We start from the raw sequence: 141,148 nt of genomic DNA on the forward strand, positions 1-141,148 counted from the left end.
GTGCTGCAGGGCCAGTGCCCCAGTGATTGTACCTGGCTTGTGAGCAGGATCTCAGTAACTGCAAAACCACTGGTGGGTACATTTGGGTGCATCCACCACTAATTAGTAATACATAAAATTATCAGTGAACCAAAACTAGTGGGAATAACAGGACATGCTGCCTTTGCCCTCTGTTTCCTCAAACTATGACTGTCTATGACTATATTTCCATCCATAGCATCCCTTTTGAACATAGGACATGGAACAAGTAGTCACTCTTGGCATCTCCTGCAGTGGCAGGAGACTTGCAGGGCCATGCCACTGCTCCTAGACAGCCTGGATCTTGCACTGGAAGCATCAATCCCAATGCTTAGTCTGCTTCCTTCAAAGGAGCAAAGGGAAGGCACAGTGTGCCTTTTATTTGTTGCTTTTGCACTTTGCCAGTTCTTGGTGGAAACTCGCAAAATCCGGGCAGTCAGCATTAAAAACATAAGACCAGAAAAACCCCCAAACCCACCAAATCCACAAAAGCCAAAAATATTTTTATTAGGAAAACATAGAGTTTTCTCTATTGTATTTATTTCTTTATTTAGCTCTTTTGTGATTACTTTTTGCCTGATAGCTTTCATTAAAGCACAACAGTCCTTGGTTTGGTGCTAAGTGCCCCACATGGTCTAGAAAGTAAGATGCATTCAGCACTTATCCTGCCTTTAATTCCATTTCCATAGAATTAAAGTACTACTTCTTTTGTTCCCATCAGTGTGTTGGGTTTTTGATATTTTGCTCTCTAATTGCTTATTAATTTCTTTATGGATGGATTTCTTTCACTCAGCTGCAGCCTTTGCCCTAGGCTGCAGCAGGCCTTGGAGGCAACTGGGTTTCCCTACAACCTGAGCTGGGCAATCCTTTCTACATGGTCATGGAGGACTGACTTTATTAGTGTTTAACCTGCCACAGATTACAAGAGTTTTGTTCTTCCTAATTTAAGTTGTTGAAGCCTCTTACCTAAACCAACCTCTTTGAAATCTTTTAGACACTATTGATTTAATGTTATTCTCACAACGTTAAAAGCTGGCAGGATGAAGTACAGTGAAAATGCCATCTTTCTAGGCTGCCAAGAAATCTCCAGCCTCTGACTGGAGCACTGTGGACTTAATTTTTGTAAAGCTGTTCTTGCTGGCAGCCTCTTCCCTTTCCCTTCCCCTTCCCCTTCCCCCACTTGGAAAAATGCCATCCCAAGGATTTAGGTTTAAGTCCAGGATTTTATGCCTTAACTCAAGAAGGAACACACTCCTTTGGGAGCATTTCCAACCTTACTTTGATACCTGAGAAGGGGTTCTTCTCCCTAAAAGTTGAGCTGCAAACAAAGGAAAGGATATGGTTTTGTGCCTACTTCCTTTTGTCATTAAGTCCAGAAGAACTTGTTTGCTTGAGGTTTTAAGATAGCTTTGTGTCACTTTCAAATTCTAGATTTATCAGCAATGCTAAGCTTGCTTTTTCTTTTTTTTTTTTTTTTTTTTTTTTTTTTTTTTTTCCCACTGAGCTCTCATAGGCAAACAGAAATTTCCACAGATGTTCACATTTGGGAAAGCTGGAAATGTGTGATAGAAAATCTTCCCTTCCAGTTGTTTTGCAAGTGTCTGTTAAATACAAAAGACATAGTCCTCCTTTCATCCAGCTGAAATACCTTGTCCGTCTGATTATTAGGGCTTAACTTTCTTTGTAATTTGGATTTCATGAGTAGTAGGCATCCAGTGCACATTTAGAAATATTCCATTAATAGAAGTTGATACGGAAAAACCTTATTCCTGTAAAAAGACATAGTTCTAAAAGAAGTATTAGATCCAGAGATAGACAGAAATATTAAATCAATTTTATAGCATAAAAAAAATGCTGTATAATGATTTAGGTATCTTCTAAGTTTGTAAAGGGAAATTTAAAGAAAAATAAAAGTAGAATTCAACTTTCCTTTTTTTTTTCTAAAGGGATGATTTTGTTTTAAAGGGTGCAAAGCAGCAGATTGCTTAGAACAGAGAAGCAGAACAAAATGTTACAACTTTCAAAGCTTTCCTAGAAAAATTACTATTGGGGATCTTTGGAGGTTTAGTTTGCTTGTTTTGATCAGCTAAACACTTAGTTTGAGGTTTTCGGGATTTTTTACTGAGCATTACTGAGTGATGACTTTGTAAAAAACTTCTTCGAGGTTACTTTTTTGATTCTTGAACACTTGGAAAACAGTCTGGTTTTGAATGAAAAATGAGTCATTTAAACCTCACTAAGAACATGACGAGTCACAGAAACATATTCAATTCACTATGTCAAGTGCTCAATAAATGCCAGAATTCACTGTAACCCTCCCAAACACTAACTGGGTTCTACTGTGAGAGTGTATTACCTTTATTCATGTAATCATAAACAACTTTTTTCACAGGGGCCCTTCTCCTTTCAGTGCACTGATTAGACTGGAGCATTACCCAACCTGAGATGACTTATTCAAGACCTGTTGATTATTTTTTAATCACTCTGTTTAATCGGTTTAAAAGACAGTTAAAACATAGTCAGCCAAGCTACTCCCTGAGTTGCCCCACTCCCAAATTCAGTCCTAGGGGCAACACCCTATGAACACTCTTTGTATGTGTATCTCTCTACCAGAAGGCATCAGCACTGTAGTGCAGTAAACTCCAGTAAAACACTATTATTGTGTGCTTCCTTTTCATAACAAGCATTGCTTTGAGAGATTGTAGCACCTAAAAAATCCCTAGCTGGCTCTGTGGCAGGCTCTCTGCTAAGCTTTAATTCCCTTAGATGAAATATTTGAGACGATACTTCAAACAGACAAAAAGTAAAAGAAAAACAAAAAAAAGTTTAAATGTCTGCTTTCACTTTTCCAAACCTTCACAGCTGGTGAGAAACCAAATAAGAAAGCATTCAGCTTCCAGGAAGTGGACATGTAACCCAGACCTACCAGTTTTGAGTGATAATAACACCGGTTTTCACTGCTGGTCACTGCTTGCCCCTGTGCACTGCAGGAGGATGGGGCATGGCTGGTGTGGTCAACAGAGAGGCACCCATGCTAAGCCAGAGGATTCCTGCCCCATAACCAGCACCATGCTCCCTAAAACTGGTGCTTGCTGATGCTAAATGCAAGAAGTAAGAGCTGTGGCGAGCTCTGGGCATGTCTAGGTCAGGATGGTGTAATTCTGTGCCTCACCTGCTGGTTCCCTAAGACAGCCTCAGCAGTTTAGCCCTGGACCTAGTGTGGACAAAACTCTACCTAGTCTTGAATCACCCAGACACTGAATTCAGGAATCAGGAGGGTTTCTGCTCTACAGCTACAGAACAGAAAAAGAAAGGAGGGCTCTCCTATCACTGAGTGTCCCACTGACATTTTTCATGAACACTGAATGAAAAAACAGTTAGGAAGCAACTTGTTACCTGTCATTGCTGCAACAGACACAATTTATCCTAAAGACTGCCCAACACATCTGTTCTCTGCCCAGATTTTTGTATGTTTTGCAAAATGGTGCTTCTACAAGAAAAGATTGTTCCTACTGAAATTTTCTTTCTAGCTGTGTTCTGTTGAGGTATAAGGTGCAACACAAAGGAACTTCTGAATATCCTGTGTAACAGTCACTTTATTGCAAAATGAGTATCATAAGGTAGAAAATTTACATTTGAGATAATTCAGCTTTTGAAAGAAATGTACAAGCCATATTCCATTTGTAGAAGGGACAACATGAAATACAAACTGAGAGCAAGACTGGCCAACTGACTGAGGGGTGCTCAGCTTGTAAAATGTGAGTGAAGAGTGCTTCAGTATTCATACTATCTTGAGTGTTATTTCACTTTGTGGAAACACTTCATTACTTTTACCTAGTATATTGTACACCAGCAAGGGATTTTGTTTACTTGAGGTTTCTGTTAATTAGGCTGTAAAGTATAAGCATCTTGTAAACAATGAGGTTGCACTATGGGGTTGATAGATTACAGTATTCTGACCTTTCTCCTCAACTGGCTGTTAAAAGTGATAGATAAAGGGCTAGGTTCTGATAGGCAGACATCTCATAGCTTCAAAACTTTGGGAAATTAGTAAACTTTTTAATTTAAAGCTGTTTCAAACCAACTTGAGTATAGAGAAGCCACTCTGCCATGGAGGCGTCTTTTGCTCTGAGCTTTTTATACCATTTGCTTATGTACTTTGGATGTGTTCACTTCAAAATCAGAAAGTACTTATTCCTGATTAGTGCATTAATGCATTAACAAGCATTAGTGCTTGTTAATAAGGAGGGAAATTCTTTTCTTACACTCCAAGTGCCGTGTAAGTACGGTTTATTTTGCCTATTTCCATGTCTCCTATTTTTTGATCATCCTTGTGAATCTTCTACATAGCACATTCAAAATCTGACACAAATGTCAATGAAGTGCTTGGAATATTCCTATTACCAAATGCCAAGGCTGCAGGTGACTGTAAAAAGTCAAAATGTTTCCCCTAAATTCAACAGCCTCAATCTCCCCTACACTTTCAAAGCAAATAGGCCTTGCCTTTAGAAACACATGGCATCAGCTCACAGAAAATTCACTGTCATTTTTTAAAATGAAATATAAAGGAAAAAATTCCACCATTAAATTTAACATTAAATTCTGTGTTTGGGCAAATGGAATTGGTTTCTCTAATCAGCATTAAATTATAATTTCCAAAACACTGAAAACATGGATGGGAGGAAGTAATATTGAGGGATGCTTTTATGGAATTTGGTTTCAAAATACAAATATTATGTGGTAAGCATAGTCACAATACAAATTGTGGCTCTGTCATGGCCTCACTAAATGAGTTCTAATCTCTCTCAGCATCCTCATCTGCAAAATTGTAACAACATTTTCATACTTCAGAGAAGCGCTCTAAAGGTTATTTAGCAAAATGTTTGCTTATGGCTCAGAAAATACTAACTATTAGGTATTATAAATTATGTGCTAATTTCTCTTAGGCTGCAGTAAAGCCTGAGCTAAGTGCTTTGCAGGAAATCCCCACTGTGAGCTCCTGTGGCTAATTTTGGATAAGGCTATCTACATAAAAGCATTGTATAATAAAACAATCACTCATAGCTTAGCATCTTCTTTTTAAACTATTATATGTTAGCCTCTCTGCTAAATATGTCACAGATTATTAGGAAACCCAACTGTATAGTCTGTATACTTAGAAAAAAATTTAGAAGATCTGTAAGAATTATTTATTACTACTTCTTGCTTTTCAAGCTTTGGTTGAGAAAACTTGTGCAGAACTCCCTGCAGTTAAGGATCATGATAGAAACTGGTGACAGAAACTGACTGAGGAAATTATTCTTTCCTGAAGTGTCAACTCAGCAAACACAGAGCAGGGGACCATGTTTATCCTCATTAAGACAACATTTAGGCATGTGATTAACTTGCAGCATGTGCAGCATTGCCAAAAGCACATAGATAAATGCTGCCTTGGAAAAGGACCACAAACACATACAACTTGTCATTCTTTAGACATGTTATTTGGATTCACCTGAACCAAACCATGCCAAGTTCTATGTCTGTTAGTTAGTGATGACTTGTCCACCCCTTCTGCAGTAAGTGATTATTTTACAATATATACAAAAGTATCTAAAAAGCATCCCCTTCGTTCCAAGCCCTCATGCTTTGTGCTTGATTAGGAATTATCCCCTAGTTTTCATTCAGTGATCTTGTGTAAATGCTTTTCTGCATGTTGCCCAGAAAGCGCACATGCTGTCCTGTGAGAGTTTTCTGATTTCATAGATGTGGAATAAAATACTCCATCACTTCTGGCTTGCAGCATGAAGCTCTTCCTTGGCCAAAACAGCTGGTTCTTAGGTGCTTTGTGAAGAAGTCTGGGCATCGTATTTCCTAAAACTGTGGTTACGAAAAGATTCCCTGCAATGAAATAAAGTTGGCAGATGAAAAACAGTCCAAGAAATACCTGCCTTGTGAAAAGGAGCAGCTGACAAATCTTCAGCTGAAACATGTTATGTGCTGGCAGGTCAGAGTTGTCATTCCTTCTTCTCCTCTCACCCCACACTGGGCACAGTGGCTTTGTGAAGAAGCATATATTCATAAGAACATAAGACTATTCTGTCTCAGTCATGTGACTAAAAAGATCTATGTTTTCTTGGAATGAAAGGATCATTCTTAGTTCATGCTAACTAATACCACATGGTGCCATACCTGTTCTATCTACTTCTAGCTTCAAATGTAGAAGAAATCACAAAATGTTTCCAATATCTTTTCTTTAGGGTAAGGAGGAAGTCTTATCTAATGATGCATTAAAATTACATAAATCCTCTACACCAGGAATGAGCAGCTTGAGAAACACAGTTAACACTACAATCAGCTCCAATGGAAGTCAGCAGATTTCTTTAATCAGGAATGGAGTTGGCAGTGTATATTATGGCCTGGTTTCAGCAGATAGTGAAACTCCCTTTCTTCCTTGCAAAAAATAGCATATTTTTGTATACCCACAACAGATAACCCTGCCCTAATTGTACCTTGTGCTATGGACTTTCACTACAGGTTTGTACAGCTCTGGAATCTTCCTCTCAATCATGGGCCTAAGATTCTCCTTCAGCTTCATGTAGTTCCTTTTGAGCTCTTGATGATATTCCCGCTGGTCAGCAGTAATAAGTTGCTTATTTTTCTCCACTGCTTCACCACACCTAGGCAAAAGAAAAATCAAAAAGGAATGTCACGTATCATCTCTACTTCTGTTAAACTCATTCACTTTGTATTAGGTATTTTGAACGGACAAGGATACAGGTCTTTTGATCTAGGCACTCCTCTGGTAACTTGTCAAGACCAAAGTGATAATGAATTAATAAGAAACCTCTGTCTTTTCCAAGTACACAAATTGAGATTATATTTTTTAAACATCAGAAAAGCATGACAGACCTAGTAAAAACAAATATAATGACTGCAGAATACTGAGCTAGCTGCCTACTTAGCATAAACAGATGCAGTGACAACAGCAGAAAGCAGAAGCTGTATCTGTTGCATAAGACTCATTATTTAACTCAAGCTTATGCTTCAGCAATTATGCTTTGTTTGGACTAAGGGGAGGAGTACTGTGGTATGAGAGTATGCTTGTTAAGATTTACCAGCATATCTGAAGCAAAGGACATATATGTCTGCCACTACCACTGTGTAGGTTTGACAGATAGGGTCAAATGTTTTCTTATGAACACCTTTCTTTATATCTTCTAAATGTCACTTCATTGAAAGTAAAATCAAGGGTGTAGTCTGAAATGCTTGATTTCTGTAAAAATGTCAAAAGATAAAACAAATGGAACATCTTAATTTATACATTATTTGTTCAGAGTGTTAAAATTTTCTCCCATTTGGGACGCAATACCTACCTAAGCATTTGACACGAAGCAGAGATAACAAGTCTGGCCCAAGTGTCTAAAGTGTGAGATGCCACGATTCATGATGCTAACTTGTATAATTAATAACTAGTTATATTATCGTTGAATTATTGCTATTATTGACTTTATTGATGCAATTCAGCATTTCAATTTTGTTTTACTGACCTCATTATAAACTCTTTGAAACACAACCTCAGCTTGTTGTGATGTCGATAAAGTTTGGGGTCTGCTGGAATTTCGGCCAGGAACACTTGTGCTACCTCTAGCGGTCCCTTATAGGAATAACACAGGAAAATGTTAAAAACACTTAGACTGAAAACAGACCACACGTTGTTCAAGCTGTTTGTTATTTCATGAGTGGGATTATGAAAGAAAAAAAACCATGCATAGTTACCATAACAGGTATTTGCTCCCTTACCCCCGATATTTCCTTTTGCAAGCAGAGTTTTTGCCCATCACATCTTATCCTCTCCTGTTTTTATTTCTCCTCCAGCCCCACAACAAAGGGAACAGACAAATCCTGCTCAACAGAGAAGAGCTGGGATACTGACAAACCCGGTTAGGTTAGAGAAACACAGCTCCTATGTGTGGTATGACAAGATCTCAAGGGAGTTAAATAAGCCCAGCACAGAAAAGGACCACTCTTTCCAAAGCTTATAGGAACATGTTATTTCAGACTAGACACTTTGGTTGATGAAGAATCTGGAGAAATTGAGAGTATTTAGGATTTTAGCAAAGAAACCAAGCTTTGTGAAATTGCGCATAATACCAAGTTTTTGCTCAGTTATGTCTCCATGCTTTCATTAAAAAAATTTTAATTGCCTGGGGTTTTTTGTTAGCATGTATATTTATGTTATAGTTATTGCATCTCAGCTTTCTTTTTGGGCATTCAGGTCTTGACTTCATTTATTGACTTAACTTCTGTAAAACTGAGTTTGCAGTGGTCCCACAGCAGAACTGTTACTATTATTCCCATTGCCCAAGGATATATCTGGAGTGAACAAAAGGGCTGAGATGGCTAGCGTGTTAGAAATGGAAAATACTTGGTTGCATTCACAAGGCTTCTGTGAGCGTCTGCACCTACAGTCAAGGTGGCGTTTCCACGAGCAGTTTCACCAAAAGCATACCTAATGAACAATATACAACGACTAAATATCAAGGGCTGAAGTTTAAATGCACATTGTGACTAAACGTATCTGACTAGATGTACTTCTTCCAGTGCAAGAGATAACAGCAGAAAAGAAACAATGAGAGAAGTACGCAGAAGCTCTTCATCTGGCTTATTTGGATCCCTTACCTGGTTTACAGTGGCTCCAACTGAGCCCTGCAAAACCATCTGGAGCATTTTGGCATCTGGTGGTTCTTGGTTGGTGGCTGCAGTTAGTTCCTGTGTTTTTTTACGCATATCTTCAATGGCAACTTCAATTGGGGTTAAAACAAACTAATGGAAATGGAAGAAAAGATGCTTCATTACATTAATCACGCATGCAGTTGACTTGTTCTAAATCTGACAATATCACTATCATTCTTCCATGTCAAAAGCAATAGTTGCAAAACCCAGGAAGACTGTTCGATCTAAATGTCTTCTTGGAAGATATCTGCATCTGATCCAAAGCTCTTTCCCATCTTATCATTTGCAATAACAGGGTGTGAATCAGACTCCCTGTTTGCATAAATCCATTATTATTCTGCTGACTTCATGTCTGAAATTGCCCTTTCTACAGCATAAAGCTTCCCATCTCTAAACCAGCTCTGATCCCAGTCTAGTTCTCTGACTGTACTTCTAGCTAATTCTACTTTATCAGCTATAAACAGAACTCCACTCGTCCTCCTACGTAGCATTACAACTAGGAGGCCAGAAGAAGAATGTACAATTACTATCCTTTCTTCTCCATAGTAAGTATCTATTTTGCATTTTTCTACCTTTCTGTAACACTTCTGTTTATGAGAGCAACATCTGAGAAATTCAGCATTCTTTTTTTTTCTGCCAAGCATAGAATTTGAAAGTCTTCCTACCCAGAGACTCATTCAGCCCCTGAGAAATTAGATCTTGTCTTCAAAACCCAATTACCTCTTCTCTTTCAAGGACATTAATTCTAGTTTTGATGTAGGGGAAAGCATGCGTTGTGGTTAGGATGGTGTTCCTCTTGTATTGCTCACTAAGCTCTCCTCGGGGACGCCCATCCTTGGTGAAAGGCGTAGTGTACATGAACCGACAGATGTTGAAGTTCTTCTCAAAATAGGTAACTCTGTCCTTCATCTCGTACTCATCAAAATATGGCTCCACAAAAGTAATTTGTATGTATGCCTATGAAAAGAGGGAAGAACCATTACACTACTTTACAGCTCAAGGAGTGTAAAAGGAACGGCACGTGAAATATCCTGTAGTTCGCATTGGCTAAGGATGGTCTGGAAGACCACAGAGCTGCAAATCCTTCAGGGATCCTTCTCTTATTCAGAGTTGATGAAACTTGCATCTAGGAGGGTACAGCTTAACCTGGATCAGGACCAGAGCAGAGACCAGAGATCAGATCTTCTAATTTTCATACTCTGTGATAAGCTACCAAACAAAGCCTGTCACATAAGCTTTAACACTCCTGGGCACAGAGATATAGTCAGGTGGTTTTTTTGCTTTGTTTTGTTTTGTTTTGTTTTTTGGTGCCTTAATGTTTAAGCATAAAAGTTGCAAGGGGGGCCCCCTCTCTTCCTTTCTCTTCTCTGACAAAGCACTCAACACTCTTGGTAGTACTTTCTCTACCTTATTGGGATCCAGCTTTCTTCTGTCAACAGGAGCAGAGTCCTTAATCACTTCCACAGCATCCTCCCCAAAACACTGGCCATAAAATCCCTGGAAAGGGAACAGAATTATCCCAAAATGTTTTTATTTAGAATGTTTTTATTGTACCTTATGATACAAATCAGTTAGTTACTGATTTTTTATATAGCAATAATACTATTAGGAGTGTGTGGGTTCATTGGAAAGTATAACATAACATTTGAGACCATCTTAACAATGTTTTTATCTTTACCTCTAATCTGTGAGAAATCTCAGGAAGCTTGGTAATTGCAGGCTCCTTATAAACAAATTCCTGTTCATCCAAGTCCCCAAATTTGGATCCATAGAAACCAACACGGAAGTAAGTTCCAAACATTCGTTTTTGACCCTAATTATTAAAAAGAAAGAGGAAATTTACAACTGATTTTTTTTTTATGTGAACGTTGTAGTATTTAGATGCCATTTTTTTCCCAGTTGATGTATAAAAAAACTCACTAGTCCTACATTTTCCCCATTTCAAAGCCACTTCTATATATCAACAGTGCAGATGGATTAGAAGCACAGAGATCACAAACCATTACATCACGGCACTGTGCTGTCTCTCCCATGGGAGACAATTCTCCACAAACTTCCCCAGCGCTAGTCCTTCCAACGGGCTACATGACTTCCCATGGTTCTCTACATGACTGCTCCAACATGGGTCCCTTTCCAAGGGGTGCAGTCCTTCAGGCACAGCCAGCTCCTGAGTGAGTCCTCGACACGGTCACAAGTCCTACAAGGAAACTTGCTCCAGCATGGGCTCCTCTCTCCATGGGCCTGCAGGTCCCTGCCAGGAGCCTGCTCCAGTGTGGGTTTCCCACAGCATCACATCCTCTTTCAGGCATCCACCTGCTCCCACGTGGGGTCCTGCATGGGCAGCAGGTGGATCTCTGCTCTCCCACTGACCTTCATGGACTGAAGGGGGACAGCTGCCTCACCATGGTCTTCACCATGGGCTGCAGGGGAATCTCAGCTCCAGTGCCTGGAGCATCTCCTCCCTTTTCCATCTCCTCTGACCTTGGTGTCTGCACAGTTGCTCCTCTCACATATTTTCATTGCTTTCTGCTCTGAATGCAATTACATCTCTTCAATAACTTCTTTTCCCTTCTTAATTATATTGTCACAGAGGTGCTACTACCTTCTCTGATGGGCTCGGCCTTGGCCAGCAGCAGGTTCATCATGGAGCCGGCTGGCATTGGCTTTGCTGGACACGGGGAAAGCTTCTAGCAGCTTCTAATAAAAGCCATCCCTGTAACCCTCCCCCTCCACTACCAAAAGCTGGCCACACAAACCCAATACACATGGGTTCACAGTTTTATTAACACCAGTCTTAAACAAACAGCGTGACCCAGCAATGTGTCTTGCTAGCAGTGCTTTGCCTCACAGGTACCTTATTAATTATGCTGTCAAAGGCCTTCTGTAGCTTGCTGTGAGTCAAGGTAAGCTTCCTGAAGTCTCGATGTGCCTCCAGTATGGGAATGACGATTTTGTACACCTCATTCACAGTTTCATACAATCCTCCCTTGGGAGAAAATAAAAAAGGAAAAAAAGAAAAGAAGAAAAGAAATTAGTCCCCATGCACTCTGAAAAGAAATTACATCTCCATTAATGCCTTGTCTGAAAAGAGAATTTATGGGACTTATCTGTTAATCTGCTATGTTGCTTGTTTTAGCTTTCTAAAAACTAGTAAAATGGGTAGTTTTGAATAGCAAACAACAATATGGATGTATTTGGGATTTCTGATCTGTTGGGCTCTCAAGCCTAAACTCCTGTGTAGGGCACATGGTTTCTACTTCAGGATTAGAAGAGTTAGAAATGCAGGACAACCAGAGCTGTGTCTGGACGAAAGGAGCCCAACTGATATCTTTAGAGGTGCTAAATCACACATTTTCTTTGTTATGTTAAAATGATAAGCTACTTCAGTATTAATTAATACTTCAGTATTAATTAATTAATATCATGACTCTTTACATGGTAAGTGGAAACTATAAGACTGGTGGTTGTATGCTGTGCAAAAACATAGGAGTAACTCTCACATGCTTTGTAAAAATTATAGTTTAAGCAAGATTTTTTCTTAAATATACTATCCCATGAAAATATTAACCAAAAAGCTTCGTTCATGCCTGAGACAATCACTTTCTCTTGATGCTGCCTGTAGTATGCACAGCAGAGGTAGATATATGGCTAAACTAGGCTACCTGAAAAGCCTAGCTTCATTGATCTGACTGAAGCAGGACTGGGATGGCTATAAGATGTGGCCTCTTGTTATTTGGAGTGCGGCAGATCTGTAGCACTTGGTTTAGCAGTAAGACTTTGTTTCCTCATGCACAAGAAAATATGGATGTGGCCCAAGTAGTCCACTATCCCCTCCTGGTGATTTTGGCCCTCACTCACCGTGCTGAAGAGCTCTGCAGCTTGTTCCAGCAGCCCTACCAGTCCACTTTCTGAGAAATACCTTCCAGAACATATGCCATCCTCATCTGGAGACAAAACATCATCTGAAACAGCAGATTCCTCCAGCACATTGGTTGAAATGTTCTAAAATACAACAGAGCACAGAAATCAGAAACCTAGATCAACAGTATATTATAAAGATCGAGGCAGAAACAGTTTCAACATATTTACATGATAGGAAGAAGAATGAGGTTATACAAGTGCAGTCAGGGGACACACAGTTAAATTCCTTTTAGAAGTGAATATAACATCATAAATCTCCATAAATGGCAGATCATGAGTTTTGCTACAAGAATCATGAATTTTCTTTCTTGTCTAAGGTTTAAAAGGCAGGCTCCCATGGGTCTCAAACTGGCTCTCCTCTGGTGGCTGGATTTCCATGGAGCTACAGTGAGCTCAATCTCCAATGCCTCTGCGGTCACAACCAATGTGCCCTTCCTGCTGCTGGCACCTGGGGGTGGGAAATTCCAAGCTGCACTCTGGACCTCCTGCCACCTGCTTGAACTTAACTTTACTGCTTGACTTGAGCTTTCAAGTTTTGATTAGAATTCTGCAAGCAGAGGAGAAGTAGGACACAGACAATATTGCTCTAAAATCTCCAATAACTGAATGCTGCTTCTTTTTTCATCCTCTGCCATATTACACTTTGATCCTGCAGAATTTACTTGGTTTCTTGTTAAAGTTATCATGCATTTAAATAGAACTAAATGAAGTACACAGTGTCAGTCACTGTTTCAGGATTCTAAACCATGAAATAACACGTCTATTGTTCTTCAGGATTCCTTTGAATAAATGACACTGGGTAGCATCCACATTAAAAATTTTATAATACATAGAAGTACATGTACATTAACACCAAAATATGTGTGCATACAGTATGGGACTGGCATATGTAACTTTCAACAGCAGCAGAAATGCTAAGCTTCGATTTGCTATTAATTAAAAGGAGTTATATTAGTGTCATAGTGTCTCACTTCAGCAGAAACTGGCAATGACGATCTGTCTGAGTGCAAGATGGATGCCAGCTGGCTAGCTAGCTAAGTCCTTAAAGACATCTTTATAAAATGGCAGAGACACTGAGAGCTGTTACTATTGATCAGATTCAGATAAAGAATTGGCACCACACATCACTAGCAACATTGGACTTCCCCCTTGGGTTTTGTGGATATATTTATTTCTCCATGGGTGAAATTTACTCCAACCATGCTGCCATCACAGTGCCTAATCTGCACATCCTGTCAGCTCCACTGGAAGGGTGAGCATAAACCTCAGGACAATATTCACGGGAGTTAAGAATATGTCTGAATTTTGGCCAGAGGGAAAACTGCAGCACATGTAGCACACCCATGCCACTTTTTCCCTACCAGTCTCATTGAAGATAGTGGCTTCAACCAGACTTAGCCTCACATACCTATGGCAACTCTCAAACCATGCTGCAGATCAATTTCTGGTTTTCCTTTCTTTAACAGTGGCCATTAAGGACTATTTTCATGTGATCTCTGGTGGCCTTTCCCCCCGCCCCTTTTGTAGCAAATGGAAAAGAGTCCAGAGAAATGATTTATTCATGAAAGTAACAAGAAAGTCACAGACACCAATTATCCTTTATTCACCTTTAACTAATGTCAGGCATTTTACAGTCCAGGCACTCTAGCAGGAGAGAGCCTTCATGATGTACTCCTAGTGCTTGTGTGATCTTTTGCAAAGTGGGCATGGCTCACCAACTTTAGCCTTGATCTACCTTTCATATTGAAGAATTTTATATGTCCCATATATAATAAAGGCAATATATAAATTGCCATGTACTTCATCAGCAATTATTTTGGACTTCACAAGGCCTAGTTTTCTTTAAGAAAAAGAACCACTTATGTAAACTCAAAAAACCCCGTGATCCCCAGCCCATATCACCATCTTAAATGTGGCCATGGTAACCTGCAACCTAGATCCCCAAAACAGCAAAGTCCAATTAAGCTACTGCTGAGCCACGACTAATTAGCTCTGCCTCAGCAGGTAGACACACACACACTAAGTACTTATCTGTGGTAATATAAAATGACTTTAAAATCATTCCATATGCAATTCATATTCTCACTAATTTTGCTTTATCACTTGCAAAGGGGATTTAGTGTAAACATGAATTAAGCTCAAAGGGAATTTCACTGAAAGTGACTCCATTCTGATTTTGAGGGATAGTTTTGTCTGGCACAAAAGGAAAAGTGTTAGTCTAGTGATAATCAGTTTTCTGAATGCTAACAGACTCACTGCAGAAGACCTAAGTCAACTGATTTGATCCTTTGCTGCCTTATTTTACTCATCTGTAAAAAGGAGATAACACTTCTGCTCATCCAGAATAATATTTTTGTACACATTATTATCATCCTCAATTCCACAACTAAATATATATCACTGATATTAATTAATTTCATATCTGAGCCAAATGAAGAAATGATCACAGAAAGAGTCTAGGGCAGAGATCTGTAACTCTGGGTAAAGCAAAGGCAATCTGCGTAGTCTTTCTCTCTTTTAACAAGGTCAACTAAGTAAGAACTTCACAGGTGCTACAAAACACAAACCTGTTTGTAAAGAATGGGAGAGCTCTTTTCTTGAAAGCCTATGTAGAAATGCAAAGTGTTATTATAGTTAATTATTGTTATTGAGCAAACTGAAATTCAAAATTATGCTGTCAGATGAAGACTTGTGCAATCAGGTTCTGGTCATTGAGGCATTTTACTACCTCTCTCCTATGAGGCAACTGTTCCATTGGCAAACACATATTTACACAAGGATTTTGATGAGAGAGATTGATTTGCTGCTTTTAAACTCCTACATTTTTGCTTTCCTAGTGCCTTGTAGAATAGACTTCGGATTGCTAAAATAAATGAAAACATATCCATTCATGGCAATCTGCATAGTTTAGGAGCAATGGAGGGAGGACTTGCATTCTGGTCAAATGTGTTGAGTTTACAAGTACTCAAGGCAGCCTGGGAGCAGAATGACATTGGGAAGGGAATGCAGAGTTTACTTATATCTACATAATGATAGTATGTAACAAGCAGAGAGAAAAGAAGTAAATAGAAGTAATGAATGGAAGTTAGAAGATATACAAAACTGATAAGGGATGCAAAATGGTAGAAGTATAAATCTATGGCCGGAAGTTTAGCCAATAAAAAGAGTACAAACAGATATTCTGATATTGAAGAAAATCAAGAATAACACTAGTCCATCACCTGATTGCTAAGGAGGAATTGCAAATACTAATGCCCAACAAACTAAATTAAATGCAAAATGCAAAGTGGTTCAATCATGTTCACATTTACTATTTTGAAGGGAAAAAACCCTAAGTGGTATAGTTATATCAAGGGATGATGAATGCACCAACCTTAGAATTAGCCATTTCAAAATCACCTTGACAATAAAATGTGCTCTTTAACTGTTCAAAAGAGCTCAGCAAAAGGGTAATCAAGCAATGAATACAGACTTGCCATGTTTTAGAAAACTGGAGAAGTTCCAGAAGAGGAAATACCCTTTGGGGTCACATTTTGTTAAAAGTGTACAAGATGCAGCAGATAGTGGTAGGTTTACCAGACTGCACCAGGACAAAATGGTGGAAATCCTGATACAAAATTACTAAAGAAAACATTAAAGGGATTGTAGTTAGTCTGAATCAACACTAGACTGCAGAAACCTGATACTTTCTAAAAAAAGAGATTACAACCTTATAAAGGTAATAATAGATATCCATACAACATCTAAGCTGATTCTGCAAAATATTTCCACTAATTAGTTGACATGATTTATAACCATTGCAGCCAACACTCTGTAAATTAACAACGGTCTCCACTGGTCTTAGCAAATAATGATAAAGGAGGAATTATTAACACATGGGAATGTATTAAGGGTTTGACTATTTCTATTTTTAATAGTATGTGAAAAAAAAGTAGTAAAATCATTGAATTTGCATATGAAGACAGTTCAGTTAAGAGTGACAAAAAATGCATAACTTGATAAAAAAGTATATATATCTGCATTTCAAAATGTCTAACTTTAACAATCAAGAGTTATGCTTTCATCTATGTGATGTAGAAGAGTAAGGTGAAAAACAAAACACAAGAAAACTGTCTGGAAAAGATCAATGTATTACTTAGTAAAGAGCTCAACAACCCCGAAAGAACCAGTAGAGTCTTTGGAGAGATAATCTGAGAGCTACTTCTCACACTGAAAGAATTCATGGGACATTTTTATTGGACTTGGATGTACTGTGTATAGACTACAGTGATTGTGTTATTCATCAATCAAAAAGGGCTGGTTAGTAATTCAAGGACCATCAAAGGATTGGAGAATATGCCTAAAAGAACTGAGTATCTCCAATTACCCAGATTATAAGAAAGGAGTTTGAAAGATGCATCTGTCACAGTTGACAAGCAACAGCCCTAAGAAAAGGCATGTGAAAACAGAGGGGCTCTACTTAGCAAGTCAGAGATTACAGTACTGAAATGCTGGAAATAGAAGTTAGAAGCAGCTGGATACTAAAGGACTGGGCTTTATCAGCATAAATCATTGGAATAACCTACCAAGAGTAGTGTTGCTACACTGCCATTGTAACTTTTCCCCCTCATACATGCATTTCTACTTTACTTAACACAAGAAGGAATACACACATCAGAACACATCATCCCAGTCTTATGTGGTCAAAGCTTTTTACCTGAAAGCTGACACTGCCCACTGGGAGATAGTTTCGATCCTCAAGCATGCTCAGGTACTCTGCCACCAGTGCTGCAGCATGGACCAAGCACATGGCTGCTTCTGTGTAGCACTTCCTCTTGGTGTGCTTCTCTGCCATGTTCTGCAGCCAAGTCAGCCTCAAGTCTGGTGATGTCTGGTATCCTTTTGCAATTCTAACAACAGAGGGCAGAAAGGAGCTGTGAACAATCACTCCTCAAATAACAGAAATACCTTCATAATTCTTCACCTGGGTGAAATGGAGGAAGCCATCTCTGTCTTTATTCTGTATAATTCACTAAACACGATACAAAAGAAATGGTTAGGCAGTGGTAGGCAGGATACCCAGGGCCCATGAGGATAGTAAAACTGCTGCACCTAACATTCTTCAGTGTTTACCAGTCCCTGACTCCATCCTTGCTCAAATATATGCCGACCTCCCAGTGGTTCCACTGCAGTGTGCTCACTGCTGCAGCCTGGGCTCCCTGTGACAGATCAGCTGTGCTGAAGAGGGAATGTACAAATCCAGAACAGCTAGAGGGTTTGTCCACACCACATCCCTAAAATGCACAGGTCTTGTGCTCACCTCACTGCAGAATTCCCTCAGTTGCAATTCTAAACAGATTCACCTGTACATGAGGTCCATCAGCATCTCCGGGTCTTCCTGAAATTCCCTCATTTTCACTGTATCTGATAGGATGCTGTTCAGATTACACAGTAGCTCCTCTACCTGCAGGAATATAAAGATCAATGTGCATTTCTCAGGGGTTTATTTTTTCCTTCTGGAAAAATAACAGCATATGCACCAGCTGATGTTACTCTCTTTAAGTCTCTTTTACCCAAGGGAATGTCAGGATGCTGAATTGCTGCAAGATATGTTTTTTTTTCAGCTATATTCAATGCAGCAAAGACTGCTGACATAGAAAATCTTACACACATATTTTTATTAATCAAAATGAGTTGAAATCCTTTGATCTATTTATTTCTGAATGAAAAAAAATCAAACCTATGTGCTAATAGAGTTCAGCTTTAGTTGATCTTTGACCTGATAATAAACCAGATGTTTTTGTAAGTCTTCAGCACAAGCTGAGTTACTGTAAGAATTTTAGCAAATCATCTGACAATTGCTTGAAATGTTTTTCATTATTGCTGCCGACACCTTATGAGTTGGCAAAGAGAGAGAAGTTTCCATGGTACTTGTCTGAAAACATAATGAATCAAATTCCACCTTGGGATATTCTTACAGTTCCTACTGGGGTCCAGAAGAAAGCTGTACTCAAAACTAAGAGATGATTCTCCTGTAATGTGATTTCAGAGGACATTCTCAAGAGTTTATACTAAGGAATTAAGTCATCCACTTCTTCCCTGCTTATTGTTGTGTAAACTCATGCAATAACCAGTGCATCCTTATTTTTGTTGCTTTGAAAGACCAAAATCTAGAACTCGCTTCAAGCACACTCCTATGTGAAAGCTCCTGATAGAAGACATACGTGTTAAAGAAGATTTTACCTGGATGGGAAATGGAGTTGCCTGCATATCCGTATCTTCCTCTGCATAGGCTAAGATGGTTCGTAAGGACCGTCGAAGGAATTCCTCATTAAACTCAGGTGATTTTCCAACCAGAGAAGCTAGTGACATGGTCACCTGCATCTTCACTCTTGCAAAATTCTTTCAGAAGACAAAACAACAACATGAAAGAATGATGGCTGCACTGCATCATGCATGTCTCTGTCTCCTGTTTAAAACAAACACACTTTCTCCTGCCCACATTGAGTGCATTAAACTTGCCACTCATACAAGTGGCCTGTGGTACTTCAAATCCAGTCCTGCTTTACCCATTTAAGCCAAAGCTTCCTAATTCTGACATGTCTGTACTTTGGGACTAGAGTGTTCTTTCGAATACACATGAGACAAAGGGAAGTCAGAAGCACCCCTTCCCCTCTCTGCACAGGCCAGTGGGTGTGATGATCAGATCACCCACAAAGGAGAAGAGGAAGCATGACTGGGAAAACATTCTGGAAACAGGTCTGGGAAGCAAAAGGCCTCTGAGGGCTTCAATTGGTGATGCATTACACCTTGCTAATCACAGTGTCTCCACAGTACATTTTTCTTCTGCAAAGAAGAAATATCCAAGGCCTACATATCCAAGGCCTTTAAAGTAACAACTAGTAGAGTTGTTACTTTAACAATTGTTAAAGATTGTTAACAGTTTAGACTGTGTGAGATCAGATGCTGTCCAAAATGCTAATGCATGTACTTTCATGCTAGAACACTATGAACCTACATGCATAATGTACACATTTTTATTTCATATGTGTGGCAAAAATCAGAGTCCCGTCCAAAGACCAAGGACTTGGCGAAGAATTCCCATTAATTCAAGTATGCAGTACTACTGAGATTGTAATTGCATTAGAATAGAACTAGACTGAGTAGTTGTGACACAGAAGTGAAAAAAAAAGTGAGAGAATGAAGAGTATTGCTTAAACATTGTATAGGCTTTGCTGTCAGAGGCCTAATGCCGTTCCGTTTGAAGTTGCATTTACAGATGTTGCAGGAAAAGTCACATTTTCCTAAACAAGGCAATGAAAAATAATTAAAACTACTTTTCCCCTACACTTCTAGCACCTCTCCTGGCTCAAATGTATGAAACAGCAGACCATGTGATTGTCTGCAGATGCATTCTATTTGCTATGGCAACTGCAGTCTCTGTTTCAATTGATCACAAAAAGGTGTCACAAAACATACTGCTTTCTAAAAATCTTACACTGGTAGAGCTGAAACTGTATCTCATGAGGAGATAGAGAGTGGCACAGGCTTGAGTCCGTGTAATATCTATGCTGCTGCTGCAGTGATGGAGAACTCTTTGACACAGGTCAGCACACTGTTCAACCTCCTCTTCAAACAGCAAATCTCCAAACTAAGGGAGACAGAAAACATTCATTACTCTCATTTCTAGCATTAAAACATCATTAGCTTAGTGCACAAAAATCACGGGATTCAGCAAAAGACTAAATTTTTCAAAATCAACATTTTATATTTTGTTTTAAATTTGGACTTCTGATTCCTGTGATGCTATAGGTTTGATTTTCAAGCTTTTCTACAGAAAAGAAGGGTTTGGAAATAGCCTTTGTGTTTTGAAAAAGAGAGAAACAGAGAGAATGACAACATTTCTCAGAGTGGGATGGCCCAAGGCACTTTCAAAAACATCAAATATTGTAAAATTCTTAGAAGTGTGTAGAGTTGCTATTCTCAGAATACATAATGGTTGATGAAACATGCAAATACTTCCTTAAGCATATGGAGCAATTACTAGCTTTTTACACCAACGCCCTACCCTTCCCCAGGCCTCCAGCATGTTCTTCCACCTACAGTGTGCCACAAAACTTCCACTGCCCAGCTTTCACACAAGACCCTCCTTTACAGCGTCTTCACAATGCACACAGCAGACAATAAGCTCAGGGGGCAAGATGTCTGTCCTAAGAAACTCTCACCATAGAAGCACAGATGCACCAGTACCATAACACACACACATAGGACTGATAAAGGTGGGTGAGTGAACACAAGATATTATTATATGGGTCTAATTTGCAGACCCATTTTCCAGTTCTCAACTTTTTTCAGTCCATTATCTCACTGTTTTATGTCTAATTTATATTACAAGCCCAGTGGCACAGGGTTTTACCATTTTTATTTGTAAAATAACATCTACATGCCTACAGTGTAATAGAAGTAATAGAAATAATTACAATGATTGCTTCAGAAAACACAGAACTGAGTCAGCTTAACTAGAAGATCTATTTCAATGAGAATAATGATTGCTTCACAAAATTCATTATTGTAATTGGAAGTTAGCTTTTAAAGATAAAGTACAATGAAAACATAATTATTAGTTTCATAACTACTCAGATATCTACCCAATCTACCAATTAGACTTTGTCACCCAATCTGCACTTGAGAGCAGACAGACATTAATTGGACAGGAGTATCCTGTTTCTTATTTGCATTTCAGAATAGTTTAGAGGAAAATCAACGTTTCATGGATTCTTCCTTTGTGGAATTGCTTTTCTTTGTTGGAGAATGAATCTTAAAAAGATTTTAGAATCTTCATGAAGCACCCAACCCATTTTGACCTACATTATGAAACATTGGGTCAATTTCTATCCCCATATACATTTCGAAGTTCATGTGGTTTTTTTATTTTGCTTTGTTTTGTTTTTGTTTTGTTCTTTTTTTCTCTTTTGATCTTTTGGTTTTGGTGGTTGTTGTGTTTTGGAGGTTTTGTAAATTGGTGATAGAGAAATAAAAGGGAGACTAGGATTTGGCCTAGTTTTCAGGTAGAACAAAGATGAAATCTGTCAACATCTTAGAATCTACTTAGAATTTTGGAACATATCTTAGAAGCAGAAACCTAGCATGATGCCCCAGATCTCTCATGATCTTTGATTTCTCTGCTGCTCAACTGGTTGGAAACAAGTCCTGATGATATAATAACTTAAATTTGACTTTATGGAAATTGTGCAAACCCTGGCATTAAGATTCCTAATTAAAATCAGAATGCATTTGAAATAAAATGTGTGGAGTCTTTTATCTTTCTATTAGTAAATCTTCTATATTTGAGAGCAGACTGCTAAACTCACAAGATTATTCCGACTCAGTTATTCCATCATGTGTGCTCAGTGAAATAACCTTACAATAGCTGCAGAAATCCTGTAACAACCCTATAGACAGTAATTTGTATTTACATATGCAAAATATATTTAAGGAATGCTAAAAAAAAGTAGTAAGTGCACACAGCTCTGCTCTAGAAATGCTGCTCTAATAATTTGATTGGAAGCAAGAAAACAAAAATATGTCAGGAGCATACCTTGGCAATGAGTGCTCTGAGTGTAGCAAAGCAATGAGTCAGGTAAGTGGTGCTCTGATCGAAGCCAAGAGAATTTACCAGGACCTTCAAAACTCCTCCCAAAAGATTATCTCTGCACTCTACCGCAAAGCTTGCCTACATATGGAGGAGAAAAACAATAACTGTGAGATAGTTCAGCAAGGAACTAGAACATAGGAGCTGAAGTTCTGCTTTCCAGTCCATGAGACATCCAGGAGTTTAGAATTTGCAGTTTTTTCACTTGTTAACATCTGCTTCAGAGGAATTTCAAAACAATTCTGTAGTGATCAGGAAGACAGAGCAGAAAATGTCCCAAACATTTCCCAATTTCTGCAGCCCCTCCAATGTATTTTTAAGCTCAGCCAGTTTCTGCAGTGATTCTTGAAGCTCTGTTCACATTTTGTCCAATCCTTCATGTACCTTGTATCAGGAACTGATCCTGTGACAGGCAAGCATCATCCTTTCCCTTGCCTCCTCATGCTCTGATTTCCTGGGCATCTAGGCTAATAGGCACACTGGTATGTTCTGATCCAACCCACAACCCAAATACTGGGTAGACTAGGTGCTGTGAGTGGTGTCATGTGAAAACAATGCCCAGTAGAACAACAGTCTAGTAGCTAAATGCTCTTCTACTAATATGTTTTCAAGCACCGAGTTTTCTCCTTGCTATCTATTGTGTGTGGGTCCCACAGTAGTATTCCCATATCCATGAATTTGGATTGTCTCTCCTAAACTGGGAGGTTATGGCTAAGCAGAGTCAACTATCACTTTTCACAGGGGTCAAAGGACCTGTGAAATTTTACTGCATCTGACTCCTAGCTGTTAAATACGTTCTGCACATTACATTGCTTTAGGAGGGTACATCTCTTTTCAGGACTCCAGGCAGGTGGGAGATACTTTCCTGCACAGAGCATTCAAGGTTAAATCTTTTTGTCTCTTAAATCCTTATGTCTAGGATCATACATGTGAGTATGATGTATGATGGCCCAAAGGCCATCCAGCACTACAGTTCTAGATTTCTAATATCTTCAGCTACATTCCTGGCATAAATGAAGGTTTTTCTTCTCTCATCCTCTCCAAACTCCAGGATCATCGTAAGACAGTGGAAAAGGCTTTCAAAAACATCTCCTGAAGACAAGGTGGTAGATTTCCCTTTTATTCACAGTAGTGCAACACCTATAGCAGAAAGGCCTTGTAGCGACAGCATAAGACAGGCAGCAATTTAATCTTTGGATTCATTCTTATTCATATTTTTCTTATCTTCTTTTTTTTTCTCTTCAAGACTATACAAGTTTACAGAAGATCTTGAATTAAAATATTTTGCATTGTCTAAGAAACAAAAGAAGAAATGAATCTTGCTTCCACTGTCTTCTGAGGGAGCAGGGACTGGTACCAAGCCAGCTCTGCCGTTTCTCACCTGGATGATGTTCTCTTGCATATCGAGAATGATCAGGTTAGCTTCAGTTGCCAAGTTTCCACTGATCAGGGCTTCTTGATCTAGCTCAGCTTTGGTCCTGCAAAAAGATGTCCTAATTTAAGCATGCAGACAGTACCCTGCAGACAGACAGCTGTTTAAACAAAGCCAAAATAGAAATGATACCATTCTGAATGATCCTGTAAGAGCAAACAATGACAATAGTGTTCAACAGTGTTTCTTCAAAACTATAGAGTCAGTTGAGGAAAGCTGATATTGTAGAAGGGAAGTCTCAAAGGGGACATCCAAATCTAGGCCTCTAGATAGCTCAAACAGATCCTTTTGCTTCCTTAATTGTCCTCTGGGTAGTGGCTACTCAATATCATGTTTAATTGTTCAATACACTGCGCTGTAATTTCTGAATACATTGCCTGTAGCAGGACACAAAAACCTGAAATGGAATAAGGGTAACTGTTCTGACAATTTCAGAAGAAAAAAAGTAAAAAAGGCAGACTAGGACAAAGTGGAAATTGCTTCAGTGCCACAGAAGCAGTGTTTAATGTAGGCAATTTAAAATGTTGATTCTTGAGACAGCAGGTCCACTGGGGTCAATACAGCAGTACCTCAGGCCATTTAAAAGAGAACTGAAATATGTATAAAATATATAGAAAATGGTGGTTAAGGCAATGCATAATACCTTCTTCACTGAGACTTAAGGACAATGTCTGCAACATAGCTCCTGTGCAGCTGAATATTCTAAGCATAGGTGAAGCTCCTAACAAAAGTGCATTTTCAGACATCTCTTTTATGCCAGAAACACAAAGGGGAGGCTTTGTACTTTTCCCAAAACTGCTCAAAAAATGTTGCCTGGCCAGAGGATACCTAGAGCTTGAGAACAGAGATCCTCTGACTTGGGACAAATTTCCTAAGGTGCATTTCTGTGGTTGGAGCAACACTCTTACAATCACACTTCTGAGCGACTTCAAAATCTGTAGCAGCTCTGCTACGTTCATTTACCCAAAAATAAAACCAGAAAAGTAGAGCCATCCTTTAGGGCACAAACAGATAATTCTGCTGATGGCTAGGAAAGGAAATCAGGGTAGTAATATGGTTACTATTTACAATGACTGACTCAAAGCAACAAAGAACAGAAGGATCTGCCAAAAGGATGGTGCTCTAATCAAGCCAGAGATCACTAAACATGAGCAAGAACTGAACAAATTGAGCGAACAGTGTAGCTGTTTGAACCACTTCCAGCAACCACGGAGCCTTTCACATTGACCATGCTGACTAGATCTTCCCTGACATTACACATAGTTTACAGCCGCTACTACAATCCCAAAACATTATCCTCCCTGACTCCTGCTAACAGTGCTTCTTGATATTAACACAGCATGTCAAACCCAGCTTAGCTGATTTCATGTGGCAAAGCATATACTACAGTACTGTATATAGTGAAGAACCCACAGCAACACCAAAATAAATGTCATACCAAGCCTCTGTGGAGTACTTGATACAACCTGTATCACTAACTAGTGTTTTCCACACTGTTAAGAAGAAGGAAAAAATGCATAGATAGCTATTTAAACTTCTCATTCATGTATTTGTGACCTCTTTGTTGTGTCACAGCAACAGCTACATTAACATTTTCTATTTTGTCCTCTTTGACAGAAGAGGGAAAGGATTGAAACCGCTGATTTTGTAATAAAATATCCTAAGAGAAAGAATAAAACATAAAATCCCCAAACAGCTTGGCTCTAATAAAAGCAATATGTCTTTATTAAATTACTTACTTATCTTGCCTCTCATTTGCCTGCCGCCACTGAGTCTGCTCCTTTCTCCAGCGCAGGTTTTCATTTAGCCCCGCTGATCTGTCATTCCCTAAGAGTGCAACATATGTCAGTGAGATTAAAGCAAAAAGCAACACCTAAAGTCTGATAACTCAGCATGAGAAGGAGATATATTTCTGTAGCACTCTGTCAGAATTAAAACCATTCAACTTTACAGCTTCAAGGCTCTAGTAAAAAGACAGGACCCCATCACTTACTTCATCGAGGATTTTTAGAACATTAGCTTGCTTAATGTCTTCAAAAATCAAACCACAGATTATTCCATTTATTAAATGAAACAACCTTTTTTGCTATGAACAATTTGTTCTTACTGATAATTTTGACACCATTTCTTGGCTCTTGATTAGACACCACCACATTTTTCAGAACATCTTAAAACTTCTTTCTTGAATCATATTCTTCACATGAAAAGAGTTCAGTCCTAGCTACACCTTGGAGAGTTGAAAGTTAAAGATATTTTTATCCACACAAAACCAACAATGGTTTGCAAGAGAAAGGACTGTGGGTAAAAAATATAAGGATGAAAACAGGTAGTGTGCATAAAACCCAACAAACTCATTTACGTCTACAACCATTTGAGTTCCTCCAAAAGACATGGGGAAAGAGGGGTATGAAGTACCAGCCGGTATTCTGCAGCGCTTCATCATTTCTCCTCTGGCTCCTTCACCTCTCAGTAAAGCCTCTTCTAGTCGGGCTTTAACATCTCGGGACTTCTGGAGTGCTTGGGTGCTAACTTTATCTGAGGTTTGCTTGCCCTGAAAGTAAAGTCAAACCAGTTGCTACCAATGCCTCCATCTTTGGACCTGAGTCCAAACTACATCTCCAGAATGAGACACAAGAGGTGAGATCTGTAGAAAGGGCAGAAAGCAATGAATATGACTGACTAACATACAAAGGCTAATAAATGTTGCAAATAAGGAAAGAGGTAGCATATGTACTGCTAAGAGACACAAAGATGTAGCTCAGTACTACAGAGACAGAAATCAGAGTGAAGGTTATTTGATCAGTTTCAGACAGATCCTCTCAGAGAGTCCTGAAATCAAGTCCCAGCTCTTAATTAAAGAGTCATCCTTAGTGTCCTGTCCACTACTTACAGGAGCTGTCAATATACTTCCCACCAAAAATAGCCCTCAAATACCCAGGTAAAGGAAAATAATAAAACAGCTTAAGCCAAAGTCATAGGACTTCCTTGAAGGTTTTGGCTGTATTTTGCTTGAAGGCTAGTGTCAGTTATTTTATCTCAATTAATTTGTCCATTTGCAGTATAGATTAGAAAAGTGCTAATCTAACCACTGCTGATAACAAATTTACCCCAGACAGCTGGAATTTATGGAAAAAAACCTGAACCAAAGCAGGACCACAAAACTACGCCATGTTTCACTTACCTTGTACTCAAAGCATGAGACACAAATGAAGAGAAGGTCTAAAATTCTGTTCAACTGCATGGGTGGAAGGTCTGCAATCCATTTCTGTATTAGATTCTGATCAGCATTCTTCATGATCCAGAGGAAACAGATCAAAAGATTGCGAGTAGTTTCAGGACCTAATGTGGCACTCTGTCTGTAGGGCTAGAAGCAGATAAATGTCAGTTGAAAGAAGAAAAAGGAGAAGAAGGTCATTCAGGTGAAATAATGTTATTTAAATGATAGTCAAATCAAATCTCAGAACTGGACTTCAGTAAGTTTGACCTCTTCCAGGTTATAATTATTGTATTTTTTGAATGTATGTATCATTAGTGAAAGGCGCAGTTGAATGCATTTGAAAGACTGAGAGAGGCACAAGAGCATTGTTTGCTAGACATTTGTATTTTAATTTCCCTGGAATAATGTAGAAGAAGATTCTTTAACTGTTTGGTTTCCTCCTGCCATCTAGTTGTGTCAAATTGCACAGTAGATTAAAAAAACAATGAGGAAAGAGATAGAGAGAGAAAAAGAAAGATCTGAGTCCTAGATCCATGTATTCAGCTGAGGCTGGAACTGGGAAGCAGTGTGGCACTCATTTGCTGATCTGGAAGTGAGTCTAGGCTGGGTGTGGAAATCGAAACAAATGTGGGAGAAAAAGAGAACTTTGTGTGGTAAAGCAGTAATTAAATGACTAGAAGAGAAGAGGAGAAGATGACAGGCGGAATATGAGGGATTCTTTGGGGCTGGAGGAAACAAAAATGCAGTTTCTCATGACTGTAGTTATTAGTGACAAGAAAGGATAAAAGGAGAAAAAAAGAAAGAGGAAAACAGATACAAGAAAGGAGACTGGTAGAGAAGTGGACATACCAGGGACACCAGAGGTATTCCAGAGTTCCTGATGTTGAACTGATTCCCTGCAATGGCAAGGGCCACATTTTGGTTGATTGCACCTGCGGACTCTTGTTCCTCTTCTGGGCTTCCTGTGCGTCCCTTTCCACTGCGGATATCTGAAACTAGATTTCAAATATCCCATTGGAACTTCAGGAGCAACTCCAGGAGCAATGTGCTGCTCACATCACAGTTTTCCATTGGTCTGTAACCTAACAAAACAATTAGTACCTCCATCCCTGAGAGTGTTTGGCTGATGTACCAAGCCATAAAAGCACAGTATTAGCAAGACAGATTGCAGCTATCTGCAAAGACTGCCAAATTATTCAAATAAATAAAAAGTGGTAGCAAATGTGAGGTTGTCTCCGAAATTCAAAGCTAAGCCAGTGCTTCGTAAGACTTGGAACCACCCAGTTCCAAGAAAAGAATAAACATAGAAGCCATACGTGGATTTGGTGATACTCAACAAAGTACGTAAGTCAGTACTAACAGGTGACAGAGCCAGTATTGCCTGATGACTAAAGAAAAAGTTTAATTTCAAGCGTCTAGCTGCTTCTATTCCCTACTAGTCTTGACATCACTATCAGCAAATAAAGTTACTCATACCTAAGTTTTGTAAAAATCTCCTCTGATTCTAAGCATCCATTTTGTGTTTTGCAAGTCCTGTCTTTCAGTGAAACTGAGTGACCAGCTGGACCCTGCGTGTTCAGAATGAGATCAGCAGCCTCTTGTAACAGATACTTAAAAAGGACACTCTAAAACTTAGCCATATGGGTACACCTGGGCTTCCTCATAATATCTCTTTTTGTCTATGGTATAAGGATAATATTTAGATTAGATGAATGATGTGAGATCCGATTAGATAGTGTAGACTAAATACTTCGACCTTATCAAACTGAAAGTGCTAAATAATACTCTCACATTAGTAAGTTTTTTGTTCAGATGTCTAAACACAAAATATTTTCAGGACAGTGACAAAAATATATTCTTCAGAGTTTATACCTTTAATTAATTAATTTTTGTATCATGTTAATAGCACTAAGGAGCAATAGAAAAAGACAGAAAGAATACAATCCAATTTCTTTAATTGTGATCTAACAGGATGTCAGTATCACTCTTGTTTTCTTCCCTACTGTCTGCTAAGCCTACCTAGATCTCAATATTTTATGCAGACCCTCTAGGCTTTATTTGCAAGATCATAAAATTTACACTAAGAGATATGTAGGAGTACTTACAGATTCATCTCTGGTCTATCATTTACTCATGAAGTGAGGACACCAAAGCTTTTCCTGTTTGTAAAAATCCAGTTTACTTCTAAGTAAATAAATATTCAGCTTTACTAGACCATAGGGAATTTCTGCACTTAGCATGATCTCTTTTGTGTTTGATAAACTGCTTAAACAAGTCGCACTAAAAAGCTAAAAAATCCAAAGGGAAAAAGGTCTTACTTGTAAAATCATGGAGTTGTGGTAGTGAATCCAAAATTATACCAACCAAAGGGAGGTAAAGAGCTGCAATTTTAATCTTCACCTCTTTTTTGGAGCAACGTGGATCTAGGTCATGGGAACTCAGCAGGCTAAGGATAGCACTGACAGCTTTTCTTTGCACTTTGTTAATCCTGTTAACACAGAAACCATCCATGAGCTCCATTTATGGATTATGCACAAATCACTTATAAATCAAAGATGTAATAAACAGAGTGGAGATTAAAGAAACAAATTAATACACCAATATTCATTGGATAATCCCTTCCATTCTGATCAGAGATTCATGTTTCCTTCAAAAGACAGGTATCTTAAATCTCCAAGCTTCTTTACTACAATCAAGGAGTACCTAAGTCTTTCAAACTTCCCATAAAAATTCAGTATGGTGAAGAGAGGTGCTTAAAGAAAACCATCAAACTCTGGTGAAGGTTTGGTTAAACTCTTAAGCTCAGACAAAGGCATAAGTGTCTCAGAGAGAAGAGCAACCGAAATTTTGTGTTCTCAATTCACGTACTTAGCCAATACTATCACAACAAATAGCATATTTTTATTCACTGCAAGCAGATAAAACAATGACTGGGTCATTGCTGTGTTACAGAGTGACTCATTGAAAAGAGTGGGGGAAACAGGACTGCACTGGAATCAAAGTATGACCTTGCCAAGAGTAACAATGTGACTCAATTCCATTCTAAAATCTGCAAATTGAGATACACACCCCTCGCTGTCTGCGTCCAGTGCTGCTGCCAATTCAGTGAAAAGTAAGCCAGTCAGAAAGTGTTGCTGGCGATATTCGGCTGAGAGGTCAAACATACCAGTGATTTTCTGGTCCTGGAAACTAGAGCAGGAGCTGGAGTTCTGCAGAAGTATATTAGAAGTGTTAAAGTATGATCACCAAAATCAAGGCTTCTTAAAGAGGTTATAGTCACAGTCCATGTAGCTAACAGAAAATCTCTACTAGAGGAAAACCACAGACTTGAAGAAAGTTTGGACATTTTGGAGGAAAACAACTGGGTGTGAAATAAAAAACTATCTAATTTCAAATGAGTCTCTTGCTAGGATGCAATCTCATCCTTTTCATTCTGTACCAGCAACTCAAGTACTTGACATTTTTTGAGATGTAAAATTCCTACCCTGTATTCACTCATTTCAAAAGGATGTGAAGTGAAAATTTTCTCCATGTTTACAATTCTTAATATTGCTCTTACTATTGCAGAGCAGCCATTGTGTATCATACAGCAAGAGGCTGCCTGTACATTAAGTGGGACTTTGGTGTCTTCAGCATCCATGATGCCTAGCACAGAAGTAAGGCCGAGAAAGATGTGAACAGTGTTTCCTTTCAGCCTGGAAATCCTTGGCTGAGCTTGCTGGCAGCTGGCACAATTTAGAACAGCCTTCAAACTGCTGTAACTTAGAGCTTTGACTGATATACAGCCAGCCCAGGAACAGAAAGTTGCTGCTATATATGTATTGTGAACTTCTTAGCTTCTCCAATCACCGGTGTGTGCCACAGGTCACCTGGAATGTTTTTGTCACCCTGATCAGGTGAGTAGAAGTCTTAAACTCTATTTCCCACTGCAACTTCTTGGTTGTAAGAGTCCAGATTTAGCTTTTAATTTATACTCTTCAATATTCTTCCCCAATATTTCTGCCAGTCACCTAAGAATAGTCCCAAAACACAAACACATAAAGTATCAGTATACCGCACAGCGGCAGCTGTCTTCCAGCATATGGGGTCAAATAAGACACATGTCTCTGAGCAGCCCCATATTTGTGCTTCAACCCACTCAAATTCAACCTCAAGCAGACTGTACTATGGCTGCACTATGTTTGTGTGGAATAACACTAAAGTGTAGAGCACCCATTAAGTGCATTTGGCTTCTCTCCAAGAATTTAAAGAGATTTATTCACAAGGCCATATTTCTACCTAAAATCTCACTCTAGGTAGGCAGCACTCCTGCTGACAGATCAAAATTACTGCAAGGGTGGTCAGCTAACATATTAAATCATCCAAGGGCCAAAAAAATAGGTTACTCCTAAAGGAGAAAAAAAGTTGAGGATGTTGCTTGAAGGAAAGATTAATTAAACTGGTGTCTTCCCAGCTCTGACTTGCTAGAACTAGTTATAAAAGCTATGCTGACCTTTTTTTGCCTCATAAGCAGAAGAGTCACATTTCTTGTTCTTTGGCATCTGGGATTAGCATTAACCAAATGTATTGGGAAACCTCAACTCTAAGACCTTCAAGCTTTACTTTTAAGACCAGGAAAAACTTCAAGAAAATACTGTATACTATTATTGACCTGTGAGAACCCTTAAGGTAAGAGATGTAGCATTCAACCAATTCTTTGGCAATGATACTTGAAAAAGAAACCATGAATTTTAACTGCTCCATTACTCTGAGTGTTTTTGTACTTCCCATTGTTTTTAGTTTCAATTCTATTCCCCTGTCTCCAAGGGTTACGGCAGTTATGGAGCACTGCACTGAATTGCTTCATCCCAGTCCTGACCCCTGCAAAACTGCTACTGTGGAAAACAGACAGGCTAGCACCCTTCGATAGAGGGTTTGCCCCATAGTAAAAAAGCAAGATAGCATCTAAGTAAAATGTAGAGAAGAGTGCAAGACTGGCAAAATAGTGTGTGGCATGCCAGTCAACATTTCTCTTTTGAATGTGTTCATGAACTCCATGGTCAGGAAGGTCCTGATATTCAGGAAATCTAGAGTTGTGTCAGTATCAGGCCAAGTCTGGAAAAATCTGTATGTACTGGGGATGACATCCTGGGAGAAATGAGAAATGATGGATACTGCTTGGAGAGATCTACTCAGGATACCTGAGTGTTTCCACACAGAAAATCATAAAGTTAAAAATAAAAAGGAAAACACTGTCCAAACACAGAGAAATCATGGACAAAGTCATAGCATCATGTGTACTACTGCAGGGGGGAGGAACCCAGAACAAAGAATGCTGCTACTGGAAAAAGAAAGTATGATAATCCTGCTCTAAGCAACAGGAAGGTGCAACAGAAATTCACTATTCCAGGATATTGAAAAATGCAGTGTATTAGTCACTAACTTAATAGTGGTAACATCCACATCCACTTGGAGAATTAGAAGATCAGTTGGAAGGCAAATACACAAAGTTTTCTGTGCACTGCTGCATGCCATAATTCTCCAAAACAGATAATGAAATTCACAGAATTCAGAGAATATTCAAAGTTGGAAGGGACCAACAAGGATCATCAAGTCCAATTCTCAACTAAATGGCCCATACAGAGATCAAACCCCCAATCTTGGTGTTATTAGCACCACACTGTAACCAAACTTGTGGTTGTGTATGGATGGGATAAAGGTGTGCCTGTAAATTAGCCTTCAGAGCTATGTTCCTTTTTGACCTGCTATGTCTACCTTAACAGTCATTTTCTGTGTGCATGTTTCTAGAAAAGTACATATCTGGGTCATGTTAAGTTTTAACTTGTGTAGATGCAGTTTTGCAGTAGTACTCCTATTCCTTCTTCTTTTTTCAAGAGGGAAGTTTTTCTCCCTGATCCAACAGCGCCTAATTTGAAACTAAATATTTGAATGCAGAGCAACAGAAGGCTTTCTCTACATGTGTGCTTCATGTGACATTCATACAATATGATCAAATGGATGACTACCTGGGAGGATAAGGAGGGAGAAGGAGATGCTGGAGCAGATGCAGATGTCATGAAGAAGAAGTTCAGATTGAGGTAATGCTCATGGCTGCAGAGAATTCTCAGGAACTCAAGTCTCATGGAAATCAGGGTGGAGAGTGAATTCAGCTTGTTTGAAAGCTAGAAAATCAAACAAAAAAGTATAAAGTGATGGGCATTTACATGCAATTACCATGCAGTGAAATATCCTGCTCTCTGAAAAGGAAATAGATATATAGCCCAGCATACATTAAAACGTTCACTGTACCTAACTAGCTTCCATACATTATCTGCTCTTCGTTTCACAGTGATGGTGTCTCTCCCCCCGCTCCCCAGCTGACTTCCCAAGTTCCCAAGAGATAATAACTTGTTTCTTTCCTTTTTTGTCCCAAAAGAAAAACAGACAATATTTTTCTCTTTTGCCTAACACAAAAATGAAAAACAAACTAAACTTTTCTGAGTCTGTGTCAAACTCATAAAAAGTCCTGCTAAGCAACACAGGGCATCAGTGCTCTTGTCATGTCTCTTCATATCAGCAGTGACATCAGTGAAGTATTGTACATACTACAGAAAATGGGATGGTAGCCACCTTGCATTCTCCTACCATCAGCTGACAGAGGGCCTTCCGTTGGCAGAAAACTACAGCATGTGTAAGGGTTCACAAAATAGAAGGAAACGTTCCCCTTTAAATACAACAAATAATCTTGTCACAACATCCTGCATCATCATCTATTTCTAATTTTTTGGAGAAGACAGAGGTGTATCATTTTGGTTGACTACCCCAAATCTAAATACTGTCCTCACTGCAATAGAGGACTCAAAGACTAAAAGTTGATCTGTATGGCCTGCAGACCCTACTGCTAAGGGATGTAAAAAAGAAAGGGAAGAAAAGTGGTTCCATGGATGCTCTGCAGCAGTGCAAAGTATGACATTTCTAAAAGAGTCTTCACCTCCACTCAATTGTTTTTCCTGCAGACTACAAATCAAAAGAGGTTTAAACTCACTGCATATGCAATAGGAAATAGGAAATTTACCTGGACCTTTAACACAACTCAAAGGATCTTGATGGATAAACTAATCAAACAGAACAGAATACAGGACTGGTCATAAGCCAAATGCAATCCCAATCATGCATGGTGCCTACCTGATTGCAGTAATGTTTGATGAGATTGAACACAAATCCCCGGTCCATTAAAGAAAGAAGATCATACAAGAAAAATGCCAAGCTGATATTAATTTTTTCTGCTTGTTCACTTTCCTTGAAAAAAAAAAAAGAAAAAAAATCAGGTTTGATGTATAAAACTTACATAAAGGTGGAAGACTTTATTTAGAGTCATGAAAAAGTAGCATAGGGGCCAGCTCCCTTCATCTCATGGGACATAAAGAACAAGATTGTTTCGGCTCTCCAGTTCACATAATCTTATTAAAATTGCACAAAATCACTTCTGTAAATTATTTCAAGTCTTGTAGCTTTCATAGAGCAATATCATGGGATGAATGAACAAGTTCATCTATGCAAACCTTTGGGGTGACAACAATGAAATGGAATGTGAGACCGTTCTGAATTCCCTATTGGCTGCAATCCTGCATATGACTTTTTTTTTTTTTTTTTTTTTGCATATTGAGTCTCAGAGAATGCCGGTTCAGGTACTTAAAACATAAAATATTGCTCTAAAATATTAATAAAAACCTGTGCTGTCTTTGCTGATGGAATGCCAAGTATTTTGTTTAGAAATTCTAAGTGTAAAACTTACAGTAACAAAACACTGCTAAGATAAATCTTGAGAGGTTTATTATTCAGCAGCTAAGCTGTTGCATGCTTAGAATTGGCCTGATTACCAGAGATACACAGCCTCTAACAATCACACAGAACTTAATGTGGTTTCTAAAATGAGGCTACAGTTACTTCAAACATACCAATTTAAATCATAAAATCTCAGTAGCATATGTAGTTTCCCAAGAGGAATTAATGGAGATGCCTGAGGGATCTGCACTCATTTAATGTTCAGAGCCTTCAGGTGAACTCACTCAAAACTGACAGAGGAGATGACTGAGAAAAATATTGCCCCTCCTGGCACCTCTGACTAGTGAGAACAGGTGTGCCTCACCTCAGGGTGGCCACAATTTAATTCTTCATTTTTCAACCTTTTTGTTGCTCTTCAGGAATACACAGTACGGAATTTACACAGCAAAATATTTCTCTGTGTGAAGAAAAAACTAGTTTCCACAACCTTATTGGACAGGCTAGCATATGCCAGACATATAACTGTAGAAATCCAGGGCAATCTGACATGCTCAACCACGTATCATAACATTGATTATTACTGCTTGGATTTAAAAATCAAACACCCATTACCTACTGCTTGTACAACTAACCAACGGCCCTAATTCTGAAGACACTGCAGTGGAATTTTCACACATAAGCAGGTTCTATCACACTCACTCTATCAAAATCGAATTGAACTAACAGGCCACAAAACCTTGTGTATTTCTTGTAAGGAAGCAATAAATACTAGTGTGTTAGCAGAGACTACAGTTCTGTTAAAATATTTTTAATGTAACAAATTTTTATTTCATAACGTATTTAAAAAAAAAGTCACTGGTGCCTTAAGTAAACATTTATGTGGAAATGATTTCTCTGCACGTGGCTATCACGGAAGCACATCAAATGACTGAGCAAAGGCTAAAGCTTTAGGAACAACTTTTTGGTGGACAGTGACAACCCCTTCTGCCATTCTCTGCTTCCATTTGTCTGGTCTTGCCTTTTCCCAGTTTCTGCTCCTCAACAGCATGGCAGCGCACACTTGGAGAAAGTGGATCAGGAAACTGAGCCTGGCTGATAAGTGATATGGCAGGCCAGCTCTCCAGCCTGCTCTGCTCTGTGGCAGAGCACTCTGCTGGGCTAGCACAGTGCATTTGGCAGCTCTGGGACATGAAAACAAGTTGGTTGCAACAACTAAGCAAACAGTGACTCAATGCCTATCTGTAGCCTAAATTTTGTCTACAGGCCAGTGTGGAGTGGTATCAGTGGTATAAGCTGACAGTAGCAATGTTAAAATATAAATTGCAATTTGTCATCCCTTCCACTTTATAATCTGTTATATCAGTGCAACTCGTTAAAAAGAGAAAGAATTTCATGGGACTTAGGGCTTATTTTTCGTCTTTAATTTTCAAGTAGCAGTGCCTCTTTACAGAGATCAGGGGTTAGATCACTTGCTTTTGCAACCCTCATGAGGAACTCTGCCTTAATATTGCAGAGTCCACTGCTACAGAGAACTCAAACAAGGAATAAAACACAATGCAGTAGGAATGAGGGTGACTGTAAAGGGGGATAAGAGCAAGAAGCCCTGCTTGGGCTGCAGTCTGATGCTCTGGCTAACCTGGCATAAAGCATCACTGCCACTGAAAATGGATGCTCAGCCTTTCCTGTCAATGGGAAAGGGAGTTCTCTCCCTGTATGTTGCAGCCACACTGAGAAGCAAGCTGGGGAACTGAGCTGAAGAAAAACGATCTGCCAAAGGAGTGCAAGGTTGACCTTTGCCTTGCCACAACTCTAACTTAAGATCCATGTGAAAATATTGCCTCAGTATTGGCCTAATTCTAGCAAGACTCCTTAAGTTTAAATGGGATTAAATATAGCTCAGGGTTACACAAGGTCAGCAGCAAGGATCCATGCTGATTATTCCATGTACTTACTTTTGGTGGTTTGACTAAAAGTGCAGCAATCTCTGAAGTAATCACACTAACTATAGTGGTAATATCATCTTTGAAGCGATCCGAAAACCGAGTTCTTCGTGGGTTGTCTTGCTTCTCTATATTATGAACATACTGAGCCATACTTTTTATCTGTAAAGCAGAAAAAAATACTAAAAAAATGCCCAAACTGGGGGTAAAATACTGCTTTAAGTTTGTTCATGGAAGTAAGATTTCCTACTTCTTTTTCCCTCAATGTAATCACTCGTCTTCTCAGAGCTGTTGTGATAAATCCTACTTGTAGTGGCAATGACAACAGAGAGCTTAAGACTCACAGACAGACATTGATTTCTGTCCATATTCATGCAGTTGGCTACTCTCGGCACCTGAAATCAGAATCACCCTCCCCCAGACCCTTACATCTGCAGTTCTGAAATGCTGCTGTTTGCATCTTTTTCCCTCCATGATGGACAGGGAGTGACATGTGTGGAATTCTTATTTTTTGACCTGATGTTGGGTTACATATATGCTGCCAGTGGAAATCAGTATGCAATTTCCACCGACATACGTCACCTCAGGGCTCTGTAAAACTGTGCGTTTGTGGAGCTTTGTCACTGCTCCCATGTTATTTACAAAATGGAAAAGACAGGAATAGGTATTCACAGAAAAGGAAGGGCTTGGTTTGATGAGTGTCTCAGTCTTTTGCAAGCTGTGGACCACTGCTCATGCAGTTCATGCAGAACTTTGGGACCACAGACATCAGTGTGGAATGGGGGTGAATATGAAGAGTTCTTTAGTTGTATTTCCATTATTTGAGACCTTCCTTTATGCAGTGGGGCTGAATAACTAAAGAGGTCACCACCCAACTAAATCTGTGCCTGAAGTACCTACTGCATTTCACCATTAACTAACCGTGAAATATCACTGTCAAATCTTACCAGGAGCTCAAAGAAGAACCAGGCATACTTGAAGACAGATTCTCTCACCATGCCTGTGCTGACCACCATCTGCAGTGCCAGCTCCTCGTGGAAATGCTAGATAATAAACACAGACTGTTGGAAAATGGCTTCTCAATCAGCTCGTCTTCCATTTTCAACATTTCCCCATCTTCCCTGTGGGAAACTCCTCCATACTGGGGAGTCTGCAGCTGGATGGGGATGTGTGGATGTAGGATAAGAAGGCAGATTTGACCAAAATTACATTTAAAGAATGTTAGTGACACACAGACTTTGGGACCCATTTTTCTGTTGATCCAGAACTCCAAATAACTGAACAGGGAAATGCCTTTGGTCTATCCTCAGGCCACTAGCTGCTTGTATGACAGAGAGCAGTCATGTTTCCCACTACCCACTAAGCATTTTCATTTAGCACATCCATGTATTTTTGAGAGGAGGTAGAAGTAAGATTGAGTCTGTGGTGAGAGGGAAGGATACAGCAATAACCACAGCAGACCTTGTATAGAGGTCAGGGTGGAATTTCTTGGTTCTAAAAGCTACAAAAAGGGACAAAGAAGAACACTCTACAGAAGAAAGAGGTGGCAAATACTTCTGAATGGAGTTTACTGTAACATGTAAAGGCAAGTATCCAAGGGTAAACAGCAGTTGAAAAGCTCTAAGATCTTGAGAAAGAGAGCAAAGTAGGATCCAAACAGGCTGCTACTTGTCTAAATCTGTCCTGGAAAAACAGTCTAAAGACTCTGGAGCAGAAGCAGAAAAGTTTGAGTAATATTTACCCAATGATTCAATATTCCACCACAAATGCCTTGTTTGATAAAACTATTTGTCATTCTGTTCTGTTTCTCCCCTCTCCTCATTTAGAAATGCCAATTGCCAGCATTGCCACAGGATGCTCCATGTCCTGTTGATGAGTTCCCTCACACATAGTGGTACCTTTTTAGCCTACCTTTTTATTGGACGGTCTTGGGTTTCCACAAATACTTGACATGTCATTTGTCCCTTCAACATAATAAGACATCCGACTGGAGCTGTGATCCACAGGCTGGGGGACACAGTCAGAAGAAAACCATAATAGTAAGTTAATAAATGACTTAAACTCATTAACAGAGAAGAAATCAGCAGCAGTGGGTTGTTTGTTGGTTGGGTTTTTTCTTTGTTTTTGTTTTTGGGTTTTTTTGTTGTTGTTTGTTTTGTTTTGGGTTTTGGTTTTTGTTTTTTGAGGGTTTTTGTTTGTTTTTGGTTTCTTTGTTTGTAGTTTGTTGGATTTTTTTTAAGGTATGCACAGATGTTCACCTAAACAGTTCTTTTCTTTCCTTCTCCCCGTCCCTCTTCCCACTGGAGGCTGAAGACCCCTGAAAGCACGAGCCACAGGAGGGTGCAAATGCCAGCACTGCCATCGCGTGCCCAATGGCAGCACTGCAGCTGTACTTACGAAGATACGATTCACCCTTGAAAAGGGTGTAAATTTATCCTCTGGTGCTACATCTGAAATTAATTAGTCTTCCTTCCATTAAAAGCAACGCAAATTAAAAAGGCAGTGAAACAGCAGTAGCCAATTGTAAATTGCCACATTTATCAATGGGATGGAGCTGTAACATGAAACATTTTAATTCTGTGTTAATTTGGAAGCATGCCTTGAGCTCTGGGGTTTGTGTTCACCCCCCCTCCCCCCCCCCAGGACAGAGTACATTAGAGTAAAAGTCATAAGGCTATTAAATTCAAGTCTATGTTATTAAAAGTTGCTATGGGTGAATACATATGCCCACAGGAACAAACCAAATAAACTGTCAAAGCCTGTGCATCATACTAGTTCTGGTTTCATTCGCCAAAGACAGGCACCCATTCACTTTAACCAGAAAGACACACGGTCATTCAATGGAGAAAAGACTTCAAAATGTTTCTGAAAATAACCTACTTGAGAAGCAGTATTTTACAAATGTAACACAAAGAAAAGCGAGGTGGGGTAGGGTTCAGAGCTCATCAGACCTGCTGCTGTAGAGCACTGCCAGGGCTGCAGCTAGCAGCAGGCTCCCTGTACAGGTCAAAAAAATCCTGCTTTTGTCAGAGGCACAGCTTCCCAGCTCCAGCTGAATGGGAACCTCTAGATTTTGGTTCCCCAGAGAGCTGAGCATAACCATCTTCATAAAGCTCTGAGATGAGCCTGGGATGCTGCAGACCAGGAAGCACCAGGTACCAAACAGGGAAGCAAAATCCCGTTTCTCAGATGTCATCAACCTTTCCGTCCTGCAAGCTGTTGGTGGCATATGTAGTTGCGGATGAGAAAGCCAGAAGAAGCTTGTGTTTCATTCTGTGGTTGAGTGAAGTAGTTTGAAAAGACCAGTTACAAACTATGCACATGGCACCTATACTATAGCCAATATAAAATTATAGGGCCAGTGTCATATAATTGCCTACTTTTTTTTTTAAAACAAAAAATAGGAAATTAATAGGAAACTATTTAACACCAAACATAAAAATAAATATGTAAATAAAAAAATAGAAGAAGGAAAAAAAGAAAAAAAAAAAGAAAGAAGGTCTGTGGCTGCACTGACTCTGTGCAACTTGAAGCAGACCAGGTCAGCAGATATGAACAGAACCTAAATGTCTGGAATAACAGGAGAGTGAGGCATGTCAAAAAAACAAATCCTTCAGTGGGAGGTCTGAGCCACAAACAAGAGACAGAGTTCCTACCTCTTGCTCTTCACTGATAAGAAACATCAGAATTTAGCATTGGGATTTAACATGGGTCTATGACACATCAGATAAACAGCAAATGCTTCTGGTGATACATACCAGAAGCACTTACAAGACGCAAATCCAACCCTCAAAGACAAAATCTAGATTATTAAGTTTTGGACTGTACCACTCTCCTGATATTTGACTTTGTTCTCTTACCTTGGATGACATGATGCTTTTGACCTCCTCATCAGTAGCAGTTTGTGTAACAGTGATGTCAGGATTGCTGCAGCTGATCACTCGGCTCTGCAGGAGTTTACTTCCAACAGACATTGCGGAAGTGCGTCCAAATGTGTAATAACGAGACTCGGTTGAAATGGTACTGCTGCCTGCACCTGTCCATAGGGAGATGTTTGAATTAAGACTAAAGGACATATATATGAGACAAACATGAGATTCAAGCCAGTTTTGCTCAGTGCTGTTATAGCATTTTGAAAAGATAAAAGCTTCTGAAAATCCCACCACCAACTGCTTCATTAACAAATTACACAGGCATTGAATGACAAGGTGCAGATATTATCGCAGTTGACAGCTCACAGGGTGATTGCACAAGTAGTAACAAAAGATTAATATGGCTACCTGAGCAGCAGCACTATTACAATAGCTCTTTCTTCCCTTCAGATCCTTTTAATTTGCTGTAGATGAAGACAATATTCACAGGCCTAAACACAAAATACCACCTTCAACATATAACATTTAATACCACGTGCAAAGTGTCCAAGGAGGCAGGGAGCACTGCCATCAGGAATTTCACTGAATGATTATCTAGTTTTCAGTTTCACTATGGACCTTATTTTCCAAGGATAAAGAATTTCCAAGTGTATGCAAACTCAGAGATTTTAGCACATCGTAACATCAGCCTAAATGTCCCTCAAGGGGGATTTAAATGAATACTTGCAAGAGAAAAAGGCATACATATCTTTAGCTCCCACGGCACAGCTGCTTGGTGGTAAGTCATTTAATATATACCAATTGATTAAATTAATCCTGTAGGCTTTAGGACAATGACTGCAGCAGAATAACAGAGTGGTTGAGGTTGGAAGGGCCTTCTGAAGGCCATCTGGTCCAAACCCTCTGCTCTAGCAAGATCACCTTCAGTCAGCTGCCCAGGACCATGTCTAAACTGCTTTCTGCTATCTCCAAGATGAGAGACTTGGGCAACCTCTCTGGGAAACCTGTGCCAGTGCTCAGACATCCTCACAGGAAAGAAGTGCTTCCTCATGTTCACTGTGTTTCAGTGCGTGCCCATTGCCTCTGATCTTGTCACTAGGTGTCACTGGAAACAGCCACGTTCTGTCTTTTTTGCACTCTCCCTTCAGCATCTTGTGTACGCTGAAGATCCTTCCTGACCATTCTCTTCTCCAGGCTGAACAGTCCCAGCTCTCTTAGCCTTTCTTCATTGAAGAGACACTCCAGTCCCTTTGTCACCTTTGTTGCCCTTGGCTGGTCTCTGTCCAACATGTTCATGTGTCTCTTGTACTGGGGAGTCCAAAACTGTACACAGCACCCTAGGTACGGCCTCAGCAGGGCTGAGAAGAGAAGAAGGATCATCTGTCTCAACCAGCTGGCCAGCATACAGCATTTTATCCTCTCATGACATCCTTAATACAATGGAGAAATTGGTTGAGCTTGGCCCTATACCATTTGGCAGTAAGTTAGTTTGCACAGAAAGTAATTTACCGATGTACAGGCCAGTAAGAAATTGGCATCTTAAGGTCATTTCAATTTATGAAGGAAATTCCTCTAGAGAAAGCTTCAGTTTAGGCAACATCTCTTGCTTTCATCTTCATTAAGCTACAACATTGCCTGAAGCTGTGGAGTTTTCTCACCTCAACCCTGCATCTTAAATGAACAACTGAGAGATGGAGATTATGAGTGGCAAGTCCATGTTGCTCTTTGCAGCGCTGATATTCCTGAGCTACCTCTGAGAAAAATGATACATCAGAACAGTACGGTGCTTAAACAGTATGCAGTTGGGGTCTGAGAAGTTGTTTGCTATCTTATAGATCAGTTCCTTAGGTCCTCCTCATACAGGTATCATGCTGAATAGCGTGTATCAAGAAAAAAGAATACTTTTGCAACCCTTGCACCAATAATACCTGGTTTGACCACTTCCCTTTGAGGTTCTGGCAGACGAAATATGTAGTACACATAAGATGCCAGGAGGCAATTCCTCCCATGCTGATCTTTGCTCAGCTCTTTGCTGTTGTGAAGACTGTTCACTATTGCAACCACAGATTCAAAAGCAAACTGTGAGAAGTTGGCTGTGAAACAAAGACAAGAATTAGTGTCAGGGTATAATACTGAAGGGTATAATGTAATTAGGTGAGGGCATTCTTTGCAGCAACAACTAATCCTATAAGCTTCAATTCAATCCTTTAAAAATTCAGAGCTCTAGACAGTAAGTGCTCTACCTGACCAGACCCAAAGTCTACATAGGCCAATAAATACTCTTCAGCAGATCCACTGACTTTCAACACAATCACTGCTATTCTGTCACTCTGTGCTACATAAAAGCAGATTCTAACTGTAAATTAAAATTTCTAGCAGCCTTCACACATTTCCTAAAAACTACCTACCTGAAGAACACTAAGACTCATTGTTCTCCAGCCGACAAATACAAGCTTTTGCACAAATATTGTAGTAGATGACAAGCATTGATTACCAAAATAAGATAGGAAACGAACTGCACCACTGTCTCCAAGTATGCCTTCCCTCCAGAGTTAACATATGTGATAGGTAACTAGCACCCTCAGTAACAGAAAATCAGTGTGCACTACTATAGCCTCTGTTTTTGCACTCATTCAACACTCTCTGAAGATATTTGGACAGAAGATATGGTGCAGACAGCAAGTGTCAGCTGTACGATAATGATTTTGCTACTGTTTTACTTGCAAAAAACTGAATTCCATTCAAAGTTCAACTGCAACCACTTTCTGATCTGTATTTTCAGGTAAGTAAACTACTACAGTTTAATGTATCTCCCAATCAGAGTCTGAGAGTCTTATATGTAGGGGGAAAGGAGAGAAGGCAGGAACTCAGCTAAACCTGATTAAATTGTGCAGCAAAACTGTGTCTTGAGAAGCACAACTCTTTCTGCAGTGGACCACCCCAAATATTAAATCTGAGCCTGGATATTTAGCAATCATTTCCCCCACATTTCTAGGTTGCTTGCACTGCCACTTGAAGGCCATGAACCAGTAAATACCTGTCTGGCCAGCTATAACCATGGGCTGCACAGCCAGCTGGAAAAGTTTATCTAGTACCAAATGCAAAAACAAGACAAGAGGTTCAAGGCGTGAAGAATTCAAACAAATAATGCTGAGTTTCAATTCATGTTCCAGTGAAGCCTCTGTAATCTTCTGATCCATCAGTCGAATGGGGAACGTCACTTGACTTTCCAGAGAATGGCACAAAGTGAAGAACTTCTCCAGGTGGTTGTCCTGCAAATACAGTGCACTCACAGTTAACAAAGTTGATACAGTTCAGGCTACTGGTAGCTAAGCAAAGCCTTATTGTACCATCTGATGGTGAAAGAAAAGATTTTCAACCTGGCTTTCAGTGGTGGCTGCTCTTTGTGATCAATTTGTAAAGCAACCGTCACAGCCTTTTGTTTGCTCCTTTTCATCTGGCTCAACTGCAGACTGTGGTTAGATCAACTTAAAGGTAGAAAAGTTAAAGCCCTTACTAAAGTGATTGCTTCATTTATCAAAAAGACTGTTCCTTCTATCAGATAAAACTCTGTCATCATACGTCTATAGTCCCCCTGCAACTCACATCTAAGTTCCAGCTGCATATAATTTATGTGCCCTATGAGTATGCCCTACTTGTATTTATTTAAAAAGCATGCTGCAAAGAGGTGATGGACCTGCATCAGACACAAGGCTCTAGCTGACAGGACTAGCTATCGGGATTAACTAGAATGTCATGATGGGTAAGAGACACTGAAAAGCAGCAGAAATAAAATAAGGCTGCTCTGCCTCAAACCAGTATTTCAATGAGATGGGCAAAGATCCAATGTCCTGAATGATCAGAATCATTGAGTTCTCATCCAGAACTAAGCTTGTGTTACCACATGACGTGGCTTTCACAAGTGAGCTGCCTAATGCATGCTGGCAGTGTAGAACCTGTCCATGGAGGCAGGGAGGTGCTCTGTCTCTGGAGATGTGGACACAGTATCTGAACTAGCCTTGCAGAATAGAAGACGCAGACTGAAGAAACTGGCACTGTGCCCTGCCAATGTCTTTCAAACACAGCTTAAGCAGACTCCTGCTGAGCTGAGAGGACACCAGGATCCCCTATTGTTTGATGTGACTTGCTGCTGAGAGTGCTCATTTGTTCACTTCTATCAATAGATTTCACAGAATCACAGAATATGCTGAGTTGGAAGGGACCCCTAAGGATTATTAAGTCCAACCTTTAGCCCTGCATTGGACCATCCCCCAAGAATCACACCATATGCCTGAGAGTATCATCCAAACACTCCTCAAACTCTGTCAGGCTTGGTGCTGTGACCACGTCTCTGAGGAGCCTGTTCCAGTGCCCAACCTCCCTCTGGGTGAAGAACCTCTTCCTGATATCCAATCTATAGCTTCCCTGACACAACTTCAGGCCATTCCTTGGTGTCCTGTCTCTGGTCAGAGAAGAGATCAGTGCCTGCCTCTCCTCTTCCCCTCATGAGGAAGTTGGAGACTGCAATGAGGTCTCCCCTCAGTCTCCTCTTCTCCAGGCTGAACAGACCAAGTGACCTCAGCCTTCCCCTCAAGGCCCTTCACCATCTCTGTTGTCCTCCTTTGGACATTCTCTAATAGCTCAGTATCTTTCTTACATTATGGTGCCCAAAACTGCACACAATATTCAAGGTGAGGCCGCCCCAGTGCAGAGCAGAGCGGGACAATCCCCTCCTTTGACCAGCTGGCGACGCTTTGCCTGATGCCTCCCAGGACACTGCTGGCCCTCCTGGCTGCCAGGGCACTGCTGACTCATATTGAACTTGCCATTGACCAGGACTCCCAGGTCCCTTTCCATGGCACTGCTTTCCAGCATCTCATTCCCCAGTTGGTATGTATATCCAAGGTTGCCTCATCCCAGGTGCAGAATCCAGCACTTTCCCCTGTTTAACTTCATATGGTTGGTGATTGCCCAGTCCTCTAATTTGTCTTGGTCTCTCTGCAGGGCCTCCCTGCCTTCGAGGGAGTCAACAGCTCCTCCCAGTTTTGTGTCATCTCTAAACTTGCTTAGTATCTCTTTCATTTCACCAAAGGATTTCATTCACCGAGGATATCCGGTTATTTCCAAAGCTCTTAAGTTTTTTTTAAACCTGCGTGAGCTTAAACATCTTCATTTCATAAACCTACAAAGTTGGCCTAGGATATTTGAATTTTCTGTGAAATGAAACTACAGCTATGTGTTGCTTCTGATGGATTACCTGAGTATGAACAGACGAAACAGCTTGCACTTCAACAATGAAAACACCTTTGTGTCCTTCAACCCACTTAATAGGTGGTGTCTGAGATGGCATTTTCTGTGATGGAAAAGAAATATGGGAGTCATCTTCCTTTTAACAAAACAGAAAATCTGTTTACATGGGGTTCTATAGTCTATTCACACTATTCACTTCACTTTAGATGTCCAAATTCAGTGCCACATAGAGGTCCACAGCTAGGCATCACCTTGTTCTGATACAGTAGTTGGAGAGAAGTTGATGCACTGATCAGGGAAATTTTGAGAATTTTAGTGGGATGCCTAGCACAGACTGTGTGAATATACATCTTCTGATAGGATATTTTTAAGGCTAAAATTACCCAGTTAACGCACCGCCAAAGGCACTCCATGGTGTTGTGGTGCAGTTTAAACCCTCTGGACAGTTTCCTACTAGCTATGTTTACTCAGAGGGCACAGTTTTCTCCTCCAGTAGCAGCACCTGATTCCCTCTCCCACACAGCCACAAAGAAACACGAGCAAATCATGCTTATGTGGAAGAAATCAAATTATTGACTTGACACTCTCTAAACAAATGTATCCCTGATTAGACAATTTACGAGAATTTGCTTGAATAACTAACTTTAAAAAAAAAAAATAACAACATAAAATAATAACACCAGTGACAATAATAACAACAACATTTTTCTCCAGACCTTCCTCCTTTTAAAGGACAAACAGCAGGCATTGCCTACAAGCAGACAGCAATGTTAGTTTGTAAAACACTTACATTAGGAAAATATTATCTTTTAATAATTTTGTTTGTTACCTCAGGAGAGTGAATTGAATAGTGTAAAGGCAGCTTATCCAATGCAACAGGAAGACTATAATGTCCAGTTTGAAGACGATCATTTAATAGAATCGGCAGCCACTGAAACAAATGAAGAGAAAACACAGCAATATTCAGCATGATATATGATAAGAGCTATTTATCTAATTTGTTAGGTACAGTCAACAAAACAACAAATGAGATATTGACCCAAGTTTCACTGCTCTAACATATTCCACAGTAATTTCTTTGTATTTTAAATTCACTGATAGCTACTGCGCAAAAATGTTAAAAGCTGCTTTACAAACCATCTCTTTTGAAGAAAACAAACACAGAGCTTCTCATGTGTGACATATATTTTTCTAATAAATCCTACCAGAAGGATTTAGCAGAGTTCATGTTTTTATATAAAAAGTTGTGTATCTTGAATACACTGATCCTTGGTTTTGAAGCAAAGAAACAGATTTGAAGTTTTGCTTATCATGAATCGAACATCTTCAGTGTGGTCACTATGAGGATTAAAGCCAGACTGACTTATCATTCATATTCATATGACCCTGCATTCATATTTGGATGCATTTAATTTTTGTCTTAGTCAGGTCTGAAAGAGGCTGTGTATTTGAATATCACAGAGAAGAAACATTTTGTATTTAGGTTAACAGAAACTTGAAAATTAACTCCTCGCCTATGTCAAGTTTTGCTCCTGAACGACAAACTAATTTATTTCTTAACAATTCCACTGACACTGGTGGGACTATAACTGTCCATAAAATAAAGCCAATTTGAAAGGATTTTCAGTACTGGGATTAAAAAAACCCAAAAGCCAACAACAACCAAACAAAATCCACAAACACAAAAAACACCCAAACTTCGTTGTGGGAACACATGGAAAGTGCTTCTCTGGCCCCACAGCTCAATTGCTGACCACATTTTCAAATCTGAAAGTATTATCATCTTCTATGCTTTCCTTTTATATTCTCTCCAGTTAGAAATATTGATTGATAAAGAAAAAGGTCGAAGAGACTATGCTATAATATGTACTTCTAAACCTAAAACATGCTAGTCTCAACATGAAGATAAAGAATGCAAAGGAATTACATTTTAGTTTTTAGATTCTTTCTGGGTTTTTAATTTTTATGTGGATAAAAGACAATTTAGAACAGAAGTTATACACCGTATAAAACCTCATTAGAGTATTCTATTAGCTATTGCCTCATGTATGAACATAACAGTAATAAATGTAATTGCATATGTTTTAAGGTATTTTTTTTTCAGTAAATGGAATCTAACAGAATTAGATTATATGCTATAAAGCATTGTTGTCGCAAATGTTTCGGTACATGCTTCAGTTGAATCAGGTGAATTCATTAAGTTCAAAGACATTTAACATTGTAAAATTACAGGATGAGGATATTATCTAGCGCAGGTTGCATCTAGTTTCTATGAATTCACATTAAGACCTTCCATTTGCTTTGATGTATTGCCATAACCAGAAAGAGAATAAATGACAAAATTCCTCACAAGCAAAGAGTCTGTTTGCATGGGATGTAGATATGCACACACACATACACACACTTATGCATCACATGGAACTTACTGAGTACCCTAGGAGGGTTTCCACAGATGCTCCTTGCTTTGGTTGGCAGCTGATGTGATAAAATGTGAACAATAGATGGTGTTTCTCTGTGAGTTTTGCTGGCAGTTTAATTTTCACTTCTTCGTAAAAGTCAGGGGACCTGTTTAAAAAAAATGCCAAGCGTGTTTCCTATGCAAGCATGAGACGGAACAAGAGGCAAATTTGCCAGCAGCTGTGAACTATGTACAGCTTTGAATCAGGAAAAGAATAGATAGTATCATCTGGACTGTTTTAGCTTCACCCCCATCTCTATACTTTCAAAAACATTCAATCTTAATTTTGGATTCCAGAATTACTGCTGTGCAAATCCTAAATCCCAAATTCACATTAATGAGAATGAGAACAACAATGTCCCATCAGCTCTTTTAGATCTGTGAATTCATTGAAGTGAATTATGTTAAAAGTTGTACTGCTTTCTGCTCCTGCTCATTAATCTTCTTATTAAGAATATTCTCAACTACTGAAAAGCTTCAAACAAAAAAAGCAATGGTTGCTTATGCAAATACATGTAGCAAACCTAATTAGATATGATAAATCACATAAAATGTAACTGTTTAAAATGGATTAGTAACAGCATTCCTTGACGAACTATGCAGGCTACCAATTATGTAAAGAGATAAAAGATTAATACTTCTCAAGTCCTAGGAATAGTAACAACACTTACTTATTATGATATGTGATAGCCGTGTATATTTCTTGGACAAATTCTGGACCTGAAGATTTCCCAAAAATTACCTACATTATGAAGAAAAGAAAGTAACAGCAATCAGAACTAAAGCATTTAATCACCATCATCTTCTATAAATTTTAAGACGGTATCTGAAGACTTAAAATGACTCCTCAATTTTATCTTAGCTCACTAGTACAAATGTCTTATTACCAAGCACCTTCCCCACACACCATTCAGGGTAAAACACCAGGAAAATGGAGCAGAGTTATCTTCAGAGTCATTGACTCCCTCACATCATTCTCCAGCCATGCACTAAAAAGTTAGAAATTGCAGGAAAAAAGTTATGGTAAGCCACTTATACATTGTCACACTGCCTTTAACTAAGTGCTAAAATTTAAAGTATTTTTTAAAGTTTTGTTTTTCAGCTGTAGTCTGTTTATTTAGGGTGAGATACATGTCATCTTACCTTAGAGGTCTAAAGTTCCTTTGCAATCAGTGAGGAGAAATAGGCATTTCTGGTGCTAGATTTGCTTCCCTCATTTCAGACTCAGGCCCATGGTAAGGTCCTGGAATCCAGTAACTTTAAAGGTAGCCCTGAGACATGAGCTCATACAAGAATCTCTGTACAGTGCAAACCCATATGTATTGAGATGCAGCTCACAGTGGAGAGGGAAGCCAGATGAACTGTGTCTGTCCCAAGCATTTGCTAAAAACCTAATCATAGCATGGGCAGAGTCTAAGAAAACTAATAATGCAGTATTGTGTAAAAGGTGTGACATTCAAAAGGCACAGCTCCAGCTCTGGAAGAAGTGTGGCTTGGGAAAACACTGATTTCAGTTCCACAGGTTATGTGGAGTAAGGCTGTGAAGCAACATCAGCACACTGATAAAGGCTGGTTGGGTGATAGTCCTTGGTCCAACAAATTGTTGGACTAAAGTCTCCTCAAAGTAATATTTCCACTCATTTTTTCCTTCTCTAACACATAAAATCACAGAAGACTTTTTTCTCAATGTCATTCTCAAATAGCCAACAACAGTGTCAGAAAATGTCCCCAAAAATTCAGGCTGAAGAGACATCTGGGTTTAAACACTTCAAACTGAAGATCCCCAGCTTGGTAAATTTGAATGGAGGATGTTACAATAAGAGATGTTGCATAACCTAAACACAGACAGTACTGCCTGCTCTGCTGGTAGTGTACACATACGCCTTCAAACACAGTGTGTTTCAAACATGGAAAACTCTACCTACACTGCATGATTGTGCACCTATTCTTAAAAGGTCTCCGAAGCTCTGTGAATTTTACCATTGGAGTTTCCAACAGAATATTGATGCAATATGATGTCAAAAGGTAAGAAGACTTATCTAAGAAAGAGAGGCCTCTGGTTCCACTAGAATGACAAGTTTTTCTTGTTGTGGGTAAGAAGTACAGCCCTGCTTTCTGATGAGAATGGAAAGCTTCACAAACTCTCTGATGTTAGGTTTCCTAGGGTCCCACTAGAAACTGTGGTGAATGATGATTCCTCTCTTCAGAGGTTCCTCAGGAATGCATGTAAACAAAAGTCTGCTAAGAAATGTCAGCACTTATTACCGGCATTGCACAGGAAGGCTCTTCACCACACATAAACTGTATCTTGATGGTAATGTTTCTTGCAGAAGCCAGGCGGTTAGCAAAATTCAGCCTCTGAGGGTAAACATACAGGAGATTTCTGAAAGAAGATAAGAAAGAATAGAATGGGTAAATGGCAGGCATTTCTGTTTGAAAATTAAGTGCACAAACTAGCATCTTGCTGACTTCTCTCCCTGTCCTTCAATTCCACCTACATAGTGAGAGATTTGCCAGAATTTCATTTCAAAAGTTCACAAGGAAGAGCTAAGTTCTTGCTGTGACACATAGAACATTCTATGTTTAAGATTTCTCATACAGTAAGCTATGTCTTTGAGAAGGCAGTCTTCCCCTCTGCCTCTTTTTTTTATTTTTTTAATATGTAATTCCCTGTTGCAAATGAACTATTGTCTTTGCTTCGTGTAATGAAAGGTAGGAACCTCTCGAGAAAGCAGCTCCTTTCTGTGATGTGAATAATCAGATTTTGGAAGGGGGAAGGAATCACTCAGAGGTGATAAAAACAAGGAAAACAACAACCGAAGTTCATACATTTGTAGCTTACAGCAAAAAAAAAAAAGGCATATATTTCTAGATTATACGAATCAAAAAGCAGTATCAATGAACCTGAGTAAATACAAATAAGAAATTTTGAACTGTAGCTCTATAAACTTCCTTTTTTAAGTAATGTATATGAATAATGTTTTGAAACACAGCATACTTTGCTGTTTACTAGCTTCTGTACGTGAATACATCACTACACTTCAAATTTCTGTGAGGAATTTGGCACCGTAGATAGCCTCCCAAGTTCAAAACCCAACAATTCTAGTAGAAGAGTCAAAATGCTAATAGAAAGATTTTTCTCCAGTAAAGTTTATGGCAAATATGGGATTTCAGGTAAGCCTGGATTACACATACATTCTGGAATCATGATTATGTCTATTTAGTGTCTTGTTTTCCCAGTCTGGTATAGGGTTTTCACTGTTCATCCTCCAAGTGTAAGGACTAAGACTAGTGTTGGTGGGAGCATGCTGGCTTTCAGTGAGACAATGAGGACTTCTCATGGGTTTTCATGCTTTCTCTTTGTTTGTGATAGTCAGAAGCTGCACACAGAATTGCTCTGTTCTTATCCCAGACATCTCCTCAACACCATTGTCAGCTGACAAGGGTGGCAGCTTTGGAGAATATTGCCTTTAAGTCAGACAGTCCATTTTCCATTATTCCAAGACCTGGAAAACTCTTGTTGATTCTCCTTATTGCAATGTGTCACAACAGATACTACACAGTCCAAGCTACTTCTTTTAACCAACATACCCTATATGGGCCATGGCATGCCTTAGCAAAAAAAAATAGCATGTAACTTGCCTTTCCCTTCCTTCAGAATGGTACTCTTGCCTGTCACCTAATGCACTTTCTTCCTTACCATCTCAAGTGCAATTTCTGCTTTGCCAAACTCTCTCCAATATGATGTTAAGGAAAGCTAAGTGAAAGAGAGAAATATATCGGTAACCTCCACTGAATTATACTCGGGGGAATGACATATTAAATGAAGGATATTGTCAATATTACATCTGCCAGAGGTGAAGAAATACATGTAGGGGAGGCTGAATAATCCAGGCATTGCTTCATTAATCTGCAGCCTGGGACAAGATGTCACAAATCCATATAATGTACCTGAGCACTGGATTTTACCTTTAGACGTGGCTTGAGATTAAAGATATGTAAAAACATAGAGAGCTCTCTGCTGACTACACAACCAAGGAAGCATTATTCCAGTAAGTACTCTACTGAAAAGCTAAAGCTGGTGCCATTTATGCTCAAGCAGTTTTAAAGATTTTGCTTACATGTGTATTAAACACATCAGCACTGAAGAGGAATAGAGATAAATGCTGACTGGATATCCTGAAGAGATGAAAGTGATGGCTGACTTCTAAAGCAGAAAGGTGAGGAGATGATCAAAAGAGGTTCCCTGACACAGGCATGAATTGTAGACCTACTGCTGACCACTGCCTAAGTCCTACTGCCTGCCAGCATCCATAAACTCCAAAAGCCTGAGAGGAAGCAAAGACAAGGAGCATTTCACATGGCAGTTAGCAGGGGCATTGGGGCAGCAAATGCTGCTGTCTTTTAAATAACAGGACAGCTAGGATACCCATAAGGATGTAGTGAGCTCCAGGAGGCATTGTGTTTCCCTTGAGGTTCTTCACTGAGCAAAAATATTCAAACAACATGCCACAGAAATTACTTTTGTTCAGTGTGATTAAATTTCTCCCCTCATTCCCCATACAGAAAGTGCAGAGCTCTACCTCCAGATATAGTTAGATGTGCTTAAAAGGCAAAAGAGCCATTCAGGGGTCAGCATGAGTTTACAAAAGCCATGGCAGAGTACCCAACATCACTGAGAACAGAGTCCCAAAGGCCAGCAGAGTCCTGGGTGAGACACAGATCCAGACAGCTACTCCGGGTTGGAGACTGACCCAGCAGATGTATGACAGAGAAGAGGTTATTTCAGAATCAGTTACTTGCGGAGAAAGCTAAGGGCCCACCCAGCCTCATACAGGACACCATGCAGCAATTCTCACTCAAATTTGCTGACCTTCCTACACTTTCATGGGACTTAGCAGTGATTTGATCACTTCCTATGGGTAAAGCAATGCAGACCTATCTTCTGCCAAAATAAAATCTATTCAGAGTTTCAAGTCTGTGACCCTTCTCATTGAATATTCCTATTTGTAAATATTGCTTGTTCATATGTGTGACATAACAAAATCCTTCCCCTTGCTAGATTACACCTTGTGTGAGGTATCAACAAGCGCATCTCAAACTTCCAATGAATAGTAGGCATGTTCATTGATGACTGTGACAAGAATTCCATACATAGCAAAATACAGCATATGTGCAAGTAGTCCCTATCGAAACAAACCAGAAATGTCCTGCAGGTGAACAATGATGGATGGGTTAACATTGACATGTAAAACTTATGGTACTAGAAACAAAAACTGATACATCCATTAGTTACAATTTTCATTATTCACTGATTCCTCTACAGTTTTGGTGAGGAATCTTCAGGGAAAAAAAAAATTGAAAGTTAAAATGCACATCATAAATAGTTAACTAAATATGGAAACCTGCTCTAGTCAGCACAATGACAGAACTTCAACTTGTCACATTCAAGAGGGTGGGTATGTGTCATATATTCTGTATCTTACTATAGATAATTTGGATAAGCATCTAAATGATTTTTCTCACGCTGCTAAAATTTTGAATCACCTGAAGAGATGACCAATGGGCCTGCAGAAGACTCATAGGGCTACTATGCTATCTCTGGATTCCACGGGCAGAGAGGCAGAAAAGAGTAGATAATGCTGTGACAGCAGTAACACGAATGAGAGACCATTATACACCAATAGTCTTTCCTCATCCCAAACTAGTCAAGAATGGGGTAGAATGACTACCACCAAAGTAGAAGGCCTCCAGCTCACATTGTAGACTACAGCAAGTCTGAGCACAGCACTGAGTGGTTTGCAATTAAATGAAACAAAACAGCAAAGGAAAGGGTTTTTTCCCCCTTCCTCTAAAAATCCCCAAAGTGTTAGCCACTTCCCCATTAAAGAGAGGACTTCTGTGCTGATTAAGCTGAGTTACTGCTGAAGTGATGTGACAAATCCCTCTTCCTCAGCACCAACATTTCATAGTGGCAGTAAACAGCATAATTTTCATTTATACTTAATGAGAAAATAAAATGACAAACAACCTTTAAATTATATGATTTTTCCTATTAAAAATAGAAGGGTATGAAAGAAATAAATCTTGGAATGTTTTGACATTTTCAGGGAAGTATTTTTATTAAAGAAATATAAGTACACAACAAAAAGAAGTGCTCAATTTCACAGAGCACAAAGACAGTGGGCTGGCTGATCTCTCCGGCATAAATCAGAAATAGCATCATTTAAAATAATGGCATTACACCAGTAAAAAAAGCTAGCAAGAGCTGAGTTCAAAGACTATAACAGAAGACTCCACTTCTCCTATCACAAAGGAAAAAGCTATTATTAGAAAAAAAGGAGACTTTTTTCCTCTGAAATACCTTACTTTGGCAAAAAAAACCCCCAAAAAAACCAAAGAAGTAAACACAACCTTTGCATTTCTTCTAAAGATTCAGGAGAAAAACTGAAGATAGGTGTTTCACTAGTATTTGTCTGGACATTTGCACAGGTATAGTTATGCCAGTTTGTGTTTTTATAGGTTTTCATTTATTTGGTATTCAAGTACATTTCTATATTCATGGTAATGTTGATAGAAAACAGGTAATTATTTTATTCATTTTTCATTCTTTTTAATGTCTGCATGCATAGCAATGGTTTGCAGAACTTACAATCAAAAAATTAGGAAACATTAAATCAGCTGTATCACACTACGAGGCCATGAGAATCAGTTATGACTAAATTGCTTAAATAAGACAGGATGATTCTACTTTTCAGATTAGAGGAAAGGAAATAAAATAACAAAAACACTTCATATGTGGCTCTATTTAAATTCAGAGTTACTTTGCATAGTTTAGTTTAATCTCAGACTCCAAGAGAGAAAGAGAGAAAAAGAGAAAGAGAGAAAAAGAGAAAGAATAAAATTTTCAAGGGACAACACAATTAGATTAATAAATACATTATGGAATATCCTGCAGGTATTTTATCTTGAAATAGCTAATACGATTAAACTGTCAGCCTAATGCATAGTCTTTCTTTTTTATATATATATTTAGTTTCTATTTCTGAAAAAAAATCTAAGTCACAATTATTTTTTAAAATAGATCTTTAAAAATTTAAAAAATATACATTCTTTCTTACCTATAAATGGTATGGGGAACATACACTTCTCTAACTGGGAATTCCAAAATCTCTTTGTGGGGACGATTACGGTTTTCTGGAAATGGCTTCACTGGCAGAAGTTCTGGTGTCAGACAATAACTAAGGTTTTCTGGAGCTGGGGAAATCTCCAGTTTAAGTGTTCCTTTAAAATTAAATCACAAAATCTCAGTAAAAATATAAAAAATAATCAATGTATAATAAAAGAAAGATGAAAACAATATATGAGGTTACATAGCAACAGTGCAGGAATAAGAACTGGATCTTGGGCTGCATGAGAAGGAAAGCATAAGTGTAGAAAGACTACAGAGGAAGTAGCCTACACACATCCCTTTACATCAGGACAAAATATGGCTTTTTATGCCTACCCTGTACTATTTCAAGTAAATAGAAAAAAGGAAGGAATACTATATGCTGGGTTGATATTCTAGTATCTTTTACACACAAATAATACAATATTTGTCTGGGAGACAAATAAAGATAAAAGGGCTGCTGTCTAATACAGTTCTCTCTCACTCTACTCGCTCCCCTCAGATTCTGCTCTGATTATTCTCTGCCAAATTAGACACCACCCACCAGGACAGCCAGGCTTGTAGTGGTCAGCAGTTAAACAGTTAATACTGGTAACATTCACCCAAGTATCAACAGACTGTCTGTTTAAATTCTGTGCTGTGATAACTGAAAACCCTTTGTGGAGCTCAGACTTGCCATTTCTGGCAATCAGTTAGAAAGGAAAAGCAGCTTTGCCCTCAGTTCATATTTTTTAAGGTTCCTCTGTGACCCAGAAGTGCCTGAGCTGTAATTTATATAAAATGAAAAATTAAGCTCGTCAGGGGTTTGACAGAAGCCAAACACTGTCTCTGCCTCTCTACTTTGCTAACTAACACTGACTCAAATACCAAACTAAGATGAACAGTGTATACATTTTAATCTCTCTCTACAAAATATGAGCCATTTCAAAGTATTGAAGGGAAATGACAAGGATCTTAGAAATTTGCTTTAAAGTACTGTCTTCAAACAGTTTGAACAATAAGAAAAGACATCCAGTAGATACACCGTAAATTAGAAAGGAAAGCAAATAATTTTAGAATATCAAACTAAATATAACTCTGCATACTAATTCACACAGAAAAAAAAATTCAAAATCATCTGTGTTCAGGTTGACACTGGGAACCCAGGAAGTTCCTAAATGGCACCCATTATAGGCTTTAAACCCGAGTTAATTATATTTTGGGGTTGGAATTTACAGAACAATTTAGGGGAGAAAAATACACATAACCCTTTCCATCCACAATTAACTACATACCTGGTAAAGTCTTAATTCGTCTTTGCAAGGAAGACGATCTTTTGAAATCAGCTAAAAATTTGAACAGATCTTCATCACTGAGCCTGTCTCCCTCCTACCAGGAGAAAGACAAAAATCAGTACCTTTATAACAACACTCCATAACACTGAAAAAAGGTTTGTAAGTGAACGATGATCCTGAGGCACGCAAAGCAAGTGCATTACTGTGTACTTGACATGTTATCCTCTGTCCCCACACAAATACAATTGGTAATTTTTCCCAACACAATTCACATTACATAGATGAAAAATTTCTAAGGAAAACAGAAAGAGAATCCAGTACCTGTTTAAAGAAGGTGCCAAGGGTCAGAGAGATTGTTTTGAAATTGGATGCTGGATAGCTGTCCTCTGAGCCGAGACTTCTCTCAGAAGGCCTTCTTGCCTGCAGCAGTGTTGCCCTCTTGTCACTAGTGGACCCCTTCCCTTCAAATGGAAATTAAATGAAACGTCATCTTGCTTTTTGCTTTTGCTGCACTACAAAGATTACAAGAATACCTAGAAAACCACAACTTCCCAGCAACATCAGAGGACAGAGTACCTAAAACATTGCACTTTTATTTCAGACTATGTGAAATAGTGGACACACCTAGAGAAGTGACATTATTTCTGCTGCAGAGCACAAGTTTACTCAAATTTTTAGTTCATGGGTGATGAAGCACATTAGTCAACGGTGTCAAACAATGGTCCTGAATGCCCTAGAAACTAAGATGATAGGTATTTTGATTGCACAGTATAGCTAACGAACTCCATGTGGTAAAGGGAGTTTTACTACTACAAAGCCAGCGTTCAGTGAAAATCAGGTCTAAACCAATAAAGAATATTTAGCAGACATAAAAATTAATATGCAGAGATGAAACAGTGAGGACGTTGACTTGTAAGTGGTTGTAGCACTGACAAGGAAGATTGAGAAGACGTGACTTTGAATCTGTTATTCACTCTCGATGCTAGAGTGAATGACATTGTTTCCTATATTCAGTCCCACTGAAGAGTAATTTTGCATTACTTAGAAAAGTTGGACAATTACCATTTAAACCTTCAGTGTCAGGTATTTCTCGTTCAAGTGTTGAAAGGTTGAAGAAATTAGTTAGGCTTATGGGAATCCAGGCGAATGGCATTCTGTATTTCCCCAACCGCTGACAAAAGGATTCAGCTTGTGCTTTCAGTTTTTCAATCTTTTCTTTTGTCTAAGACAAATAAAATAATGACTGTTAAAAAAAAAGCTATCAATTACTGTAATGCTATCATAGATAAAAATGTAAATTACATATTTACAGTTCAGTAAATAATTTGCAGCTATCTCTCATGTTTTCTTGCTACATCACTGTCAGAATTGTAGCTGTTTTGATTTGTACATTCAATTAGATTTCTTTTCAATGAGTTCATTTGCATCTGATCTTTATGGAGTGACCCACAAGTCCAGTATGAACCATCACCACGAAACATTAGCAGGTTCTATGTCTTTCATCAGATATTGAAAAAATATTCTACTGCTATTGAAAGCAATATTCTAAAGGTGAGACGTATGGAAGTCCAACAAACAGTTTCAGCCTGTTCCATGGAAGTAAGTGACCATGAATTCCTTGAATAGAGCTCATGTTATCTATGAATGACAGTACTGAACTAGCCACTACACACCACAACAGATTGTCTGCCCAACCAAACCAGTAACATGTCTCTGAAGTACAAATATTTCTGTGAATTCTACATTCTAGTCATCTCCTCTGCTCACCCCTACCTGCTTCATAACTCAAGACTTTGTCAGCATTAATTTCCAGAGGGGTCAGTAATGAAAATGCACCTTCCCTTCTCCTGACTTCTGTTGGTCACAGACACCAAACCGTGGATACACTAACTGGCTTCCCCTCCAGTGTTTCTGATATTCTGCCCTATTCCAAAGGGTCTGATCTTTATCTGTTTGGTTTTTTTTTTCACCTTGATCATGCATTTTTTCATCCAAACATTCTTTATAGTTATTTACTTACCTTGCCAGCCTCACTTTCTTTAAGAACCATATAGGGTTCTGCACAGTCTCCAATTTCTCCTTGCTGAAGCACTTTTTCTATCTACAAAAACCAGGAAAATAAGACACTCACAAATAAAAAATATTACCCAAATAGTAACATACTGTTTCTCTAGTAATATGAAATAGCCTGCCTAAATGTACAACACAAAATGTTTACGGAGTGACTGATACTAGACCTCTTAGTCTTCCATCTGTTGGAGGGCAGAAAACATATATGTGACAACACTGTCAATCAGTTACTACTGCATTTTCACTGAAATCAGGAAAATTAACACATTCTAAATTAAGTGGTTCAGGTTAAATCAGTTTCAGAATTAAACACACAAAATGATGCAAAGAGAAATAAATCAGAGCCAAAAAACTTCCACAGAATGTAAATAAAATTTTTAAAAGTGCCTTATTTCACTATACTTTTAATTTCCTTTTGGCAAAGATAGGAAATTCTAAGTATTTTGTATAACTAGAAGACAAGGTATCGATATAACTTCTAAGCTTTAAAGTGAGATATACCAAGTATATCTCACAGTATATCTGCACAGATACTAATAAAAACTACTAGAATTCATCTCATCTAGAGGAGACCCGTGTTTGCCGGCTTCATGAACTCAGACAACAGGCACAGCTGAAAACTGGAAGGACACTGTTGAAGCAGCGCTGTAACATACCTTTATTACCAGATATATATCTGATGAAGGATATGTGACAGAAAATACTGCCGATCTTGCCTGAGTAGACAAGTCAATGGAGGGTGTATGAGAACGCAAGAATCCTCTTAATGAGTCAGAGTTGAGGTCACAATGAAAATTTTCTGAGATCTTGAAAAGAAAAAGGATTAAAATACATTGCAGAGAAAAAGTGCTTCAAATTTTATTTTAAAACAAGTCAAAAGCAGTATCTAGAACTACGAACAACTGCAAGCATGTGACCTTGACTAAATAAAAGGAATCGTGGATCAGACTACATGTGTGAAACAGTTGCAGATATTTTTGTAAGGTTTCCTAAATTACTACTCCAGAGCTAAAAACCCAAGCCAACTCCACAAAAATATTGTATGCACACTTACCTTTTTTCTTTCCTTTATGTCATAGAGAGCTATGCATGCAAATAAAGGTTCGATCTCTATATCAAACCTGTTAGGGACAGACACACAAGACACTGATTGATACTGCACTCCTGCGGCTATGTATAATAAAAAAAAATAAAAGGGCTTTATTTTGACTGGCACTTTTGTTAGAAAATAAGGAGAAATACTTAGCTCCAGACCTCAGCTCTCTCCAAGTGTGGAGGATTTTTTTATTTGTGCATTATATTATAAGATTTCAAGAGGAAATAATGGAAGTAAACTGCATTCTATGTATTTTCTAAATTTGACAGAAACTGATCTCAGATATCAGTTAAAATTATTGTATCTTTCTTGCCTTTTTTTTTTTTCTGTGTATGAAGTTGTGCTGGTTTTGGCTGGGGTAGAATTAATTTTCTTCACAGTGCTTGGTGTGGGGCTGTGTTTTGGATTTGTGCTGAATGCAGCGTTGATAATATAGGGATGTTATACATATTATATATATATAATATATAATAACAAAACCAAAAAGTTTTTGTTATTGCCGAGCAGTGCTTGCACAGAGCCAAGGTTTTTTCAGCTTTTCATACTGCCATGATGGTGAGGAGACTAGGGTGCATGGGAGGTTGGGAGGAGACGCAGCCTGGACGGATGACCCCAACTGATGAAAAGGATATTCCACACCATATTCCAGGTATGACATCATGCTCAGTATAAAAAGTGGGGAGAAGAAGGAGGAAAGGAGGGGATGTTTAGAGTGATGGTGTTTGTCTTCCCACATAACTGTTACATGTGATGGGTCCCTGCTCTCCTGGATATGCCTGCCCACGCAGGAAGCAGTGAGTTAATTCCTTTCTTTTTGCTCTGCTTGCATATGCAGCTTTTGCTTTTCCCACTAAGCTGTCTGTGCCTTAACCGATGAGTTTTATAGCTTTTTGATTCTCTCCCCAGTATCACTGGTGGGGGAGTGAGTGAGTGGCCACGTAGGGCTTGGTTGCCAGCAGGGGTGAAACCATGACAAAAGTCCAGTAGTGTGTAGGAACCAATCTGGTTTGTTTGAAATATATAATTTGGGCTCACTCCCAACTCCTTTTCACCCTGACAAGTTAAAGAGTTCTGTAAAGAGGGACAGAAATAGTCCTCTGCTACCCTAAGGAAGAACACGTGATCATGTGAATTGCTGTACAGGACACCTGCAGTGGTGTCACAGTGGGCAGAGAATTTCTGAGAAATGGTGACCGAAGTTTGTGAAGGATACTTACTTCAGAGTCTGCAGCTTCACCAAAATCCTGTTGCCCAGATGTTCCTTCGGGCGATCCGGCACTGGCCGTATTTCCACTGCATCTTCCTATAATTACACAGTAATTATAGTAATACTCAACCAAAACAACTGTAAATTTACGTACTTGGATAAAACCTTTATGTAATGGTAGCGGGGCTGCTGCTACAGACTAGCACCTTCCCCCACTCAGTGGGCACTTAATCTCTCCAGAGATGAAAAATAATTGATTTACTATTTCTAAATATTTACATTCCTGACCCCCATCTGGCATTTACACCAAATATTTACACTTCTGGACCCCCAGTGAGAATTACAGGGAAGGGTAACACCCTCACATAGCCCTATCACCAGCATGTGGCTTGACCAACACTGAGAGGGGTATAACGGGGCCTCAGGCAACACTGCGAGTCCAAGTTCAAACCCCCCCATGAAAACTGAAGACAGCTGACAGGAGCCCATGATGACATGCCTTCACCCTGTTATTATTCAAGGGAGACAACTATCCAGGCCATAAACCCTGTGTTTGAACTGTGGTGCAGCTTTAACCTGACTAATGCCAGGACAGCCAGCTGGGGAAAACCAATAGGACAGCCAGCCTCCCAGCTCACCTCATCCACAGAGGGGTAGAGGGCGAGGAGCTCAGGGTGCCTGTTGGTGCGCCGTGCCTCCTCATTCTGCCTCTCAAACTCCTCAGCGCTGACGTGCCGCAGCAGATTCTCCAAGCGGGGGTCTGGCTGCAGGCTGCGGAGCTCGAAGTAAGAGGAGGCAAGGGTCGTCCTGGAGGCCTCCTCAGGGAGAGCATGGACGTGTTGGGGTCCCACCTGTTGGAAAGCAGCAAAATGGCAAGCTGTGGCTTGAGCACCAGGGTGCCAGGGAACGACTCTTGGTGGTCTGGCAGAGGGGATCTTAACGCCGCCTCTGCCATGAGGCCTCATGGCGAGCATGGTGCTCCGCTTGATGCCATTACAGAGATCCTGGGATGGATGATTCTTTTGAGGGAAGCTGCAGTATTTGGTTACTTCTCCCAAAGTTAAGAAAATGTACCTGGAAACTTGCATCGCCAGAATCCACTGTTTCTGATTCAAAGGTTTGTTTTTGAAGCGTCTTGTGAAAATCTTTTCGGGATCCCCTATTTTTCAGGCTACATGTATCTGAATTCCCTTGGTTCCTTTCTCAGACAAGCCCAAGAAAGTCAGGATATCATGAGGAGGAGTTAAGGGAAAATAAAACAGAAAAGACAAATAAAAACATATTAAAGAACTGTAAACATTGTTCTGCAAAAGAGCAGCACGGCACACCTTTTATGCAAAAATGTGACATTTCACAACTTTAATTTCTTTTAACACACCACTGCAACTCTATCATCTATATTAAGAACAGTTTTAAAAGGAAGAAAATTCATTCAGATCACTTTTGCAAAGACTACGAACCTGAGACAGCACCAAAACCAGTCCTAGGTACAAATTCAGCCCTGATCTCCTCATTAGACACAGTTATTATTTCAGTGACCTTAAGAACATGGATTTGGATCACTTATCTTTTGGCTGGATCTGCTTCTGCAATTATACATCCAAAAGCTTAGTGCTCTTATCCTGGACCTAGCTAGCATCCCAAGTTAAACACAAGCAACAATCTACACCTTTCAAACAATGCCCATTTTTGAAGAGGGCTATTGCTATGGCACAATGTAACGCTCTCTGCTGGCAACTTTGCAAAATTTGCAGCAAGGTACCAATTTCAAGTTCCATTTTTGAGGCAGATGGAAAATCCTGAAAAAAAAGATACCAGATGCACCCAGAGCTCTGCTTCTTTCACTTTAGTATACAATTTGCTAAATCCTTTGATGGCCTTTTTACAATCAGCCACCTTAGTTACATGATCCTGCTTTGTTCATTTGCCCTCCCAAGGCGATGGCAAAACATTTGAGTACTTTCATAAAGAAGCCACAATAAGCAATTATTGATCATGGAGACACCTTTTTTATTACATTTTGGGAGTAACTGAATTATATGCTCTGATGTGTTTTAGTTTTAATTGTTTGCATTTTAATCATTTACCAGTTCACTGCAATGAAAACTGAAGTCATAAAAGAGACAATCCCAGCTCTCCTTGGATGTGACCTTGTTTTGGAGCCACCATAATACTCCAGAATGGAAGACAGGAATTCTGCATGACTTTAAGCATTCAAAAGAGGTTGTGTAGATAATTTTCTCACTACCTCCAGTGGCAAACGATTAATCAAGAAATTTATGTACCTGAGTTCACACTTTGCCTCTGGTTTACAAGGTACAATAGAGATGCCTTTCCCCTAAAGTACTCCTGGAAAATTTATTTATATTGTTTATTTATTTTGAAAAGCATGGTAGCAATTAAAACTCACCAAGTGGCAAACCATGCTTTTACCACACATGTCAATTTAATGGCCACACACTGAATTAAGTAAATGGAATGAGGAAAAGGAACAAAGGACAACTGAAAGGAGAAACAGACAGGCAGAGGAACAAGCCCCCCATGCAGCCTCTGGCAAAAACTGAACTCCATCTGTGTCCAGCTTCTCTGCCACATATCTCTCTGCTCTCGAGCACAAGGACCACCTCTGCTCACGCCACTCACTGAAGATTCCTCAGTCTCCTGTTCTGAACCTTCTCATTCATGAATGCATGAAAATCACTTAGGCATTCCTCTCATCCATAGCTCACCAATCAGCAACCTATCCTATGAATCTGCTTCCTATGTAGGCAACTCCAGTTTTTCCAGCCTTTCTCAAGACAATGGAAAGCCTTCTATAATTACTTTTTTTCTCACTCCTCTCTTGATATCTTTTCTTCTCCTTCCTGTTCTGAGAATAGTGTCCAAGCACTAACATGAGATTACCAATAACAATCTATAATTTTTTTATGTGCCACTGCAGCATATTTGACACTGCCTTGTTCTTTCCAATTTTTAATAACTTGCTTGCATTGTTAGCCACAGCCAACAAAGCTCAGCTCTCTGGCATAGTCCATCATCATGTTTACCACAGAGTCCACTGCAAAAAAAGTTTCTGAATGCAAATTTACCTTATCTGAATGAATGAAATACTAAAACATGCAACAAAACTTTCCACATATGTGTATTTCTATGGTTCCATTCACAGTTCTACCAGTACTCCTAAATGCAGAAACAGCTATGTTCTATTTTTCACCTTACTTACTTTACTGTTCACTCAACAAAGTGCACGAACAAAGCTGCACACTCGCTCTTTACAGTGTGCTCAGAACAATGCTGTGGGAAAGAGCAGCACAGATGGAGAGCCCGCAAAACCTATGAGCCTATTTTTGGTGACTCACTGTGAAACAGTTCTGAGAATTCAATCAATTTCATCAGCACCCCTGGAGGAAGTATCTTGATAACCCTCAGCAGCTACTCCGCTGAGGAGCACAAGCTGCGCAGTTTAACAATGCAATTCCTTTACAATAACCAGGAGTCAACCCATACAGCACTGACTGCTGATGTACGTTATGTTAGAAAAGCAGAGAGCAGCAAGGGCGGGTGAAGGGGCACAACACAGTGGTAGCAAATGTGCCAGCACTCCACTATCACCTGCTCCTACTGCTTCTTGAGAACAGGCTATGAGTGCATGAGGGGATGAATGGAAGTGTTACAGAAAAATAGAGCTCCAAAACCCTCTTTCTGAAGAACAAAATGGGGTGACGGGGAAGAAGGCAAGATATCCCCATTCCCCAGACTCCCCTAAGAGTCTGGGGACAGGTAACCTTGCATAGAAAACACTGACTGAGAGTGCCTTTCACATTTAACATATGTAATGGAAAATATAATATAATATAATATGGTAAATGAAAGGAAATTAAGTCACTTAGACTACAGATGCAGTTCTGTGTGTTGAATTACACTGGCCTCAAATGCAGAAATAATTTTTTTTTACTTACGTAAAATAGTAAAGTAGGCTATAACACTAATAATCCCATGAATACACTCAGTCACTGCTGGGAAAGCCCGTAGTCCTTGAGTTTTCAGACACCATTAGAAATCAGATTGTGTTGAATTTTCAGGGCATGGATAGGAGAAAAGCATGCAAATGTAATCTTTATCCCTGTTATCTTTCCTTTTAGTGGGATCACATTGTACTAGTATTCCTGATTTAGATAAATCAGCATTATATAAGTTGATGTGAATTTCTTCCTACTTAATTCCCAGAGTGTCTGATAATTAAGAAGCAGACGCAATAGCTCAATGAAAAGTCAGTTCTTGTCTTCAACCACTGATTAAAATCATCAGTCTTTAGGATTACTTATAACAGCAAGATCTCCTCTCTGATAAATAAGATGGAATGTATTTTTGATTTTATTTAATTATATGTAGCTTACTTTCGATTCACAATCAGCCACTCACGGATATATGTCTGAACACAGTCTTTGACATGTGAGTCCAGTTCAACCCTGTGGAAAAAGCAACATATTGTAAATATTTTAGCACCTAAGTCATACTTTCAGGACAAAGAAATTTATATAAACATGCTGTTCAGAAAAAGGACTCTCTATTAGTCCTCTTCTGTGTATTTATTTTACTGCTAAACTATCGTTTGACGTTCAAAAAATTCTGTGTACTGCATGAATTCCCTGATGCATGTTTTTGTTACTGTGTTTATAAATTTACAAACATACATTAATAGAGGTAACCATGGGCCACACTATTTATTTCATAAATATAATATTGATGTTGCTGCAAAATACACTTTCCATACAGAACATGTAATAGATTTGCAACTGATTACCAAGACCGGGTAACAGCTGATGTGGGTTCATGTGTGCAGGACAGAGGCTTGGCTGATGCCAGGCTGCTCTGTGCCCCTGCCACCGTGGTTTCTGTATCTGGTTTGGGTGGGAGGTATGTCTGCAAGCAGGCAGCATGTTAACCCAGTTCGGTCAGTGGTATCTGCTTCCTGCTCTCGGTGCACAAAGACATCAAAGACTGCACTGCCTGCAGGCCAATCTTTGGTGCATGCTCCTTCTGTGTTCTCATCTTCCCTAACATATCTTCGCATCCTTGATCAGGATTTTCTGTGAAAACACTAATATCAGTGATAGCAATGTGAACAGCTAAATGGCAAGCTGCTGTGTAAAAAAACCTCTTAATGTCTCTGTGGTGTAAATCAGGCTTAAAACTGATTGTACAGCATGAGTCTACACGTTCTCCTACTGGAAAAACAAACAGATAATTTTCAAACATCAGGCATGTTGGGAAGTAACCTTGGAAACGGGAAAAATATTTCAGATCTAATTTCAAAAGCTGGATACTTTTTAAAATATTTTTGTTCATCATTTAAATAAAGGGGAACTTCAAGCAGCAAAATATTCACTGTCTCCCACATCAATTCTCTCTCTCCAATGCACAGGAAAACAAGAATTCATTATAAAGATATGAACTTTTTCTGTGAGTAAATTCAGGTGAAAATCACCTTTTCTGCAAAGGTTAGACAATCCCCTAGAAACTGTATGATTCTCAGGTGACCTAGTGTGACACCTCATCTCTACTGCCTTTGCTCTCCTGAACTTCCTGAGAGATGCACTGGGCCAAGAAGAGACTTGCAGACCAAGACCTTGTTTAGAGAGGGATTCTCAGCTAGTTTACATACAGCTGGCAAAAATCATACAAACTTTGTTTCCTGCTTAGCCTCATTGCATTTAGTGTGTTGGGCAGAAAACACTGAACAAATACTGCTGTTGTATAGGTCTCTAATTTATACAGCTGGCTGGTGAATTAGAGCAGCCTGTAGCATTTGCAGGAACAGAGGGGAATGCAGGTCTGCCCTGTGAGCCAAGACACCATAAACTAAGTCTGTTTGTCCCTTCATTGTTCAGGCTCAACACAGCAGAGAATATAGACTGTGCTGTTCGTTTCCTGAATAAACTGGTAGGAGTGCACCCCCCATCCCAAACACATTGCACACTTAGCCATCTTTATAGACATAACAGTTTGGGGCTAAACTGGTGCTGACTTCAAGTTTATCTCATGGTTACTGCTTGCAAAATTCAATAGGCCTTTGAGGTTCTACTTAAAGGTACCATTTACAGTGAAACAGTCCTTGAAGAGTATTTTGTATACAAACGATAGACTCACTTAAACCACATCAGAAAACTCTCCTATGGATTTTCTTATTCTGAAAAATTCTGTTGCTGATGCTGTGCCTGTTTAAATATTTGCAGGACTGTTGAGCGCTACTGTCAGCACATGCTACCTATTTAACTGAAGCTGTTGAAAGCAGTGGAATTATTTTATCAGTGTCAGTCTGAAACCAAAAACTACTTCCACACTAGAAATTAACACTTTTTTTTTCTCTCCAAACCTTGAGAAGTATGAACTATTTCGCCCCATTTAAGCAAGACAGTTACTGAGAAAGAGTCTTAGTGATCTGATCAATGTCATGTAACACAAAGCTGAAAAAAGAAAAAAAAAAAGTAAACCCCTTCAATCCTGTGCTTACTACACGATCAGAATCAACTTCCATCTCTGGCATCACAGCTGCAAAAATTACTTTTCATACTATTCTCCTGCCCTTCTTTACTCTTATTTCTGGTTTACATCTATCTCATTTCTGCCGCTACCAGCAAGCTTAGGAAGTTGTGTAAACACTTGCATAATTTTAAGCGTGCAAAGAGGCCTAACAGAATCAATGGCAAAGTTCAAACATTCATCAACTGTGTAGTGGATGGATGGATGGTAGAATGAGGTGTTTGGATCAACATCTTCAAAACTATTTTTACACCTGCTGCATCTCAGAGGGAGAAAAACTCTCCTTACCCATCTTCTGGCACAGAAGGTTGCAAAGTCCTGCACTCTTTGGGTGTAAAGAGAACATCCAAGTCATCTTCAGGAAAATCCCCAAGTTCTTGTGCTAGTTCTGAGTCCAAGTTGTTCAGCTGTGTCATTAGGAAGCCTTCAAAATCTACTGGGTCTACTGCGTCATAAAAGGAAGGCTAATGAGAAATAAAGAGGCACATTTTAGCAACAGATGGCTTTTCCTGATAGTGTAATTTAGGCTTATTTATTTAATTATTGTGATTGTCCCATTATGTATTAAACATCAGAAACAAACGTCTAACCTTCTCACCTAGGAATAAAAAAGGATAAGGGAAGGTGACCAAAATGACAGTGGCAGACAGCACTAGCTGGCAGGGAGCTGCCGATGGACAGGAGAGAGGAGACAAAACACACTGTGAATAACAAGGAAGTTAACTCTTCAGAGTTAAGGACCAACTAAAGACTGTGTGCTTTCAACTGCCAACAAAGTTGGGGACTATACTCAAAATAAGAAAAAATTATTTTTCTAACTATTTCAGTAAGAATGCTACTGATTTGTATATTATTGGAGTTCTAATTTTATCATATTTGTCAAGGGTTTGTGGAGTACATGTGCAAAATATTACATGGAACTACTAAAGTTGTTACTGCAAACCTGAGATATTCACCATTTCTACACCACATGGCATTGTTGTATCTCATTACATTTAATTAGCCATTTTTACACAGAATGCCTGATCAGAACAAAGCTCAACAAGTACAAGCTCTACCACTCACACACGCTATTAAGCTGTCTGGTTCTTTTCATCTGTTTAATGTCAAAAACAGAGGCAGAAAATCTTGTTTGATTTGGTACCTAGAGTTGTTTCATATACACATAAATGTGACTTCATATTAGTGTATGTTATTCTGTGTTCAGATAAAACTGAAAATTATTTTACTTGCTGTATAGTCAATAAAAATACTGTGTATCTCTTTAGGAAATAAAACATCTGTCCAGTTGAGTACAGAGACTAAAATCTCTTATAGTTGATTTTCTTGACAAGTCAAAAACAGATCTAAAAACTACAGCTTTAGAAAACTTATAGCTAATGTTCTGTGAGTTCCAGAAAGGCTGATGAAACCTCAGCATAGTAAGAGCGCGGAAAATTAGTTACAGCATTTGAATAATAGCACTGGTATAACTTTTATACTAGAAGGAAGAATTCTAGCAAACACTAGCTATCAAATCATCCTCGCCTGTAAAGAGCAAGGGTTGCATTGCACTTGCACTTTGATTAGCCCAAATACCTTTCACAAGGCTGTCTTCTGAAGCTGGTAGCAAAAAATACCTTTGTGGTGCTGTTGATGTGGAGTGAGAAAAAGAAGTCCCTGATATCAAAATTGCCTTTATATTCAACGATACTGTGGCTACTGCTATTTTTTTATTAATTATCAGCATAATATCCCTGAAGCTCTCCTGCTGTACTGCCAGTGGGTAAAACATTACATGTTAGTGTATATACATGTACAGATTAGAGATGTAGAGATTTATAGATCTAAATATATTTAAAAATATATAAATAAAGTATATTAAAAATAAATATATTTTATATATTTAGATCAACTAAAAAAGTAAATCCCAAAAGGTTAAAGCAAAACTGCTTAAAATGTACATATACTACATCTTTTCAGTTGCTGAAGATGTAATGTTTTATATGCAAAATACTTTTGCTTAATTCAATCTAATTTTCAATTAAGCATTGCACTCCCTTTCAGAAATCACACTTTTCCATTCTGATGAGTCAAATCCATCGCATTTCATTGTCTCCTTTTTCTAGTTCAACTGTTAACAATAATCTTTAACCATTAGTAATATGTGCTTTTGACTATTGTAAATTAGACACAAATGTAAAAAAGATAGTGTAAAAAGTAAATGCAGGTGGAGGGTAATGGTCTCCCTAACAATTGGTGCAAATTTTCAAAGGAAACAGAGATAATGGTTTAACTAAGAAGCCAACACTCCGTTCACACATTATAGAAGTGTGCAAAACAATTTTATACAGAAAATGCCATAAATCATTACTGCAAACATACCTTTTTAAGGATGATGAATTAGAGGCATGTAGATTGTGACAGCACACAAAATGGCGGCTACGGTGTAATACTTGGTAAACGCAACGTTACCAAGTTTCTCAGGAGCAAAAGCAGTTGTCTGCATGCAGAAGAAGGAACCCAGCCTCTAACCGCAAGGAACAAGTTAGACACCACAGCATTTCAGATTAAGGAAGTGAGTAGTGGCGGGAGGCCCCAACACACAGGAAGCAACTGCTTACATCTAGTGTTCTACATCTTTCACATTCACTGGTGCACAAAGACTTTTCCTGCTTCTACTTACCAGGTCTCACAAAAAGAAATAAAAATTAAAAGGGTAGGGAGAGGAAGAGTACCAAAATTGTAGTTAGTTTCATTTACGCCATAGTATGTTTGTAGAACACTTATACTACTGAAAGGTAATAAAAAGATCTGGGATTTTTCCCCTTTGTCATAAGGGCAGTGTCATAGGGCTGGAGATGATTTGGAGACATGTAACAGTTGACTCAATTATATCTATGCCAATCAGGGCATTTCTCACTTAACATGATTCCTCTACAGCACTGAAGAACAGCCAGCGTGCTGTCCCTGCTGCTAGCCCTGCAAACGGTGTATTAAGTCAAGATAATTGAGCCTCCACCTTTCTTTTTTCTCTCTGTGTGGGTTTTGGCAAGGGTACAGATAATTTTCTTCACAGTAAATATTATGGGGCTGTGTTTTGGATTTATGCTGAAAACAGTTTGATAACACAGTGATGTTTTCATTACTGCTGAACAGTGCTTACAAAGAGCCAAGACTTCTGCTCCTCACACCACTCTATCAGTGCAGAGATGTACAAGAAGCTGGTAGGGGACACAGCCGGGACAGTTGACCCCAACTGACCACAGGGATATTTCAGACCATATGGAATTGTGCTCAGTATATAAAACCGGGGAAAGAAAGAGGAAGGGGGGAATGTTCAGAACGATAGCATTTGTCTTCCCAAGTCACCATTATGCATGCTGGAGCCCTGCTCTCCTGGAGATGGCTAAACACCTGCCTGCCTGTGGGAAGTGGTGACTGAATTCCTTGTTTTGTTTTGCTTGTGCACAAGGCTTTTGCTTTACCTATTAAACTGTCTTTTCCTCAATCCATGAGTTTTCTCACTTTTACTCTTCCTATTCTCTCCCCAGTCGCACCAGGAGGAGAGCGGTGGTGTGAGTGAGAGGCTGTATTGGAGCTTACCTGCTGCCTGGCAACACAACCTCCCTTTGCAAATGACCTGTGATCACCACACAAAGCATTTATTTGATGAACCTGAATGTTTCCAACAAGGAAAGAATGTAATATACTCCAACTAATTAACTTTGATTTATAGTAATATACAAAAAGACTATCTATTTCAGGCTCCAAGGAGCATTCTCAGTTTTTTCAAATGCATAATTTCCTCAGCTCATCGGAGAGTACTTTTTACCAGTTTCAGACAGAAGATAGTGGAAAGCAAGACAACTTCAGAAAATCACTTTATTTATCCTAAAACCATCAAGCAATGTAGATGCCAAATCAGCATAAAGAAGATAAACGCAAAACTTACCAGATGAAGTGCAGAAAAGCCAGGGGTGCTTAAACTTCGTTGACAGAACTGTGTAAAGCCTGGTTGGAGAGTAAATTGCTTTCTTATTTCTGCAGAAGAGTGCCTTTAATTAAGCAGAGAAAAATCCTTGTAATTACAATTATTCCCATACAAATACCAAATGCCAGAGTTGAGTCAATTAGGTCTCCTGTCCCAGTGTTTAGAAGTGTATTTTGGTGATGGTCTAGACTCCTCTTGTCTTGTAGTTGATGCAAACTTTAAAAAAACATTTGCAGTTCTATATAATTAAGATTCTGTCACTGTTCCAACAGATTTCTATCACTATATTGCAACCCTCACAACTGGGAAAAGCTATGCAAGAAAGAACAACCTTGCCCTTAAGTGAAGTGCGACTGCAACCCGGATAGCAATACTTGCAAGATTCACTTCTGCAAAGCAGAAATACAGGATAATAAAGCAGAGGAAGGAAAATGAACATCACAGAGGCAAATATTTTAATTGATCAAGGGATAAAAACAAGACAAGACCACTCACTGAACAGTGTAAGCCCAGACTTAACGCTAATAATGCAGCTTGCTGTGAAAAGCCCAAGACAAACCAAAGTATGAATTTAAAAATCAGCCTACACTGTATCAGCTGAACACTTGAGGGAAAGTCTTCTTAAGTGTTAATTAACCAATCTCATTGGAAGCAGAAAGAGGCCAGTACAGAATTCTTCAGTAATCCCAGGTTGATGAAAATGTACCCAGTCTGAAAATTCAGTAATCAGAGTAGCTTGGTCAGTTTTCATGAAAACTAAAAAATTAATATTTATTTAGTTTAGAATAATCAGTTTAAGAATAATCAGATATGAAATGGTAAAACATCTACAATTTCACCATGAGTGTTCAGGATAAGACTTTTAACACAAAATGCAGTTAAGCAGATTTCAATTAAAAATAATAGGCTGCAGCCCACCAGGGCAGTCAAATGTGAGACAGGAACATAGAGAGGTAAAAAGACATTCCCTGTCATCATATGAGACTCTTCCAACTCTAGGAAGCATTAACAGACATCTTAGAAGCACCAGATACCACTGGACAGTCTGCCTGCTTGGTCTGCACTTTCTCTCCTCTGTGGCCTCCTGATTCCTATGACTCATGTACCTATTCTGTGACACTTACTACTGCTTTTCTTAGCAAGCATGACAAAAATCTAAACTTGGCCCAATGCATTTCTGCTCATGTTAAGAGACAGGCACTTTACAGAAGGTATTGTATTAAAGGTATTAGAGGTATTAGGCCTGACTGAGAAAACAAAAGTTGCATAAATGAGAGTAGTTCCCTGTAGGCCAAAAGACCATGCCAGGTGTGAGTGGGACATCGCTCCAACCTGAAGGCAGAAGTAATTGCAGACAGAATAAAGCCAGAGTTACAAAGAGAAGAGGTCCATTTGGAAGAGAATTTTCTACTCATCACTGACATACCAAAAATAAAAATGGGATTTTTTTAAAGGATATTCAATAATTATATAAGCAACAAGCCATGTAGGGAAAGTAACAAATTCTGTGCACTCCTTATATTATCTTTGACCTATTAAAAAAAACCCAAACCAAACCAAACCAACCTGCTTGTATATTAGGGGTACTGTTACTCATTTTTCCACTGCAAATAATCTCTGATAATGAATGTATGTACAAAACTCAAATTATTCAAAATTATTAATTTACTGCAAACAGAGTCAGTTTCTACCTTGTGTAGAAGTATCTGTTACTGATGAAAATAACAGATGTACTAGCAGATGTTGGTTTAATGTATGTAAAAAAGTCTATTGCAGAAGTTGCTGCTGTAAACAATTATATAAGTCATCCCTGAATTACACCAGATATGGGGTCATCAGACCCTTTGAAGAGAAAACTGTATGAATTTTCAACTACACAAGAGGAAGCACAAATATGGATGAAGTGCCAAATTTGCTGTCTGGTAAAAGCTTGTGCAAGGCCAGCTAATTGAGAGCAATTTCTCAGAAGCACTGACATCAGTTCCACTGTCTCACCAGTAGAAATAACCTGCAAACTAAATCAGTCCAATGGACAACAAATTTTGTAATCTATAATGGTGACTTTCAGATAAGAATAGTTCAGTTGATTGATTTCATAGTTTTCCTGTGACTGAAGGAAGAAAGGGAGAAGAAATACAGTAAGAATAACAGCAAAATACACTAAGAAGACAGTAAAATTTGTTTGAACCAATTCAGAAATGATTGGCTAGATCTGCTAGGATTATACAACTGAAAGACACAGCTGCTAAAAGACACTAAACCACAAGCACAAGTTAGGTACACTGACATGGAGAAAAGGTGGGTGTAACAGCCAGAGACAAGCATAGAAACTGAAAAACTTGAGAAGTGAGGTGTAAACAGAGGCCCTTCTGGATGGTTCTTTGATAATGCCAGAGTGGTTGTTGTCTGTGACATGCCTGTTTTCTGACCAAGCAACTACCTTAGACACTGTCCCTTGTACCTTCAGGAAAATGGTGGTTCATATTAACCTAGTGCATGTCATGCCCTAGCTTTTGTGGAGGCTGCAGTCCATCTATGCCATGGCTATACTTTTACCCTCCTTGTCTGTACAGCAGCCCTGTCTGATTCTGAGGAGAGCTTTACAGTCACCCTTAGCTGCAACAAGGTCTATTTATGTGCTAAAAAGCCATAAGAAAAGAAGGCAATAAGAAATGAAGGCAAGTCATTGAAAAATCTGAGAAAAACCCTGTGGTTTCCATCCACAGCAAGGGGAGCATGAAATTGCACTAAACATTAAAATGTACATCACCTTAGACATGCCTGTTTATCAATAGTCTGATGATGAAGTGCATGGTGTGCAACTAGAAAATGTGGACTGTAGAAAACTATGGTCCAAAAAGTTTGGCAATTATTGGTGTATTGTTGGCAATTATTAGGAGATGATGAACAGCCAATATGGATTTATCAAAGGGCAGTCACATAAAGCCAATCTAATGCTTTTCTGTGATAGTTTGACTGGTTCAGTAAGGCTCTTGATACTGTCCCTCATGACATTCCTATAAGCAAAGTAAAGAGATAGTGGCTAGATGGAATCATCACAGCTGGTTCCAGAACTGGTTAATAAAACATATTCAAGGCATAGCCATCAACAGTTCGAAAGAAGATTACGAGGAAATTTTACTGTGAGAAGCAAGTGAATTTTTCCTCAGTCTAGTTCCAGTACATACTTTATTTTACAACATGGATGATGATTTAGATAACACAGGACTAAAAGCTGGGCATCACATCACACTAAAATACTCTCTAAAGTATTGTAGAAACAGTCTGAAATCAGCACAGCTAATTCAATAACAATAAATGTAAAGCCCTAAACTTAAGAAGGAAAAAAAATCAAATGCAGAAATATAGAAAGGAGAATTAACTGTCTAAAAAAATAGCATGCCATTTACTGGGAAGTATATGGGGATACTTACTAACAAAGTACCACAAGGATGAAAAAGTGATCTTATTTCTGTTAATTTAAGCCAATGAGACAGTGCTTAGGCTGATTTACACTCCTATAACACCGCAGAGTGAGGTACAATAAAATCTAAAAGGCTTCAAAAGACCGCAGTCAGAATGCTAAAACTTTGGGAAGGATGACCCACGAGGAGACTGAAAAACCAGATGTGTCATAAAACAGATGATGGGAGACAGCAGTTGCCCTTGACTATGTGAAAGGTAGCAAGGTGTAAAGAAAACAGTGAGTAATTCATATCCATGGAGAGAAAAAGTAATGTGCTTAAATTGAAGCAAGAAAGTGCTAATAAGTTACTAGGAAAAAAGTTCCTACTGCAACAGGAAGGAACTGGCTGATGTTGATGCCAAGCCATTTTCCATCATATTTGAAAAGTCATGGTGGTCCGGTGAAGTCCCAGCTATCTGGAAAAAGGGAAACATTGCTCTCTTTTTTTAAAAAGGGGAGAAAGGAAGATCTGGGGAACTGCACACTGGCAAGCCTCATCTCTGTGCCCAGGAAGATCATGGAGTAGATCCTCATGAAAGCAATGTTAAGGCACATACAAGACAAGGAGGTGATCCAGGGCTGCCAACATAGCTTTACTAAGGGCAAACTGTACCTAGCCAATCTGGCAGCCTTCTATGATGGAGTGTCTGCAATGGTCCACAACTAAAGAGCTATGGATGGCATATACCTTTGTTTGTGTAAGGCCTTCGATGTGGTCCCACATGACATCTTATCTCCAAATTGGAGAGACATGGCTATGACAGATACACTATCCAGTGGATAAGAAATTGGTTGGAGGGACATTGCCAAAGAGTTGCAGTCGACAGCTGTTGTGAAGCCTCCAGGTGGAGGCGAGTGAGGAGTGGTGTCTTTCAGGGCTCAGACTGGTTCTCTTCAATATATTCATCAAGACATCAACAGGAGGTTTGCAGATAACATGAAGCTTTGTGGTGAAGTTTACACAACAAAAGGAAGGGATGCCATCCAGATGGACCCAGACAAGCTTGAGAAGTGGGCCCACAAGAACCCCATGAAGTTCAACAAATCCAAGTGCAAAGTGCTGCCCTTGGGTCAGGACAATTCCAGTCACAAGTACAAACTGATAGAAGAACTCACTGAGAGCAGTCCTATAGAGAAAGAATTGGGGATTCTCATGGATGAAAACCTGGACATGAGCTGGCAATGTGTGTTCACGGCCCAGAATGCCAACCACATCCTGGGCTGCATCAAAAGGTAAATGGTCAGCAAGTTGAGGGAGGGGATTTTGTCTCTACTATGCCCTTGTGAGACCTGCCTATACTACTGCATCCAGGTCTGGGGTCCTTAGTACAATAAAGACATGGATCTGTTGAAGCAGGTCCAAAGGAGGGCAATGGAGGTGATCAGAGGGCTGGAGCACCTCTCCAGCCAAAGACAGATTGAGAAAGCTGGCATTGTTCAGCCTGAAGAAATCTCTGGGGAGACCTCATTGTGGCCTTTCAGTACCTAAAGGAAGCACGTTTAAAGAAGGGAGAGCAACTTTTCACACAGGCAAATCATGGCTAGGCTTTGTGAACGAAGATTTAGGAAGGCTCTATCCACATTTGTTACAGGCACGCTGGTGGCTTATGAGGCCAATATGAGATAGACATATCCGATTGCAACACAGGCAAATAGTGATAGGACAAAGGGGGAACAGTTTGAAACCGACAGAGGAGACATATAGATTAGATGTTAGGAAGAAATTCTTTACTGTGAAGATGGGGATGCACTGGACAGGCTGCCCAGAGAAGTTGTGGATGCCCCCATCCCTGGAAGTGTTCAAGGCCAGATTGGATGGGGCTCTGAGCAACCTGATCTAGTTGGTGGTATCCCTGCAATGAAGGGGAGGGTTGGATCTAGATGATCTTTATGGTACTTTCCAGCCCAAACAATTCTGTGATACTAAGTAACCAAGTAAGTAGCTAAGTAAGAATGCACAGTGACAAGAGCACAGTGGCGTAAATCACGTCTCTGAACTACCTGGAGCAACTGCAACCCTTTCTAAGACCAGCAACGGGACTCAGCAGTGTCAATAGCTCTACAGACCACCTATACTGACAGCTGTCCCTTTTCACTAGCTGAAACTAAAAAGGTGTAGATTTGGTGAAGATTTTTTCACAAAGGTCATTGCTGAATTCACAGTTCATCACCATTCACATGGCATGTTGAAAAATAGTGTAAGCCTGTAGAAAGATGGGAGATGATAGCAACCTATGGATCTTCTGGAGGTTTTAGGTCCTTGGCTGAACCATGGTGTTGGAGCAAAATAACATCAACTGGAATTCATTGTTCCACTCTATGGTGTCATGACCCTACCTGAATGATGATGACATACTTCTCTGATGCAAATATTGAAAAAGTTGGAACTCACCAGACTTCCTGATCCACCCAAAAAAACTCAATCAGCCAAAACAAAACCCAAAACCAAAACTGGTGCTGCTTAATCCAAATTTCACCAGTGTCTGTCCCACAGGTAGATGTAAAACTTCAGTAACTGCTAACAAAAAGTTGAAACAGAGTCTGTATTTCACAAATACTCTCCAATGCAAAGTGTAGAGTTTGCATAATATATTAAAACAACAGTATAACCAAAATAACAGACTACACCTGGAGGTACTTAAAATTAAATTCATCTTGTAGGTCAAATTCTGGGATGTTTCTCAGGGTAGAGCTCATTGAAGGATTGGGAATTTGGAGATTTGGGTTATTAGTTGGGCCTAGATGAGGTATCAGGAAAGGAAAATAAAACAACCATTTATTTTCTCCCTTTAACACATGTTAGATCTGTGGCTGAATATTGCTGGTTCTATAATTAAAATTATATAAATGCTTATAATGCAAAAGCCGGTTCTGCAGTTTCATTGAAATTCTGCTCAATGATATAGGTCTTTGAAATATGTAGTTTAAAAGCAGGCACAATGGGTATTTTGTTAATATATATATATAATATGAAAATTTAAACAGAGAGCAGCAATTTAGAAATAAAAGAGAAAAAGAACAGCTTTAAAGATCACCTATTAACTGCAAATCACAAACTTCATAAGAAAAAAAACATGCCTATTGGATGAAATTCTCCAAAGTTACTTACTATTAGAAGAGAAGCAGGAAGTGTAATCCTTAACAACCTTACAATCCCTTCCAGCAGACTGAGGAACAGTGAGTTGTCTTCTGCAAAAGCTGCATACACAATTAGACAGCAAGAAAAGATGGAAAAAAAACGAATAAAAAGAGAGTACAAGAACTATCCCCAAAGATGGAGAAACATTCACATTTAAATGTACACAGATGGTGGAATCATAAAGCAAAATAGTGAAAACTTTTACTTAGCAGGTAAAATATTCAGTCTTGGCTACCCTGAGGAACAATCCCTTTCATCTGACACTGACACACAAAATTCATAACTAACTTTTGGTTTTTTTCTGACCCTAGGATGAAACTGCTCCAGTTACAGCTGAAAACAAGCAACTAAAAAAGCTCTGGAAGAGAAAAATACAACAATTACCTACTGCTCTCCTTCACTCCCACATGCAAACACACACAAAGTTTTGGGCAATGATCCAGATCTTTAACTAGCAAATATGGGAATGTTGTTTAGAAGTCCTTTTCTTACCGCTAGTGGAACTGCCTGTTTTTCTTGTAAGTTGCTAATTAGTCCTTAAAGCACCAGAGCTCTGCTTTGTTAGTCACTGTTTATAGCAGTGGTCGATCTGAACTCGCTGCTGTTTCCTTGATGGCTCCAGTAGGCTGTACGACCTCAGGCACACACCTACTTCGGGGTCTACCACATTAAGACTGTATCAGCTAAAGCAATAAAGATCCTATTTGAGATGGCTGAAATTTAACAACAATCTTCCTACAAGAAATGGTGCGGGAACAAAGAAAGAAATCTAGAAGAAGAAATCGTTGAGTTCATCATGCTGTCAACAACTTGCTATAAAGTAAAATGGGCAAGAGGTCAATTTTTATTTTTGTCCCAGGTCATGTACGACATTTATTAAGTGACTGGTTTTCTATGCCTTTCAGTTTTGCTGTTTCTCCCTCAGGAAGAGACATAAGCACACATAAAAATAATTTTTAAATCCTAGCTACACAGAGAAACTGAAGACTTATGATTTGGTACTGATGAACAATGCTTTTATGCACTTTTTATTCACTATATGGAAACTATGGAAAAGCTATTTGAGAAGACACTGTGTATGCATAGGTGACTGGTTGGCTGTTGCAATGAAAGTGGTTTTAGGTGTAATGTTTCATATGATAGTTTAGTGGTACCTCTGGAAATCAGAGAGTATAAATCAATCTTATTTGTCATCCTATTACAGACTTAAACTGATATGCAATACAAACTTTCTAATTAATATCTCACATGTGCTAATTAACCGTCCTAATAGAAGATAAATGTGTGAAAACATCAGAATTCTTTTGTTGTCCCCACTGCCTTAATATCTATCAGCATACAGCAATATGTACGCAAATTTTTCATTCTGAAGGGATTAACCTCAGTTTATCTGAGAATCATTTTCTGTGGTTGGTCAGAACACTCTCTGCTTGAAGTACTAAAGCTCATATTAGTGCCTCATTATTTTCTTTCAACCAAGATGTCTGAAGAAAGGCTTTCTAACAAATGTGCCACTAAAGTCTCTAGATGATTCTCCATGTTTATATTCCATTGCAAAACTTTGCTTTCTTTCCCCCCTCCTTTTTTTTCCTCTTCCCCTTGTTCCTTGCTAAACTGTTTAAAAGTCTTCCAAAAGCTTAGATTCTCTGCAACAACGATAATGGCAATTTCAAAACCATCACTGAATACATGTGCCATCCTCCTTTTATACTGTGCTTTGAAAGTAATAGTTTAAAAAAACAGTTTGCTCTTTTAGATTTTTGTTTTGTCTGCATTATGCCACCAATTCACAACATGGTGATTACTAAATAAGTGTAAGGACTTATCTTCCAGCTCACATGTATTATCTGAGCTTCAAAGGGCTTCACTAAGAAAATGCTACTGTAATGCTGATAATTTTGTAAAACCCATAAAAAGTTTAATAGTTCTTGTGCCTTATTTCCATAAGAAACAACTATTAATAAGTGAAAAAAGCCTTCATTAATAACAACAATAAAAAATACCAAAATAAAGACCATGTAACTGTTATTCTAAGGAAATTTTTCTTTTTGTTCCTATAAGACTGTTTTTATTTTTTTTTATCAAGGTTAAGGTTGGTATTTTTATCAATCAAAAAAAAGTCTATTTTGTCTCTTTCATGGCTGTCAACTTCAAAGATATTCACAATAAATTTACAAATGGGTCTTTAATACTGAGTACTTGAAGAGCCAGAGGAGGAGATAATGCAAATGGGACAGAAGTAGAAAACTAATTTCTGTTAATATTTGGCCCCTCATTTCCTAAGAACACAAATTTGCGGAGCTTCAGTGTGACCTTTCTGTGAAGGGAAATCCATGAGGGTTGTTTTCTTTTTTTTTTCCAGTTACTTCTTAGAATAACATTTTTTTTTTTATTAAGAGATGTAAGTTTAACTAGCAAAAGTAGAATCATTTACTAAGGCATTATACCTGAAGAAAAATTAGCCCAATTGCTAGTATGTGAAGATATACTGCTATTTTCTAGTAACCACAGTCTGTTGGGTCAAGGGTTGGATTTGATGATTTTGGAGGTCTTTTCCAACCCAACTGATTCTATGATTTTATGATTCTAGAACAGGGAATTTTGATTCAACTTCAGTGAGAGCCTGAGCAATAACTAAGACACGTTTGAAAGCTGGATCTTTTGCTCACACTTTTAAAAATAAGAATGTCTAAAGAATCTGGCATATGCTAACAATTATGTTGTTAAAAAGAATGTATTTTTGTATCTGCTGGCTATCACTACAATGACAAATATTTCATAGAAATTATATTACATACCCTCAAAAACATATTTGAATGATGTAAAACATTTTACATCTTAAGTTATAAACTGAATTTCACTTAATGATTTATCTGGAAAATTTCAAGCATGGAGAAAAGCTACATTTTACTAAATCTTATAAACATGAGGTTTTGGTTCTATACTGATTGTAAAGCTCAGATCATGTGACAACTGAAATAATATGTGCTCTTACCTAATCCAGTTTGCTTGACTTTGGGGAAAAATACTAATATTAAGTCCAGGTGTGCTTACTCCCTTATAAGAAGTCTCCAGGCCATTATTACTGAAGCTCAGAAAACTGTGATTCATCATATGCAAGTATTATTCTACAAAAGTCATGAGGGAAAAGTATTGTGGACTTTTTGCATGAACTTGGCCCAAAAGCTGATCTAGGCCTGGATCAGTCCAGAAATTACAAAAATTATTTTTCTGTAACTGAATTCATGATGGCAAGCATTTAGTGTAATTATGTTATCAGTAAGCACTTTCACAGGCTATCCTTTTTTTTACTGCTACAGACCACTGTATAGTCTGGTGTGTGTTTTTCAAATCAAATTTTAAAAAAATCAAGTCAGAACAGAAAAAAAGGACAACTATACTGACCTATGCTCATGAACTGTAATTTTTAATGACCCTAAAACCTGAAAATGGTAGAAGGTATAAAATACAACATTAAATATTTCTTTCTTGCTAGTTCTCCCTTCATAGTCAAAAATGGAAACTGTTTGGAACGACAAATAAGAAATATGTCCACAGAACCTGGTGGACATAAAAATGGTTCTCATTTGCATCTACATTTTCCTTTGGTACAGGTTTCATATGCCAAAAAAAAAAAAAAAAAGAACTTCACAATCTTAAATTGTGAAGTAACCTTTACCATGTACATAGATATCTGAAGTCTAGGAGGAACATAATGTCTTATAAAATGATTTTAGAATGCAGCTTTTCTGCTCAGAGCCTAAAGTCTTTTTCCTGCTCACCAACCATCTTCCTTAGCAAAAGTAAAAATCTTATTACTCTAATCATGTATCAGGTCTGATTCCAGTGATTGCACAGATATGCAAGTACTACAGAACACCAATCTTTAACAACTGTAATAGAAAATAGATGGTTATATTTTGAACACTATGTAAGTACTCAGTATGCAGTCAGAGAGCTTCCTAGATGTCAGTGACATCTGTCTCACTTGTAACAGCAGTATTCTGCTTGCATGACCAACTGTTCTCTAAAGACTGTTTCTACAGCTGCCTACCAGCCGATAAAGTGTACACTTGTATTATGGAGCCTATCTTTCCTGCACTTGTAATTTTTCACAGATATGGCTGGGTGGGCCTCTGTTTGTCTTCAACTCGTTATTTAAAAATGTGACTACTATCACCTTGATTGTGTGGCAGGCAGACTCCAGAAAGGGTAATCATAAATTTGGGGTAAGCAATACAAACCAAAAGTAAGTCACTGTGAATAACCAAAGGCACTAGTATCCTCTGAAAAGTAATTAAGAGGGCATTTTCTTGCTGTTTCTTTTCTACTTCCTAAAAGTTAGTCGTATTTTAGGCAGGAAGTGTTACAATCTTTTGCAGAGTGTGCCAAAGGAAAGGTCTGTGCATTAAATCTTCATGATGGACACTACAGTGTCAAATGTAGTAGGAGCATCTTGGATAACCTTATCTTTGAAAAATGAGGAGATACAGGAATCTCTAACAACAGTATGAAGTAATAATCTATGGCATAATCTTGATATATGATATTGCTTTCTTCTTCAGCTTACTCCTGTAACTGATTTACAATCCACTCTGCTAGAGAAGGAAGCAATGTTCACAGAGTTTCCAGTCAGAATTAGAAGTAAGGACAGTCTTGCACAGACTAACATGGCTTTGCACATTATCTGCTTTTCTTCTTATTATTTTTGTGCTTGTGTAAAACATGACAGCTTGCAACCCGAGCCTAGGCCGCAAGAAATATTGCAGCAGTGTTCCTCCTTTCATGTAATTGTCTCTCTTGTGGTTTCTAGACACATTCAAAGCTCATATGGCCTACAGCATAGCTTGCTCTCAGGTACCATTCAACAGGCTGTGAGGATGCAGACAGGCTTTGATATAGCTGATCTGAACTGCAATAATTACCAATGCCAGAATGTGAGATGCAAATCAGCTGATACTGGTTTCAATTATACACAGTGACCAGCGAATGTATATTGCATAAATTTGTCGTTTGCTCAAAACATGGAAAACATATTTAGAAGTGTTGCACTGACATAGATTTAATCTAATTTGACTGCTCACTGGAAACACTCTAGCAAAGACAAATGAACTATCTCTAGGGCTAACAAAAAGATAATCTCAGAGGCATTAAGAAGTCTCCTCTATTAACATTAGAGCTATTTAGAATAGATTGGATCCATCCCTAGCGTGCTTTAATATTCTTGACTTTGTGGTAGATTTAGAAAGTTGTTATTTTTGCAGTTTACATCCCTCCCTTGAAGTGGAGGAGTACCTGTAAAAATGTCCAAAAAGATGAGAGACAGGTTAATAAGAGCCATTTGAGACTTTTAATGGCTATTTAGTCATTCACATGTAGTGAGCACTTATAAACTGATACAGCAGGGATGAAAACATGGTATGAAGTCCTCCTTATGTCTTCTGCTCACTCAAATTGTCTTGATTCCAAACAGAGGTGGGAGGGACAGTAAAGCATCCATTTGCAGAGGCATCAGTGGGGATTGGCCTTTATGAGTAGCATACGAAGGAGCAGGGCTCCCTGTCTTCTCTCCCTTCTCTACACCTGCTTTAGAGCCAGGTACAATCTATTCCTTTGCTCAATACAAATCCAGAAGACACCAAAACAGTGATGCCGTAACAAGCTAGGACAAAACAGCTTGAAGTAAGCCAGGAAGACAGGAGTAACTTTTTCTGCAAAGGACATTGGGTCCTTCATTTGTCTAAAGGAATCATATTTAAAGCTGGTGAAGTATGAGCTGCATGAGCAGACAATGAGTTGGACTGAAAACTTCACGAAGAGCTGGTGATCATTAGTGATGATCAGTGGCATGAAGTGTAGCTGGAGGCCATTAAATAGCAGTAAACCTCAGGGGTCAATAGTGGGTCCAATCGTGATTAACATCTTCATTAATGATCTGGATGATGGGGCAGAGTGTACCCTCAAAAAGTTTGCTGATGACACAGAAATGGGAGGAGAGGTTGATGCACCACGGGGTCATGCTGCCATTCAGAGGGACCTCAAAGGGCTAGAGAAATGGACTGATGGAAACTTTGCAAAGTTCAACAAGTGCAAAGCCCTGCACCAGGACCATCCCCATGCACCAATATATGATGGAGGGCACCCAGCTGGAAAGCCACTTTGCAGGAAAGGACCCAGAGGTCCTAGAGGACCATGACCACATTGGTCCTAGGAGACCACAACTTCATCGAAGTTGAGCATGAGCCAGCAAAGTGCCATGGTGGCAAAGAAGCCAAATGTTATCCTGGGGTGCAGCAGGCAGAGTACTGACAGCAGGTTCAAGGAGATGATCCCCGCCCTCTGCTCAGTGCTGCTGAGACATGCCTAGGTTCTGTGTCCAAGTCTGGACTCCTTAGTACAAGAGAGACATGGATGTGCTGGACAGAGGCTGGTCAAGGGTGATGAAGGTGATGAAGGGACCACAGCATCTCTCCAGCGGGGAATGGCTGAGAGAGCTGGGACTGTTCAGCCTAGAGAAGGCTCAGCTCAGGGGGGATCTTATCAATATATACAAATATCTGAGGGGGCAGAGTAAAGAAGACAGAGCCAGGCTCTTCTCAGTGGCTCCCAGTGACAGCACCAGAGGCAATGGGCACAACCTGAGACGTGGGAGGTTCCATCTGAAACATTTTTTCCCATGAGGGTGACTGAGCCCTGGCAAAAGTTGTCCATAGAAACTGTGGAGTCTGACTCCTTGGAGGTCTTCTAAGCCAACTGGATGTGGTCATAGGCAGCCAGCTCTAAGTGACCCTGCTTGAGCAGAGGGCTGGACAAGAAGATAACCTCCAGAGATCCCTTCCAACCTCAACTATTATATGAATCTGTGCAAGAAATAAGCAGATACTTTGGTCAGTTTATAATCTATCCCTATAAACCAGAAATGGAAAATACGCACTCTGGCAATTGGAAAGAAACACATGCTAAACTCAGCTGAAAAACTGGATAAAATTGAATATAAAAGCTAATGAAAGGTGAAGAAAATTATAGTGATATTCCTGTATACTCCAATATTTCTATAGCCAAATTAAAAGATTCTCAAACAAATGGGACAAATAGTACTGGATTCCCCTAGTGACCTTCTACAGTGGATTGACATGGGAAGAGCAACTGATGTACCCACCTGAATTTCTGTATGATCCCCCATAACTTTCTTATCTCTAAATTGAAGAGACATGTATTTGATCGATGGAGTCTTAGCAGTAGAAAGAACTCGCTTGACAGCTTCATCTGCAGTGAATGGTTCAATGTCCAAACGGAAACCAGTAATGAGTGGTGTTCCTCAAGGGTAAGTACAGGGAGCAATATTAATTAATATCTTCATTAATGACAGATACTGGGACTGCACCATCGACTTGCCTGCAGATGTTCTGGTTACAGGGGCCTGGACCAGTTTATCACTATGTGGGTATAACCAAAACTGCGTATTCTACACCCTCTATGTCATTTCTGATGGACTGTTAATAATGGATCATTTGCAGCAGCTGCCCAGGGCACACCTGACAGCTCAAGCTACAAGCTGGGTATTAAAGAACTCTGCAAGGAGTGTTTCTTTGTTTCACACTAATGACTCAACTGCGATAACTCCCTCTGGAGAGGCGTTAGCACCTTCACACTCAGCCTGAGGGGTCATCTCTGCTAATGGGCACTACTGGACTGGCATAATAGGCAGCTGTAACGACCTAGACCATCAGACTCCAAAAATATCCCATGACTCACAGAGTTAAATCACCCATTGTGAAACTCCCCCCTCTGGGGGAGGAACTGGGTATTCCCACCTGAACCTGAGCAGATATAATCTTGGGGGTTTGGGACTTCTAGTACCACTCGTCAGATCCAGAGGAGGATCAGAACTCCAACAGGACTGCGACTGCCACTCTCAACAAGATTGTGATCATTACTTCAACAGAACTGTGACCATCATCTGGACCAAGAGGTTTCTCTTCCTTTTACTTCACACCCAGGGAGGCCACGTGGTGCTGAGCACAGGGGTTGACAAACACCGTTCTGTTCTTATCCCACAGTGCGGGGTTATACCTCTGTCTTTGTGGGTTAATACCAGTTTTATTCTGTATCACTGTATTTTTTGTAATCTTTTTAGTAAATTGTAACTCTGACTTGTAATCTCTCTTGAGTTGTGTTAATTACTCCTACTGGTTTACTTTTCAACCGGCACATCAAGCTGAGTGCAGCAGCTGACTCACATGATGGAAGAGATACTGCCCAGAGAGAGGGACCCTGACAGACTTGAGAAGCGGGTTCATGTGAACCTAGTGAAGTTCAACAATGCCAATTGCAAGGCACCGAACAGGGTCAGGTCAACCCCCAAGACATGTACAGACAGGCAACGAATGGATTGAGAGCAGTTATCCAGAGAAGAAAGTGAGGGTACTGGTGAACGAAAAGCTGGACATGACCTGGCCCTGTGCACTCACAGCCTGTAAAGCCAACAGCATCCTGGGTTGCATCAAAAGCAGTGTGGGCAGCAGGCAGAGGGAGGGGATTCTGCCCCTCTACTTTGTTCTTGTAAGATCCCACCTGGAGTGCTGCATCCAGCTTTGGGGTCCCCAGAACAGCAAAGGAAATTGACCTGGTAAAGTGAGTCCAGAGGAGAGCTGGAGCACCCCTCCTGTGAAGAGGGGCTGAGAGACCTGGGGTTGTTCAGCCTGGAAAAGTGAAGGCTCTGGGAAGACCCAATAGCAGCCTTCCAGAATCTAAAGGGAACCTACAGGAAATACGGGGAGGGGCTTTTTACATGGGCCTGTAGTGATAGCACAAGGAGGAAAGGCTTTAAAGTGAAAGCGGGTAGGTTTAGGTTAGATACTAAGAAGAAATGCTTTACTGTGAGGGTGAGTAGGCACTTGAACAAGTGGCCCAGAGAAGTTGTGATGCCCTAGGCTTGTTGGGGCTTTGAACAATCAGATTAATGAAAGATGTCCCTTACAATAGCAAAGGGTTTGGAACTACGTGATCATTGAAGGTCCCTTCCAACCCAAGCCTTTTTAGGGTTCTGAGATGTAAACCTGATCTTTATATCCCATGCACATGAACTTCATGTAATTCTCCAAAAGATTTAAAAAACTAATCTCATTTATTTTTGTGGAAGTCTAAGAAAAATGCCCATTTACTATAAACTATTACTAACAGATTGCTATACCTAACATATGAAACGTACATCTTACTTTTTTCTCTTTAATCTGTTACATTTAATATTTGTACCAAATACAAATCCACTACTATTCCACACATGTATGTGTGTGTACTAGATTTTTATACTTGCTACATAAATTTATTACATGTACAAAAGACTGAGGTTCTCTCTGCAGCTTATTTAATATATGTAAAGTTTGAACAGAAAAAATAATTAACAGAAATAGCTTGGTGTATACAATGGAGTCTGGACAATGCTTATAAGTAATTCACATTTTATTATATCCATATAACCAGGGTTTTACTGAAATTCAAGCAAAATATGCTGGCCTTAGCCCTGTAAAGGGGTTGCACTGAACAGAAATCTGCTATCAGAGTACATAGGAAATGGCCTGTTCTACCACCGAGACAATTCTTGCACTGTACTTAACTCCTTTGCAACAGCCTTTATCATTTAGGGTAATTTCTTGTGAATCTTCAGACCTGAAACTTTGTATAATATAATATTTAAGCTCACCTTTTCATTTCAGGTAGAAATAATTTAAATGTATGTTCATCATTAATGGAAAGAAGGATTCATGGCACAATTTGAGAATTTGGTATGAGTTTGACTTTTAATGTAAGCTTTTTAAAATTTGAAATCTTTAGCTAAATGTTTTCTTTAATATTGGTAGTGTGGGATCATTGTTCTTTTTAATATAAATCTATGCATATAAACTCATCCTTAAGTACATGTCTTAAAACTAGAACAGGAAAAGAAAATTTTGCTTGGCAACTGGACCGTTTCAGGAACAAGGAAATGAAATTATAGAAGTAAATGTTGAAAATTTGTTTTATAACACTTGTGAAATGCAGGCAATGGTTGTCCATAGAGACAGTTGAGGAGCATGTCTGTTGGGAGAGTTTTTAATTGCAGAAGTCACATGTCTGGAAGTTAAATATGTTAGGGAGCTGTACTGCTGTTCTTGATAATTTTCTGTTTTGGAATTTGCATGTTGAAATGTTTTGAATGTACAGCATTGGTGACCAGTGCCCCAGGTAGGTGCCTAAAGCACAGTTTTCTTCACTTGAAGTCAAAATAAATAACTACTACTGCAAAATCTATGTAAAAAGTAACACAGTAAATTACACTAGCTAAAGTGTAATAATAAAAATAATAATAAATATAAAATCTCTTCTGTGAATATTGTGTTTATCCCAACACATAGCTGAGGCAAACTGATTAAAACTCATCTTTTCTGGTCTTTCAAACTGCTCAGCTGGTACATGTTAGAGCCCACACTTCTAGCAATGGCGATTTGTTTTTTTTCTCAGCAGTTTATAAAATTATTTTTCAACTTTCCTGATTGCTGGGCACAAATACTGTGATTGGAAAGTAGATACATTTACATTACACAATGCAGATACCTAATTACTATCTCGGATTCAACTCAGCAAGGAAGATCTGTTTTTTCACGCCCCATGCTGACTTCTAGCTGCCTAACTTGAGAGACACTAAAGGTTTGTTCCGTCACTTCTACATATGAGATGAACATCATTATTCATAAAAGCTATGCTATTAGAAGGAACTACTCACATACATGCATTAAAAACATATGTGCAAGTCTTTGCAGGATTAAAAAAGGCAGGAAGCAACAGGTTGGGGCAACAGACATCAGATGGGTGGAAGGAAGAATAAAGTGATAGGAAGACATGGTTACGTGGGCAGGCTGCATACACAAGTTTGAAGGCATTTGAAGGCCTGTTTTTAAAGTTTGACCTAGCTTTAGACAAACGTCTTGCTTGTCATACAACAGCTGTTCTTGAAGCATCTGCAATGCTGGTGCTCATGATCGATAACACACACTAAATTTAAAGTATGATGATACCATTAACACATTATGGATTACATCACTGCTAATTTTTTACAGAACAGTGTTATGCATAGTTCATAGGTTGGTCAGATATGTATCGCGGCTCACCAAGATACAGGGTACAACTTATGTAACTAGCAGGCTGATGATGTACTGAGGAACCAGGACAGAGCCTAAAATTCTGTTGTTCCTCATAAAAACAGTATATAGCTTAGTTAAGTCACTGGCAAGAGAAAAGGTGAGGAAAAAACAGGAGAGTCTGCATGCGAATCTGTAATGAATGCAGAGTAATTATACGGGCAATATACTAACTCCTGTAAATGATGCCTTGCCAGTAACATTCAATTTTCACTTAGAGTTGCATTTTGAAGAAGTAGATTCAGGAACTCTGAAGAGAAAGGAACAAAATTTTACAGCTGTAAAATAGTCTTTTGTGTATAGGAAGAAAGCTAACACATTGACCTATTATTCCCCTGATTCTGAAGATTACTTAAAAAAAAATCTAAAACACCACATTAAAAATGCGTCTTGCGAAGATCTATCACTCTACGGAACAAACTGCACTAGAGTCACGTAAAAATGTCCTGCTCCTTTTGAAGAAAGGGAAACATGTTCTGCTAGCAAATATATTTACTTTCTACTATACTGTGTCAAAGAGAATATTCATACTTGCAAAATAAACAGGCATATGGTTAAATTGGAATAATATTCAGAACACACTGATAATATATTTCAATATTTAACTTGCCATGAAAAATACTGAGTATTTCACTATCAACTCAAAAGAAAAAGAAATTTAAAAAATTATAACAGTAGTTTAATTTCACAACAGTTCTTACTACCAAAACTTTTGTAAGCCTTTGTGAAACGAAGCTGGATTAATTGTTATGATTCCACTACTTTGTAAGGCTTTGTGACCCTCACCACAGCTCAGGAAAGCTGCCAGAAAGCTGACCCTAAAAATAGGAAGAAAGAAAATAACTCAAACCCTTTAAATATCAGCTAGTTATGCTTTTTGTTCAAGCAAGTCTCCAAATGATCAGGAATTGTGGCAGGATACTGTAGTGAACTGTTCATCTGACAGCTCCCAAATATGAGGTCTCACTCTTGTGAATATTCCACCATAAGTTTAAAAATAACTCCCAAAGGATACAGAAAGGTACACTGATGCATATTCTGCCATGGGAAAGGCACATCACAGAGGAGCTAATTTTATCCTCTCTGACTGCCAACCTCATGTCTTCCAACAAATTGCTGAGGAGGTGGAGTTTCTCTGCATGCTTTTCTCTCTGGCACAGTTCACAAATCTTCAGTTTATATTACCATTATGCTATTTGTTCTTTTATGTGTCAGCAAACTCAAGATACCTGGTACTTACATCAACACCCTGGAAACACAGTTTTTGTCTCAAAATAACAAGACTCTTGAAAAGGAGGCCTGTTTTTCCCTTTAACCTATCAAAATAATGGTCTTGATTTCATAGTGCCACCACGGAGCACAGATCAACTGAGAGTCAACACTTCCCTGGGAAAAGACACCAAAGTCTATGAGACAGCAAGTTTAGTTTCAAGAGTATGGTGTTCCAACAGCTGAGCTCTAATTTATTTGATTTAGGGAGGGAAGGGAGGAGGTAGATATATTTTCAGTCATCGGGGAATTTTTTTCTTTGCGGAGATGAAAGGATGAAAAGAAAAAAAAGAAAAAAAAAGAAAAAAAACAACCCGGGGATGTATGTCATTGCAGTATTGATGCCCTACATAAAGTCCTCATTTTCTCAGGAGTGCTAATTTAGAGACCACATCATTTTGCCACTTCTTGCGGAGGGGGAACGCCAACGCCCCACATCATAGCCAGCGAGCAGCCCCTCCAGGGACTTGCTCAGACAGAACAGATGGGGAACAAACTCCTGGGTGAGACTGCAAGTCATGTCCCTGTCGGAGGACACGGACCCTCAACCGGCTTCGTCAGAGCAAACCTTGGTGCAGAAGCGCACCCCGAGGGTGCAACTCCCCGCAGGAGCAGCCCAGCAGCGGAGCGATGCCGCCCGAGGGCTGGCCAGCCCAGCTGTCTGGAGCTGGCAGGTGGCTTCCCGCCCCGGGGGTCTCCAGGGAAGGAGCCGTTCCGCCCCTACTCCCGCCACCTGATCACCTGCCTTGGCGGGGCTAAGAGTGGTGAGGAATCGTGAAAGCCCCTTACCTGTTGATTTTCAGGGCGAACGCCCTCCTGTCCGCGGCGGGTAACGTCGCCATACGGGCGAGTAGCCGCGCGTGTCGCCTGCCGACGAGGACCGAGACCAGCTGTACGCACGAAGGACGGCTTTATTTCATTTATTTATTTTTCTTAACTGCATGCTCCGGGCTAAAAACCGGACGATCTGCTGACAGTTATGGGTGTCAACTTCCGCATTTCACCTTCCTCACCGAAATCGGCTGGAGTGGGAGGGCTCTGCCCCAGCGCGTCTGCCCCGCCGCCGGCAGCGCCCACCCGGCATCCCGCGCACCCTGTGCCCCGGGGGCTCCTGCCGGCTGCCCACGGGCACTGGGAGGGAGCAGGAACGTCCCCTCCCTCTTTAACACAGGCGAACTTCGAACCGCCCGTGGGCATTTTGGAGGGAAGCAGCGAGGAAGGCGAGTGCTTAGGCACGGTCAGGAAGGGAAGGGGCCGTGTACTTCTGGACGCGCACAGCTGCGGGAATCCCTACGCATCCCATCAGCCCTTTTTCTTTTGGAAAACGCAGTGCGGGTGTCAGACACCTCGGCCTCCACCCCACCACACCCCCCACACATACACCCCTCCGGAGGTCGACCGCTGCTCTGCTGCGGCAGGTGGGGAAGCAGCGGACACCGCCGGGCCCCAGACCGGCCCCGCGCCGGCCCCGGGCGCCGCCGATCCAGCCCGTACTGCCAGGCGGAGCAGGCGTGGCCGCCGGGCAGGGCCAAGCAGGATCGGGCAGGGTAGGCCTGAGTAGGGCTGCTCGGAGCAGGGCAGAACCGCGTCTACCGCCCTTCAGGCAGGAGAGATAGTTACGGTCCTTCCTTCGGCCGCGCTGGCCCAGGGATGGAATTGTTCGGGCAGATAGAGACAGCAAGGTGTAAGAAGTAAATATATGTCAGCTCTTTACCTGGGACGATATTTTGCCAATACACGGGTGCACCCAGACTGTATGTTTCTCTTACACATCAACTGAGTCTGTAAGAAGAACTCACAGTACTAACATCAGATACCAGCTCAGCTTGGCACAAAGCTGGCCTCACTGCTGCTCCCTTCACTAGCACTTTCTGCTCAGATTTTTAAAAAGGCCATTTTTATTGAGTATCTTGAGGTTGGATTACCAAGTGACATTTCCTAACTGGTATTTTTCTTTCTGCCACGGTGCAGATTTAACTGCTGCCGCAGATAAGCAGAACTCAGACTTCATTTGAAAGGGGAAACAGAAGCCAAACATGGTTTCTACAGATGAATTCTGAGGTAGTAGAAGCAATTCAGTTCTAGGTTGTCATGTTTTACATCTGGGCTTTGGTAGCAACAGCATTAGGATTCACCTATTGGAAGGCAGACATCTCCATTGGAAACTGAAGAGTATCTAGAGGAAAACAGCAATATATGAGGCAAGGAACAGAAGCTTATCAAAGAGTGAAGGCCTAAAATCGTGCAACTAACAATTACCTTTTACTGTGTAGGATTCACTATTCTTTAGAGCACTATTAAGTATGTGTGGTCTCAAATATGAATGTTGACCTCTAGAGTCTTGGAAGAGCAGTAGCTAACAGCCCTTAGAGAAGTGTAGAGAGGCATAAGAGGTAAAAGACTTAACAAAAACCCAGAATTAAATAAAAATAGTTGAAAATGAAAATAAATATGGGTATCTTTTGTAGAAAACCCCCACAAGGATCTACAGCAGAACAAGACCTAAAATACTTCAGAGAAACTTCAGAAAGAAAATATTAAAACCTACCATTAATAGAATGTCGTTAACTAACAAATATTTGCTTTGGGAAGAATAAATTGGACACTTTATTTCATGGAGTTTATCTACCACACCCATCCTTTCTTTACGTCACCAAGATAAAACTAAAGCCACTTACCTACATGTAATTTGAACTTAAATATCACTTAGTTACAAATCACTGATTTGTAGCTAAATCAGTAGCTGTGATTTGACATGTGTATTGGTGACAAGAAAACTTTTGGATGTCATAATTGTTGGCTGTGGCAAGATACTACCTCATTTTTTACTGAAGCTATAAAAAAGAGTTTGGGCTTCATTTCAGCAGCTCATATGGCATGAAATAGGACTTTCCTTGATTGTTAAATCTTGCCTCAGAAATAGAGCTAGCAGCAATGCAGATAATATACCAGTGTGCACAAATACATCCATTTAGGAGTGATCAAATTGTTATTTTGCAGTTTCATGCATTCTTGGTAAGCATGGACAAAAAGATTGCTCAAAAATGTTTTGCCACATGCAGGAAAACATGCCTGAGGAGACACACAAAAGTAGTTTCCAAAACTTTATAGTTTTGGCTAGTATGTAGCCAGTGTACTGCTGTGGTTTAACCCCAGCCAGCAAATAAGTCTGACACAGCTTCCAGCGCACTCTGCCCTGGTGGGGTGGGGAGGAGAGAATCGGAAGTGAGAAAACCTGTGGGTTGAGATAAAGACAGTTTAATAGGAAAAGCAAAAGGTGTGCATGCAAGCAAAACAAAACAAGGACTTAATTCTCTGCTTCCCATGGGTAGGTGGGTGTTCAGCCATCCCCAGGAAAGCTGGGCTCCATCACATGTAATGGTGACTTGGGAAGACAAATGCCATCATTCTGAACAACTCCCACCTTCCTTCTTCTTCCCCCAGCTTTGTATGCTGAGCATGATGCCTTATGGTCTGGGATATCCCTGTGGTCAGTTGGGGTCAGCTATCCCTGCTGTGTCCCCTCCCAACCCCTTGTGCAGCCCCAGCCTCCTCACTGGTGGGGTGAGGTGAGAAGTAGAAAAGTGCTGCTCAGCAATAACAAAACATGACCTTGTTATCAACACTTTTTCCAGCATAAATCCAGTACACAGCCCCATACTAGCTACTATGAAGAAAATTAATTCTACAAACAAACAAACAAAAACAAAACACCCTCCCCCCCAAATAGCCAAAACCAGCACATATATTCAGCAAATACAGAACAAACACTTAGATTATTTTATGTTTTCATCTTTTTGGATGAACCGAATTATCAGAAGCCTATTTCAACATATGAGCAGCAAAACTCATCAAATACTCCTTTTCATTGATTATGTCAGCAATTACATTGCCTTTTTCGGAGAGAAAAAAAAAAGAAGAAAAAGGAAAGAATTTTATCAAGAAAGTTTACATGGTTTTAATTTATTGGAATGCTATCAGATGAGAAGTTGGTGAAATGATTTTTTTAAGCTATCTTATTCAATTAAATATCATCAATACTAGTGCTGCAGTTTATTGTTCAACAAACACTATTGTTTGAATTTCTGCAACAAACCAACCTACTAAATACAAGGCAATGAAGTCTAAACACTCGTTTAGAACAAAAAGTAGAACAAGATCTTTCCAGTCAGGAGATTTAAAAATTATATCAAACCAGGTTCCAGTGAGGGCAGCAAAAAATCAAAAGTAAAGAAAACAGTGCAATTCAGAACAGGCCATGGTTTTCCAAATTAGCGTGCTTTGATGTGTCAATAGCTGTTGGTAGGTTTTGTATGCAATACAGTGGAAACCATGCTTACATTTCCCTTTTCCTCATCCCCATCCTTCTATCACACACACATGTGTCCCAAATGATGGTCCCAAACTTACTGCATCACTTCAGCCCTAGAATCGGTCATAAAGCTACACTTCTCTGTAATTCCTCTTGGGTTTCAATTGCTTTCACCATGCTTTGGTCTTCCTTCTGCCACCTGACCTGGAGGTGGTGGTTCCATGGCCAGTTGGCTGCTGTACCTGGGCAGGCTGAGGAGTTGCAGGCCCAGCCACAAAGAGCAGCTGAGTGGTGGTAAGGACAGCACAGGTTGGGTATGAGTGCCTGGGCAGAAAGATTACTGCTGCGTATTGTTTTGAAGGACTTTGCAGGCTGGGGTAGAGGAAACACTGGAAGAGACAATAACTTGCATGTCTACATGCCACCTACCAGGGGATTTTTATTTTTTTTTTCAGTTAAGGCACACATTTCCAAACATCTTTTTTCTTAAAAGAGAAAATTAGCGGTGGTATCCCTGCAAAGAATGCTACTGCATGGTAGTTTATCATAGCACCATGCACATCATTAAACACAACATTCTGTCTCAGCATACTCATGGATTGTATCCCAACAAAGCCCTGCTTAAGTTTTAAAAGTCACCTGCTTATTTGCAGAGGATGTACCTCTGATGCTCGACCAGCAACTGAGTTAGGTCCATGGGAGTTTTCTCAATAGTTTTTATAATGTAGCTAGTAAAATCTAAGTGATTTATTCAAGACTGTTTTAAATAAAAAATATCATAAGAAATTTAGTAGGCTAAATCTCAGAAAAATAACTGTAATTTTCCATTATTCCTATTAATGTTTTAAATAGATTGACAATGAAATACAGAACTTCCCTTAAAAAAATAGACTTAAAACCTCCTAGGTTTAAGTTTCATTTTTGTGTTGGCGAAACAGAAGAAAAGGAACTTAGATCATTTTTCAGGCTTCTGAGATTTTTTTATGAAACACTTAACTCTAAAAGAGGAAAAACAGTCCATGTGACTGTCCATTTGTCTGTGCAAATTATTCTGGAGGAGTAAAAAGGTTACTGGCCAGATTCACATTAGACAGTTTCTCAAACAGAAATGTTTCTTTGTTCACCTTCACAGTGAACAAAACTCAAGCAGAACAAAATTTTCCCTTACGGTCACCATCTTCTCAAATACAAGGCAACTTGCTAAATAATGTATGATATTTAAATCTTTACAGTAAGCCATACCCTTATTCTAATATTGTCAGTTTTACTAAGTTTCACATTGTAACAGCATATACAGTAAGTCATACCCTTATTCTAATATTGTCAGTTTTACTGAGTTTCACATTGTAACAGCATATTGAGCACATAAGTCCTAAAAAGCAGCAGTGTTAAAAAGCAGGTGCACTGGCTGAAGTAAGATCTTTCTTCTCTTAAATGGCATGTGAATTGTCTGCATTCTTCAAAGAAAAATAAAGTCTAGTTGTCAGGAGAAACTGTCAATGCAAGTACAGATAAGAAAATAGAAATAGTTTAATATAGGAATAGTTAATACAGATAACAGAAAAGGAGGAAGTAAATTTACTCTAAGGAGTATGCAAATCATACTGAAGTTATGCCTCTCTTTATCAGCTTATATTTTGAGATCACAAAACTTAACTTCATTGTTTTGCAGGTTAACTGGTATAATTGTATGAATTTGCAATTCCTTTCTCTGAGGAAAATTTCTCTGAATTTTGTACATTGTACTATATAGGAACCTCCTTCTCACGTAGCCATTATGCTTTAAAACTCATATTCCACGTAATATTGAAATGCCAATGATTTTCTTCTCCTGCTGTTTTGATGTGATTGTGCTCTCCTTGCTACCATATCAGGAATGAGCAAGTTGCAGTGCTGTTCAATGCATCCTCTTCCTTATTTTCTCGTGAAAGCCATTTTCCCCAATTCTCCTCTAAAGTCTTAAATTCTTTTGTCCGTCATCCAAATTAGTCTGAAGCAAATGGTTTTGCTTGCACTGAGACCTCCAGTATTTGGGAAGAGACTAGATTATTTCAATTGCAGCCATCTAAGGTAATAATTAAATACAACTTCCTGGTACCCATCAACACTTTACTCTTTTTTGATATTGCATGTCTTGTCTTCAAATATCTTGGCATAAAACACTTCAACTGTACCATCCAGATTTTAGTTTGCTATGCTCATTTTAGCTGCCACCACAATAAAATATGCAGGTTTTACAGTTATATTTACAAAGTAGATTTCATTGCACAGTTCAGCAGAAATAAAATGACAGTTAATACTTATAGCAAAGTTCTAGTATTTGAATATAAACTTTAAAGAAAAACCAAATGAAGCCCAAAACCCCAGTATTTATTTTAGGTAATTTTGTTCAAAAGAAAAAATACTGAACAGTGCTATGTGAGCTGATGAAAAGCAGAACTGCTGAAAGAACCATGACAAAGGTTTCATCACCTTTTTCTTTTCCAATACCCAACATCTCACTAACATGTAACTGAAATTTCAGTATTTCTTGTCTCAATTTTAAAACAACTTACACCCTTCTTTTTATATGCTCTGCAATGCCAAACTGCACATTCTCAATGCCTGAGTTTTTCCTCTTTTACCCCATAGCCTTCTTGCAGTGAAAATCTTCTGATTTTCCATAATCAATTCCTTAATAACAGAACTATGTAAAGCTGTGCAGTCCCAAGACAGGAAAAACTACCATCAGGCAAGGTTCTAACAGATACAGCTTTGAGAAGCTGATCAGATTTTTCCTTTAAAATAGGATGTATCATACAAGAGGATAACCTGAGTGGCTGAAACAAGAATGTAAAAAGAGAAATTTAACCATGTATTGGACCTAAAAGTCTAGAAATCAACAGACTATACACTTAGACCCTATAATGAATGATTGAGATTTACCGTCTTCCAGTTAAGGGAACAGGAGCTCCACAGCTGATTCTTGTCAGTCACCGTTATTTACTAAAAGATACCTAACCTTGCTGGCTTGCTAAACTCAAAAGTTTCACCTTGGTGCCACTGCTGACATAGAGCTGGCAGAAGATTTTATAGTGCAGGACAACATGAGTTATTTCAACCACAACCCATGTAAAAAAAAAAAAAAATCCCATTTCTCCCCCAAATAGAGATTTTAATACTTTGCTTTTGAACTTATTATGTGCACAGTCATGTAGCTATAGGTATTTCTGTTGGAATAAATGCAGTTGTATCTCCAAAGAAAAGCTGAATCAATAGATTAAATAAGTTATTTTATAATTTTTAAAAGTTATTTTTACAGTTTTTTAAAGCAGACTTTCACACGCTTGTTATTAGAATGACTAAGGTAGAAGCCAACTATTTAGAGTGGAATGTCATAAAATATTATCAGTATTAACTATTTTAACCTACACAAGTAGATGAAGAGTCAAGGATAAATACTAAGTATATTTACTGCCATACTAGCCAATAAACATACAAACATGATGAAGCCCAGCATACATTACCATAACAATACTCAAACCAGGGCTATTGGACCTTATTTTGAGAGCAGAGAACCCCACCTGGGTTTTGGGGCATATGCACGTATCAGCATGCATCAGGCCAATCTGTCCTCTGTGTCTCCCACAATGCTGTTAAATTTACACCTTCTGACACGGAGAAAGGGAAGATGCGTGACCTATTTGCTAAGCCTATGGCCCACAAAAACCTGAGGAATGCAGGTTTTTAACACTGCTAATTTTAACACTGTTAAAATTAGCAATAGCTATGTCTTATACATGGATGTGCCCCCTCACGGTCCCTAATGGAGAACAGGGAAAGCCAGCAAACGTGTTGGTTATCTTTATTTGATTACAGATAAAAGACAGCGCATGCACCTGCACCAGGATTGTTAATCAAACGGGGGTTGGTGCCTTCAGTGCTCCTGGTGTGTCTGAACCAAGCTTGGGGCTGATCTACCGGAAGGCAGCTCTGCAGAGAAGGACCTGGGTGTCCTGGGGGTCAACTAGCTGTCCATGAGCCAGCAGTGTGCCCCTGTGGCCTGGAAGGCCAATGGTATCCTGGGATGCATTAGGAAGAGCATTGCCATGAGGTCGAGGGAGCTGATTCTGCCCCTCTACTCAGCCCTGGTGAGGCCTCATCTGGAGTGCTGGGTCCAGTTCTAGGCTCCTCTGGACAGGAGAGACATAGAGTTCCTGGAGCAAGTCCAGTGGAGGCCTACTAAGATAATTAAGCAACTGGATCACCTCAGTTATGGGGAAAGGCTGAGAGAGCCGGGTGTGTTCAGCCTGGAGAAAAAGTGACTCAGAGCTGACCACGGTAATGTATGCAAGAAACTGAAGGGACAGCGCCAAGAGGATGGAGCCCGGCTCTTACTGGTGCAAACAATAGGTGAGCAGTCACGGGGCAAAAACTGATGCACAGGAAGTTCCACCTAAACATGAGGAAGAACAACTTTGCTGTGCGGGTGACCGAGCACTGAACAGATTGCCCAGAGAGACTGTGGACTCTCCTTCACTGGAGATCTCCAAGAACCGTCTGGATGCAATCCCATGCCGTGTGCTCGAGCAAGGAGGCAGGACTGGATGTCCCACTGCGGCGCGCTCCGGGGCTCTAAACCGACATGTCTCTTCCCGGCACCGCCCCGCTCCCCTACCGCGCCTGCGCGGCAGAGCCCGGCGGGGGCGGGGCCACCGCAGGGGGCGTGACGTCACTCGGGTGGCATCGTTGGCGCGGCCGTTCTGGCCTGGCCAGGCCGGGCCGCTCCGCTCGCATGGAGGACGAGGAGTGCCCCGACCTGGTGCCGATCGGCGGCGCAGGGGAGACTGAGCCGGGCCCCGGCAGGAGGATCCCGGTGACGATCATCACGGGGTACCTGGGTGAGCAGCGTGAGGGGCGCATGGCAGGGACCGCGTGCCGAGCCCCGAGCGGGGCCGGGGCTGCAGCGCGGCCGGCGCGGCGGCGGCGAGGGAGAGGGACCCACGGCCGCCTCCGCCCCTCCGCGGGCTGGGGGAGCAGCGCGGGGCCCTCCCACCGCCACAGGTGTGTTTGCAGGACGATTTTGAGCGCTGCTTTTAGCACTTTGTGTTCGCGGTTCGCCTCGTTCGGGTCACGATTGACAAATGGCTTTTGAGCACTTAACGTCAGGATGGTGTAACGTGTCTGGCTCAGTTAAATGCAGACTGATTTGTAGTCTGAAAAAGTGAGGTTCGGCGTCCCTCCCTCAGACCAACACGGTTACTGTGTGCGACACAGTCACAGTTGTGGACGGTAAGGATCTGGTTCAATGTAGGATCGCCAGCACTTTTCTGATGCTGCATCGCGCTCCTTCAGGAAAACCCTAAGGGGAGGGAAAGAAGATTGCCTTACCAAGTTCCCCAACATGTGATGATCATCCAATTTGAACTAGATGATCTAGTCTAGGTCCCTTCCAGATGTAACAATTCTGTGATTTTGTGCATGGGATGGAACTGTTGGTAAGGTGGTATTGCAGAGGTTATGGGCTGTGTGTTTAACAGTGTTCTGTTTAAAGGCAGCTAGTGGCACATCTGTGGTTGCTGACGACAGAAGAATTGGTCAGAAAAGGCAATAGGAGGGAGAAGATAAAGTGTGCCTTTTGTTAAGAAAAAACACAAAAGTTAGTTTTCTATGAAAAGACTGCCAAGCTCATAGGGGACTTTTAAGTTTATCAAGCGCTGACACTTAGTGAGTGGAAAACAATGCATGATTTAAGACTGAGATTTAATGGGGTCCATGAGGTCAAATATCTCTACAAATTAATTTCTACATCGTTACAATAGAATGTAGGATACTAGAATGAGAACTAATATTTCAGAAGAGATTTGCCCGAAGTGTGCATGTGCATAACAGTATTTGTTTTTTATTTGAAAATTTAAGCCTTTTTTTTTTTTTTTTACATTTTAATAGAAATATGGTCTGTGTTCTAGGAGCTGGGAAAACCACTCTTCTAAATTACATACTGACAGAACAGCATAATAAAAGAATAGCAGTTATCCTGAATGAATTTGGAGAAGGTATGTAAACATGCCTTTTTTTTTACCACAAAATGATAAGTATATAAAATTGCTGTAATCAAGACCATTGTAATTTGAAATCCATTAATGAAATTATTGATATACCCCATAGTCTTCAGAAGTGCAGAAAATCCTTTTGCTGGTGTTCCTAAAACAGTGCTATGCATTAATCTGTTTTGCACTTAAATTCAGGCTCTCAGAGTAAAGTAAATGAATATATTACCCTGTTGGAAGTGCTGTACCTCCATTTGTCCAACCCAGTTTCAAGCAAATGGAAATTAAAATAATGTGGTGGTAGATAATATTTTCTTTTATTTACTTTCCCCTGAGCCATTTACAGATCACAAATTATCTTAGACCAAGAAATGGGGGGAAATGTGTGCTTGGTATCTATGGTTCTTTGAACTCTTTGCTTTCAGGATTTTTAATTGCTATGGCTGTAATTTCCTATCTGTGCCGTAGTCAGAGTTGCTTACAGTTTACTCTGTGTTGGTGCTAGGCTCTTTGTTTCTTTGTTTTCATCAGCAAAGATGCATGCTGTTTTTCTGGTCCTGGAGCCTAAAATAAAATGTAGAGGCAGATCCTTTATTTGATACAGAGGCACTGGTTAAATTCCCTTTCTTTTAGCAAAGTTTGTGGCACTTGTGATGTACCATCATCCTGTGAGTTGTAGAACCAACTTTACCTTGGCTTTTAAATTTGTCATAAAATGGAAAATGCTAATTTCTGAAGCACATGTCAGAAACATGGTCTCAGAAGAAAAGAATATAATTCAGGAGTAGTAATGTGTACCAACTTGAATCTTTTTCTTTCTCTTACAGGCATTGGCATGCAAGATTGTAGATTAAAAATATAGTACTACTTGTATTTTCAGGAAGTGCCTTGGAGAAATCTCTGGCTATCAGTCAAGGGGGAGAACTCTATGAAGAATGGCTGGAACTCAGAAATGGCTGCCTGTGCTGTTCAGTAAAGTAAGAAATGACTGTTGTACAAGTTCTTACAGTTAGTCTTGGGGGGAATTGAGGAAAGGAAAAGATATCCAGGATTTAGTTCCTAAAACTGATGGTAGTACTGATTGAGACGTTTGTCAGATGAAACAAGAATTGGAATTAGGGAGATAGAAATTTATTTCCTTTTGTTGCCTTACTGATGTGGAGTTAGTGTCTTCTAGAAAACTAATCTAAATACTGATGCATACACTCTTGGGGTATTGGAGAGTAGAGAGCTATCCCTCTTCTATTAGTATTATGTGCTTGCATATAGAGAGCTAAAGATTCAAGGAGGCTGGAATTAGGACTCAGGTTTTCCAGTTTTCACGTTAAATACTTACTCTATGTTTCTTTCTCTGTATGGTGGTTAATACTTGCATATTGTATACATCAGAAGGGGTGAATGGAGAACCTTTTGCAACCTAATGAAACACAATATTCAAAATTGTAAGCTGATGGTCATGTTAAAAAGCAGGAGAGTATTTGTTTCTTTGGCATGTTTTTTACCCTATTTGTTTGAATGCTAGATTGTTTGTGCTAACCTTATAATAAAAGTCATGGCGTGTTTGTCCTAAAAATTTGGAAGAATTGGTCCTGTGCCTAAACTAATAATAGGTAATAAGTGGAAAACAGAAGACCCTATTGCATTGTGTTCTGCTGGAGTGTAAGGAAGGGTACCATTGCTTCTATGTTCTATATACATTGTTTCTTATGCTATACATTTCTGCTTCAGGCTGACTTCATCAGCTGCGATTTAAGTGAATGGCACATCTTAGTTTTGCTATAGGTGAGATGGAAAGGTGGGAAGAGGATCATGGTTCAGTTCTACCCCATCCCTTTTTTCTGTAATCTCAGCTGCCAACCCAAATATGTTACATATATACACAGGTCCCTACTGTCCTTTACAGAGTATTCAGTGTTTGAAAATAAATCTTCATTTGAGTCACCTTTATTATGCCTGGTGAGAGTAGGCAAATACTATTTTCAGACTAAAATAAAATAGAAAACTAAAATTTGCCTAATATTAGAGCAGCAGTATGATGGCTAAATTTTCATTGTAGACTGTAAGTCCTGACTCAGGACTTTGGCTTTGATGATACTAACACTGTGTTCTGCATCAGAAGATACATGTTAATGCACCTTTTAGCTTGTTTTCTCTGTTCTGAGGTTTGTTTCTTCTTACAGGGACAATGGTGTGAAGGCTATTGAGAACTTGATGCAAAGGAGAGGAAAATTTGACTATATATTGTTAGAAACAACTGGTTTGGCAGATCCAGGTAGTTCACATTCTGACTTTAATAACCATGATAATTATTCTGTTTTTATGGAATGTTTATTTGCTCACCAGTCAGTTCACTTTGCAAAATGTAATATAAAATGGTGAGTTGTCAGGCATATATGCTTTGATTGCTGTGTAGACTCCAATGAATTGGATAAGGGCAGATGTGGTATTGTGTATGGGTTGTTTAGTTGTGTTTTGTTTTGTTGAAGTTGCTCCTAATTGACTCTAAAGATTAACAGAAATCCAGTTAAAATACATTTCTATCAAAAAAAGACACTGGTCTTAGAGAAGAGGAGCACTCTCTGAAACTAGTTTTCAGTAGACTTTTAATGTTCTACATTGCTTCTTTTAAAATGTAAATTGTTATCATCTATTGTATTGTTACACTGATTGTGATAGGCCTTATATTTTGTGAAGTCCTAAAATATAGTGTGAAACAGACCAATACATTCTTCTTACAGAGCAGTAATACATTTTACAGTCTTTGTGTACTCTTTAGTGATATTTATTATAAAAAGGTGTTTAAACTTAAGCTCATGTTAATAATAACTATCTAAAACAATTTTATCCAAACCATCCCAATTAAAAATGTGTTGTTGATGGAGAGTGAAGGAAATTCTTATCAGAAATCCAATTGTTTCCCCTTTAGGAGACTGATGCCTTTCAGCTCAAAGCTAAATAGTTGTCATGGTAAAGTAATTTTCTTCAAAAGACAGGATATTGATTTGGCCTCTGTTACACACAAATTCTGTTTGAATCAAATTGGAAAACTATTAAGCATTTTGGAAAAAAATCAATAGATATCAGAAAACCATTACATGTTGTCGCCCTTGCTGTATCTTGCATGAGTAAGCACTGTGAACAACTGACAGGTATTTGGTGTTGATACAGAGTGATGTTTGAAGGACTGCATCTTATCACTTCAGGTGGGCAATTTTAGGTGTTGGAATGACTTTAGTTACTGATTTTATTTTTTTTTCTTCTGACATGTTCAACAATCTTAGCCTGATAGGACATTGAGCAACCTGGTCTAGTGGAAGGTGTCCCTGCCCATGGCAGAGGAGTTGGAACTAGAATCTGCTTTACAGGGCTATTTTAGCAGAAAAAAAGGAGTAGCCTGCTCCTAGGCCATGTGTAGTACAGGTGTCAGGTCACAGATTCCAGGTCTTTGATAGGATGTGGTCCCACTTGTCCAAATACTTGCTAATTCTTTTTCTCTTCCGTCTTGTCAATTTAACATTTGCCATTTTACATTTTACTGTACAAAAAAAGACAGAGTACTGTGTGTTTCATTATTCAGAAGCACCTCATCTTCATGGAACTTCAGTGGATATCTCCTTTTTGGCTGGTGGGGTGGGAGTGGACGTGTGTATCTCTGTGCCATGACCTATAAACAGTGGCTGAAAGATGAAGAGGGGAAGTACAGGCTATTTAGAAATGAGGAAGATTTTAAAGATTTTTAAAGCTTTTTGTAGTCATAGCTGTGGACGTGCACACCAGTGCAATGCTTTGGTAGCTTTTGTTAGGTCAGATGTGTGGCTTGACACAGGGTACTTGACATCTGTGATTTCTGAGTTTGAAGAGAGCAATTTCAAGTACAGCACTACAAATGCAGTTTTTCTATGAAATGTCTGCATGGTGGTAGTTTACTGGAAAATCTCAATTTTGCAACTGTATGTATACTGCACTTCTTAGGAGCTGTGGCCTCCATGTTCTGGGTTGATTCTGAACTGGGAAGTGACATCTACCTTGATGGTAAGAAGTGCAAGCTTGTTTTCCTATGTATTTGCATTCCATATCTGCATTTGGTGTAATATAGTCTTAGCATTTAAGGCAGGGTTTCAGACAATGTTTGAAATGCATGAACTTGGTTCTCACATCTATTCTGGCCACAGAGATACCCTTGCTTATTCTGATGCTTGTTTGTCTCCTTGACAAAATGTTTCAGTTTGCTAAATCCAATAGAAGTTTTGTAGTGCTTTGCCAGGGGATCAGATATGGAGAGATCTTGATTGTCTCTTGATCCTCATTAGCTAGATGTTATAAAGTATTATTTATGAGTAATATTAGAGAATGCTTTTTTCCTTTTTCTTTCTCCCCCCCCCCATGCAATGTTTCCTAAGTGGTTTCCTTTTTTCTGAACTCGTGACTTGTCAACATCTGGATGATTCTGCCTTTTGTTTTTCGCTTTCTCTGCCTACTGGACTCTTGTTAGCTCTAGTATTTGCTGTGTTCCAATAAAAATCTGCATTTACTGAAATATAAATCATCACTATATGTAGTTAAAGGGCATTTTTTTAATGTAGGAAAAAATATTTAATTTTTGGCTTAAACAAATGTCCTACCAATGCTTTGGTCAGTCTGTGAAAATACCCATTTGCCCAAGGAAGGAAACACTGAGTTGAATAAGAAAGAGCTTCCTAAAATTCTGCCAGAGACTTGCAAATTCCTGGTCACTTAGAATCAGAATATCTGCATACCTCAGACAGTTCTCTTAATTTGTTTCAATATCCTGTAAAAGCATACCTTTGCCAATTTGCTTTTGTGGAAAAAGAGGCATCCACTTTGTGAGAATTTCTCTCACCTGGTTTTGAAGACATTTTGTTACCACAGATATGAGTGACAAATAAAAAAATGTTTGGGTGACAAATCTAATGTTCAGATACTTTCAATGCTTCCGTTTTATTATAACCAATTGTAAATGTGCTGGTATTGTTTACAAGTTGTTAAAACTGTCACCTGCTTTCAGCAAATTTCTATTCCATTTTAATGTTTTCTTTTAGGAATTTTGTGTGTTGTTGACGCAAAGCATGGATTGCAGGTAAGTTACTGGATTTATTACACGTTTTAAAACTGCAGCATTAGAACACCTATTGCGATAATGTTTCTGTGGATGAATTAATTTTTACAGTAGCTGTAATTCTTACTGTGAATGAGGATGTTTCATTAGTACTGTGTTTTGAATGGGAACAAGGGGTTACTGATATTCGTAGGACTTTAGATTCTTACTGACACAACTAATGTTTGTTAAGAGTTGTCAGGTTGCTGAGTACTTGGTTCTTTCTAGTTCTGTCACTTCACTCAGGAATCTTACTTTTATTCCAAATAGGCATTTGGCTTACTGTAAAAACAGTGAAGAAATTGGTCTTGCAGAGTGTCTTTGGTCCATGTTAGTTGAAAGGAGAGGACTGAGAACAGGCATACCAATGTGATAACAATTGAGTTAGGGCTTAGACTGGGAAGGGTGCTGATGTAATGGCAGTTGTGGTGATGAGAGCGCCAGTGTCCTGGTACTGCATTGTATGAAATTATTATTTCATTTTATGGAAGCAGACAAAAAGGGCAGGCATTAGAGTAATTTATATAAAGTATAGTGTAAAAACAGACATACAGAACAGTGAACTTGATTAACAACAAAAATTGATTAAATCAAATAGTTCAACTTTTTTTTATAATAGGTACATGTTAATATAGTTATCAGCAACACAATAAGTTTGGAAATTACTACCTCAATTGGGTATTAATTTTGCAGGATTCAAAATAAAAGTGACCACAAGAAAAGATGCCTCCACGGTTTGAAAAGTTCGTCATGCTATGGAAGTGTTTTTAATATTTCTGCATTTTACATGGGGGAAAGGGTTGGCCCTTTTAAGCAAGAACCATCTTCTAAATTAGCTCAACCATCACAAGAAATCATATCGTGTCTTAGGTCAGCCCCTTTTCAGCTGAGTGCCCGCATACTAATTCGGATGTGTTTTATTACTTGCAGAAATGTTGTTCTGTTTGTCTTTCTTTTCATGCAATGCTGACTTCTTGTCTTGAATCAAATGTAATTGTGTTGCACGTAGCAGCACTACATTGTTACTGTTTGAAAAATAATTTTAAAAATATTTAAACTTTCAAATAATATATCAGAAACAACACAAAAATGTTTAGAAACATTCAGTTTTTCAATGTACTGTTATCTTTGACAGCTCATTGAAAGCTCTTACATTATCTAGTCAGGAAGCCTGTAAAACACTGACATTTACTCAGAATAGTAGGAATTCCAGATTTTCTCAGTTATATACCAAGTAAACAACTTTTACCTTGTATAAAGGATGTGCTAACTTGAGCAATTCCTCTGATTGCAAAGCTTGACCTCAACAGCTGCTTGTGATTCAAAGAATTTTGAAAGCTGTACAGGTAATGATATTGAGATAATAGGCTGCAATTTAAGTTGTCATGCTTTGAAGAACTAACCCATCAAAGGAAAAGCTGACAAATAGCCCTGTGACCAGTCAGCTAAATTGAAACTGAAGTGGTAATTGATATCATGGGTTATCACTGTAATGAATTTGTCACCCAGCAATCTGAAATACTCAGTTTTTTAATCGAGGGCGAACAGCTGGACAACTTGAAGTCACATTTGTCTACTTCCCCGACTTGACATCTCGACTATGGACGTTGTTCTTTTCAGGACAACAAATCTGACAACATTTAATTCAATAGAATCAATACACAGAGGAATACAAAGAAAAGGTCAGAGGAGAGGTTTCCTGACAGACATCTTGTAGTTACACTCTGCTTAGGCTGTGCACAATCAGAAAACACTTTAATTTGTTTTAAGGTGACAGACTCACTCAGTAATCTATTTTTGTTTTTCAAGTCAAATATTGTTAGATGCCTGATAATTCCACTCGAAGAAAAAAACAATTTTCTGGGTTTCTTCTTTTAATCTATATATCTTCCATGACAATTAATTCCACTTTAATTTGGTATTTCTGTATCTTGAAAGTCAAATTTTAAAGTAATATTCCTAGTGTATTTATAGCTGATGAAGGAACACAAGGAGTCTAGTCTTCCCAGAGGTGTAAGTGGCGAGTTCTTACTAATGGTACAGTGTTGGTTTAAAGTTTTACTTCCTCCAGATGTCTGTAACATTTCTCTCCTGTAGATTGCTGCCTCCATGTTAAGGGGCAGAGAATAACTTGAAGCTAAACCTTTGCTGCTTCAGCATAGTCTGTTGCTGTAGCTAAATTAAATAAGGCTTTATATTGCTAAACTTCAGGCTACTGCTTGAGATGCCGGAATTTTTCTCCCTTTCATTGATTCTTCTGTGAGGACATTAGCTTGGGCAGACAAGTGAGCACAAAACTGCAGATGATACTTAACTCGTGCGGCATGACCAGAGGTTTCTGATATTAGGCAGACTTGCCAAGGAGTAGTGGTTTATTCATACAAACCTGGAAAAAGAGTTACCAGTGTTTGCTGTCAAAGTAAAGTTTGTCAGCTCTTTCAGAGAAAAGGAGTGTGATTCAAGTTATGCATATGAAATACTGTACTGCAAGCCTAACACATTTTTAACAGATAATTGAGGTCGCACTAATTTGTGAAACTACTGAACTTTCATTTTTTTCATGGTTACTGTATGTTATGGTGACTTTTTTACTGCATTATAAAGCTGAAAAGTAATTAAAATATAATACAGTTTTTCAACTCTTTTGCATTATAATAATAAAATTAATTAGAATAGTTTTCATAAAAGTAATTATAAGCTTCTGTATTGGTGAATGTATAAATATACTTTTTCACCATAATTTTCAGAAAAATTATAGGTGCCATCTTCCTCAATACCTTGTCGAAAAACCTCAGCTGAATTGGGTTTGATCTCCCTTAGTTTCAAATAAATTTAAATGTAATTAGAATATGATTAATCCAATTGTTTTACTTTTTATCTAGCACTTGACAGAGGAGAAGCCAGAAGGCCTTGTCAATGAAGCATCTCGGTATGGATGTAGAAATTAATTATATATATCACAGTTAGGAATTGCACTGTATAGAAGTTCATCGGAACTGGTTTCTTTTTCTTTTATAAGGTTTTTTTCTCCTCCTTTGCTTTAAACCAAAGTTGGTTTATGGTGTAATGAGGCAGAATATAGAAAAGTGACTTCATGCTCCATTTGATCTTTCTGCCAAGATCTGACTCTTCTACTTTAAAAGTGATGGGATTTTGCGTAAGTGAGGGGAAAACACCTGTGTGGGGGGGGGAAGAAAAAATTTCATGTTAGGATCTATCTGATGCTCAAAGTAGAACTGGAGGTAGAGGAATATTTTTTGATAGATGTGGAACCACAATAATTAAGTATAATTGTAACAACTGAAGTTTTCATAAAGCAAAGAGGCTTAAAGTATCACTTTACAAAGACTGCATGCAAGAGAGATAGGAACTTCTAAAGTTGTTAGATCAGTAAGCACTTTGGCTTAGATGACGTAAAAAACCCCTCTAAGCAAACAAACAAAAAAAAAACCTTGAAAAAAACACCCTGAAACAAAAAATCTAGCAAACTTTGATTTGGTCTCTTAGGACATAGAATAACACCTCAAGGAGAAGCCAGTAGTACTTTAATCATGCTCCGTGACGTTCTAGTTTGATTAATGCTTGCCCTTCTGTACTAACAAAGTTCATATTATTTTTTGGGGCCATGGAAGAGATGATGTTTCTGCCTTACAGATATAGAGTGTTTGTTCACATTGTCTTTTTTTTTCTTAATACACAGGCAGGTTGCATTAGCTGATCTTATAATTATCAATAAAACAGATTTGGTTTCAGAGGAAGAATTGAATAAAGTCAGAACATCTGTGAGGTACGAAGCTTTTGGTATAACCGTAACATTATTTTAATTTAAACATAGTTAGTTACTTCTTGCTGTTGGTACGGAAATTAGATCTCATGATTACATTGACACAAATGGTTAGCTTGTAAGGGAAAAGAGACTGCCTCTTTCTAATAGAATTTCAATACTTCTGTGTGCTTATACAGCCTTAGCAGTTTGCCTCTTTGGGTAAGATTTGATGTTATTTACTAAGTACAGGCCTTTGTCTTAAGTGTCCATACTTTTACATTTCTGGGCATCTGTTGCCATTTTTCAGAATTAACATCAGGGAAAAAAAACCTGATGGTAAATGAGAATTCACTAGCAAGTGCAAAGATATATCAAGGAAGTCACAAACAATTGTCATGGGAGCAGAGGAACCAGTCTGAACCAGTCTGAATCAAATTAGTGATCAAAGACATGACCCTTTTCTACCAATACCATGACAACCCAAATAAAATATTTAAATTTTTAAATACTTTACAGCTGTATAGTTGTTTGAAATCTGAAAGTAAAAATGCTTAGACCCAGTACAGCGTATCCTGAGGAACCTTGGATAAGAAAATGCTGTTCTCACTGGTAGTATCTTGTCAGAACTTGTAGTTTCCCAACTCTGAGGGGAAACCAGTTATCTCAAACCAATTGTCTTGGTTTGACCTACAAGTTGATAACAGAGTTGGGTGCTATTTTGCATGGTGCTGTGTGTGGTTAACATATTCAAGCAATATATCACAGTTGTATTTTCATCTAACTAATGATTTTTCTGTTTTATTTTAGGTCAATAAATGGACTTGTTAAAATTCTAGAGACACAAAGATCAAGGTATTAAATGGCCAGTATTACTAGGTACTAGATCCTGCTTCTTTTGTGACAGTTTTAAGTGTTCTGTTAGATCAGCTTGCTTAAAGAAAAACTATTGAATTAGAAATATTTAATTCAATATTCATTTTATGAATAAACATCCAGATAAAAGACTTCTTTTAAATAAGTAAAAATGTATTTTTCTTTTATTTTTTTTTGTTAGTTTTCATATTGCAGACTCATGGAATGGGTCAGGTTGGAAGGGACCACAGTGGGTCATCTGGTCCCACTTCCCTGATCAAACAGGGTCATTGTAGAGCACATGGCACAGGATTGTATCCAGAGGGTTCTTGAGTCTCTCTGGGCAACCTATTCCAGTGCTTGGTAAAGAATCAGTAATGAAGTTCTTCCTCATGTTCAGGTGAACTTCCTGTGCATCAGTTTTTCTGCCCGTTGCCTCTTGTCCTATTGTTTGCACCACCAAGAAGAGCCCGGCTCCATCCTCTTGGTACCTCCCCTTCAGATACTCTTATACATTGATGAGGCCCCTCTCAGCCATCTGTTTTTGAGGCTGAACAGGTCCAGCTCCCTCAGCCTTTCCTTGTAAGAGAGATGCTCCAATCCCCTCATCATCTTCGTAGTCTCTGTTGGACCTGCTGCGGGAACTCCATGTCTCTCTTGTCCTGAGCAGCCCAGAACTGGACACAGCACTCCAGATGTGGCCTCGCTAGGGCTGGAGTCACTTCCTTCAACCTGCTGGCAACACTCTTCCTGATGCACCCCAGAATGCCATTGGCCTTCTTGGCCACAAGGGCACACTGTTAACCAGGTCTTATAACTGAAGAGCAGCTTGCAAGGCCACAGTGTCTATGAGCTAATAATGGGTCATACACAATATAGTGTTTTCTTTCTGTTGTGTCAGCTTAAATATTTTTCTCATGATTGCTGCTGCAAATAAGTTGTTACTGCAAAATTACTTTGAAAACAATGGAAGAAGTTTATAAGAATGAGGAAAATCATTGCACCAGTTTTGTTTTTTTAAAATTGAAATTCTGACTCAGATTTCTTCTTTAATAAGGAGTTAAATTGATATTGTACTTTCAGGAATGTTACGAGAGCAGTGTATCTTCCAGTCTGCTAGGACTGATTTGTGTACTTTTACATCAGTTATTTGACTACATTGTGATAAATGTTTCCATAATACAGGTTCTTGATTCAAGCAATTTTTAAAGGGAAAATCGTAGGCATAATAAAATATACTTCAATTTTTAAAGTTATTGTCAAATGTAGTTGGAAAATGTAGACAAAAGAACTTGCAGTTGTTGAGTGATCAGGAATGACCAATTTTGAAGAAGGTATTAAATATCGTGCTTTGTGTCTTAAATGTCCATTTGGAAGACATCCGGTATGAGATGTCTTAACATATTCTCTGGTGTCTGATGCCAGCCAGCACTAAATTTTGGATATGAGATTAAGTGGGCCTCAGATTCAGTCCTCGTTGACGACCCTTTGTTACTTGTAAATATTCTTTCGTAAATGACACATAATGTCTCTTTCACGATTAAACATTCCAAAAGTGAAATAAGCACAAAATTAACTTATTGGAATGTTATTTGAGAACATATCTTTTTTAATTAGGAGAGTTTGTCCCTCAAAAGCCCACATTTAAAAGGGACTAACATAGCACTTCCTTGAGAGTTTTGGTATGATTTTTCAGAAAGCTACTGAGAACAAACAACTGGCACTGAGCTGGTCATGAATTTTACACAGGAATTGTTTAAGTGTACTACATTATAAATCTTTTATCTTAGAAACTGCTTTGTAAAACTGCTGTTGAATGTAAAAGTTTAATAATTCTGGCTATGCTCTGGAGGTGGCTTTTTTAAACCTCTCATCCTCTTTTTATTTAGCCACATGCCACTAATTGCATTTGATAAGCTATCAATTCCTTTTTGCAGTGAAACCTATAGTCTGTATTTCTTTATAAAAAAAAAGTTTCTTATGCAAGTTTATACATAGCTGTTCTTACAAGCAAATATGATCAGAGTTTTCTGTTCTGTATTACATTTTTCATTTGTTTGCTTCAGATTTTAGAGTTGAAATTCCACTTAGTAGCACTTGCCTCATATAGTTATTTCAGTTTTCTTTGCTAACAGCATGTCATTATAAGCTACATATATTCCAGGGGTTTGTGTCTGTCTTGAGAGAGTCAGGATTCCTTTTCACATTTAGGGAAAATCAGGGTTTTTTTCAGGCATCCATTATAGGGGATTTTATCATATTTCTTGGAAATATTTTGTATTTTGCTGTATTTTTAAAAATTTTGTTTCTGTACTTACTATGTAAATAAACACAGCATTTCCTTGTAGGAAACAGTTCCAACCACCAACATCCAACAATAAGGCTAAGTATGTATGGCATTAGTCTGATCGACAGGAAAACAAATATAACCCCTTTAAAAATTATTATTTAAGTATACATGATATTTAAATGCATCTAAAATACAAAGCTTTTGTTTTTCATTCTGTTTAGAGTTGATCTCTCCAATGTCTTGGACCTACATGCTTTTGACAGTTTATCTGGAATAAGGTAGGGTGATAATTTTGCTGTCTTCTATTAGAAATAATAACCATTGTATAAATACATATATGAAATAGACACCCTCAAATCCTGGCTCAAATTCACATTTGAGCTTTTGTTAAAAATTCTAATTTGGTCACTTTTTAAAGTGACATCTTGATGACCTGGAGGCCTCTTTAGATTTCACAGAAAAGAATGAAGAACTGAGGTTCCACAGCAAACAAAGGCACTGCAAATTCTGGTTACTGTGTTCCATGGTCCTGGGTTTTTTTAATGCCAGCTGCGTGCTTCAGCATGTTGGATGGATGCAAAAGTAAAACTGGAAGAAAGGGTAAAGGGCTTTCTGTTCATTTTGCGTAGTTAAGTTGTTCAGCAAAGAGAATGAGAAGTACAGGAGTAATCATAAAGGAAAGGAAGGAATATGCAGCTGAGGGCAGTATCAACTTCATTTTTCTTCCTAGATGCAGACTGTTCACTTCAGGAAAGGAAATGTAGCCACTTCCTTACTCACAGAAGGGAGAAACTGCAGGACATGCAAGTTAGTAACCTCTAGTAGATAAGGTGCTTATGAGATTTCCCTGTGAACTGGTGCACTGTGAACTGGTGCAGTACTATCCCAAGTGCTACTTTTTTTTTTTTTTTTTTTTTTTTTTTTTTACTGCCGTCGGCTTTTGTCTGATCAGTGAAAAGTATTGTTTGTTTCTTTTGTGCTCCTTAAATGGCCCACTGAGATTGGTACCAATGGCAACATCAGGGAAGTTACAGACTAGGCATCCAAGAGAAAGGAAGGCCAATATATCCTTTAAGGGCAATAGTTCATAAGCCAGATCATAAACCCATGTCCTGAGTTCTTATAATGAGTCAGCTAACTAAATTGACTCATCCTGGAGCCACACGACAGGGATAAAGCAGTAAGAAGATGTGAACCAGAAAAGAATTGTTCTTGATAATGTCAGTTGATAGCTGGATCTGATTACATGTAATATTAGGTGGTGGTCTGCAAGGTTTACTAGGAAATGCTGCATTCTACAAATCTGAGAAAGTCCTTAAGTAGCTCACAAAAAACCCCAAAACCAAACCTTTCTTGCTTTCCTCAGTCTAGTCTTCTCTCATATCTCACTCATAGTTCCTTTAGAGGTTCTTGATATTTGATATTAAACCGAAGGAAACACTCTAAAATGTCAACATTTAAAGACACATTCTAAAAGCACCAAGAAGGTTGTAGACTGCTTAAATGAAGTTCAATTTACTTTATGGTTGAACTCTGTACAGGAAAATTGCTTATCCTCGTATCAGTTCATAAATACAGAACCAGTACACTAATAAAATTGTTCTTTTAACTGCATACTGCAGTAAGGATTTCTACCAGCATAGCAGAGAGGTATAACATCTGATCAGTGTATTTGTACTGGTAGAACCTTGCAGTCTGTACATCCCCTGAAGTCACAGAAACGGATCAAGAATTCTGGGTTCGGTGGAGGGCAGTATGAGAAGAAGACAGCAAAGCAAGGAAGATGGGAGAAGTAGGAATGTGAAATGTTACTTCAGTAGCCTAGAATGCCTCTTTTCCCCACCATTAAAGGCTTCTTAAATTTTACAGTCATCAAATTAGGAGGAGGCATTTTTATGGGCAATATTCTTACACAAAGGAACGTCCAGGGTCCTATACTCATTGAAGTATACATATTTTTAATACCAAAGACACTGCACTAATCAGGACTCTGATTCTGTTTATATTTTAAAAGAACATAGTTTTCTAACACAAATAGTTAACTATATCAAACAAATACAATCAAACATTTCTATTTTGAGATTAAAATGGAATTAACAGTTGAAGCTTTTTCTGAGTATATTTTTGATACTTTAGTTTTGCTCTGCAATACTGGAGTTTTTAAAATTTTGAAATGACACTTTGCCCACCTTTACTCAAATGTGACATTTAACTTTACTTATTTTCAGTTTGCAGAAAAAGCTTGAGCATGTGAAGACAACGCATGCGCATCTGGATAAGGTAATTACCAAAAATACTTCTTCCATGTTTTTGTAACAACAGGGTTGTTCAAGGTAATTGCAAGCTTTGCATGCTGATTATGGTACCTTTTCAGAAGGCTTCAGTTAGGAAGTAATGTGTTCTAAGATATTTGGAAGATTACTTAGGATACATAAAAGAATGTGCTTTGTTTTAGACAAGATTCTAAATGGCTATATTGTCTTACTTTCAAAAATAGCTTAGAGGCTTCCACTTCTCCAGACAGTCACATCATTCACTGATTCACATAGAGGGTATTACTGAAATAAATAGCACTACTCCTTTTAATATTTGTAGAAACAAATCCTAAATTTGTAGCCAGTCTTTATCTTGTAGGTTTTCTGTCCAAAACAAAATCTTTGTGGTTCAACTGTGGGTCACAGTCCTCCCTGGGGTATCCCCAGGTGGGTGGGATTCACCCATAGGTAACAGTTCCTTCAAGGGCTGCAAAAAAATAAAAACTTTTATTTTTGTAAATTATCTTAGAAAAGTGTGCTTTCCTTCTAGAAACTTGCTATGATTAAATTTAATTTTAAGGTTAAAATATGATGCATACAATGCCTTCATTTTTCTTTTTGAACTGCAGATCTTGACTGTGAAGTTACTAGTCTTGAAAACAGGAAAAGGCAAATCTCCTTTTGGAACTAAAGATTAAATATAAAATCAGTTTCATGCTTAACTATAATTGCTATGACAGTCTTAAGTTCATAGTTTTTGTTTCATTAAAAGTCTTAAACATGCTCAGTTATAGAGTCTTAATAAATCCTTAAAGTAGTTTAACAAGTTAGGTAGAAGCCTTCCTGAATGTTACAAGTTATAGCGTCCTCGTATTATTAAGGAGATTATTGTTAGTTTTGTAGTGTGGATCCATTCAACCAGTAGGAAACAGTGAGAGTTTATTGTTACTATCTCTATTTAGTTTAACAGCCACATATTTAAGATGATTATTGAGACAGACGAGGCATAAATGAGAGCAAAACAGCTCTCATGGTAGGCTGCAAGTCCTTGTTGGCTGATAGTGTGTGCTTATTATCTTTATGTGGAAGGTCAACAGAAGCAAACTGCATTATGTGTGGAGCCAGTGAACTTCTGTTGTGTTTTAAAGCTGCTCTTGTGTTGGTTTTGGTGGTTTAGATTACTTTACTTGGTCATTAGATAGACATTTGCTGCTTGTTGCTTTTATTTTTTTTCCTTAAGTTAGATGAGTCAACTGAAAGTAATTGTTTGAAAGAATTTTAAGTTGTACCGAAAGTTATTCTTTATTCTTCCATGCCATTGAGAGGTAATAGTGACAAAAATTAAACACATTATTTCTTTTTTAAATAAATTGTTAATTTTATATTACATGTTTTATTTTCATATTCTCTTTTGATAATAATTAGTCCTGAGCAGTAAGCCAGTGGTTGCTTTGGAACAAAACATAACTTCAGACATGTTTATTTTCCGAATCTATCCCCACAGAGTCTGTTTGTAAAAAGCTTTTCATAAGAGGGAAGTGCAGATGGATGAAAACTATCTTGATTATTTTTTGTCTGACAGAATTGTCGTGAAGATCAGTATGCCAAGAATATAGCACTTATCCATATTTGAAAGATAGAGCTTACTAGCCTCCAATTATTAAAATTCGTAGGCTTTCTTTGAGAACAAACATCAGCTACAGCAAAACATTGCATCTTAGAAACTAATGGCATTAAACTGTTCAAAGTATTGCGTATATTAAGTGCACACCCAAACAAGTAACAAAAGATAGAGCATAATTTAGAAAATAAGAGCAGAACAGAGATAGAGATTTCTTTTTTTAATTTGACATGGGTATATAGTTGCTATTTTTCATGAGGCCAAGTTACAAAGAACACCTTTTGAAATGACTGTAATGAGATGTTTATTCAGTTTAATAGGTAATAATAAGTGGATCTTTCAATTTGCAGGCTATAACTACAGTAACATTTGAAGTTCCAGGAAATATAAAAGAAGAAAACTTAAATCTCTTTATTCAGGTAAGTAATACATCACTGTCAACTCAAAAATCATTTTGTAGATATCATCCAATGCTGTTTTGTTTATGAAAACAACATTTCTTTTCATAGAATCTTCTGTGGGAAAAGAATGTGAAAGATAAGACTGGACGCACCATGGATGTCATAAGACTGAAGGTTAGTTAGAAATTATCAGCTGCTTTTTCTCTTTACTAAAAAACTAAAGCTGCAGTGTTTTGTCAGTACCAGACCTTTCGAAGGTGTTACTGGATCACTTTAGCAGAGCATATGAAGTAGGGAATAGCTAATTGTCATTGTTCCAGGGACAACTCAGAAGGAAATAGCTGGCATAAAAGCAAATATTGATCCTATTTGCTTTGGAGAGAGAGAACAGATATACAGTCCCAAACATCAGTGGCAGAGTTAATAATCAAGACATGGTTATATTACTTTTCATTTTTCATCTCAATTGCTTTGAAAGATTCCATCCATCTCATATATCTAGGGTTTGGATACCATAGATTGGTCCTATAGATTGCTAGGCGTAATTATGGTTGTTGCAATAACATGCAGAAGCTGAATTTGGCATAACGTAGGAGTGCAATACTAGTTTTGATCTACACTTAACTTCTTACAATATTGTCAGACTATAGTTTTAAAGATGCATCTCGTAAGGATTCATCTTTGTGGGCACTTCATAAGTTTCTCAGCTGCATGGTTTTGAGAGGAGTAGAGATGACAATTAAGGATTTATTATCATTTTCCTTATACCAAGCAGCCAAGTGAATAATTAAAAAATGAGAATCAAGTCAGTCATTTGGTAGGCTGTAAGAAATAAAAGAAAGTATGCTCTGATTTGTTTCCTGAGAAGACTTGTGCATTGTAGATAGCAACATAATTATTTTCATTTCATTGGAAGGCAGGTTGTTTTCTTGCTCTTTCAGCAACAAAATTAGAATATCCTTGCCTTCCCCTTCCTGATAAATAGAAGAAAATAGCCACTGATGCACCTTAAGCTATCTGAAAACAGTAATGCCATGTGCAAAGTACGTTTTCGTTGTGCTGAGCATTGGAATCAAAGTAATTCTTTAGGAAATCTGAGACCTCTGATAAGCTGTGTGCTGGCTCTGTCACAGAGCCAGCTGTCCCATATGGCAAAGCAAATGACCCTCAAGTAATTCATTACAGAATGGGTTCCAAAGTTTGTTGCTTTTATATTTATATTTTATCTGCAGTCAGAATCCTTTTGACAGTAATAGACATAGAATTCAAACTGATAGGTCAAATGCAGACCTTTATATATTAAATATTTTTAACCTTTTTTTTTTAGGGGAAGTATAAGACATGTTTTACAGAATGTGTTCCACTAGAATATTTCAGAAAGTTTTACTATGAAGCGATGAAAACTGCTTAAATAGAACAGTTGATATGGGGGTTAATGGACTCACTCTGACAGTAATCTCTTCTAATTCTTTTACTAGTTGTTTTACTTCACTTCTTTCTTCAGTATTCAAAGACTGTATTTCAGAAAAGTTGAGCATGAGAGCTTAATCAGAATAATCTGAAATCACGTATTTTGCTCATTTTACGTCATTGCTGTCAGTCGGGCTTTCATGGGCTCCCGTGTCATACACCATATATATACTCAAGGTGGCATAGTAGCTAATGACATTTTATTTTTGCCCAAGCATGCTAGGTACTGACCAAACGAGGGATAGAAGGCACAGTATGGTTAAGTGTAGTTATTAGTCTCTAACAAAATAAGGAGGTGTGAGAATGTATGTTATGAGTAGAAGTGATGATAATACATGGTTATTTTGACTAACAGGTGATATTGCTAGAAATATTATTCTCTCCTGGGACTAGTTTCAAAGGTTTTTTCCCAGCTCTTACACACTTTATTTTTGAAGGTTTGTTTATATATCCTAACAGTTATTTTTCTGATAAGGGACTGGTATCTATTCAAGGCAAATCTCATCAGGTGATTGTCCAAGGTGTCCATGAGCTCTATGATCTGGAAGAGACTAAAGTAGCCTGGAAAGAAGATGAAAAGAGAACAAATAGACTAGTTCTAATTGGTAAGAGGAAATTACACATCTCCTTGTTTGACTTTAAGAAGCTGTTTTTTCACAGGCAGTCCTGTGACTTGTCCAATGAAAAGCAACCAGATTAAACTCACCAGAATAATTGCAGTATGTTCAGCATAACCTCCAGTCAAAGGTTTATTCATCAAAACTTCCTGCAGTTTTAATATTCCAGATCTACATGATCTGTTTTAGTGACACTAAAATAAAATAAAATTCCATGTAGTTTTAAATTATTTTGGCATCTTTAATGTTATTTTTAAAATCCGTAATTATAAATTAGGTGATTGGGATGGTTTGAATGAATCAAATATTCAGCAACTGTAAGGAAAGTGATTATAGCTATTAAAATGTGTAAAATCAGTTTTGTTTCTCAAAAGCTTCATAGCAATGTGCTGTGTTTCAGTTTTCTACTTACTAGTCTCTGCTTTGCAAAGTGTCGTATAATCAAAAATAACCCAGTTTTTCCTCCTTTCCCTTGTACAGCTTGAAGTCTGCTGTTGCCCATAAAATCTAAAGTTACCTTGTTATCTGCAGCTTAATTTTATTACTGCTGTTCTCATTGATTTGTATAATAAATATTTTGTTTGCTGAGAAGACTGGCAGGTTGCTACTTACATGCATTTTTTTCTAATGCACTTTAAAATACAGTTAGCTATTTTATTTCTCTTTACAGGCAGGAACTTGGACAAAGAGACCATTAAAGAAGTATTCATAGCCACTGTAAGAGAAAAACAACGAAACAGTTGACATCAAACTACAGAAAAGATTAAATGTCTATTCTTAATCCTACAATCTGTTTATGACAGAGAAAACTGAATGACATGAGATATAGCAGTTTCTCTGTCCTTTTTCAGTTTATACAACAGTTAAACCCTGAAGTCTTCCTAAGAATCCAAGCTGACTGACTACTTAAACATTAGCTCCTATGGTCTAGAATCAAACACAGTTCTACCATTTTGGATTTGGCTTAAGTTATGTCAGTAACATCATGCACCTGTGCAGAAGTGCAGATAGGCAAAAGACTGTTGCTTATGCTATACATGAAATATTGTAATAGGGATATGGTAAATGTGTTTGAAGCCTAGTGCTTTCCCTAGCTAACTGTCTTCTACTACTTGAAATAAAGCAATAGTGATTATTGCCAGTGATGTAATCACAGTAAAAATTATTTAGTGTTTACTATTAAACTGTCTTCCATCTCTTTCCACTTGTATTGTGATTTTTGAATGAATATTCATCCCAGGTACCACTAAACCTGTTGTGTATATGAAACTAAAAATACATAGATAACAGAGGCTCAAGACCACATGGAATATATGCTATCTGCATAAAAGCTGTGAATGCAGTGTTTGATCACATAGTCAATGGGCTGAAGGATGTAGCTGAACTCTTAGATCTTCTAGGCCACGACCCTCCCAGTCCAGGATTTGGGGGACCAACAACAGCACATTTTCACTGTGTTGTCCAGGCTGCCCTGTGTGATTTGTTATGGGGTTCTGTGACACTGCTTTGAAAACTTAGTTTGATGTTTTTTATCTCTGTACTTGTTACAATTTAGAATTGAACTTCCTGCCCTGTACCATCTGCAGTATTCTTCCTTTCTCATTAGCTTTAGAGATATTTTGACTACAGCTGGGTGAAAGCAAAATGAGTGAATTCCAAAAAATAATGTGGAATTAAAAATGTTTCTAAGCAAAACACTAGGAGATGCAATTCTGAAGAATGAAGTCTTACTACATGGTTCTACATGAATGCTTGCTGATGTCTAAGTAAGTAGAAATTTGTTTTAAGTACTAGAGATCTGTTACTTGTACCATACCCAACATGAAAAAAAAAGAAAGGGGACCATTGCCTTATCAGCAGTCTTAAAATTTTTCATTTTGCTTTTATTAAAATATATGACTTCGGAGTTTGTTTTTTAAAGAGCTGCGGAAGGAGACAATCTTTTGCTGTCAGGAGTTGGTGTTTCATTTGATTAAAATATTTGTCATGTTCTTAACTAAGATAGAGCTCTTCAGTCTCCCTGTGGATATGTTAGCAGGCATCACTTCATTCCTCACATTGAAAGTAATTTTAGATAGCTTGAAGTAATTTCCAGAAACTATTTTCTCTAAACTAAAGCGAGGTAAAAAGAAAGAACAACCTACTTACAACGTTCCTTTCTATTTAGCAGAGCTTGGTGGCATTTCAGTGAAGTGGGTATATTTCTGAGTGATACTGCAACAGTTTACCTTAGCAATTGCATCTCTTAATTTTGAAAACTAATACGTGTTCTCACACTGATATATGTTTTGGACTGCATAAATGACAATCCTGCATGAAAATTTGTCAAATGATTACCATCAGTGTTATTGACTGAATAATAAGATTGTGTATGCGTAAAATTATGGATAATGCATTTGTATTTTTTGCTGCTCTTTTTAATTCTCCCATTTGTCATAGGGAAAGTAATCAAATACCTTCTATCTTTAGCAATGCCTCATGTAATTGAAGAACTCTGTTCTCTTTAGAAAGATTAGCCTCTGAAATGCCCAGCTATCATTAACTTTCTGTTTGAAAAAAAGTTCAGAGATTTAATAAGAAGAGCTTCAACCATGAGTCATAAGGGCAAAAGCCACTGTCATATTTTAGATGCTTATATTTTAATATTTACTTACCAGCCCAACACTCCAACACACTCTAAAATTCCCACAATGACTGTCAGTACACTGGGTTATTTTTTTGTTGTTGTTGCTGTAGTGGGGCATCTCTGCAGCCGGAAATCTGTATAGCTCATCTTGATGCTACTCTTTCTCACTAGGACTTTACCTGCCTTGCTTGCAAGTGGTAGTGTCAGAGAATCTTTAGTCAATGTGCACAGCTTTGTCTCTGCTTGTCTCTTGTAAACTGCCTTCATATTTCCAGGGATCCCTTGGGATGGAGAGCAAGCAGCTCCCAGGCAGGGTGGGAGTATGTACGCCTCTTGTACTTGCTAGCTGACAGGAGGCCCAGTGCTTTGTCTTCCATTCTCTTCACACATAATAATACTGGTGTCACAGCCAAAGGCCTCATCTTTATCCTCTTCTCTCAAGAAGACCACTGTTTTCTTTTCTGGGATATTTGTTTACCAGTGTTTTCCGGTCTGTTCTTCATGTCCAGCCTGGGGTCCTAAGTCTTGTTTTGCATCATGCCAAAACGGAAAGAGGAGGAAAGGTAAATGACAGCAGTAAAAGCTGCCTGCGGTGAACTGGTTGCAATATTTGTGTTACTGGGAGTTATGTCAAGGATGCCCTTCTCCAAGGAACTGGAATTGGTTTAAGGTGAGAGTGTGCAGGAGGCTGGAGGGGAGAGGCTGGCACCACTCAGTCCTGTCCTGAGGTTGTGGTGGCATGGATGGTGGGGCAGCTCAGGGATGCTCGGGATGGGATGAGAAGGAGTCTGGTGAGGAAATGCGTTAGCATTTCTCCCCTTGCAGGTCCTAAGAGGGTCGTAGCAGGGAGCAAGCTGAACCTTCTCCTAAAGAAGTGGTGGCCACTCACACCTGGGTTTACCTCCCAGCCAAATAACTCCCAGGATAATAGTGGTTTGTGCCCCTCTACCAAAACACATGAAGTAATAGGTACAAAATGATCTTGTCAACAAATCACACACATTTTGTTGCTTAGCAGAGGCGTTTCTGTCCTAGAGGCAAATTGCAATGATTTGATCACCACTGTGCTTTCAAGAATATCAAATGTCTACAGAAATCAACTTTCCATAACAGTGTTTTTCTCCACAGTATTCTACTTTCCACATGTTTTTGTAAGCTCTATTAAACGTGAAACTAACAGAAATGTTGCCCTTGCACTAACTCTTGTACCATTTGTTTATATCACCTGTTGGTTTTAATCTTCAGGAATTGCCCAAGGAGATGGATGAGGTTTAATTTTTCTCTTTTATTATGCCCTTTAAAATTTAAGCAGTTCTGAATTTGGTAGATTTGGCACTAGATTCTTACTTTTTAATCCTTACTTATAACCGCTCATTGCACTGGAGCAGGTTGTTGTGCGTGTCCCATCCCAATCGCTGTAGGCAGGATGTGGCTAGAGGAGACAGGAAAATTGGCATTGGGGTCCCAGCCTCCTGCTGTCCCCATGAGCCATCCTGTTTCTCTGCTGCTGTGATCAGCCCAGGTGCCCTGCCGAGCCCACAGCAGCAGCACCTGCCTCCTCTCATGGGACACTCCTGCTACCAGGAGTGTGGGCCAAGCAGTGTCCATTGTTTCTTCTTCCTCCCTAAAATCCACTTGGGCATCATTTTTTGTATGTTTGCTACCATGCTTTGCTGATCCTGCACTGCTCTGCAGCTTCACACTGCATCCAAATTTACTGTATAAATTATATATACATTATATACACTATATACAGGTCCCAGTCTGCACTGTTTGTAGGTGAATTGTTTATAACAGTGGCATTCCAGTGCCTGTGCCCCTTTCTTACTCGCCTCATGCCTGTACTCCACTACACCAGGTCCTTGTCTCTACTTCTGAAGGCCACTGATACTGTATCAGTCGTGTTTCTCTATCCTGCTTCATTGCATTACAGCCATAAATACCTCATCCTACACACAATGGCAGCTTATTACTGCTAGCTGTAAAAAACTACGGTTGTAACATAAGAATAAAAAAGTAAAACACATTAGCAATTTATCAACGGCCAGTTAGAGAAACTGCTGTCACAGTTTCTCTTTGTCACACAAAACTTTAGGCATGTCAAGAAAAGATTTGCCAGACCAGATGTGACAAACCTCAGCCCTGATGTGCTGCACACTCAGTTCAAAGCTTATGGCCTGTTACTGACAGTGGCAGTGGTATACTACATGATGACAAAGTTATACCCCAATGCCTTACATGTGGTCCTTTGTTCTTCCAGCTGTGAACATGCAGGCAAGGGGAACAAAGAGGAAGTCCAAGTCTGGCTGTGGCCAGCAGCTTCACAAAGACAGCCTGCTCGAGGCAGCAAGGCTCCAGTGCACCATGATCTCAGTCCTGCATCCACCAACATCCATAGAAATTTTGGGAAAAGAATGCAACTGTAACAGATCAAGCATCAAGCAGTCTAGGACGAGTACTGCCTGTTAAGAAATGGAAAAAAACCACTTGTTGCTTGCATTTACTTATAAATATTGGTCTAAAATGTGGTTTGTATAACAACTTAATGCCATTCTAATGTTATAACAAGATGAAGGGGCCTGATTGTTGTAGACTGATATTGCTGTCATCAATGTATTGGGGGCTACCTGAACCAAGGCTGGACATTCATGTGACATTTAAACTGTATTTTCCAGGAGGACTCAGTTATAACCATAGAATCACAGAATTATAAAATAGTTTTTAAAAGTCATCTAGTCCAACCCCCTGCACTGAGCAGGGACATCTTCGACTAGGTCAGGTTGCTTAGAAATAATAGCCTGGATAAATAAAGCTGCTTAAGTCATAATATTTTTATTTGCCTCTTTGTAAAAATTCTGCTACTTGTTCCCAAAAACACGCCTGTGGGATCAGCATTTGCCTCAGAAGGAATTGGAGGAAGGTGAGTAAAAATCCAAACTGACGCAGTTTCTGGAGTTCCGGTTTGCAAACAAGACTATCAGAAAGCCTAATATCTCAGAGGACAACTCCTTGAAAGTTAAGACTGTAAAGCCACATGTTACCTGGGCTAAAGAAGAATTTACTACCCAGTCAGTAAATTTTACTCAATGAAGAACTGTTGTCTCCATGAGAAACAGAATTTGTTTCCAAATGGGGATTTATCCCAGCTCCTCCATTTCTTTGCCTGTTTTTACCTTCTAGTAATCGATCTGCTCACAGGTAGGAAAATGTCACAGTAAACAGATATTTGCTGTCATCTAGTGGTAACATTTATTTCAGCAACTGTTTGTTAGCTTTGCAATGATGTGGATTTAGTCTTCTAGGAAATTCTATGTCTGATTTTAATGTTATGCCCTTTCTATATAATAAAGGATTTATGAAGACTAAAAAAACCTGTATCCCTTAACTGATGGTTCAGTCTAAAATCACAGTGAGATTTTTTTTCCCTGCGAATTCTTTCCCCTTTCTTCTAAAACAGAGAGAATACTGACTTTACATTTTTTGAAGGACTTCACTGACATAATTACAAGATTGAATTTTGATGTCAAAGGTGCCTGAGAAAGTAAGCTTTAGCTTTCCACACCCCCCACTGTAGGAAGAGGGATAACTTTAACCATGTTCTTTAAAAACTGGACAGATGCTTCTCTATAGCATCTTTTTAGTTTATTGTTCTCCCCACTCTCCCCAGTTATTCCTGATGCTACAGGATGTACAGTGGCATATCATCTGTAATTGTCTGTACTCTCATCTGTAATATACTACTCATGGTGTAGTGGTTTACAGCTCCTGTTGCTTGGTTTAGCTTTGCATATATCAATAAAGCTGCATCAGCTTATGCTCTTTGAAGAACTGCCAAATAAAGCACCCCTGCTTTGCACCAGTTAAAGGCAATTACACTGACAGAATCAGGAAAATCACAAATGTTAAACCTGGGATGCTGCATTCTACCCAAGGTTTGGCATGCAGGAAAGGATGCATACAGTGCTGCTGGGAAAGGGTAGGATGGATGAGAAATTATGCTCTGCCATAATACACCCTTGATTTAGAGATTACACTAAGAAAATGTGTATTGGGTCCTCAAAGACCCAATTCCAAATTTATGTGAGCCTCTTTCCAACTATTTCTAACAATGGCTATTGTAAGGAAGAAATTGTCGTTATGTTGTTAAGTATGCTTCCAGCACCTTCCACTTGAATGTGATCTTAGGAATACTGAAAGACAAGCTTGTAAACTTTGGCCCAAATCATGCCAGAAAAATTATTTTGTCTTGAGGCAGGGATAGCTTCAACACTAGAGAAAAACTAAAAATAAAGGTCCAGAAGCCCCAGTACATTGCCAGTCTAGTAGGTGTTTGCTCATTAATCATGTGGCCATGGAAGAGACTAGACGGGAATTGGCATTATTGACATAATCTGATTCAAAGTAAAACCTGACAGGCAACAGGGGTAGGGTGGGGGTGGGGGATGTGCCACCACAATAGGTCAACAAGAGCAAGTCAAACCAGCACTCTTGGTAAAAGAGGTAGGTAGAAATAACCCTCCACTTCTGGGCAAGAGAAGCATCCTGGGAAAAAGAACTGGTAGTTCTAGAGCATGTTAATTCCCTAAATGCATTGTGGTCTAAACATGACAGACTTGTTCAAGCCAGTTCCATGACACATTCATTTTTGCAGCAGTAGGTGCTGAAGACTTCGACACAGGTGTGGACTATAGGTATAAATATATACATTAACTCAGTGTCTCTGGCAATCTAAAGGAAATGCCCTACTTCACACCTGCAATTTATTATTTTACTTTAGCTATCTTTTTATTGCAACAGCCAAGTACAGCCACACTTATTTTCCACAGCACATCAAATTTTTTTTCCACTTACACTTTAATGGACTATAAGAATATAAATAAGAAAATCTGAAGTTACCCTGGGTTTATCTGAGACTAGATGAAAGGTTAGGCAAGACCAGGAATGGAAGACACATCAAAACAAAAAGTTAGTTTGTCTGACAAAAGTTTCCAAAGGTGAACATTCAAATGGTTATCCCTAACTGTGGCAGTAAATCTGCATTATATGAGAAACTGTGGTTTAAACATGTTTCAAAATGGCTTTTTGTATTTCTGCAAAGTCACTGCTCCTTCTTCTCGACACCCTCTGGGAAGGACTCTTATCTCCCATGCAGGAGTGCCCTGGGAAGATGTCCTGAGATGTTTCTCATTGGCCTTTGTTAACCCCTTCCTATTGGCTGTTAACTCTGTACCTGATTGGTTTTTCTGTAAGACCCTGAACCTGTAATTGGTCCCCTTTTAACCCTCCTAAAAGCCGTATAAACCCCTATCCCCACAATAAACTTCCTCTTTCGTCCGTCCCTCCCTGGTGGTCTGTGTGAGCTCCTTACGGGGTCGCCGGACCGCGTGGTGGCAGCAGGGGGGAAGAACATTCACCTCCAGGTGATGGGCTGGCACCCACGGCCTGAAGGTTCCCCCTCCAACTAATCTGCCTGTGCAAGTTTGGAGTTGGCTTCCTGCCAAGTCTCCGAAACTCGACAACAGGGTCTCCTTCCCAGAGAGGGAAGGAAAAAAACCCGAAAAACCAGGCAGCCAAAGTTCTAGCAAAAAAATATATATATTATGTATAAAACAGAGATATACAATGAGAATTATATGTATATAAATCTATGACCCCAAATAGCTTCCCGAAGTCGAAGGGAAGAGGGGGGAAGGGAGAAGGGAAAAGGATAAAATAGGGTGAAAAGGGACAAATAATAAAACAGATCTACACAATCTAAAAACCCAGTAAAGCTGAAGAATTGACAAGAGCTCACCACTTCCCTTGAAAGGAAGCAGTATGTCTGGACACCGCCCAGCACTCCCCCCTCACGCGTGGCCGATAACAGCAGTTACTGTAGGCCTCAGCTCCAGATAAGCCAGGCCCAGACAGGGACCACCGTTCTCCAACCTCGCCGGAAGAGAAGAGAGCGAACTATCTTATCAATGCCTTATTTATACCCTAGGTTACGTAAAGGAATAGCATGGAATACTTCCTTGGTCACCTTCCTAGTTCCTTCCTGGTTACAAGCTGGTTTCCAGGAAGGCCTAGACTGAAACCATCACATTCTCCACCCCTTATTCCATACTATTTTTTACGTAACCCCTGTATATTGTGTTCGTCTCTATCCCGCACATATACATATATACATATATAGTCCATGTTTATTTTTTCTCGAAGGCTGTCATCTGTCATTGAAGATCAGCACCACCAGCAACTCTATTTGTGTTCTTGGCCCTTTCGTCATAATCACAGTTCCGGTTTAGGGCTGGCTCATTGGTTTGGGCTGTGTCATCATCGGCCATCCTTGGATTCTCGTGTCAGCTTTATTCGGGTCCTTTTTCCCTACTGGTGTCTGGTCTCCTGTAAAATACAACTCAAGGCACAGAATTAGTTTTTCCCCAGGCTTAGGTTTCCTTGAGGCACACATTGGATCTCTCCATCCTTCCTCATGACCCACCAGGTATATCCAGGCCCTTGAGCAAAGACAATCCCACGAATGGGTTTGTCTTGGCCTGAGGGAGGAGTGATCCAAACGGCCTTACCTAACATACCTTTTAGCTGGATCGCTGGAACTTTGTCTCCATCTACAGTGTGAAGGGACTCTGCTTGGGCAGGACCAGCTCGGTTGACAGAGCCTCGGGTGTTGACTAGCCAGGTGGCCTTGGCTAAATTCTTGTCCCAATTTTTGTAAGTTCCCCCACCTAGTGCCTTTAGAGTCGTCTTCAACAGTCCATTACACCTTTCTACTTTTCCTGCAGCAGGTGCATGATATGGAATGTGATATACCCATTCAATACCATGCTCCTGTGCCCAAGTGGCCACTAGACTGTTTTTGAAATGAGTCCCGTTGTCTGACTCAATTCGCTCTGGAGTGCCATGTCTCCACAGGACCTGCTTCTCAAGGCCTAGGATGGTGTTTCGGGCTGTTGCATGCGGTACCGAATATGTCTCCAACCATCCGGTGGTTGCTTCCACCATGGTAAGCACATAGCGTTTACCTTGGTGGGTCTGTGGCAATGTGATGTAATCAACCTGCCAGGCCTCTCCATACTTATACTTCTCCCAATGTCCACCATACCACAGGGGCTTAAACCTTTTTGCCTGCTTGATAGCAGCACAGGTTTCACAGTCACGGATAACCTGAGAGATAATATCTTTCGCTAAATCCACCCCTCGGTCTCGTGCCCATCTATGAGTGCCGTCTCGGCCCTGATGACCTGAAGCATCATGAGCCCATCGAGCTAGGAACAACTCTCCCTTCTGCTGCCAGTCTAGGTCTGCTTGCGAGACCTTGACCTGTGCAGCTCGGTCTGCCTGTTCGTTATTAGTATGTTCCTCATTAGCTCACTTCTTAGACACATGGGCATCCACATGGCGGACTCTTACATTTAGTTTCTTCACTCTGGCAGCGATGTCTTGCCACAGATCAGCAGCCCAGATGGGTTTCCCTCTACGCCTCCAATTCATCTTTTTCCACCGGTCTAGCCATCCCCATAGGGCATTGGCTATCATCCACGAATCGGTGTACAGGTAGAGCCTTGGCCATCCTTCTCTCTCTGCGATATCTAGGGCCAATTGGACCGCTTTGAGTTCTGCAAACTGACTCGATTCGCCTTTACCTTCAGTGGCTTCCGACACTTGTCGGGTGGGACTCCAAACAGCTGCTTTCCACTTCCGGCTCCTCCCTACAATACGGCAGGAACCATCGGTGAAAAGGGCATAGCGTCTTTCTTCATCTGGCAGCTTATCATATGGCAGAGCTTCTTCAGCTCGACTCACTGGCTCTTCTTCTTCTTCTACCAGACTGAAGTTCCCACATTCAGGCCAATTGGTTATGATTTCCAAAATGCCAGGGCGATTTGAGTTCCCGATTCGGACACGTTGTGTAATCAAAGCAATCCACTTGCTCCACGTGGCGTCGGTGGCATGATGCGTAGAGGGCACCTTCCCTTTGAACATCCAGCTCAACACTGGTAATCGGGGTGCCAGGAAGAGCTGTGCTTCGGTACCAATTACCTCTGAAGCTGCTCGTATGCCTTCATAGGCTGCTAAGATTTCCTTCTCCACAGGGGTGTAATTGGCCTCAGAACCTCTGTAGCTTCGGCTCCAGAAACCCAGTGGTCGCCCTCTTGTCTCGCCAGGCACCTTTTGCCAGAGGCTCCAGGAGGGACCTTTATCTCCAGCTGCAGTGTAGAGCACATTCTTTACATCTGGTCCCGTTCTGACTGGTCCAAGAGCCACGGCATGTGCAATTTCTTGCTTGATTTGCCTGAAAGCTTGTTGTTGTTCAGGACCCCATTGGAAATTGTTCTTTTTACGGGTCACAAAGTAAAGAGGGCTCACAATCTGACTGTACTCTGGGATGTGCATCCTCCAAAAGCCTATTGCTCCCAGAAAAGCTTGGGTCTCTTTCTTGTTTGTGGGCGGAGCCATTGCTACAATCTTGTTGATTACGTCTGTTGGTATCTGACGTCGTCCATCTTGCCATTTCACCCCTAGGAATTGGATCTCTCGGGCAGGTCCCTTGACCTTGCTCTTCTTGATGGCGAAACCAGCATCGAGGAGAATCTGAATGATCTTCTGTCCTTTCTTGAACACTTCTTCTGCTGTGTCCCCCCATACAATGATGTCATCAATGTATTGGATATGTTCTGGAGCCTTACCCTTCTCTAGCGTGGCCTGAATCAGTCCATGGCAGATGGTTGGACTGTGCTTCCACCCCTGGGGCAGTCGATTCCAGGTGTATTGAATGCCCCTCCAGGTGAAAGCAAACTGTGGCCTGCACTCTGCTGCTAAGGGAATGGAGAAAAATGCATTTGCGATGTCAATGGTGGCGTACCACTTTGCTGTCTTGGACTCCAGCTCGTACTGGAGCTCCAACATGTCTGGTACAGCAGCGCTCAATGGCGGCGTGACTTCATTCAAGCCACGATAGTCCACGGTTAATCTCCATTCACCATCAGACTTACGTACAGGCCAAATGGGGCTGTTGAAGGGTGAATGGGTTCTACTGACCACCCCTTGGCTCTCCAACTTCCGGATCATCTTATGGATAGGGATCACAGCGTCTCGATTCGTCCGATACTGTCGTCTGTGTACCGTTGTCGTGGCTATTGGCACTTCTTGATCTTTAACTTGCAGTAGTCCTACAATGGAAGGGTCTTCTGAGAGGCCAGGAAGGGCAGACAATTGCTTGGACTCCTCTTCAACCACTGTGGCTACTCCAAAAGCCCACCGGTACCCTTTTGGGTCCTTGAAGTATCCTCTTCTCAGGTAGTCCATGCCGAGAATGCAAGGGGCTTCTGGCCCCGTCACAATGGAATGCTTTTCCCATTGGTCTCCTGTCAAGCTCATGTCAGCCTCCACCACTGACAACTCTTGAGACCCTCCTGTCACTCCAGAAATTGACACAGTCTCGGTACTCTTATGCTCCGAAGGCATTAAAGTACACTGGGCTCCAGTATCTATCAAGGCCCGGTATCTCTGAGGATCCGATGTGCCAGGCCATCGAACCCACACAGCCCAGTAAACTCGATTATCTTCTTGGTCCCCTTCCTTCTCCTGGCAGAAGGTAGGGCCCCTCTATTGGTCTTGGTCAGAGCATTCATCGTCGGACTTTGACTTCTTAGAGGCCTTTTTGCCATCGTCAAAGTGGACCTCCATCTTTTTGTGCCTTGGTGATCGCAGTTTCTTCTCCAAGAAGTCCGCATCTACTACGTAGACAACTTTCTTGTCCGTGTCCCTTTGCTTCAGCTCTCTCACTCTAGCGTCAAGCTTGGAAGTGGGTTCACCGTCCCACTTCTGACACCAAAATTGTTGTGCAAGTTTGGAGTTGGCTTCCTGCCAAGTCTCCGAAACTCGACAACAGGGTCTCCTTCCCAGAGAGGGAAGGAAAAAAACCCGAAAAACCAGGCAGCCAAAGTTCTAGCAAAAATATATATATATTATGTATAAAACAGAGATATACGATGAGAATTATATGTATATAAATCTATGACCCCAAATAGCTTCCCGAAGTCGAAGGGAAGAGGGGTAGCGTGGCCGAGCGGTCTAAGGCGCTGGATTAAGGCTCCAGTCTCTTTGGGGGCGTGGGTTCGAATCCCACTGCTGCCAGCGGCGTCTTTTCCTGCTTTTTAGTGTTGTAGTGGTTTGAACCTTGTTTTCCCCAGAGACTAAGAGAAGTGGTAGACCCCAAGGGGTGGAAACCCCTGGAAGTTTTGAAGTTCTGCCCAATGGGCGCTCCTGCAGAAATGTAAACATATCACAACCAGACCGGAAAAGAAGAGTTGTAGTTTGGTTGTTGTAGGAGAGGTGGCCATGTTGTAGAGCCACGAGGAAGGTGCTCTGAGCCCCTTGGGGCCTCTGGCCCCCTTCCCAGCCCCTGGCTGGGGGCTGCAGGGACCTGGAACAGCATAAAGCTGGGCTAGGTGCCTGTAGTATGCCGGGAGATGTTTTCTCCATGGGCACAGAGCAGCAGCCGACGCTGACCAGAGAAACAGTGGCAGAGAGCCAGAGATAAGAACCTGAACTGAAGAAGCAGCAGAAGCAACATGCAGCACTGCAGAGGAGACTCCTGGAAGGAGAGTCGAGGAAAGGAGAGCCAGCAGCTGAGAGCTACAGAGTTCTTGGGGGTAAGACTGATACCAGATCCCCAAAACTCCTTTGAGACCTCCTGGAAGGAGGAAGATGATGGACTCTTACTTGAAAGAGCCTTGAAGTGCGACATGCACTGTAGAAAGGAGCTAGAGAGCTCCGAGAGGAATGCAGGGGGAGTTGACCTTGGCTTTCCCCCCCCGCACTTGCCACGGTCGCAGCTGAGACGGGGCAGCCTGAGAGACAAGGCTTGAATCTGCAAGAGATACCAGACCGTCACGAAGACTCCCCTGTGTCTTCGTGATATGACGTGGTGAAACGACCTTGTCTGGGGTTACGAAGTCCACGGAAGACCCCTCGGTTGTGAGGCGATGGGGCCAAGAGAGAGGCTTGGATACCTCCCTTGTGGATGCTGGCAGAAATCCAGCTATCAGCTGCTGCATGCATGAGAAGAAGAAACCTGCTGCCTCAGAAGATGCTGCTGTTCAGAGACTGGAAGGGATCTGTCCTTCTTTCCCTCCTGGACTTTTATTTGGAGGGGAGAAGAGATTTGATCCATTGTAAATACATATGTCATGGTAGAGATAGTTTGTGATCATGTGTATAATGTGATATGGTATTTATTTGTACAGTCATTGTAATATATTCCCTTTCCCCACTTTGAGTCTGGTGTGTTTTGTCTGGAAAAACCCATCTCACATTAGGTTGAGATGTGGGAGGGGGAATGGAGCTAGGGAATTGGATGTTGGGGCTATCTCAAACCATGACACTGCCGTACCTAACCAAGCACATTTCCTGGCTTGCAGGTAGTGAGAAGTGAGAGCAAACTTCTCAGAGATGAGCCAGAGGATATGGTACATAAGGGAAAATGAAATCAGTCTTTTCCTGTGGGCAGAGCCTCAACAGAGGCTGACGGAGAAGATATCCCCACAGAAGGAGGCGCTGCTCGATCACTTTCCACAGGTCATGGTGGCACCTGCAGCCACGTGGGGTTTTTAGCTGCAAACCAGGGCTCAGACCCAAATCTCCTGAGGTATCTGGAAATTACATCTTTGACTCATTTTGTCTGATTTTTGTTTGGACCTTAGTTAGTAGTTCCTTTTGGATTATTTGTATAATTTTGAAGCAGTGCTTTTATGTCTGTCTAACCTCATTGGTGGCCAGAAACAGACTCACTTGGATGTGGAAAGGTTATTAGCAGATATGGTGTGTTGCTGTGAGAAATTTTTCTTCTTTTCATCAGCTATTGTCAGAGGATACAACAAGTTCCCTGGCAAAATCAATTTCTCATGTAGAATTTAGATTATGTATGCTGAAAAATTACTTGACCTTTGACATGAGGCGGAGGAGAAATCTTAAAAAGAGAAAAATCTCACGTGCTTTGTCCGGGTCAGACACAGCCCATATAGTGAAGTTAACTATTCGTTTTTCAGTGGGTACAAAAACACCCAAAGCAAACAGTTAAGCAACTATGCAAAGTGATCAAAACCATAAAATTGACACTTTTTAAGGATCACTGGAATTCTGTTTGGGAGCCTTGTTTAAAATAGGGCATTTTAATCCCTAGGTCTCAAAGTGCTTTCTAAAATGCCAGTTTACTTGATTGGTAAATTGAGGGACTTAAACATATTGTGTCTTCCCCAAAAACTCCCAAATAAAGCTACTTTTAAAATCCTCCCCCATTCAAAGGAGCTGTTTTTACATACTGCTTTGAGTTCTTGTCAGAGACACTTAGACTCAGAGCAGGGCAATGGCATTTTGCTTTACTTACCTTGCTATGTTGTTGTAGAAACTGGTATAAGACAAGGAATCCCTGAACCAATCGTTATGTTGAGTGTGTATCTTCCTTCAGATATGTTTGTGAAGGGGTGTTGTGGAAACATTTCTTCCTCTGCGTTTTTAAACTTCTTATAGGCTTTGACTTAATGTTAAAATCATGGGCTTCTAAAATGGATGGACAATAGATCTCTACTATAAATTCAGTCTCTGTTTCATGTACTAATCTGTCAGTACAGCAAGAAACCTAACAGTTTTCCTGCTACCTTTACTACTTAGCATCCCTGGGCTAGTAGGTAGATAGACAGCATGAATATGAGAACGAGCGTCTCATTTCTGTATTATCACTGCCCAGGCTCCCAGGATCAAACAAATCATTGTGTCTCAGCTGAGATTTTCATTCAGTAATTTTCACTCAGTAATTCCACCACTGAGAAAGACAGACATACACAGAGAATGTGCTCACTTGTAAGGAGTGGAGTTTAGACCTTGAAGTTATTTGTTTGCCGGGAATTTGCAGTGCACAAGTGGGTTACGATGTGGAAGAGGTGTCACAGTCTGATGAGACTGGAATGTTTACTAAAGAGGATGAGTTATGAGATAGACCAAACTTCCCTCTCTCAGCAATTGTAAATTCAAAATTAAGGGGCTTTAATCGAGGAAGTGTGGAAAAAAAACAGAAGAAATAACAACCCTTTATTAAAAGATATATGTATGTTGGCAAAAACAGTAACAGAACACAAAAAAACTAGACAGTAATCCTAGAAAAAAAAAACAAAACACCAAAAAAAGCCTGAACGAATACTTCTCTGTCTCTAGCGCAGTTCTAATCACGGCCGGCAGGGGGCGCTGTTGGATCGCCGGAGGAGCAGAGCTGCCGTGCTCGGTGTTGGCCTGCAGGGGGCGCTGTCGGGCTCTGGCGGTCACCGCGCGGGAAGGGGGTCTGGGGGTGGTCTCGGGTCGCGGGAGAAGCCGAAAGGAAAACGGAGACCCTTCCCCTAATGGGAGAAAGGCAGAAGGGAAAGCAGTTCACCCCTACGGGACTCACTGTTCCCAGATGATGGTGTTCCAAGGCTCTCCCCTTCTCTCCCAGCAAGCACAGACCTCTCTGATGAAACAAAACAAACAGTAGGTCCCGGCCGGAGTCACGAGGCAGTGGCGGCGCAAGGCCAGTGGTCAGGCCTCCCCAGGACGAAAGAACCAGAAAGACTGGCTCCCAGGCTTTTCCTCCAGAAATGCCCGGACACAGTCCCTGTCTCCGTCTCGTCGAGAGAACTCCGCGGTCTGACCTGTGGTCTGACCTGTCCTCTGTCCGGGCAGCCAGCTCCCCAAATCTCCAAAACCTTCCTCCCCTCACTCCAGCATTCAATGGGCCATTAGCATGGAATGCAGCCTGGCCAGCCATTTCTTTTGTAAGGCTAATTGATTCCCTTTCCCCTTCCCTATTTGAACTCTGTTTCTCTTACAGGGAAGCAGGGAAAGAAAAATTTCTCTCTCAGATTTATAACCTATAACAAGAGGCCATTCAGTTGGCAGCATCTGTAAGACATATTTTGTCATGGTTATAGAACATGATGCCATCTGAGCATTACAGCCTGGAAGGCCAAATCATATGTCACTCTTTTTGGATGCAGTGGTGAGGTGTTGGTAGTACCTATTTCTTGCACCTCTGAAAATCAGATCCAAAATCTTTACGTCTGCAGCAGTAGGAACAGTCTGTAGGCTGTGCTTTGTTCTTTCCACATTATGTGCTGGAATGCCAATCATATAGATAAAGTTTCTACTCTTAACTCATGACATAACTGGTAAATAACCACAAATGGAAGTGTAAGTCTTCCACAGTGTATAATGAAGTAAGTTCCTCCTAAATCAGGCCTTGACAACATGGTGCTTACTTGGCAGTACAAACAGCCTTCTCCTCCAGTCAGAACCCCAGAATAATAGAATATTCCAAGCTGGAAGGGACCCACAAGTATCATCAAAGTCCAACTCCTGGCCCTGCACAGGACACCCCAAGAATCACACCATGTGTCTGAGAGAGTTGTCCAAACACTTCTTGAACTCTGTCAGGCTTTCCAAGAAAGGAGATCATGAGGCTGTATACTACCTTTCTGTCCCTAGCCTTTTCCTTACTCATTATAACTCCCCATTATAACTCTTTCCACCCTTGAATCATGTTACTTCCCAATCGGTATTTAATTAAATGACAGCAACAAACATTGCATGTGCTGATGGGTCATCATTCTATTCTGAACTTTCTGGTATTAATTTATTTTTAATCCCCACTAAAAAAAGATTAAAAAAAAACCAACTCATGTCTGTGTATAATTCACAACATAAACTCAAGTGAAAAATCAGACTTTCTTCCCAGAAGATGCACTTTGAAAATGTCCTAAGTGGCTAGTGTGAGTCCAAACAATTATACAAATTTTACAGCTCATTTGACTGATTGAATCTAGCAGATCTTAAACAAATGTTACTGAACAATACCAAGAAAAACTTGAACCATATATTACTTACAGTATTTTTATCAATTAAGCATTTATTCCACCCTTGATCCCCTTGTGCCAGTCCAGATGGTCTGCCTAATGAGAAGCTGTCCAGAAGCATATCCACTATGTCCTGGAGTTCAGATATTCAGCAAAAGTCATTGCACAGCAGTGCCTGGTTTGGTCCACATAGCCATCTAGCAAATCTAGCACATGGAGTAAGACTTCAACTTATCAGTTTTTATTTTCCTTAACCTACAAAGAATGCATAACAGGTAGTGGATCTAAGCAAGCTGTGTAAATAAGCAGAATGGTGCTCTTGCTAATAAGGTGACATATTCAGAGGAGAAGCATTGCATACCCCCTTGCATGATTGGAGAATGAGCTTACTTCGACTTCCATGAATTACATTTTGTTTTCTCTCCCATGCTGGTGAGTCACATTCCAAGCTGCTGTTAAGGCAAATTAAAGAGTCAGTTGCTTGCTCCACTCATGGCAGGACTAGAGTGAGGACAGAGACCATGGCTTGGGTCCATGTTCAGATTCTGCTTCTTCCCCACATTGGCCTAGCATTCAATACCCTTGCATGAGTATTTCTGTGGAATTACTTGTTGAAAACAAGAGTGATGGGACTGGTCTGTCAGTAACACTGGAAAAGAAAAAATTAGTCAGTGATTCTAAGATATATAATTTGAGTGAGCATATTGTTGTAGTTTTGAAATGGACATTGGTCTTGATTTTCTCTGCTATGCACAAATTTATCTGAATAAACTTCCCGCAGTATTTGAACATTTTGGAGGATGTTCTTTTTACAACAGTTGCTTTTTCTGTTAGGTTAATGATTGGTGATTATCCTGTCTCCCTTCCTCAGTCCCTTCCTTCCTTCCTTCCTTGTTTCTCCTGATTAGATGAATAGTAACAGGCAATTTTGTAAGTCGGACCTGACTTATACAACATCACAGAGCAGTGATGTTGACATAGCATTAAATCAATTATCAGTTATCAGAAATATGTTTTCAGGGAATTTTTCTTGTTTGGGTTTTGTAAATCAATTTGCATGCAGGTTTCTGTGAAAATGTTCCTTAGAACAATTTCACAGTAATTAGAGACTTACAACTGTAGTGGTGACTAAGTAAAATTTCCAGAAAACAACCTGAATTGTGGTATCCATGAGATCATATTTCTCAATAAAGGTCCACTACTAGGGAACTAACTTTCCTATAAAAATGTAAAATACAATTTCTCTGCCTTTTCTAACAATAATAGAAAGGCTTGCATTGGAGAGCTGAAAGACAAGACGGATCAAGTCAGTCAAAATACCTACAAATTTTTCAATTTTTTCTCTTCTACATTTTTTTAAAGTCTAAGTAATTTACATTTTGAAACAAAGGTCATTGCAAACAAAGTATTCACATGTAGGAAATGCCTCATTTAGAAGTACTGGGTTTTAAAACTGGTTTTGCTTTTATTAGCAAAACAATACATTAATTGTATTGTAATTCTTGGAGTGGTTTAGATAAGTCAATTTACTTTTAGAAATTTTTTGCAAGATGCTTTTTTCAATAGCTCAGGTTAACAATCATCTTATAGTAAATGTATGCCATTCTTCAAATGATAACTGCATTATAAGAGGAACTGGAATATCCTGTTCAGTGGCAGAATGAGAATTTGAACTTCAAAATACAGCACCATGGGGAATGGCTGAATTAATTTTGAGTATCCATATTTCTATCTGAAAGACATTTTACATGAAACAACTGTAGAAATATGTTTTCATCTAAAACTCAGGTGTACTATACTAGTGATGCATTATGAGCTGAATGGTTAAACTGAAAGAGCTTGCTTAGTTAACTTGCTCAGTTAATGGCGCTGGTTCAGTTCTGCTGCAACATTTGCAAGCTGATACAAAATATTTTTCCTTAGCAGAAAGTAAGCTTCAGGTCCACAGCAAGTTCTGTTATATTGGCATCAAATCAGAGCTGGGCTGGGCTTCCATAATCTAGCTTTAAGAAGATCCATCAGTAACTTCTGCCATTTTGCAGAGGGGACACCTCAGGTCGCCAGATCAACTGAATCAGAATTGTGTGGCTATAAAGGGTTTTTGTTGCTAGGGGACAGACTTCTTTCCTTCCAGTCAACACAGGCAACAACCCATTTCCCAGTTCAGTGCATGAAAAAATTGGACCTAACAGAACAAAGAAAGACACCAGTACAGTGCTGGTAAAAAAAAAAAAAAAGATAAGCAAACATAAAAATTGTAGCTCTTAAAGTAATTAACATTGTCTTGTTATCACAAGACAAATGAGTTATGGTAAACATTTTAAGGCTCAAGAATTAAAAGGGGTGAAAATATTCCTGAACCAGACAGCATATGTCAAACCAAGTTTCTAAAACTGGCAGTCAGAAAGGTAATTTTTTACTTGGAAATGGAACAAATTTAATATGTATCTTATCACTACATTAAGTTATTTTTATTTTAATAACCTCTCAAAAACTAACTCACAACACACTATGGTAATATGAAGAATAAATTTAGCTGTTGTTTTCCAACAAGACATTCCAGACTTTCAATATCATCCCACATTGATAATTAGTCATTTGTTAGAGAAACACAGCAGTAATCACTTAATGCACTGCAATACTGGCCATTTACAGAGACCTTCACTTTTCAGTGAAATCTGCTGAGAGTAGAACTGCTTGTGGGACTTGAGTTGATATAAAAGACAAATTGAAGCACTTTTACATGGATCAACATAATGCTACTCTGGGTACTGGGAAATTGAAGAATTTATTTTAAAAAGTAAGAATTTTTTTCTTCTTCAGCTTTTGTACTAAAATGTTCAGGCTCTCTACACTAACTTTTTCATGCTTTGTACTGTTACTGTGAAGGCTGGTAATTTTTATTTTAAAAACAAAATCTGAGCTCCTCCTGAAATAGCATGACTTTATGAAACTGAATTTTGCAAAGTATTACAGAAATCACAATGAAAGGGGGGTGATGTATACTTTTGCTTGGGCTTATCTCAAGCAGAGCTTGAGATTGAACTAAAAAATTTACAGTGCTCATTTCAATAACCCATTACACTTCTGGTAGAGCCCTTGTCAAGAGAATGCTTGAAAAGACTGTAAAACACACTTTTCCATTATTCTTCAGCAATGTTTACATAAATGATATGAGTTGAGACAAGCAGTTCTGGAAAATTGTCACTGATTGTCCCTTTTAAATGTATATTCTGGGAATGTTTTCAGAATTTTTAACATTGATTCAAACTGATATATTTTCTTCCAAATGCTGAACACATTTTCCCAATACATATGAAAAATACAGTCTACTCTTTATTCAAAGACTATTGCATTTCTTCTTACCTTGGTCATATGTTTTCCTTTATTTCGCATTTGGATCTTATAATTTGTTCTTTCTAATGTTTCTGATCTTTGTTGCTGTTTCCTTGTTGGGTACTTGCTGTGGTAGATAGCAGTTACCTGATTCTATTTCAACTTTCACTAATGCAGACTATATGTCATGGTTTCACTGGTGGCAGTGCCCAAAATTATTTGAGATATAGCAATCTCATCTATAGCTGTGCCTTGTTTACAGTATGAATATGAGATCTGGCATTTCCACAGGGCCAATTTGTTTCCTTCTGCTTTTTAAAATTCATTCTGAATCAGTACATGCTATGAAGCCACAATCATGACTACAGGCTAGGAGGTCTAACAAAGAGAAGAGATTACTTCTTCCCTGTATGTGCTCTGGTTCTCTGCGAGAGTATATGGTCTCATATAAGAGCGTTCTGTCAATGGAGCTAGAATTCCTGTATCTGCTTCAGTGGATTAATTTATTTAAACTTTAAACTTTATTTAAATTTTTATTTAAAGTGTTGGGCCTTGCCTACCGTAGCATGCATAGTGTTCTACTGCAACAGCAGTGGTCCTGGCAAAGGGATGGATGTGTAGCAGACAATTGTATCTGAAACTGTCACACTCTGTCTGCTATGAACCACCAAAGAGTCTGTAGAAATAGAGGTCAAAACCATGACTGAATTCCTCTCGTTACCATTCATCAGGTGACGCTCACTGATTCCTAATGAGCTCTTAGTCTGTGTAAGAGATAAAAGCAGTTTACCCCATGTTTGCCCAGCCACCTCCTGTCACAGAGCTAACGTGTTGTCTTATTGAGCCATGACACTCTGTTGGACTTATAAGAAGTTTACGAGCAGTCTCTTTTGTAGAGAGCAGAAAAATGCCTTACAAAATTGCTTTTGCCTGCTCAGGTGCAGGTGTACACCAGGGATTTCTTTAACACAAGAATGA

The 141,148-nt window shown here is 39.4% G+C and overlaps 2 protein-coding genes and 1 non-coding gene across 8 annotated transcripts; 2 read left to right on the plus strand and 1 right to left on the minus strand.

The window, feature by feature from the left end:
* Window positions 1-3,594: 3,594 nt before the first annotated feature.
* DOCK8 (dedicator of cytokinesis 8) lies at window positions 3,595-91,496 on the minus strand. Its single transcript, XM_027709739.2, has 48 exons — window positions 91,390-91,496; window positions 71,511-71,613; window positions 67,865-68,040; window positions 65,431-65,502; window positions 62,108-62,231; window positions 61,672-61,884; window positions 61,044-61,129; window positions 59,785-59,851; window positions 59,387-59,536; window positions 58,681-58,761; window positions 57,723-57,882; window positions 56,982-57,121; window positions 56,661-56,754; window positions 55,337-55,499; window positions 50,481-50,598; window positions 48,887-48,957; window positions 48,184-48,322; window positions 46,587-46,688; window positions 45,765-45,860; window positions 43,545-43,779; window positions 42,436-42,600; window positions 40,496-40,671; window positions 38,547-38,642; window positions 37,583-37,678; window positions 36,648-36,797; window positions 34,096-34,209; window positions 32,937-33,092; window positions 30,001-30,140; window positions 29,250-29,419; window positions 27,781-27,926; window positions 26,896-27,078; window positions 26,130-26,265; window positions 25,454-25,541; window positions 23,664-23,760; window positions 22,229-22,363; window positions 20,129-20,281; window positions 18,874-19,032; window positions 17,994-18,094; window positions 17,348-17,540; window positions 12,589-12,732; window positions 11,585-11,716; window positions 10,409-10,543; window positions 10,138-10,227; window positions 9,451-9,687; window positions 8,677-8,820; window positions 7,545-7,651; window positions 6,507-6,674; window positions 3,595-5,895 (listed from the first exon to the last, which is right to left on the minus strand). Exons 1-48 carry the CDS (start codon window positions 91,440-91,442, stop codon window positions 5,832-5,834), a joined length of 6,318 nt encoding a protein of 2,105 aa, XP_027565540.1. The 5' UTR covers window positions 91,443-91,496; the 3' UTR covers window positions 3,595-5,831.
* An 8,123-nt stretch (window positions 91,497-99,619) lies between these two features.
* On the plus strand, window positions 99,620-120,533 carry CBWD1 (COBW domain containing 1). 6 transcript variants are annotated; one of them, XM_039384527.1, is made up of 15 exons: window positions 99,621-99,792; window positions 100,861-100,947; window positions 101,822-101,918; window positions 103,122-103,213; window positions 104,914-104,973; window positions 106,002-106,039; window positions 108,940-108,986; window positions 109,758-109,844; window positions 110,631-110,675; window positions 113,187-113,243; window positions 115,194-115,245; window positions 117,192-117,260; window positions 117,351-117,416; window positions 119,221-119,317; window positions 120,000-120,533. In XM_039384527.1, the coding sequence occupies exons 1-15, from the start codon at window positions 99,687-99,689 to the stop codon at window positions 120,071-120,073; spliced, it is 1,074 nt and encodes a 357-aa protein (XP_039240461.1). In that variant the 5' UTR covers window positions 99,621-99,686; the 3' UTR covers window positions 120,074-120,533. The 6 variants fall into 6 exon arrangements, with proteins under 6 accessions (XP_039240462.1, XP_027565517.2, XP_039240461.1 ...); XM_027709714.2 differs by having other exon boundaries at window positions 99,622-99,792; window positions 119,188-119,317; XM_039384528.1 differs by lacking the exon at window positions 120,000-120,533 and having other exon boundaries at window positions 99,620-99,792; window positions 119,207-119,311.
* Window positions 120,534-132,007: 11,474 nt separating this feature from the next.
* Window positions 132,008-132,089, plus strand: TRNAL-AAG. The gene has a single exon. It is a non-coding gene; the product is annotated as a tRNA-Leu (tRNA).
* Window positions 132,090-141,148: the final 9,059 nt, after the last annotated feature.

Source organism: Pipra filicauda, unplaced genomic scaffold (assembly GCF_003945595.2).
Source record: "Pipra filicauda isolate LSUMZ 115617 unplaced genomic scaffold, ASM394559v2 scaffold35_size7292922_pilon, whole genome shotgun sequence".
In the NCBI taxonomy this organism is placed as follows: Eukaryota; Metazoa; Chordata; class Aves; order Passeriformes; family Pipridae; genus Pipra; species Pipra filicauda.

Coding starts and splice junctions, on each gene's coding strand:
- CBWD1 (XM_027709714.2), top strand. CDS start 99,687: ATGGAGGACGAGGAGTGCCCCGACCTGGTGCCGATCGGCGGCGCAGGG. Junction 103,214..104,913: donor AACTGGTTTGGCAGATCCAG/GTAGTTCACATT, acceptor TGCACTTCTTAG/GAGCTGTGGCCTCCATGTTC. Junction 117,261..117,350: donor ACTTAAATCTCTTTATTCAG/GTAAGTAATACA, acceptor TTCTTTTCATAG/AATCTTCTGTGGGAAAAGAA.
- DOCK8 (XM_027709739.2), bottom strand. CDS start 91,442: ATGGCGACGTTACCCGCCGCGGACAGGAGGGCGTTCGCCCTGAAAATC. Junction 8,821..9,450: donor ATGTCCTTGAAAGAGAAGAG/GTAATTGGGTTT, acceptor CATTTCCATTAG/TTTGTTTTAACCCCAATTGA. Junction 7,652..8,676: donor TTGGAGCCACTGTAAACCAG/GTAAGGGATCCA, acceptor TATTCCTATAAG/GGACCGCTAGAGGTAGCACA.